This window comes from Mchenga conophoros, linkage group LG18 (genome assembly GCF_057382185.1).
Source record: "Mchenga conophoros isolate Kocher_MC1m ecotype Shallow Benthic linkage group LG18, M_conophoros_male_GT1.1, whole genome shotgun sequence".
Lineage (NCBI taxonomy): Eukaryota > Metazoa > Chordata > Actinopteri > Cichliformes > Cichlidae > Mchenga > Mchenga conophoros.
This window is the reverse complement of record NC_140543.1, coordinates 28,612,625-28,754,064: the sequence shown is the minus strand read 5'-3', so window position 1 is coordinate 28,754,064 and position 141,440 is coordinate 28,612,625. Positions and strand designations below refer to the sequence as shown.

Below are 141,440 nucleotides of genomic sequence, written 5' to 3'. Positions count from 1 at the left end.
TTACCTCCCCTCTGATGTGGACATCGGGTCAGCTGGAGGCGCAGTCGAAGATTGCAGCGGTCCCAGATCAGATGTACACACTGGAACACTTTCCCATGTTGCTTGTCTGTGTTTATTGTGCTATGGTGTGTTGATATCTGTGCATTCCTGTATTATCCTTTTGTGTTACACCTTTCGATGTTTTTTTCCTCGCTACCTAGCCTGACCTGTCTCCCCAATGTGATGTTTGTGTATTGTATGTACGGTCAGCAAGGTCTGTCATCTCGGTTGTGGGCAAAAGACCTGCAACTGACAAATAAAGGCTATCTCATCTCATCATCATCTCATCATCATAATCAGTTTCTAAACATAAAGATGTTGGACAAAGGACAAAGACACATTTATGTAATTTTGTGTCCACCTTTCTACAGGGGGTTTTGTCTTCAACTAAACACATACTTGAGAAACTCTTGGGTTGTTGTTGGTTGGTTTGGGTCATTATCCATTCACACTGAGATGTTCTGTCTGATTAGGTATAAAACAGTAATAGAAAAATATATGTACAGTCAGCCGAGATATTCATAGCAGCTGATGTGCAATGTTTTTACTTATTTTTGTTGTTATGTATTTATTTTGTTCCATTTGAGCTGAGGTCTTAATCTAAAATAAACAAACAATTAACATATTTTCCTTATTGCAGCCACTGAATGGATTGGGACGTCCAAAAGATCATGGGGAGCTTGTGTGACTCAGCTGTTTAGTGCAATTGGAGAGTGCGTCCTCGCTGGTATGATCTATGGCATCCGAAACTGGAGACTGGCTCAGCTGATCACAGCAGTTCCGCTTGCAGTGCTTATTATCTACATATGGTGTGTATTTCACTCTATTTATTGAGTTATTTATACATTTCAAAATGTCTGTTTGTTTGAAGTTCAATTTTCTTCCTATCAGGTTTATTCCAGAGTCAGCCAGGTGGCTGTTAAGCAGAGGCAGAAAAGAAGAAGCCAAACAGCTCATTGTCAAAGCAGCAGCCATTAACAAACACCCTGTGTCAGAGTCTCTTCTGGACAAGGTAGTGAATCACATTCATCAGGGAAGTTTTCAAGAACATCGATGGCACCTGTAAAATACCTCAAAATAAGTGTGTTATATTCAGAGATGGGCAGTAACGGGTTACTGTAATCTGATTACTTTTTCAAGCAATAAGTAAAGAAAGGGATTTCTATTGCAAAAAAAAGTAATTCGATTTCTGTTACTTTCCCGTAAGCACGCTGCGTTACTAAACAGTGATTTTATTTGTGAGAGTGTCTCACGACATTGACGTGCGAGCGTACGACGTCCGTTGCAGCAACAGACATGTGTAGATCAACAATGCGAGCTAGAGTACGACCGTGCAGCGTTTAAAGCGTGGATGTCCTGACATTACTTTTAGCTTCATTCCATAAAAAATGACAAAAACATTAGCGACCACTGTTCACTCTGCGTGGGAAGACAACTTCTTTCTACAGCGAAAAATTAAACTTCAAATCTGTGCAAGCACCGAGCACCCTGCCACAGGAGTGTGAAATTCACAGAGAAATCCCCAGATCCCCCCACTGACATGACCGCTGCAGCACTGGCCAAACCTCCACCGGCCCCACTCCTGCTAAACAGGTGACAATCGATTTAAGAACGACAGGACTTAGTGCTGCCGAACCTTTGACTTTATTTATTTCTTGCTGTTTTTTACTTGCATCTATTTGAAAGAGTAAGTGTAAACACAAACAATTATTTCATTTTACATGCTGGAATATGCAGAAAATAGGTTTAAAAGTTAAACAATTTATTCAAATCAAAGACTGTTGCATATAATTTAATTTTTGCTTGATGCAATGTGCATAAAGTTAAAAGATTAAAACTAATAAAACAAGTTTTAAAAAGAGAATTTTTTCATTTGATTCCATTTTTTATGATGGATTATGCAGAAAAAGTAGAACAGGGCCGAAAGGTCTATTGCTTTATAATGTATTGAGGTTGTGTATCATGTTTTTAACAAGTAACTAAGTAATAGAGTAACTAATTACTTTTGAAAATAAGTAATCAGCAAAGTAACGGAATTACTTTCTTGGAGAAGTAGTCAGTAATTAGTAACTAATTACTATTTTCAAGTAAATTGACCAACACTGGTTAGATTTGGTACCATGCCTGGTATTCTTTTAATTATTTTTCAATAAAGTTTGCACAGGCTTTCTTATAATGGACTTTTATGCCATTTTCATCAAGATGGCAATAACCTCTGGCTACTAAAGAGTCAGTCCTCCACTATTACTCATGCAAATGGTGGTGGTGGTGTGTCTAAAGGTTTTTAAGCTCTGCCTCTGCCCCTCCACCCAGTGACATTAAACTGTCCCTGGTGTTTTTTGCGTAATGTTGCTAATCAAATAAACAAATTGAGTAAGGAAAGTAGAGTCATGAATAGAGAAGACATTATGTTCATTATTCAACATATTAAGGACAAGAGATATGGATTTAGGCAACACAGTGACTCTGTATGTTCTGCCCGTGTCTGTTTGACTTCCTCCCACAGTCTAAAGACATGCATGTTAGGGTAATTGCTCACTCTAAATTTGCAGAAGGTGTAAACGGTGTTGATGTCGATGGGTTAGGCCTAGAGTGGTGACCTGATCAATGTGTATTTGGTTTTTTTTGTGCTAAATTTGCTAAAAGAAATTCTACCTTGATTCAAAGTAATACCACTGGAGGCATAACAAATCTCCATTATTAAAATGGTGTTACGATAAACATTATGTCTCCCACAGATTGAAGTGAATAACTCTGTGAATAACGAAGGAATAAAAATCATCTTCAAATCATCACTGCTGACCAGATATTTCTTTATTATAATACTGTCATGGTAAGTTCAACATCTATAGTGAGGTTAATACATTAAAGGGAAATATTTCAATGCAAAAACATGTCGCTGTTTTTAAATCGTAAGATTTTGACTTTTGAATTTGATGTTTTGATGATTAAATGGCCATTCATAAATGTGTTATAAATGGTTCATGATACAGGACTTTTGTGTCTGATTAAATGTGTTTCTCTTCTCTTTTAAAGGTTTTCCGTGAACCTTTCCATCTACAGTTTGTACTTAGACATGGAAAGCTTTGGTTTGAGCATCTTTGTAACCCAACTCCTTTATGGTGTTTTTGAAGTACCATCTGTTTTACTCTCCATGTGGCTGCTGGATATTTTTGGGAGGAAAATATTATTCATAGCAACCCTTCTGATCGGAGGAGTCTCTTCCATACTTATCCTCGCTGTTCCTGATAGTAAAAGCTTTGTTATATCACAAAATACATTTTATTTTTGTCTGATTATCATGTTTATGTTCACTTTTATTAATTATTTATTTCATTATGTCAGGTTACGCCATTTCTGTCACATCTTTAGCTGTTGCATCTCGTTTTTTCTTGATATGGGCTGGCTCTATTTGTATGGTCTTTATGCAGGAGTTGTTTCCAACATCGGTTAGGTAAGCAGTCACAGTTTTTATTCATGTTTGTTAACCACTTGTGTGAACAGAACGGTGAAAAAAAAAGACCAACTTAGTGAGTATACCTTTTGTCCTCCTGTTTCAGACAAACAGCCACATCTTTAGGATCCATATCAGCAAGATTAGGTGGATTACTGGCTCCACTGCTGAACTTGTTGGCCATGTACCACTCGGTCATACCCATCACAGTCTTCAGCTGCCTTACGTTGATAGGTGGATTTCTCGGCTTCTTGCTTCCCGAAACCAAAAGAAAAGAGCTTCCTGAGACGACTGAAGAGGCTGAGCGCAATGGGTATCAGTGTTTAACTACTGCAGCATTTCAAACATGTTATTTTGTCAATGATCGTTTCTTCATCTGTTTCTGTTTTATGTCTTTCAGACAAGTTAGTCCCACAAGAAGAACAACTACCAGTCCACATTCATATTCAACCAAGATGTAGATGTTTTTGTACGGATTTCATCTTTACAAATATGTGATGTATTTAAATGAACCACAACCTCAGTCATCATGTTCTATAGACGTCCCTGGTTCTGGACTCAGGGTCTGAAGATACATCTGAGGAGACCGCAGTCTTAATAAGTTATCATTTTGTTAACACTTTAGTTTTTAGACAGTGTAACTTTGGCTAACTTTCTGCAGTACAAAGAACCAAGTGTAATAATAAGTGATTAAATAAACACTGTTTCCATCACCTTGAAAAAATTAAACACTATTCCCACTACTTGTTTCCCATTAACTGCTGCAGCATCACATTCTGAAAGCAACCCTGCTGTTATTCTATCATGTGTTTAACTTTGTGAAGGTGAATCTTAATCCAAACTATGATCTTTTCATAAATGTCACCAAGTAGTTTGTGTGCATAATTATAATTATAATAATCATTCTCAGCATTAGAAACTATTTTGGGTGATTATTTTGAAATATTGTGCAAACACATGACCAGTGAAAAGACCTGAAGGAGCAACAATCACTCATTGCTCACTACATGATGGGAAGGTCCCAGCAACCTAGCCCTTCTGCATCATAGCTAAGTGAAGGCTCAGTGTCACCTGATCCAGCCTTAACTATGAGCTGCATCAAAAAGGAATGTTTTAATGCTAAGTAGAGAGGGTGTGTGTCTGCTGAATGCAAACTGGGAGCTGGTTCCACAGAATAGCGGCCTGAAAGCTAAAGGCACTGCCTCCCATTCTGCTTTATGTCCTAGGAGCCACAAGTAGGCCAGTAGTATGAGGGCAAAGTGCTCTATTGGGATGGTGTGGTAGTATGAGGTCTTTAAGATTACTTAAGACCGATTCTCTAGTCCCTGTCAGTACTCTCACTGCTCACTGCAGCACTTTGTTTCCCGAAGCCAACTGATGGCTTTTTAGGAGACCCTGATAACTTACTGATGTAAGTTACTTCTAGTCCAGCCTAGAAGTAATAAATTAATGAACTAGTTTTTCATCATCACTCTTAAAGAGGATCTTTCTAATTTTAGAGGTATTGCACAAATCACTGCATTACTGCAGTTTAAACTAATTGGTGTGTGTAATCTGGATTCATGGATATGTAAAGCTGGTATCATTGGCATAATAATGAAAATGTAAATTATGTCTTCTAATAATACTTCCTAAGTGAAACATGTATAATATAAACAGAACTGCACAGAATCCTGTGGAACTCCATAATGCGAGGAAGAATTTGAGATTTAAAAAAAAAAAACGTTGGAGATTAGCCTATAATTATCTAAGACAGCTGGGGCACGTGATGCGTTTTTAAGCAACGGTTTAATTAATGACACCCTCAACGCCATTGGGATGAGGGTGGGCCATGTCATATCATTCACAAAAATACAGGTAATTTTTTTTTTTTGATATCATGATATTTCATGGTGTAAACACATCACCCCATCACACAGTGGATTACAGTCACGTGGGTCATGCAGCATGAAGTTATTAAAGTTGTTAAGGTGAAGAAAACGTTATGGCTGAAGATTTAATTCACAAAAGCGCAGCTCTTCAGTGTTGTTTAATTATTTTGGATACAAACGAGGAGCTACAGAACAAACTACAATAATATGTAAGGAGTGCACGAAGGCTATAATATCTAAAGGGGAAATCCCTCTAATTTATTTCACAATCTCAAGCATCAACACCTGATTCTAGTAAAGAGCCAGGCAATCAAAGAATGAGCAGTCAGCGAAACTGTATCATTACTGCGTGGTCAGTAGAATCAGAAACACCACCACAAGCTTCAAGATCAGCTGAAGACAACCTGGGCCAAAGCGCAAAGTTGCCAAAGAAGACCCTTGGAAGCTTTTTTAAGAGGGTAGCAGCAAGGACTGGGACCATCTCCAAGGGACAGGCAGAGTTAAAAACGACCTAGATTGTCCCCCAGCAGATGGTGACAATGATCCCCTCAAATGGTGGAAAGTGCACGAGGTTAACTGTCCTCAGGTCAGTCATTTGGCAAAAAAGTACTTGTGCATCCAAGCCACAAAGTGCAGCCTCTGATAGGTTGTTCAGCACAGAAGAGAACATTGTCACCTGTAATAGGCCTGCTCAGTTACAGTTTTTTCTGAATGCTTAAACCCTAACTGTGATTCCTGTAGCACAATCTCTAAAACTATTCAGACTTATAGCAAAACCACTCACTGAGTTTGCAAAACTAAAAGCACAAAAACTGCTTTGCACTCAGTTTGCAATTTTGTAACACACACTTTGCACAACTGTAGGCACAATTCACTGCACAACACTCAATTACCAAATTTCCAACACACTCCTAGCAAAAGTATACACATGTATGGCTATCATTAACACTAATTTGCCAACTGTCTGGCACACTTTCACATGTGAAAGCTGTTTTAGATAATTAGTTCACTTTGCAATCAGCCTAAGCACTATAATACAGGTAAGCTGTGTGTGCGGAGTACAATGGAGGGAGCAGAAAGAGTGAGAAGTAGAGGAGGCCGAGGAAGAGGACGTGGAGGTGAAGAAGTAGGATGAAGAGGACGACAAGGACAAGGAGGAGCAAGAGGAAGATGAGGAGGGGGGAGAGGAAGATGAGGAGGGGGGAGAGGAAGGGTAGGAAGAGTAAGAAATAGAATGACATCAGAGCTACAATAGTGGACCATGTAATCAACCGTGGAATGACCCTGAGGGTAGCTGGCCAACGGGTCCAGCCTAACTCGAGCCGCTACACTGTAGCAAGCATCATAAGGACATCTTGAAATGAGAATCGGTTAGTACAGTCACTTCGCACAAAGATTTGTAGCACTGCCATATGCCAATGAGAAACACACCAATACCATTGATGTAAAAATACTGAAATTGTTACTTTACAGAATTGCTAGATGACCAGATGCTGGGGGCAGAGGAAGCATGTTCACTGCAGACCAAGTAACCCATATAGTCATTATGGCGATTGCAAATAATCCTATACTTGGAAATAAACACTTGTGTTTGTTTTGATGTGTTTGAATAAACACCAGTACTTGAAGTTTGGATCCCTCTATGCTTATGGATCTATGACAGAAGTATGAGCTCAAACTGACATGGCCTACCTTGTGCACAGAGAAAGCAAAGGCCAGATGTGTTTTGTATTCATACCATCAGTGTGCAGTTGGCGCATTGTGTGCTTAGTAGATGATGGCTTGTGTGTACTGTTTGATACGGAAACACCATTTTTACGAAGGTGTGAAGAGTTAATCTAGCTGTGTTTGCTTTTGCAAGAGAACTACAATGTTTTGATGATTGGGTGACAGGTTTTCTTATTTGTGTGAAGAGTTTTGCAAAATTAGCCAATAGTTACAAAAAATGTGCTTAAGCAATCAGAAAAAACTGTAATAGGCTTGTGTTCTTGAATAAGTATTACAGTTTTTTCTGAATGCTTAAACCCTAACTGTGATTCCTGTAGCACAATCTCTAAAACTATTCAGACTTATAGCAAAACCACTCACTGAGTTTGCAAAACTAAAAGCACAAAAACTGCTTTGCACTCAGTTTGCAATTTTGTAACACACACTTTGCAAAACTGTAGGCACAATTCACTGCACAACACTCAATTACCAAATTTCCAACACACTCCTAGCAAAAGTATACACATGTATGGCTATCATTAACACTAATTTGCCAACTGTCTGGCACACTTTCACATGTGAAAACTTTTTTAGATAATCAGTTCACTTTGCAATCAGCCTAAGCACTATACAGTTTTTTTCAATCGCTAACAAGCGCCTACCCATACTTCAGATACTTTTTCTAAACTCTTAACACAGACTCACACCTACAAAACACAATTGGCCAAATGGATAATTTTCTTCTCAAAAATACATTTTGTTAAATATATACTAACTCTTCATTTCAAAATAGAACACATCTTTCTCTGCACACACTAACTGTACAAAAACACTATAAATCTGACTCAAAATGAAATTAGTCTGTCAAAGAATAACACTTGTTTTCACTTCACAAGGTACATGCAGTCAATCAAAGTACACCAGGTTTCAAAATACTGGCTATTATTGACATTACAAAAACTGCATAGACTTTTATGTTTCAGTTTTACAGGTATTTGCATGCGAAACATGCAATCCACCATTTTGACACCAGAAATGTCTTGGTTGTAACTGTATGTCCACATGTACAGTAATGTTCACATTCAAAAGCATTCCAGTAAAAAGCAAACAAGTTTATGTTTCTTTACTGTTTACTACAGGAGGTACAGTAGAAACACAGTATGATAGGACAGAGAAAGTTTTACAGTATTGCTTACAGTGAACAAAATATCCATGAAACACACAAGAGCATTCTGAACAAAAAAACAACCGCAAAAAGCCAAGATCAAAAGGGGGGGAGGGGGGCTAAAAAAAGGCAAAAACTTTGCATCTAATCTCTGCGATCTTCAGGGTTAGGCCACATGTTTTCATCAACATCACATCTGATGTTATCCAAGTCGATGCACCTGGGATAGAATCGCCTGGTATGTCGGATCCACCCTTGGCAATCGTCAACTGTGATGTCCCTGGAGCCAGCATCCATGGCTTCAAGGAGGGACATCTGGTCATGTGGCTGATGGTCATAAACCTTCCACCTCCATGCAGAAAAGAACTCCTCTATGGAGTTGAGGAAAGGTGAATAGGGTGGAAGGAAGAGACTTACCAGTCTTGGGTGGACTTCAAACCATGTTGTTATTGCTTGCGAGTGATGGAAAGCCACATTGTCCCAGGTAATTACAAAGGTCCTCATGTTTTCACCCTCCTGACCCTGCTCTGGAACCAGGCGCTGGTGGAGATCATTGAGAAAGGCAAGCAAGCGCTCTGTATTATAGGGTCCAACCTGACATCTGTGAAGGAGTAATCCTGCATTTGCAATTGCTGCACACATGGTAATGTTTGCCCCTCTCTGTCCTGGCACATCAACTGTGGCCCTTTTTCCAATTACATTTCGTCCACGTCGACGCCTTTTGGCCAGATTGAATCCTGCCTCATCGATGTATATGAATTTATGAGGGGCCTGGTTGGCCTCCAATTCCATAACTCTCTGAAACAAAGTTTATGTAAGTCATGTTATTACTGTATACCATACTGTACTGTAACCTAGTATTGTGTAGGTTACCTACTTGCAAAGTGCAAAGCTTATAGAACTGGACATTGGATTGAATATACACTATACCTGGACATATTGTCGTCGTAGCTCCTTGACCCTCTCACTGTTCCTCTCAAAGGGAACAGCGTAGAGCTGCTTCATCCGCACTCTGTGTTTGGACAATGTCCGCGTAATGGTTGTGAGGCTGATTCTATCGATATTGTCAAATATCTCATGGTCCGCCACAATTCTAGTTTGAATTTCACGCAGTTTTATTGCATTATTTGCAGTAACCATTTCTACAATGGCAAGCTCCTGATCATTACTGAGGAGCTTTCCTCTTCCCCCAGAGGGTGGAAGACATTGCATTCTTTAGAAAGACAAAAAATTCAAAATATGCATTACTGTATGACCATATTGACATGTCAAGTGAGAATAGAAACAATCCATGTAAAATGCAATACTTACCTGTTGGTTTGTTGAAAGATGCGTATAATGGAGGCAACTGTTGACCGCCTCAAATTGGGCTGCACTCTTTCACCAGCCTCTCTTAGTGAAAGACCATGGTTGATTACATGGTCAATGATAGTGGCACGAATTTCATCACTGACTACTGTTCTTGCAGCCCTTGGAATGCCACCACCACGCATTCTTACACCTCTACCTTGCCCTCTCCTTGGGCCTGCTCTTCTCCCTGGGCCCCTTGCTCTTACTCTTCCTCGACCAGACATTACAGTGTTTGTCTTTTTTTTGTTTCCAAAAACATCACTCCTCAAGGTCTTGCCTTATAAACCCCACTGAGTCTAAGCCAGAATGGAAGAAGCTGTCGTTGGCCCAATTTACCCAACATAAATCAGCTGTGTGTCAATTATTCAATTGTTTGTTTATTATCAGCTGAGATATATTTTTGATATTGATATTGTTTTTGTACTGATATCATTGCAGAAGCAGAGGTTTTTATACTGTATCTACGGTTTGGAATATTGTTTTTGCTATTGTGGGATGTTGTGTGTTAACATTCGTAAATACTACAAAAACAGTCCATAATTTTGTTGGGAGGTATAGCTTGTCTGTTAAGAAAATGTAAGCATTGTGGAAATGTGTTCACTGACTGCATATTGGGTGAACACGACATGAAATGTAAGAATGGTATGGCCACAACAGACCGATGCTGTGCTAATTGTGTTTAGAGTTTTGCAAATGTGACAACTGTTTGGACAAACGCTTGTTAGCGACTGGAAAAAACTGTAATACAGGTAAGCTGTGTGTGCGGAGTACAATGGAGGGAGCAGAAAGAGTGAGAAGTAGAGGAGGCCGAGGAAGAGGACGTGGAGGTGAAGAAGTAGGATGAAGAGGACGACAAGGACAAGGAGGAGCAAGAGGAAGACGAGGAAGGGGGAGAGGAAGGGTAGGAAGAGTAAGAAATAGAATTGCTGATGACATCAGAGCTACAATAGTGGACCATGTAATCAACCGTGGAATGACCCTGAGGGTAGCTGGCCAACGGGTCCAGCCTAACTCGAGCCGCTACACTGTAGCAAGTACCATAAGGACATATGCCAATGAGAAACACACCAATACCATTGATGTAAAAATACTGAAATTGTTACTTTACAGAATTGCTAGATGACCAGATGCTGGGGGCAGAGGAAGCATGTTCACTGCAGACCAAGTAACCCATATAGTCATTATGGCGATTGCAAATAATCCTATACTTGGAAATGAACACTTGTGTTTGTTTTGATGTGTTTGAATAAACACCAGTACTTGAAGTTTGGATCCCTCTATGCTTATGGATCTATGACAGAAGTAGCTCAAACTGACATAGCCTACCTTGTGCACAGAGAAAGCAAAGGCCAGATGTGTTTTGTATTCATACCATCGGTGTGCAGTTGGCGCATTGTGTGCTTAGTAGATGATGGCTTGTGTGTACTGTTTGATACGGAAACACCATTTTTACGAAGGTGTGAAGAGTTAATCTAGCTGTGTTTGCTTTTGCAAGAGAACTACAATGTTTTGATTATTGGGTGACAGGTTTTCTTATTTGTGTGAAGAGTTTTGCAAAATTAGCCAATAGTTACAAAAAATGTGCTTAAGCAATCAGAAAAAACTGTAAAAGCAACTTATTTTTTTGTTTGATTGTTTATGCTCAAAAGATTTGAGAATTATTCATTTTATTTTTCTAAACGGCACTTTTTTGTGGTGGATTTTATTTTATTCTTTTAGTATTTATGTTTTATACAAACTTTTTCAATCCAAAGAACAGAGGGAGAATTTTTATTTTTATACTTTAAGACTGAATACATTAAAGTTACCTGTGTAATTTAGCTATGTTTTTCTTTTTATAGAATATAAAAATATACCTGTTATGTTTAATTTGTCAAATTAATAACTTTTTCTGTATTTTGTCATATCGTCAAATTTATCGTTATCATGAGAATACTCTGAAATATCGTGATATTATGTTTGGGCCATATCATCCATCCCTAATGTCATATCTAGCCCATTTGCCAATGTGTCTTAACAAGAAGCTGAGTAAGCGTACATAATAAAGTGGTCATTGAGTGTTTATGTTCTGCATATTGTGCAAGACTGAAACAAGAGGGATTTCTGAACCTTTTAATTGGGTATAAATCAGTCACATTTTTGTGAATATATCCACACAAACCGTAGAAACACCTCCATTAGAAACACATCCATTACACATTTAAATGTCTGTTTTGCAAATGTATTCCTGGATAAACTGAGAATGTTTATAGCTGCTATTGAGTAATGTATACAACTGGAGTTTATACCTTGAGTGTGCTAACACTGCGAAAAGCAAACAATCCTTTAGTTTTTCCTTAGTTACATTTTTACTCATTAATCCCTTTACTGTTCAGGCATAAATTATAAACTATATGATCTTTCTTGATTGCAGGCAAACATTGTTACATCATCTCTTTTGACTTGCAGTATTACTTGTCTCTCTTTCTCTGCTTTTTTGTGTCAGCTATTTTGATTACACACCACTAAGAGACTTAGCTCTGTTTACTGCTTATTGCCGACTCAGATATTCTGCAGCCTAATGAACTTACATATTTACAGCAGCAGACTTAAAATCAACAATAGGTTGGGTTTGTGTGTGTGTGTGTGTGTGTGTGTGTGTGTGTGTGTGTGTGATGACTTTTGAAACAGCACTAAAAGAAATGATCAGATTGTAAGCATATAGATAAGTGATAAGAGTTTTTACACAGTTGTATAAAGGATATACGAATGCGCTGACATGACAGCAGTTCAGTACCTTCAAGTAAGAACAATTAAAATAAAGGGTCTTGTGTGCTAAAAAGATAATATAGCTGGGTTAAAGATTAACAGTCACTGTATGAGTCGGCGCTGCAGCTCTTTTGTTTTTCAGACCTTCACCATCAAGCTCAAAATGACAGACTTTGGAGAGATTCTAAGGAACATTGGGGAATTTGGATTATTCCAGAAGATCACTCTAATTGCACTTTGCTTTCCAAACTTTGTTCAGACTTTTCTCTTTGCCAGTTTTGTTTTCATCCAATCAGATCCAGACAGACACTGCAACACAGACTGGATCCTCAGTGCTGCTCCTAACCTGACCTCAGAGGAGCAGCTCAACCTGACCGTGCCTCGGGAGGAGGATGGGACCTTCAGCAAGTGTGAGATGTTTGTCCCAGTGAGCTGGGACATTGATACTATCAGAGAGTACAGACTCAATGAGACCACAGGGTGCCAGGATGGATGGGTGTATGGGAACATGCTCTATAAAGCCACCATAGTCACTGATGTAAGTGAAATTTGTTGTTCAGTAGATCTCTCACCTCCATGAAACATTACATTAATTATTTTGTTTGTCTGTTTTATTATTATTATTATTATTATTATTATTATTATTACAAATACTCACAGTTTGATCTAGTGTGTGGCCAGGCCAGCTTGGTGGAAGTGATTCAAGCAATGTTCATGGCTGGAGTTCTTGTTGGTTCTCTCGTATTTGGACCTTTTGCTGAATCGTAAGTGTGCTCCTTGCAGTAGTTCATTGTTCCAAAATACAGAAATACTTTAATACAATTTCACAGGGAATGAATAACTTTTGTCTTTCAGCACCTTTACAAAACAAATGTTTGCTTCTCTATCTTAGCAACAGCTAACCAAAGAATTTTTACAATTTTTCAAAGTTTAACAACAAATAGACGTGTGAAGAGTTTGCTGTACACACTCTTCAAGATTTCAACAAACTAAATGTTACCTAATAATTAGTCAGCATTAAAGATATATGTATCTCAAAATATAAAACTATATTTCTACAAACCCAATTCCAAAGAGTTGGGACAGTGTGTAAAATCTGAGTAGAAACAGAATGGAATATTTTTCAAATAAACCCATATTTTCCTGATGTGCTGATGTTAAATTAGACTTACAATGAAATCTGTATGAAGTCAGTATTCCATATGCGTTTCTATAGATCTTTAATGTAGTATGTTAAAGGGTTGCTTCCCTACATACATAACAAAACTGCAAATACAGTCATCTGAAAAGAGAGTTTTTAGAGGACTGTTGTGTAGTCTCTGTGCAGTCCTGTGAAAAAAATAACTTGCTTTGGCAGCAATTCCCCAGATTGATGCTGAGGGAAATCTAGGTGCACTCAAAAAAATGAAACTGGGTGGTTGTTACATTAACAAGATTCAAACTTGTTGTTTCTATGGTTAATGATTAAATCATGCAGGGTTTGCATGAAATTCAGCAACTTAATTTATTCTTGTTGAGATGACATAATACAATCTAGTTAGAGTGGTTAGTTGACTGAACTAACAAAATTCACAAGATCATACACGATTTCAAACCACAGGAAAATCACTGGGGTAATAAGAGGCAGACAATCGTACACACACCACATATGTGCTGTTGCTATTTATTGTGGTTTAACCTGTCGAGGACAAAAACGTACAGAAAATTCTGTATCACGCCTTGTAATCATAACCTTCCTATTTTTGTAAGTCTCACTTCACAGCTTGGTGGCGCAGTGATTAACACTGTTGCCTCACACAGCAAGAAGGTCCTGGGTTCAAAACCACTATCTGGTCAAGTTTGCAGTGGGTTCTGCCTGGGTACTCTGGTTTCCTCCCACAGTTGAAAGTCATGCAGTTATTAGGGTCACATTAACTGGTGCTTCTTGTGTAAATGGTTGTCTGTCTCTATGTGATAGTGCAGTTGATTAACAGCACTTGCTATTTACCCTCCTCAGTGTTACTGAAACATGGGGTGTGGCTTTTCACAGGACTGCCCGTGAAAAAACTCTATTTTTACATGATTGCATTACTGTTATCTCTTTAATGGCACAACATTAACCCGCAGCTCTTGTGATCAGTGTTAGGAAGGTTACTTTTAAAATGTATTCCACTACAGATTACAGAATACATGCCCCAAAATGTATTTTGTAACATATTCCGTTGCGTTAGTCAATGAGAGTAACGTATTCTCAATACTTTGGATTACTTAATATATTATCAAGCGTTTTACAACTACATGAATGTACTATTGCTGTGTGATTTATTACTATTACTGAAGGTTACTTGCCATACAAACACCTAATTTTAAAAAATATTTCTTTCACATCATTATGCGGGCTGCATGTAGAGGTGACATGGGCCGCGAGATTGAGACACAGGCATTAGAGCCTCTTAATGCGTGTTTTGTTTGGGTTTCCACTGGCGTGGAGTTACCAACAAGAGAGAGGGGACAGCCTAACATATGAAACACGAAAAGACTGCCGTGTAATCCCTTTATTTCAACAAAGTAACTGTATTCTGAATTTAGTATTTAGTATTTATTTATTTATTGTCATTGTCAAGAACAATGAAATTGCGTTTGGGGCTTCCATACAACCCAAAAAAAAAAAAGAAGAAAATAATAAATACCCCTTAAAACCCAAGTGTACATATTTAACCCAGTGTGACTCCAATGCAATAAGACAATCCTTAGCAATAATGTTCGTAGAAATTCAGACAAAGACCTGAGAAACATGACAAAATACAACAATGCAACCCATTCAATATTATTGTACTGTGAGATATGATATCAGATATGATAGTTATCTATTTAAGAAAGAGGGGGGGGGGGCAGGAGGGGGAAGAGAATAAAGATATGATGCACCAATGCAGACCAGTTCATTGCTATTAAGAAGTTGGATATGGTTATTGTCCGTGAGAGGGGGGCAGAGAGTTCAGGAGCCTCACAGCCTGTGGATACAGGCTGTTGGCCAGTCTGGATGTTCTGGCCTGTATAGACCTGTACCTTCTCCCTGAGGGCAGCAGATGGAAAAGGTGGCGCGCAGGGTGATGTTGGTCCCGCAGGATACTGTGCACCCTCCTCAGACAGCGAGTGGGGAAGATATTACTGATCTCTGGCAGACTTGTTCCAATAATTCTGCCAGCTTCTTTCACCACCCGCTGGAGTGCTTGCTGATCGGCCTTGGTGCAGCTGGGGAACCACACTAGAAATCCATACGTCAGAACGCTGCTGATGGCACAGTTGTAGAAGTTCAACATCAGAGATCTGGGAATGTGTGCGCTCCGCTCTGAATACCACCTTTTAAAACGATAACTGTAACAGAATACATCGATCGAGGACGCTGAAGATATCTACCTATTCGGAACCATGATAACAGGGTTCTTGCTGATCGGAGCTGGCTTGGCCCTGGCTTATTGGAGAAATAAGAGAGCGGAACCGGCTGTTCAAACCCCCCCAAGGCTGCCCGCTGGAATCGAAGCGATGGGACGAGGCGCGACCTCTCACAATGAACGTAATATGGTTAACACCTTGGAGATGCTTACAGCTGCTGTGAAGGCTCAAAACAACACCACTGAGCGTATGGGGGGATACATCAGAGAGAGGCCTGCTCAAAATGAGACCCTTGAGTTGGAACACATCGCGGAACGGATCACTGCAGTTGTGAGGTCTCAGAATCAAAAGAATGACAACACCACGGAACAGAAGTTTGATACCATCATGGGGAGGCTCGCGGCTCTCCCATTTCACTGCAGGGCAACCTGCTTGTGACAAATAAAGCTGATTCTGATTCTGATAAATACGTAACAGCGGGTCATGTATTCCGTTACTCCCCAACGCTGCTTGTGATTTACATAACAGAAGCTAATGTATCCCTGTGTGTTTGTCTTGGTGTTTCAGATTCGGCCGCAAACGAGCAACTCAGATTCCAGCAGTTCTGTTGTCTGTATTCACCGTGACAACAGCTCTCTGTCCCAACGTCTACTTATATTTAGTATCTCTGTTTCTGGTGGGATTTGGAGCTGGAGGATATCGAGTCAACAGCATCATACTATGTATGAAGAGTACACTAACTTTTTACATCTTCTGGACAAGGCTACAACTAACAGTAGTTTTCATTGTAAAATAATCTGCCAGTTGTTCTCTCAATGGCTAAGATGATGTTCTTATAATGTTTTAGAGGTCCAACAAGGCTGTACTGATCTGATATTTTCCATTCAAACTTTCTACTTCCACCTCTTCCCATTTATTATTTTTATTGTTACTTTTATCTTACTGTTGCCTTTGTGACCGTTTTACATATTTACATTTACATAAGAGACAAAAGATAATCAGTTTCTAAACATAAAGATGTTGGACAAAGGACAAAGACACATTTATGTAATTTTGTGTCCACCTTTCTACAGGGGGTTTTGTCTTCAACTAAACACATACTTGAGAAACTCTTGGGTTGTTGTTGGTTGGTTTGGGTCATTATCCATTCACACTGAGATGTTCTGTCTGATTAGGTATTAAATAGTAATAGAAAAATATATGTACAGTCAGCCGAGATATTCATAGCAGCTGATGTGCAATGTTTTTACTTATTTTTGTTGTTATGTATTTATTTTGTTCCATTTGAGCTGAGGTCTTAATCTAAAATAAACAAACAATTAACATATTTTCCTTATTGCAGCCACTGAATGGATTGGGACGTCCAAAAGATCATGGGGAGCTTGTGTGACTCAGCTGTTTAGTGCAATTGGAGAGTGCGTCCTCGCTGGTATGATCTATGGCATCCGAAACTGGAGACTGGCTCAGCTGATCACAGCAGTTCCGCTTGCAGTGCTTATTATCTACATATGGTGTGTATTTCACTCTATTTATTGAGTTATTTATACATTTCAAAATGTCTGTTTGTTTGAAGTTCAATTTTCTTCCTATCAGGTTTATTCCAGAGTCAGCCAGGTGGCTGTTAAGCAGAGGCAGAAAAGAAGAAGCCAAACAGCTCATTGTCAAAGCAGCAGCCATTAACAAACACCCTGTGTCAGAGTCTCTTCTGGACAAGGTAGTGAATCACATTCATCAGGGAAGTTTTCAAGAACATCGATGACACCTGTAAAATAGCTGTTTATTTGTTATGTTTACTATTCAACATATTCATGACAAGAGATGTATCTATGTATTAGCCCTGCAATAGAATGGGGACCTGGTCAGGGTGTCTCTCACTGTATGTAATGTCAACCCTGAACTGGAACTGGAAAAAACTAGACTGATGGATTCATTTCAAGTCCTTTTTCTTAATTTGCTATGATGGTGTTACAGCAAGCGTGACTTCTCCCACAGATTGAAGTGAATAACTCTGTGAATAACAGAGGAATAAAAATCCTCTTCAGATCATCACTGCTGACCAGATATTTCTTTATTATAATACTGTCATGGTAAGTTCAACATCTATAGTGAGGTTAATACATTAAAAGGGAAATATTTCAATGCAAAAACATGTTGCTGTTTTTAAATGCTAAGATTGGCAATTTGATGTTTTGATGATTAAATGGCCATTCATAAATGTGTTATAAATGGTTCATGATACAGGACTTTTGTGTCTGATTAAATGTGTTTCTCTTCTCTTTTAAAGGTTTTCCGTGAATCTTTCCATCTACAGTTTGTACTTAGACATGCAAAACTTTGGTTTGAGCATCTTTGTAACCCAACTGGTTTATGGTGTTTTTGAAGTACCGTCTGTTTTACTCTCCATGTGGCTGCTGGAGATTTTGGGGAGGAAAATATTATTCATAGCAACCCTTCTGATCGGAGGAGTCTCTTCCATACTTATCCTCGCTGTTCCTGATGGTAAAAGCTTTGTTATTTCGCAAAATACATTTTCAATTGTCTGCTTATCATGTTTACGTTCACTTTTATTAATTATTTATTTCCTTTATGTCAGGTTACGCCATTGCTGTCACATCTTTAGCTGTTGCGTCTCGTTTTTTCTTGATATGGGCTGGCTCTGTTTGTATGGTCTTTATGCAGGAGTTGTTTCCAACATCGGTTAGGTAAGCAGTCACAGTTTTTATTCATGTTTGTGAACAATACCCTGACTTGTGTGAAAAGAACACACCGGAGGAATTAGTGAGTATACCATTTGTCTTCCTGTTTCAGACAAACAGCCACAGCTTTAGGATCCATATCAGCAAGATTAGGTGGATTACTGGCTCCACTGCTGAACTTGTTGGCCATGTACCACTCGGTCATACCCATCACAGTCTTCAGCTGCCTTACGTTGATAGGTGGATTTCTCGGCTTCTTGCTTCCCGAAACCAAAAGAAAAGAGCTTCCTGAGACGACTGAAGAGGCTGAGCGCAATGGGTATCAGTGTTTAACTACTGCAGCATCTCAAACATGTTATTTTGTCAGTCATCATTTTTTTCATCTGTTTCTGCTTTATATCTTTCAGACAAGTTAGTTCCACAAGAAGAACAACTACCAGTCCACATTCATATTCAACCAAGATGTAGATGTTTGTGTACTGACTTTGTTTTGTATTGAGTTTTTAACTCTTTCTACAAATATACCAAAATAATTATATGTTTTTAATTCAAATATGTGGGGATTCTAACACAGGAAACTCTAAAACGACAGGACACAGACAGATAAGAGAAATCACAACCACGGACAAACAAGGCTGGGACATATATACACAGGTGGGTGATAAGGGTAGTGGAAACAGCTGGGGAACACACTAGGAACAAATTAGGCTTGACGAGGCAGAGGAAGCAAAACTCAACATAATGCAGAGACCACGGCTAACAAAATAAAACAGGAAGTGACAAACACGGAACAGAGACAAAGAACAAAAAACAGAAGATGTGAGCTTGACACAGACAAACAGGGAAAGACATGACAACATACAGGAGACAGACATACACACAGATGAGACAGGGAACAACTGGACACGAAAGGGGACTAACTAAATCAGGAGAGGGACTAAGAATTAGAACCATGGATAACTAAACTAGGGAGTGAGATTATGACAGAGCATCACTGCACTGTCGAGATCATCAATATCCTCAAATTTGAAGACACGTATTCTACTAATTAATCCATGATTCATAATAATCTGATCCCTTTATCATTCCTTGCTTTATTCTGCAGCAGATACACTGTAATAGTGTTTGCTTTGTATGTTTCTCCGTACCTCCACAGAGTTGTATTGTATGGACCAACTGTGAAACAATACCGTTATTGTATTAATGATTTTTGATATAAGAGATCTCTTAGTTTTATATAATGCAAGCATTTAGATACAGTCTTATATGAGTTTTTTAACGATTTGGCATCAGTTTATGGACTTACTTTATTATAACTTTGTTCATCATAATTATAAATTAATTTTTTCTAAGCACTACATGTTTTTTATGTTATAATTTAGTGATAAATGATTGACTTTCAATCTTTTCTGTAAAGGCATTGTTTGCAAACAGTTTAACATTAAATCCAAAAATACTCTTCAGTGAAAGTAGAGTGTGGCATCACCTGAGACTGGCACCTAAACTATCTGGCACGTTCGTGCAAAGTCATAATTTCATTCTGATGTAATTTAAATATAAATATAAAAAAGATTTAACACCAAATTTAAATTTCATGGGCGGCATGTTATATAACACAAATCCAGTTGTTTCCCACAAATAAAAGAAATGAAACAAAGAAACAAAAAATTGCTTCTGTGTTAATACTTTTTTTCAAATGTGATAAAATAAAATAAAGTAAAAGCGGTCGACTGCTCTCTCTCCATACCTCCAATCTGTTCTTTCACATCGAGTTTATTTCAACCTGCACTGACTATCACAACTCTTCACACACACTAAGTTACTTTAGTGCACCATACTGTGTAATACACTTTATAGTGTAATACTGAGCCTTTTCTGTTTTTGCTTTGAAATATTTTACTTTGTTATATAAGACAAGATAAGATAAGACAAGACACATGCTCAATAAAGCAAGAGAATAAAGCAAGAGGAATAAAGATATACAATAATATACTATAAGAATTGTAGGATAAGGTAATATACAGTAGGATAGTGCAAATATAGTATCAAAATAACTCTAACAAGTAATGATGTAACTATATCAGGTAAAACAAAAGAAGAGTTGGACAGCCTTATTGCCATGGGTAGAAAGGATTTCCTGTGGCGGTCAGTTCTGCATTTAGGGGCGATGAGTCTTTTGCTGCGTGTGCTCCGATGGTCCATCATGGAGGCGTGCATGGGATGGAAGGGGTTGTCCATGACACAGAGAAGCTTTTTTAGTATTCTCCTCTCAGACACCTCCACCTGGTTCTCCAGTCTGACACGCAGGACAGAACCAGCCTTTATAATCAGCTTGTTCAGCCTGTTGGCATCCGCTGCCCCGGCACAAAGAACACAGCGCTGTTTACCACAGAGTGATAGAACATGGTCAGCATTTCCCACAAACGTTGAAAGACCTGAGCCACCTCAGTAGGAACAGCCGACTCTGCCCTTTCTTAAAGACAGCACTGGTGTTCTTGGACCAGTCCAGTTTACAGTCAATGTGTACCCACCACGTCAGCCCCTCTGATGGTGACAGGGGGAGGAGGAGGAGCATGCCTCCTGAAGTCCATGATCAGTTCCTTTGTCTTTGTGATGTTAAGTTGTAGATGGTTTAGCTCACACCACTCAACAAAGCTGTCCACCACACTCCTCCTGTCCCTGATACAGCCCACAGTGGCAGTGTATGGTACACACAATATATTATCCATACATGCATTTTCTTAACCACTTTTTCAATTTAGACTAGCAGGGGGGCTGTTACAGCACACTCTGAAAAGTTCACCAGTCTATTACAGGAGCAATACATAGAGACAGATAACCATTCACACCATAGGCATGAACCTAACATGCATATTTTTGGACTGTGGGGGGAAGCTGGAGCATGGCTGGCACAGCTGCAGACCTCACCGTCTCAGCACTAGATCCTGGTTTGAAAAATGGTCTGCTTCATAGGCACGAAGAAACCAAACTAGCACAGCTTCACAGACAGGAACACAGCTCCTCCCCTCATTAACAGCTGAAGTAGTTAACATTCAGAACTGTCATGTATAAGGGTGTACGAGGAACGAGAGGGGCCAAATGCAGACACACTCAGCAGACCATGGTGAACTGAAAGTGAGCCTTACATAACACACAAGAAAGGAAATTGAAAACTATCATCTACTGAAAAGTAAACGTGGAACAACACAAGGGCTAGGAACACTGGACCGAGGAGACATCTAGGAGGGATGGTGACTCAACATCCTGACAGTGAACATGGGAGAAAAAAACAATACATACACAAAAAGGTGATTAGGGAAGATGTTTATTTTAATGAGACATGGGAAGTAAAACAGATCATAACGCACACGAGATGGGGGACTGTCACAATAAAACAGGAGGTGACAGAATACTGAAACCAGGATGTGATACACAAACTTGACAGACAAAAGAGCAACAGACACGAGGATCGAACACTAGGGGAGAGCTGAGCTCTAGAGCAATTTGCGAGAGAGAGAACAAGACTAAACACATAAATGGGATGAGTAGAAGAAATAATACAAACATTACACATCCCAAATATCTCATAATACATAAAGAAAAACTGGAAAGCCCCCAAAATCTCAAAACACTGGGTCAACTGACCCAGGACTGTGACAATAACACTAAACAGCACTTTAGTAGGAATTTCAGGTGTCAGTAAAGCTCCCGTCTCAACAACATTCAAGCATTAAACAATTATCAAGAATGTTAATCTGGCTGTCGCACACGCTAATAGTAGACCTTTAACTATTAGGAATTAACCAATAGGCACATTATCAACCTGTCACTAACATAGCAGCTGCCGGACTGCGGGATGCTTGTGAGATATTGAGATGCCGCAGAGCAGATTAAGTACGGGTGAAGAACCGAGCAGGTTTGTGGTTGTGCAGAGCAGCCGCGGAAACTGAGAGCCCAGAGTGTGAAGACGTAATACAAGCAAATAAAAAGTGAAATCCAGAGCAGAATCAGACCTGCCTAGAAGAATTAGAAGAGCTGGAGACTGAGGCAGAGCCGTGTGAGTCGTGGATAAAAAACAGGCTGCAGGCAGATGTGGAATGTGGAAAATGAACTTTAACTTTTCTCCTTTCACAGTAATTTATTAAAATGTCATCTATAGTGATGTCTTTATATCACTATAACTAATGGTCATTAATGAAATTGTCTAAATAATATGTAAAATGTATAAACCATCTAAATGTTTCTCTCACAAAACGCTACGTCCAGAGGAACAGAATCAACTTTTGGAGATTTACTTACCTGGATGATTGAGAATGGATCAAGACCATCTAAACTTAACTGATCTTAAATTCTTATTTTATTAAATCTTCGAACATTCGTTGAAAATTAACAACTTGTTTTAAATATGACTTCTTCACCATAACTTTTGTTCTTGTGGGATGGGGTAAAACGTTTTCCAGTGGTATCAAAAATGGTATAATTTACCTGGTAATTCATATTTTAGTATCGTGACAATCCCACTACAGAACACACAAAGATCTCTCCCTCTTGGCTGTTTAAGGGCCGGTGCTGTCACGCTTCAAATGCATGCATCATTCCTCTCCACAACTCATAACCCAGTGCTTTAAAGAAACCTTATAAGTTGACATCTACAATGAGAAAATGGAGATAAGCAGGCAAATAATATGAATTAACATGATGGTTCAGGTTGTTTTTCCTTCCCTTTTTTCTGAATGACGACTTGCATGCATCTTTTCACTGCAGCAACTTAAGGATGGCTATAGCCTACACTTTATTTATTCAGAAAACAAAGTGTAGTAAAATAAACACAAATATGATAGTACTTAACAACATGAAAGTTGCATGGTGTCACCATAGTGACCTGCTGCGATGTGTAAGACAGTTCTAGAATTCTGCTTCAATCATAACAAACTTCATTTGTGCAGGAGAAACAACCATTTTCATCTTGACCTTTTAGCTAAGTGCTCACATTGTATTTGACCATTTTTGCTATACTCAGCAACAACATTTTAATGGAGGAAAGTATTGGAGTCTACAAACCTACTGGGGTATGTGAGAGTCTTTAATTTTACTGCATTTGAACAGTATGAAGAATTTGGTGTATTTTTAAAAAATACAATGAATCAAGTTAACTAATAATGAGTAACTTCTTGTTTCTTTGACAGGTGTTGTTTGACACACCTGAGTACAACACAGCTTTAAAGACCTGCTGGCACCCTCAAAGCTACAAGACTCAGGTAAGAACCAACTGGCGTAAAATATCTGGTAAATTTTGATTTTTTTTTAGTGCTCATGATTAAATGTCTCTTTATTTTTAGATTGCAGTGATGATGGCATTCCTTGGACTTCAGCAGGAAAATCAGATACCACCTCATATAACTGCTGAAGATATGATCAACCTTTTAATGGAGGAGAACAAAAAAACACTGAGAGAGCGGTGAGTTACTGTGATACCAACAGACCATAGATGAACGTCTGTTTGTGATGATGCTGAGATAAAACCTGCTTTGTGTCCATTTTAAGACTTTGGGAGTTTGACATTGAGAAATTGGAAGAAAATGAAACCAAAGGTCTTCTGAAACTGGTAAGACAAGAAAACTGATGGACCTTATAGTAATTTGTAGATTTTTAAAAAGAATTTTCATTAACAACAGAAATGCACTTTATATGTGTTTTTCTTCTTTTGTTTTGTTTTGATTTGATTTGTTTCAGGTGTGGGCAGTGAACATTATTAATAAAATGAAGGACATTGAGCTACAGGCTCGGCTGCTCCTCAAATATCCAGAGGCCATACCTCCCAAATTTCAGTGAGTCCCATTTGACATACAGTTATGTAAAATTCAGCTACAGTGTCTCAATATATCTGAATACTTATAACTTTAATCTACAGAACGCCTAAACTCCTCAGCATGTTCAACAAATACCTTGAGATCCTTAAAGAGAATCTGCAGGAAACACAGACCTCCAGACTGCTAAGCCCCCAAGAAGTAGGGATAGAGGTAGTTCCCAGAGTCCTGCAAGGCTTCTGGGAGCATCCTCCTTACCCCCTTTTGAACCTGGCATCTCAGAGTCTGAGCGAGCTCTCCACCTGTGTTACGAAAGCCACTCTGGATCAACTCTCCAACACTCCCAGAGCAAAGGAAAGCAAGGCCATCTTCTCTCGCTCCATGCAAGATGACATGGTCCAAACCATCTTGGCAGAAATTAGAGAGAAACACCCAGACGACACTGTGCTCAGCAACACTGCAAACCACACTACCCTGCTCACTACAATCGCTGGTGTAGCAACAAACCACATTTGTAAGATCTTGCAGCCCCAGATCCCCAACGAGCCAGTTGATCACACACAAGCTGCTCAATGCCCAACAAGAGATCAGTACGACTTAAACATTACCGGAACTGAGGAAGAATCAACAAGTCCAGAAATTAACGATGACATGGTAACACCAGGTTCTCTATCAGCCTCTGCTGAATCTCCATTTTTGTCTGAGGTTCAAGCCAGTGAGGAAACATCATCCATGTGTGAACCACTTATACCAGTTACCAATACTGCAGAGAGCTGTGAAGACCTTAAAACCAAGAAGAAAGAAAAAGGTTTCCTCCAAAAACTCTTCAAAGCTCTGTGCTGTTTCTGTTTCTGCGTCAGTCTCCCAGCAACTGACTGATTGTCTTTAAGACTCCTATCACCCCTTCTCTTTATTTTTTCTCTGTATCAAAAAGCAAACAAGAACAAAGAGTTTTCAATAAAGTTTCACGTTGCTTCATGTCTGCTACTCTGAAAATTCTTTGTTTTGTTAGGATCAAGAAAAAAATCAGCTCACAACAGGACCGCAGTGTTCAAGTGAGTAGGGGAGCAGCTACACTCTGCAAAGCTGATCCTCAGCAGTCTGTTTAGGAACAGAGCTGTACTGGTCAGACATAAAACTGTCAGCATTAAGGGATTCATTACAAAAACTGCCATTTTAGCTAAAGATTCATGTTTTATAACTTATAAAGTTTCATTCATTAATGGTTAGTCATTGAACAGAATGCGTGAAACAGATGCCTGTTATGGAGTCACAATATATTTCAGTGAGTGCATTATTTCAAAAATCTGTAAAATCAAAATCTTCAAATAGGGAAAACGGAGTACCTGGTTGGGTAATTGCAAATATTTGAAAATATGAAAGCAAGGAGAACTATGCAGACGTTGGTATCGGGAAAAGACACACGTTCTCGTAGCTTTCCAAAAGATTTGATTTTCAGATAAATTATTTTAAGAGCCGCTCTATGGAGGTGCCAGTTTTTACAGAAATGTTACATTTGCATAGAACTTTAGGTTCAGAACAATGTGTCATTTGAACAAGGACACTTTCTCAAATCATCAATTTGACTATCTTAGTTTTTTAATCGATGATATAGAATTCCAAGCACCATCGGAGTGTTTGTTCCCACCGTCAAGCATGAAGGGCAAGAGCTGTATTTATAGCTCTCCACCCTTGACGCCCTTTATTACCATATTGCAATCATAAAGGGATGGGCATGGACAATGTTCCATACACAGTTAGGCTGCGGGATTTCAACAATGCTCAGGTGTTACTAAGGGGCGCGATTTTAACACCAGCAGCTTGAACTGTTGCTGGAAGGCAGGATGGATCCATGCTTTCATGCTGTTTACACCAAGCTCTGACCCAGTCACAGCAGAAATGAAAACTCTCTCTGTCAGACCGTTTTCTGTAAATCCATGAGATGATTTTGTAGCAGTTTGAAATACACAGAAAACTGTCTGGCGCCAACAACCGTGTTGTGTGTAAAATCACTCAAAGGTTTCCCATCCTGATTCTCAGTTTGAACTTCAGCAGGAAGTCTCAGCCTATGTGACTAAATGCATTGAGTTTTTGTCATGTGATTGGCTTATCAGATAATGAGGAGCTCAACAGGTGTACCCAGTGAAGTGGTTGTGAGTGTAGAACACATAAAGCAGAAAGAGACCCAAGACACAGCTCAAGAAAACATTTTTAGGTTATTTAAATTTATTAATGAATCACATTGTATTTAAGTGTCATCCTGAGAAAACATTAAAAAGGTTGTTTTATTAATTTTAATAATTCATAATTAAATTTTCACATTAGCATATTGACAACACTCACTACAGACAACAGAAAATCTCATCTACAATCTTCTTTAAATGTTATATTTTACTTTTCATACAGTATTTATTAATAAAACATGTCACTGCACATCAATTTATTCATTGAATGTAGTTTTTGCCCTTGTAAAATGTAATAAAATGCATGCATTTTGCAGATGTAATGTGAAGATGTGCTATTTACCATAAAGTTTTAACTTTTACAATATTTGATGCAGTTTTCTGAATAAAATGTAATTTGAATTTAAACATAATCAGTTATACTTTTTTTTTTTTAAACGTCAAGTGCTTAATTATATACATGTGTGTGAAAAAGTGTTTATTTTATTTCTATTAGTAGTAGCGGTGGCAGTCGTAAGAGCAAATTAAAATCACTCAACAAAAGAATAAGTTGAAACAGGTTAACCGATCTGAACACCCTCCTCTCCCTGAGCTTAATTGTTCTGGCCTGAATGCCAAGTACAACCAGCTCCATAAAAGGGTGGCACCCAATGCTGAAGAGAGACAAAGTAAGACGTCCACATATGCAAAGGTAGGCTGAGCTGGAGTTACTATAACACTCATCTCTTTAACCCAACAAATCATCCATCCAGCTACTGTTCTCTGATTTTTGCTCAGTATTGTTTTCTTCAGATGCTAACAAGCTATCAGCTAATACATTTGCACCACCTGGCTCAGACACTGGCAGTAGTTGTGCTTCTGATCCAAAAATATCATCAGCAAAAAGGTCCATCTGAGCTGAAGGTGCAACAACAGAGGATGCTTCAGAGCCGAGCAAATCATTCAGTGAACTCTGAGCAGCCTGACCGCTTGGTAGACCTGTGAACCCATCTGCACTGTTTGAGACATTGCTGCTTCCAAAGATGTCATCAGGGAAAGCAGTTCCTCCATGATCGAGCACATTAACCGGAGGAGGCTGATTGAAGAGATCATCATTAGAGCTGAATATGTCAAAGTCCTGTTCACTTGTCTGCTTCTCACTGCCAAAAGGATCCAAGGGTTGACTAACATCTTGGCTTATAGGTGTTGAGTCAGGGATGGTGAGTTGATCTGACATGCCAATGATTGCTTCATTTTCAGATGATATTGGTCCAGAGTCAACCAGGCTGGAGCTTTGAGTAGAAGCAGGTTCAAGCAAAGCTGTGTCAGTCATAGAAGTTGAAAATGTGCTGGGGGTGTCAGGCAGACCAAAGAAATCAGAGGAATCTTGTGCACTGTTGTGGATGAGATCAAAAAGCATTCCACTGCTCAAGCTCCCTCCTCCTTCAACCGGTGGGTCATGTTTGTTCAGCTGTTGGGCAGATTCATCTGTTTTTATCTCTGTGGCCAGTGGGTCAGCAAAGGGTGACGTGACACTATCTCCAAAAACGTCATTTAATGCATCATCACCTTTCTCAGGTATTAACTCACTGTTTGATTGCCCATGCGGTGTGCTCAGTAATTGTGCTGCAGGGTCAAGATCTTTAGACTCTATTTCCAGATCAGAGACGGGCAGGTTTGTAGCCTCACTGCTCTGTGAATGAGATTCTTGATCACCAGTTAGAATTGCATCCGTTTGCGCTATGGATGTTAAATCATCACCTGTCTCACTACTTATCATGGACAGGCTGGAAGGTTCTGAAGATCTACAGTCATTATTAAGTGCATCAGGCTCGGCGGACTGTAACTTGTCCGTGATGTCGCTCTGAAGCGCTTGTTCTTGAGGAGGGACTTTAGATGGGTCTTCTTTTTTTTGTGCATCTTTTGTAACAGAGTCTTTTTCATTCTCTGTTTTTTTGTCATCAACATGAGTTTCATCCCTTCGCTTGTCCTGAGCAGCTGATTTTGTGATGTCCTCAGCCTTCTCTGCGGATGACTGAAGTAGCCTTCCTAAGAGTCCACTGCTAGGTTTGACATCTGCTTTCCTGGCATCCTTTTGTTCTGCTTTGTTTGTTTTGTCATTTCCACTCGATGTGAAGAGTTTTGACAAGGGGCTCTTTCCTTTGGACCAGGATCCCAGTTTGCCTTTGGCCTTTTCAGCCTGTTTGTCAGAGCCTTTCAGAGAATTTGTTCTCCCAACAGGCTTCTTCTGATCACCACCTTCTTCATGAACCTTTTCAGGCTGATTTTTACTTTTTTCAAGACTGACTTCCTCTCCATTCACGGGTCCTGCAGGACTTTGTGCTGTGTCAGCATTTTCTGATTCATGCTCGCTAACAGGGTTCCCTGGACTGACATCCAGTTTCTCAGAAGGCTCTTTTTGTGTCATGATGTCTTGAGTTGAAGTGAAAGCTTCAGTAAGACTTTGGGTGATGAGTGAGTCATTAACCTTGTGCACATCCCCGTTCAGAGTTGCAATATCATTCTGCGGAGTTTTGAAACTGTTCCCTACGTTCGCATCATGCTCTTGGTTTGACATATTGGCTGTTTCTTCACGGTGCTTATATTCAGGGATTTCAAGGTACATCTCACTCTTTCTATTTTCTTCGCTGGATTCAGATGCCAAATCGTCGAGTATAGTGTTTTCCCTCACGTCTGTTCCATCATTGGTTTTATTTATTTGTTCAGACTGATCTGCGACCATTTCATTTTCTGTACCTGAGCTCAGCTGAGAGGATCGGTCGTATCGAGCGACATCAATATTTGGGGCAAACCTTACGGATTTCCGAGCTTTATTTGGAGAAGTGTCCAGCCTGTTGGCCACTGGGCTGTGATTTGCTTTTGAGGTGGGGGCCACATTTGTGTGAACTGTTTTTTGATTCATGACAGAAATTCTCGCTTCTGAGTGGTTAGTTTGGACAGGACTGACTGGTTTTGTTTTCTCTGAGGGAAACTTCTCAGCTGAGATAAAGCTTGCTGTTGTAGACTGTTCCTTCCCCCTCTTATCTCTCATTCCTTCTCTGTTACTGAGCCTGTCGCTTTTCCAATGCTCTGAAAAGCTCATGCTAACTGCACCTGCTCTGCTGATGTCAGAGATTTTATTTTTCAGAGCTGGTTCATATGTTCGCTGCGGAGAATTCTTCTTCTCTGGTGGCCAGCTCATTTTTAGTTTACCTTTAACATCAGCAACACTTTTATCTCCCGACGCTCTCAGGGATGACTTTGTGGCAAACGCTTCAGCAGAAGCCTCTCTGCAGCCATTAGAAATGTTTAACTTGTTCTTTGACATTTTGGGAGTGGGCTTAGCATCTGGCTCATCTGTCCCTTTATTTTTATCAAGCCAGCGGTCTTTGTGTTGCTTGTGACCGAAGCCCTCGTCATAATTTCCTTTTCTTTTAAAAAGCTGATTGTAGTGAGAAATGCAGTAGAATTCACCATAAAGAGAAGAATAGTTGTGTGTGCTGCAATGAAATGAAAAAGCCCAAATATAAAATCAGATCTAATTTTGTTTCTCTCACATTATTGATTTGCTGTGCTAGATCAGCTTGTGTGAATGATTTATTCATTGATATTGAGGATTTATTTCATGTATGTGTTTCATTTATTAATGCAAATACTAAATCTTTTCATCTTGGTAGTTTTGATTGGGTTCTATATGATAAATATTCCAATTTCTATAATTTTGTTCTAACATCTCACCTGAGCTTCTTCTTACAGTGTTTACAGCAGAAACAGTTGTAGTGCAGAATAAGTTTATTAGCCACCATTTTCTCCATTGGGTAGACTGGTGTCAAACAGGCAGAACACATTTCCTTGGCAGGCGGCTGGAACTACGATGATGAAAACAAACTTAGTTTAAGGTTAATTTGTCTTGTAGGTTTGACATGACAGGATCTTTTCTGTAATGTTTTACAAATGCAGCCACCTGTAGTGGAGAGATCTATGATCTACAATTATGTGTACTTTTTTAAAATAATAAGTTAGAAGAAACGCACAGGAATTACTTACAACTCACATCTAAGATGTTTTAAGGTGTACTCCTAATGTCGCATGACCACTGACAAGTTTGATTCCTGGTATTTAGCAATTACATAACTAGATAATGTCACATTTATGAGGTATTCAACTTTAGGTAAAAACAGCAACAGTGAGGCTTTCAGATGTGTTTGATGTTTGCAAAATCCTGTATTTTCAAACCAACTAACAACAGGAGAAGAAAAGAGAGGTATTTTGAAATGAAGGTCTGGAGCAAAAGTAGAGAAAACGTGACCAAAACAGAAACTGACATTTTAAAAAGCATAGCGGTGGTGTGATTTCTCATCATAGATCCATTACAACTGTGCAACATCTGACTCCAGGTTTCCTTTAAAGGGCAATTTATGAAGTAAATTGGTGAAGAAATACTCTTTGTAGAATTTACTTAAGTAACTTAGGAGTATTGTGTGAATTATTGGTTGTGCACCAATGTACTACTGTTTCATATATTAGCCTAGAGATTGGATATTCATTCAAACTAAATACCACTGGATTTTTAAAAAGGAGTCAATTTTATATTTGTGGTTTACAAGTTAATGGGCTTTGGGAGCCACGGGAACATTTTGCATTGCCGTAAAAAAAAAAATGGCAGCAAGGCGTAGTGGCTGCGCCATTTCATCTCTGTTTATATACAGTTAAGTGACAATTTTGCTGGGCAAAATATTTAAACAACAAATTAAGAGTTGTAGAATAATCAAGCCATGTCTCAGCCACACAAAGATTTTAGATTCATTTAAGTTTTTGCTTGATTTTCTTTTTACCCCTTTAAAAAAAAATTGTCATTACTGAATTGCATTTTGCCTGGCATCTCCACCAAGACAAGATCTCAAATCAGCAGGGACATTTAACTTTAGAGATTCTACATTTTATTATCATCACTTTGATTTCGGGCCAAGCAAAGTCGATATACACGGAATTGAGTTATAAATTCTGTGTGCAGAGATGGGCAGTAACGCGTTACTTGTAACGTGTTACTGTAATCTGATTACTTTTTTCGAGTAACGAGTAAAATAAGGGATTACTATTGCAAAAACGGTAATTAGATTACCGTTACTTTCCCGTAGGAACACTGCGTTACTGCGTTACTAAAACCGTGATTTTTTGCGAGAATGTCTCACGACAGTGACGTAAGCGAGTGCGCCGTTAGTGACAACAGCTGTGTGCAGATCAACAATGGATCACATATCGATTGTGGGAGAGAGTATGAGCGTGCAGTGTGGAAGTACTGACCTTACTTTAAGTTTGATTCCATAAAAAGTGACAAAAACATTAGCGTCCGTTGTGCGTGGGAAAAAAAAATTCTTTTTACAGCGAAAAAAAACCCCTAAACTTCCAAGCAAGCACCGAGTGCGCAACGACGTAATGGGAAATTCACAGAGAAACTCGCGGATTCTTCAACTGACCGCGGCACACCTGCACCAGGGTAAACCTCCGCCTACCGCAGTGCTTTTTAATAGGTGAAAATAGAGCAACAGGACCGCTGAGTCTTTGACTTTATTTATGTTCTGCTGTGTTTGACTTGCATCTATTTGAAAGAGTGTGTGTGTAAACACAAAAAATATTTTATTTTATGTGCTGGAATGTGCAGAAAATAGGTTTAAATGTTAAACTAATTTATTCAACTCAGAGAATGTTGCATATAATTAAATTTTTGCTTGATGCATAAAGTTAAAAGATTAAAACTGATAAAACAAGTTAAAAAAATAGATTTTTCCATTTGATTACATTGTGTATGATGGATTATGTAGAAAAAGTAGAATTGGGCTGAAAGATCTATCGCTTTATCACCTCTTCAGGTTGTAAATCGTGTTTTTAAAAAGTAACTAAGTAACTAAGTAATTAATTACTTTTGAAAATAAGTAATCAGTAAAGTAACGGGATTGCTTTTTTGGGAAGTAATCAGTAATTAGTTACTGATTACTTTTTTCAAGTAACTTGACCAACACTGTCTGTGTGTGAGCTAATCTACTTATAGTATGCTGAAAAGTAGCATCAGTGGTTGGTGATAATGATATGGCTGCTCTGTGGCCATTTGTTATATTTATAATTCAAGGAATGAGAATAAAGAAAAAAATCACCGATAACAGTCACATCTTCTAACCTGTCATTTATTTGACAGTTGTTTAAAACAGAAGAATAAACAGTGCTAACTTTGTGTTTAGCCTTGTTAAAAGATCTTAACACTTTATCATGTGGTTACAGTATAAAATCTATAAGACAAAAAGTTTTTAAAGGTAACATTTTCATGATTTCATGAGTTCAGTTTAAAGACTAACAAAACAGTTTCACTAATAAAACAAAAATGGGATGAAAACACACGTAAATAAAACTGCTTTCCTAAAGTTAAAGGACCGTGGAACGCACTAATAAGTGGCTCGTTCAGTGCGTTTCCTTTGGTGGGCCGAATGTTACAAATACCGTCCCGTCGTCCTTGGTGCTCCTCGACACTTTATCTTCAAAAAAGCGCCCGGACCTTCGCATCAGTGGGGATGTCATGACTTCGTATCTGGTTGGACTAATTTCAAACAGGGCCGATGTTTTACTGTCAGACTGTTTGGTGACGAATGTTGAGGTCCTGGAGGAAACAAATACATTGCCAAAGCCGTCGCTCTCTTCATAAGTTTCACTGACAGTCTTCGTGCCAATTATTCCTGCGGGTTGCTCTGCGGTTTGCACTTCAAGAACACTGACCTTGCGCTGTGGGCCATTTTTTGAAGACTCGGCAGCTGCGGACTCCAGATCGCTGTTCACATTTTGACAACTGTCAGAGCAGCTATTAGTTTTTGGTTTAAATGTTGACATGGTTGGCTTTGGTTGATCACTTGGTTTTCTGGCAGCTGAGTGAATGGAGATGAATGATGGTGAAGACTGAGAGGAAGACTGTCTAATAAGGGGCTTATTGTGCCCTTTTCTCGACACTTCCTCTTTGGAAAGACTTGAATCCAAATCTGTCTGGAGATTTACATCGCTTGTCTCTTTTGTCTGACCTGATTTGGCCTTGCTTGAAACAATGCTTATCTTCCTGATGTTGTTGGCAGGTTGAAAGTTTTGCTCAGATTTCAAAGACTCATCGAACAGCCCCGACAACCCTGCAATGTCGGCCTCAGATTTCAGATTAGACACGGAGTACAGAGCCTTTTTAATCGTCTCTTCGATTTCAAGCAGCTTTGCTAAAGTCTGTTCCTTCAGGTTCATTATTTCCTTGCTTGCTTTTTCCAGATCTTCAAATGCCGTCTCAACTGAGGAGATGCTTTCAAGATCATCATCCTGGGTTTCTGCTTCAACTTTCTTTCCCTCCATTTTACTTTGCTTAGCGTTTCTCCTTGATGTACCCATCCAAGTAGGGACATTCTGGTATAATGTATTCAGTGAAGTGTCATCTACACTGCTGGCCTCTCCCTCTATTTCTTGCACTTGAGACAGGATCCCCTTGAGTTCCTCTCTTTTCCTAAAGTTTTCAAAGATTTCCATGGCTGCCTTTACATTTCCTTTTACGATGTCTTCCATGTGTACAGAGAGCCTTTGTCGTCTTTCATCCTCTGTCTCTCTTGCCTTCTTCTCTCTTAAAACAACTTTATCCTCAAAAGTTGGTTGCTTTTGGTCCGGGTTGTTTTCCTGCACATAGCCCGTAGTGACTGATGTCTGCAGTCCGGGCTCGTGCTGTTTTTCTTGAGGTTTGAGATTTGATTTGTATTCTTGAACAGAAGTCTTTTCTGTCTTTTTATGACCTCTACCGTTATCATCTGTGATTGCTGCCTTCTTGGAAGTGTCTCTGTCCTTTCCTTCAAAGTTATTTAGTGCTGCCTTCGAGCTCGTGTTGATTTCATGCTCACCATCTTCATAACCCCTCATACGTATCTGTATCTCCTCAGCTGCATTGATTTTCTGTTTCACATTTTTCTCTGTTTTCACTTCACTGCTGTTTGACACGGTCATTTTGCAGTCTGATTTCCTCTCTGTGAGTTGTGCTGTTTCCTGTTTCTTGCTGCTTTCCTGAGCCTTTGGCTTGATTGGCAGATATACATTTGCTTGATTTGCGACTTGCATTTCTTCACTAACACATTTTTGTTGTTGGTATGTTTCATGTGAGCATTGTTTACTGAGTTTTCCATGCGTTGTAGTTTCTTGGCTACCCACAGAGCAAAACGACTGGCTTTGTTTTGGACGAATTACTACACTTTTTGTATTTTCTTTAACAGGGCAGGAAACTTTGTTAGGTGATGTATTTGGTTCTTCCACAACTACAGATTTTATCCATTGTGGCTTTGGTGGTAAAGCTGGCTTCTGCTCCTGTGGTTTCTCAGTCTTTTGAGGCAGTGGAGGTGGACTTGGCCTTTCAGAGCGGGGTGATTTAGAGGTTCCATTTGCTACGGGGTTGGGAGCTGAATTCTGTGTTGTAATAGATGGTTGTCCTTCACAGGTTACTGAAATTGAAGGAGATAATTTTGCGTCAGATGGAGGCACAGGCACCACAACACACTGCTTGTGAACAGTCTTGCTCCTCTCTGAACAAGCCCTGCCTGAATTTCTGTATATCATGGCAGCTTTATAGTCTCCTTTGGATACATTTACGCTAGACTTCTCAAGAGATTTGAGAGCCAATTGCACATTACCGCTTATAATATTTTCCTTATCTAGGAGCTTCTGCTCTGTCGCTGCACTCTGCAGAGCTCTAATAGCTGCTTTCACATCTCCTCTGATAACTTGTTCTGTCTCATCTTCAGTTGTCTGACTATTAAACTCGCAACTTACAAAAGGTGGCAGTGATTCTGGGGCACTATTACTGTCTATAGCTGCAATCTGTTGACAAGCCTCAAAGGAGATATGGCTTTCTTGAGCTTTCTCTGTATCACTGACCTTCGGAGAAGTCCTGATTTGCTGGCATCTTGAGGAGGACGAACATGTTGATTGTGCCACTGTTGATGAGCTTTCCTCTTGTGCGGACATATTCAGGTTGTATATTTTTCCAGGAATGATGACTTCCCGCTCTACTTGCATGCTTTGCTGCTTTGCCATTTCAAGAGACCTTTTAGCTGCTTTTACGTCTCCAGATATAATGACTTCTTTTTGTGCTTGGTTTCCTTCGCTTTCAGGACCTTGAGCTGACAGGTCCATGTCATAAATAGTTCCAGGTGTAATGACCTCCCGCTCCACACACATACTCTGTTGCTTTGCACGTTCTAATGATTGCATTGTTGCCTTGACATCTCCAGGGACAATTTCCTCCTTTGGTACACAGCTGTCAACACTGATAGAGCACTCTGATGAAAAAACCTTTTTGGTGTTCTTTACGTCCCCTGGTAAAACATCAGAAATTGTTCGTTCTGCCTGTTCTTTTTGCTGATAGAGGCTTCTCTTTGCTTCCCTCACACCCCCCTGAACTGTTTCAATCTGTTCCTTAGTCAGAAGGCTCTGATCAGCTTCGTCTTCAGACGCCTCGGTGTGAAGACTTTTGAGATAATGCAGATCTCCCTTTTCAATGCAGCTTTTGTACAAATTCACATTTCCCTTCTCTGTTTCGTCCACTCTGCACGACGCTGCTATCCTCTGACAACTGGCAGTAGCTAACAAATTTCCAATTGTAGACTGGACATCTCCCCTCTCTGTAACCAGACTCTCGGTTTTGATTTCGTAATTGCAGATGAGTGAATAAACGGACATCTCTGCTTGTCCCGCTGCAGTCTCTTGCAATATTATTCCCTTTTTCAAATTATTTTGTGGAATGAGCAAGTCATCAATTACCTGGGCAATGTTTTGTAGTCTTTGATCGTGTTCGATGTTGACTGTGCCGGTCGCCTGGGAGACTGGAAGCTCGACTACTGTTATGTTAACTTTACCTTTTTCAGTTTCTCTCAGAAGAGTTACTTGTGGTTTGAGAGTCGGTCTGACCAAGAGCTGTAGCATGATGTTCCTGATGTTACCCTCAACAACATCCTCTTTCTCAATCTGCACCCCTTCTTTGTTTTCAAACATGTATTTTGCCATGTTAACATTTCTGCTGCCATCTGCCTCTATTATGATGCCGCTTGAGTGAACAAAAGCATTTTCATTCAAATACGAAAGGGTATCAGCCACACTGTTGGCGGTGATTTTGTCTAGTGGAGTGGTCTCAAAGAGCCAGGTGGTGCACTTCACATCAGCTTTTGGGATATCTTTAGCACTTTGCACTGTGGTTTCTTCTGGCTCCTTAATTTTGTCCAGGGGCTGCGATTCAAAGAGCCAGGTGCAGCGTTTCACATCTCCCTTCTGGCTATCTTCCCTGTGGACTGCTTTTACTGGACCCTGCTCCTGAGGCTCCCCTTTCAGGCTGTCAATTGTTTGATTCTCAAAGAGCCAGGTGGAGGTCCTGACATCGCCACGCTGCACATCAGTGACACTAACCATTCTCACAAACTTCTTGCACTGCTGCTCAGATTCAAATAATTGTTTATTTAGCTGCACATTACTGCTTCCAAAGTCTTCAGTCACCCTGACTGAGAGCTCATCTCGACTCGTAAGGGAGTCAAGAGGTTGTGTCTCAAATTTCCACCTGGCTGATTTAACGTCTCCTTTCTTGACGTCCTCCTGGGTGACAGCTCGTATGACGTAAACTTCATTCTCCGCCTTGATGGCATCGAGTGGTTTTGTCTCAAACATCCACCTTGCTCCTCTTACGTCACCACTCATTACCTCTTCCTTTTTTAGAGTTGTAACTTCATGAAACTGGCCCTCTTTGTCTCTGATGGCATACAGTGGCAGGGACTCAAACATCATAGTGCTTGACTTCACGTCTATATTGCTCACAGGCTGCTCCACATTGACCCAATTCTGCTCAACGGGTTCATCGTGAATTTTATCCAGTGACGATGTTTCAAATATAAACTTTTTCTTCTGGACATCACCACTTTCAATACTCTCAACCCTTGGCGTATTTGTGTCATTGTTGTCCTTGTTGATCTGGCTCATGGGGCAGTTCTCAAACATCCAAGTAAATTTATTTACAGAACCTTTCTCGATTTGTTCTCCTTGGTTCTGCTGATCAGATGCTGCCATGATTTCTGATCCTATTTCGTCAAGAGACTGGGATTCAAAGAGTTCTTTGACTCGCGAAACTTCCCCTGACTGAAAGTTCACTTGGCTGACACATCTCAGATTTTGGTCTGAATTTGTATCCTTTCTTATTCTGTCCAAGGCCTCTGTTTCAAAAAGATGTTTCACAGTTTGAACACCAACCTCTGATTGGACTGAATCTCGTATGGTGCTGCATAGCTTCAAATTGTACTTTTCCCCATCTTTGATGCTATCTAGAGGCTGTGACTCAAAAAGCCATGTAATGGACTTGACATTGGTATCTTCAATGGCTTCTTTATCCTTTGCTTTTTCGGATTTGTCATACAAAATGTCCATTGGCTGTGTTTCAAACAACCATTTACAGGTCTTCACGTCACCTTTATGCGGCTCCTCCTCCAAAGAAGAGTTTTGCTTTGTCTGATTGAACTTTGAATGAATCCCATCAATTGTCTGTGTTTCAAAAAGCCACTTTGCCATTTTGACATCACCTGTGTTGTCTTCCTGTCTTGTGATGCCTTTGATTACTTCCACATTTCCTTTTCCTTCTACCAGTTGGTCTAACGGCTTCGTCTCAAACATCCACTTATACTTTTTGACTTTCCCTTGAGTGAATTCCTCTCGGCTGACTGTTGTAACCTTATGAAGGTTTCCAGAGCTGTCTTTTATTGCATATAATGGAGTTGTTTCAAATATTTCTCTGTTACCTTTTACATTTCCAACTGCAATAGACTCTTCGTTCTCGGTAATCTCCTCCCCAGAAGGAGCAATTTTGCTCAAAGGAATTTTTTCAAAAAGTTCTTTGAATCCCTTCACGTCACCTTTTTCAATCACTTGTTCTTTTAATGAAGTGCTCTTTTGAATGCTGCAGCTTTCAAATAACTGTTTTTTGTCTTTTACTTCACCTTGTTCTTCAGCTGAAAGGGTAATTTTCTTCAGGCTCCCGACTTCATAGCTATCACTAAGCGTCTCCATGGGCTGCGTTTCAAACAGCCAAAGGGAGGTCTTGACATCTCCCCCAATTACGTCTCCCTTTTCCAAAGACTTTTCTGCCATGTTTCCTGCTGCCAGTGGTTTCATTTCAAAGAATTTCTTCTTGTTGATGACATCAACCTCTCCTGTGCACTCAGCTATGGCTCCTTCAAATGTGTTCTCTCCTACAACCTCAGGTATTCTGTCAAATGACTCCGTTTCAAACATCCACCTCTTCCGGTCAACACCTCCTCGTTGACCCTCCTCTAGCGATATGCCCCGAATTATTTTCACGACATCAGTTCCCTTACTGATCAGGTCCAAAGGCTGGGTTTCAAAAAGCCAGCGGGCAGTGCAAACACCACTACTGTCGATCTCCTCCCTGCAGATGGATTTAATCTCATGCATATTGCCACTGTTGTCTCTGATAGCACAGCAAGGTTCTGCCTGAAACAGTTTCACGGTCTTTTGGACATCACCTTTCAGCTCCTGAAGCTCAGACCTCAGTTTCAGGAAACTATGATCTTCAATAGAGTTGCAGCGCCCCAAGTCACTCAGTGCTTTAGACTCAAAAAGCAGACGAGTTCCTCTTACATCCCCAGGCTGTACAGGTTCTTTCAGCACTGCCTCAACTAGTTCACCCTCTTCATTTACGGATCTATTTAAGGAATCCAAGGGCTGGGTCTCAAACAACCACATTGATGTTCTCACATCCCCCCTGACAGAAATCTGCCTTTTGGCAGACTGTAGTTGGGTGCTGTCAATATGTTCAAACATCGAGGAGGTGCTTCTTACATCTCCACCTTTTAACTCCTCATTATCCATCAGCTTTTTGGTTGAATGAGGATCTCCAATACTGTCCAGAGTCCAGTTCTCAAAGATCCACCTCATGGATTGCACTTCCCCCTGATAAGCTGCATCTGCTGCCTGAGTGTTTTCTGACTGCACTGCCTTGATGATCTCATCATCCACTGCGTCATCAAGACTTGCCCGTAAGTCTGGGTGGATGTGTTTAAAGAGCCTCTTCAGCTCATTTTTCTGCCGTTGCTGGTAGAATGTGGAGAAGGTTTCTTTAGGTGGAGGCAGGGGAAGGCTACTTAACGATGAAGGCCCTTCATAGTTGAGAGGTCTAGGTGGTACTGGGGGAGGTGGGGGGAAGGGCAAGTCATCTTCTTCAGGAGATGATTGTAAAACTGTGACTTTTCTGGTCTGGTCAGCCATCTTGAAACAATAAAAGAAATTCAAGAATATTATCAGGATCTAGTGATCTAGTCAACAAAAAGAGCATTAAAACAATACATGCAAATATTAGAATGACATGCATAGCAAGGAAAGCCATACTTTACCTTCTTTTATGCTCGCTTCGCTTCTTTTATGCATTTTCACCCCAAACCATCCTCAGTCACACCAGGGTTACCAAAAACACTTCACAGCTGTTAGTAGGCAAATATCACACATACACGCCGCCGAGGCTGCTAGTGTGGCTAGTTGTTTTTAACTTTTTTAGGTGAAAACAAGCGAAAACATTGTTAAATTTAAATCTGCATTAAGTTTTTTTTCTGGCTGCAGTGTAAACTAGGGTTGGGCATTGTTAAGTTTCGGACAGGCTGCCATCAGTCAACCAGCTATTGTTGATATGTTCACAGAGATATGCCACATGCACTGATAGAGACGCTTGTTGAAACAGGAAAACAAAAACAAAAAACAGAATACAAAAACACCTAATAGAGATGATTCACTTTCAATCCCAAAATAAACATTCAGAAGAAATAACAAAAGCTAGATTTTGTGTTGTTGGTGTCCATGGAGAACCAGCAACTCACTGGTATAATGATTACCCTTGATCTTTACTATTCTGATGGAGATACTCTGTGTCTGTGTTCAATTCTGTGCTGGAGCTCAGCTCAACAGAAAGGATGGAGGCACCACCTTGTGGTCATTCTCAGTTTTTCAACATAACAACATAACTACATACAACTACAATTAATTACAAACCAGAAAAATTTAAACAAAAATAAATAATCTAAATGATTTAAACATACCTGACCCTTTGTGAAAAAGTAACATCCTGAATGTTGCATTTAATGTGAGCTCGTAGGTTTACTGTGTGTTTGATGGTGGAAGCAAAGACTTAGATGCACAGCACACAATACTGAGAAACCACATTCTCCTGTAAAGGTTTCTAAATGACGTATACTGTACCTTACTGTTTTTAGCCCCTTTTCCTAGTGTACCAATGAATTCCTGTTAAACAAAAGCAAAGAGTGATTTAAATCAGTTTGAATCACACAGAACTTTATTATTTGTTAAATATATCCATTAGCACTGTGTTCCACACATTTCAAACATGCACTAAAGTGTTGAGGCGCTCCTGTTGTGACCTAGCACACAGAAAATTCCCCATTGAAGCCTTTGACCTCACTTTGTGGGGAGGAATGAGAAGCATTTCAGGAACTCACTGGTTGTGTTGGGCCTCCTGTGGTGTCAGTGGCTGCTGTTCTTGACAGATAGAGAGTTGATCTGTCTCTCACTGAGAAGGAAGTAGATGTTCTGTCTCTGGTTTGTCTCGTTGGGGTGCCCCCTTTAGTCAGTGAAGAGCTGTATTTGTCCTCTGCAAGAGCAAGATCCGACATCAAATTAATGTTGACTTCTTTATTAGATTTGCCCAATAATACATCTGGAGTCTTGGGATTTCTAGTTTAAACCTAGTGGCACACACATGCATAAAAGTGGAACAACAGGATACTGCTGTATCCTATAATAAGCAAAGCTGTGCGTGTCCAGTGTCAGCAACAAGTTGAATGATAACGCTGTGTCTGTGTATTTTTAGTTATGGTGGAATCTGTCTTATCACTGTTGTAGCTTCCTGTTACCTCATGGATTCTAGTTCACATGCATTATGCCATGAAACAGCATATGTTTTAGTAAAGAGAGATATTGTAACAATCAAGTCAGATTACGAGCTTTGATCCCCGGGAGATAAATAGGCCCACACAGCCCTCCCTGCTGCACAGGACTATCATCAAAATGCATTCCACGGATTGACCATGACACCCAAGAAGAAGAAAAAACAGCAACTGCTAGCTCAGCTTGAGGGACACAGATTGTTTGCACATTGTTTGAATGGGCTCTCTCCCATCAAACCATCAACACCTGACCAAAAGAATGCAACAGCCCAGCCCAGTAAACCACATGCATGTTCTGAAACTGATTTTTGTTTATGCAAAAAAACACCCTGCAATCAGACTGTATTAGCTGAAATTTGTTCCTCAGCTGGAGTTAAGTAAATATAATGAGTTTAGAAAAAAAATCAACAGCAGCATCATGAAAAATATGTTCAGAGGTCAACAGCACAGTATGCTGCACAGGCCATCCAGCTGTAACTAATGGCCAGATTTAAACACACCTCCCTTTTCACGCACTAAGCCCTGACGGGACAAAAGGATGGCCTGGCGAGCCGGCGCCTCTCACGAGTCTGGACTTAAAGCATTTTCACAGATGGGTGAGCAGACAGAATCATGCAACCGACTGCCATGCCCCCCCATGAAAGTCCTCACCCAGTAAACCGAGAGGTCAACTGTCACTCATCATCGACGTGTGTTCACAAACATCCACGCAAACTTGTCTCGACAGAGGAAATAATGAAAAGACTCATTCTTACAGACTCGAAAATGAAATTAAGCGTCAATGACACAACTGGAAACTTTTTTCAGTGATTCCAGCGTTTTCTGAGCAATGTCTGCCAACATCTCTTTGATCTGGGTTAATTCTTCAGGAATGAAGAGGAGCTATTAGCAGCATGCTAATGGGAGGAAATTTTGGGATGCTGGCAGCTGTACAAATGATGGTTAAATGCAGCTGGCATTTGTTCTTCACCACCACCGCAGCCTTTTACCTCCATCAGCTGTTGGCAATTGTAGCTACATTCATAGACTGTAATGAAAACCAACATCTCAAAGGACAACTTGTATTATAGGGTCCCAGATCCCCCATATAGCACTGTGTGTTACACCATTTGCCTACTTCTAGGAGTTCATTTTTTCCCCTTCATTTGATTTTCATTTTCCAATGTTTCTGAAGATATAGAGAAGAAAACAGACTGACTGTCTAACATATGACTTCCAGTTTCCACCATTTGTTTGAAACTTGAGGGATAGCGTACCGATGGGGTCTGACGGTTGATGAGCACTTAACACTTAATGAAGAGAGCATTATATTCATAAATTACTGCCTTTATAGCTCAGTCATAAAAAGACAGGAGCAAAATTGCAAATTTCAGAATTTTCTATACTTTGTGATTGCTGTTGAAAAAAATCTGTTTTTCCAGTACAACTTCATCTTGTCTCAACAATAACAGCATGAAATTTGACAAAATAAAGTCCAATAATACAAAACATGTACATCCAGAAACCTTTCTCTGTCATTATATAGTGCTATTGTCATTTTACTGTAGCGGCACAGTCACGCTATTTGGCCTCATATGAAGAAAGTTAATAAATACTCACTAAAACACCATCCAGCGTTGTTTCCCTGTGTATTTCTGCTGTGTTCACTCCCAGGACCCCTGTGATGTGTGATGTGTAGTAGAGCCTGTCTCCTCTTTCAGTGCTCTCTGTGACTGAACTCTTTCTAGTCCCGTGGCCTTGGTGACAGCTGATTTTTATCAGTGCCTGCTGCCCCAGTGGAAGACTTTGGCTATTTTGGGATGGTGGGCTGGCTGCTGCTACTCGCCTGAGTCAATCACCTCTGTTAGTCACTGTTGGATTGGGACACCCCTCATTTCCACAGATACATTGTCACCTGCTATAACAGGAACTGGGTGGGACCAATAGTATGTGTGTCAGTGGGTGCTCGGCAGCCAATATATTGAAAGAAAAAATACAGACAAATGGTCCTATTTTGGTAAGTTCTACTTGGGTCCTGGCATTCATGAGGATGTCACTCACACGCCTAAACAGTGTTTTCGGCCAACATACACCTTCAAGTGTCCCATTGGACAGAACAATGTACACCCCCCGCACTGCCAAACGTACTCATGAACAGCTCAAGGAACATGACACAGATCCAAAGGACCTGATCTGGCCTCCAAACTGCCCTGATCTCAGTCCAGTCTTTTAAAATGCTAATTCTCACTCTCTTTTTCCACACTACCTACACTTTAAGTATCACTAGGACAAAATCTCACCCTAAATTCAACAGAATTAGATGGCAAACGCTGGGAAATTACACCATAAGCCATGGGCTGTATTATGAAATGCTACCAAATATTTCAGCTTTATTTTGGAACAAACACAGCTGACGTTACTGGTTGTTCCTTAATTATACCAGGTTCATCACAGGGTAAGGACGTCAGTATTGCTGAAGCTATATCAGTAATGTGTCGCGGACAGGCATGGCTCAGAGGGCCAAGGCCTGCGTCACGGTCAGAACTGGTGGTGACACTCTCAGTTCTATCTTAAGCATGTGTGCCGGGCACATAGTTATGCATTTACAACACTACATCCTTGTCTTTATTTAGCTTCTTTTTCCTCCCACCACCAAACACCACATGGGTTGCCACTGCTTCGTAAACTCGGTCAGGATTTACATGGTGACACTTTAAATACTAGGCCTTGATCCTGAACTGTTTGCTCTGTGGCAACCTAATATAGATTCATTTGATACGCTTGAGAACTGCTGTTTGACATGCAAAGATGAATGTGCCTACATTCATATTTCAAAGAACTGTCAGGAACATATATATTAAACAGCTTGAGAAGTGTCCACTCGTCTTACCTTACATGACAATGAACCTCAAAGCTTCAAGGAAACTCTGGCACCCATCCCTTATCCCGTCCTAGATGTCAGTGATTGTAGTAAATATGAAATAAAGTACCACTGCTCACCAGGCAAGTGTCTGCGTGCTCTGTCATGAAACTGTGGAAGCCCATTCACAGCCCTTCTTCCACCCACTTGAGTGGCTTTCTGTGGATAAACAGCACATTATGTTGTCAAGAGAATTATAACAGACAATATATGATTGTTTTGTGTCTCATTTTGGTGGGTGTGGAGTCGGGCTGTCGAGACTTAAAATAGAGGGAGCTTAAAATCCATGATAGCTGGGTTAAGAGTTGGATGACACTCATGTCACTTTCAGTAACACATAGCCAGGAAAGATATGCAGGATTAGTAAGCTTCACTATTAACTGGTCCAGATTTTTTTCTTCTTTTTTTTTTTTACACAAATAGAGTAACTGCCTGGTTCTGGATGTAAAGTGCAAACATATCAGGTGAGTGGTTCAACAACAGTCACCTCAAGGTGCTTTAAGACCCTACAATAATACAGAGAAAACCCCAACATTGCACTTGGCGACAGTGGGAAGAAAAAACTCCCTTTTGACAGGAAGAAACCTTTAGCAGAACCAGGCTCACATCACGTGCTTGTGTCATTTGGATGACCAGCACTGTATTGTAACACTACTTGTAACTGCTCAAGTAGGCAGCTGACACACCTGTGTAGCTGTGTCCTTAAGAAAAGTGTTATGACTTCTCCTGTCCTGCAGAGGGTAGTCTCTCACTGTGACACTGTCAGTTTCAGATGCCATGTTCAGCCGAGGGCTGCTGCTGAAGCACTGCTGCAGGGTAGCTTTGGACTCGAACAGGGCGCACAGAGCTTTGGTGCCCGTAGCCTCCTTCTGAGGAAGGAACTCCATGGAGCGACTCCTGGAAAGATTAGAGCGCCTTCCTGAGCCCCAGAGGACCACATTCTCTCTGCTGTCCCCTCTTCTCCATCCGCCATCCACCCAGCTTTCCGACAGCTAAAGAGAGTAGTTGATTTTTATGTGTTTTTTCAGTTTTAGCAGTATTTCCATTTAACAAACACAAGTGTAGACACCTACCTCAAGATTCTGCTCTGCCCTATCAGGACTCCTTAGGTCAGAGCAGCTTTGGTAACTATTAGGACAAATTTAATACCAATATATATTAACAGATGAGTGAATGAAGACAACACACAGTCAGTAAACGTTGCCAGCACCTGTGAATAATGTAAATAAACTGTAAATGTCACAAGTTTGTGCCTCAGTAGAACTTACTGTTGCACCAGTTGAGAGACAGACTTTCTCTTCCAGCTGGGGGAAACTGCATTGACCCACGACTTTTCCTGAATCCCAGAAAGACTCTTCAAGGACTGGGTCCTCCTCAGGCCAAAAACCTCCATTGTATTCTTTTAAACAACAGCTGCAATTTAAAGCAACAGCATTTTTTCACCAAACTGCAAGCTTTTAAAACCAGGCTGTCATTTAAATCAGAATAGATCAAATCCACAAATGTTTTCCTTTGACTCATCAATAAACTCTAAATCTGACGTTCTTAAATTCAAGTACATAACTGAGGTTTAACTTCTTTTGAGTTATTATACAATAGACACTGACACTGACAGTCATCTGACTCTGTTAATGTTTATGAATTTATGCACTCAAGCAGCAAACCCAGAGTCCTGGCTCGAGATGCCGTCTTATAACAGTGTGATACATACACGACTGCTGTAGCTGAAAGGACATTTAATGCTTTCAAATAAGAAAGAAAGAAAGAAAGAAAGAAAGAAAGAAAGAAAGAAAGAAAGAAAGAAAGAAAGAAAGAAAGAAAGACATCTTAATTCTGGACAGAGAATTCATATTCACATATATATATTCTGTCTGACTCACATATGAGATGCCGCTCCGTCAGCTACAAAGCAGTTACAATAACGTTGCAATAATAATGATGCAAATAATGTTTTTTTTACCTAAAAGAAATCTAATAAATATTCAGCTCCAAACCTGAAAAGAAGAAGAAGTTGTCACCACTGCATTTCTGTCTTTCCGTCTTACTCGTGGTTTAGGAGCATCTCTCACAAGACACAGCAATTTCTGGTGGTCAAAGTCCTCAAACACCTTGTGATTCAAGTCTTCCGGATGTGATATCTGCCATGATAGAATCACCTGATGAATTTGTCTGATGGAGCAATAAAACTCTGATATTTATAAATGAGGAGACATGTACGCCGAGTAAAAAGTCGCATTTCCCAAAATTCTGTTTGTCTTTATTACGCTAAACATATCACCAAAACACATTTTTAGTATCCATGTGTCTGTAAATTGTAATGCTTTCTATTTGATACTTTAAACACTAATGACCATGCTGACAGTTTGAGGCATTCAAAACAGTGAGAAGCCAGAGAGCCGACCTGCGTGACAGCTGGTCCAGTCAGATGTCCGTGCTGAAATGCCTGGCATAGCCGCTGTTACTGGATTCCAAACCAAAACCCAGAGCGGCAGCATTTTATCTGCACCTCTCACGCCTTACCCTAGAAACTGTGTTAGCAGCAGCAAGGGCCACATTCGCCCATCTACTGTTCCTCAGTGTGCTCAAACAGATAACATGTTTAGCTGATTCTGCTGATACCAGTACCAGAAACGCTGACGGTGCTTGTAAGTTGATGATGAACCCATTTCTGTTGATGATTACAGTCTGCTAGTACTCAAAGGGTGATATTATATTTCTAAATTGTTGGCACATACAATTTTATACCCTAATTATCCCAAAGGAATTTTATAGTTCGCAGAGGTTTACAGTTTTATGATGCCTACAACCTGCAAAGGACTCACAGAGCGGCTCTGTCACAATAGGAGAGAGCCGAGGCCTGCATTCACCTGCAACTGCTTTTCTGAACGTGATGACATACATATCCACCAGCCACTTTATTAGGTACATCTGTTCAGCTTCTCATTATTACAAATGTCTAATCAGCCAATCATATGGCACCTATTCATTGCTTTCAGGCCTGTAGACATGGTGCATATGAGGTGCTGAAGTTCGAACTGACCATCAGAATGGGCAAGAAAAGTGATTTAAATTACTTTGAACATGCCAGAGGGGCTGGTCTGAGTATTTTTTAAAAACTGCTTTTGGTCTGAAATGGTCTGAAAAATAGAAAATATCCCATTAGTGCATTGTAGATGCTAGAGGTCAGAGGAGCATGGACTGCTTTGCAGTGACAGGAAGCATCGGTAACTCAAATAACCACTGGTTAGAACCAAGAGATGCAGAAGTGCTACTCTGAATGGACATCAAACGATGAAGCGGAAGGGCTGCAGCAGCAGAAGACCACACTGGGTGACACTCCTGTCAGCTACAAACAGAAAACTGAGGTTACATTTTACACTGGCTCGACAAAATTGGCCAATAGAAGAAAAAAAAAGGTTACCTTGTCTGCTGAGTCTCGATTTCTGCTGCAAAATTCGGATGGTAGCATCAAAATTTGGCATAAAGAACATGAAAGCATGGATCCATCCTGCCTTTTATCAACAGTACAGCATGGTGGGGATGGTGTTGGGATATTTTTTTAAACACCTTTGGCCACATAGTAACTGAGGATTGTTTTAAATGTCACAGTCTCCTTGTGTTTATCTATTTATAACCACAATGTGCCCATCGTCTTATGGCTGCTTCCAGCAGGATAATGCACCATTTCACAAACCCTTAATAATCTCACACTGGTTTCTTACAGATGACCAGATGACCAGATCTGAATCCAACAGACCACCTTTGGGATTTGATGTAACCGAGATTCTCATCAGGGATGTGCACCTGACAAATCTGCAGGAACTGTTTGATCCTGTCATGTCCATATTGAAAGAAAATCTCTGAGGAATGTTTACAGCACCTGCTATAAATGAAACCATGTTATAAAGAATTAAGAGAGTTGTGAAAGCAAAGGGAGGTGCAACACAAGCTTCTCCATGAGCTGTGTTTTTTCATTTTTTATCTTGTTTAAAATGAGTTAAATAAATATTTACTTATCTTTTAGGACAAATTCACAGCAATAACTTTGTTGCTTGTAGTCACACTTCTTGCTTGTAATAGTGATCAAGCTTTCTGTAGCCTTTATAAAAGAAAATGCACAGTTAGCTGACAGCTAGTGGAGCATTTGATAGTTAGAAGTAACACGTTACTGCAGGAGTTGTTTCCTAGCAAAAACAAAGCTATAAAGAAAGTACTCAAATTTATCAGTGGGTGGACAAATGATTAATAAATAAATAAACAAACCTAAATATTTTCCATATGAGATAAATTTGTAAATTGGTAACTGCTGGCCAACAAACAGCAACCCCAAACTGAAAAGAGAGGTGTTTGCTACTTATCTTTGCTGCCCCTATCTGGCCAAAAACAGGAACTGTGAGCTCATTTTGTAAAATACGACGCATTTCACTTTTTATTCTACAAGATCTCACATTTTGCAGCATATTTACCTTCATATGTATTTTGTTGTAGTTTCAGACAGTTTTAAAGTATTCATTATTAAAGGCTCTGAGACAACAACATCAATAAACAAGAAAAGAGCAACCTGCCAAACAATTTATGGCCTTTATGATTTATGGGCGATCGTGGCTCAAAAGTTGGGAGTTCGCCTTGTAATCTGAAGGTTGCCAGTTCGAGCCCTGGCTTGGACAGTCTCGGTCGTTGTGTCCTTGGGCAAGACACTTCACCCGTTGCCTACTGGTGGTGGTCAGAGGGCCCGGTGGCGCCAGTGTCCGGCAGCCTCGCCTCTGTCAGTGCGCACCAGGGTGGCTGTGGCTACAATGTAGCTGCCATCACCTGTGTGTGAATGGGTGGATGACTGAACGTGTTTGGGGTCCTTAGGGACTAGAAAAGCGCTATACAAATACAGGCCATTTACCATGGTTAAGTACCAAATTGTAATGTAGTATTTAGGAATCACATTGTTGGTGCAAAAGAACAGTTTTATGTCTGTCAAACTGTGTTAACTTTGGCATTTTTTGTAAATTCAGCGAACGAAATGAGAAAATATTGTGTGTTTTTGTGACAGGCGGCTAGCAACAACGTGCATTAAGATACAATTTAAAACTGGAGGAAAAGCAGAGATGAGATTCTGAGGCCACCAAAGTGAAATCCCTCCGCCACTTGGCTGCGCCTAGAAATCCTGTCCATAAAAATTATGAACAGAACCGGTGACAAAGGGCAGCCCTGGCGGAGCCCGACTTATTGCCGGCAATGTGAACCAAGCTCTTGCAACGGTTGTGTAGGGATCGAATGGCCCATAACAGTGTTAAATGGCTTAACAAAATATAAAGAAATTCAATTAAATTCTATTTTAGTTATATAGCGCCAAATCACAACAAAAGTTGCCTCAAGGCGCTTTATGAGCATCTTGAGGCCTTGAGGCATGAAATGAGGGGTACTTCAATGCTTTTGAACAGAATTGTATTTAGTGTCAGAGCAGATCTGCATGTAGAGCTCTAAAATGACCATACATGTACAAACTATATGAGTAAAAAGAAATAAATTTGTTGTGTAGGTTCAGGAAAAGAAACAAAGATTTCGTTAACTTTATCGGAGTTAACCCTCCGACTCCCCACAACTTTACAAAATAGACCCGAAGGCTTGCTGTCAGGTGTCATTCTGATTCAAATGTACACAAAAAAGACGTTTCCAATATGAAAGTTGTAAGGCCTGAGCCGACCTGAGCGAGGAAAGTGGTTCCTTTAACGTCATCTGTGGACAAAGAAAAGAGACACCAGTAGATGGAGCCAGAGTGCCATCCTTCCCCCCATTTACAATGCAGTAGATGAGTTTAAAGGGCATCATAGTTACTTCCTTGTTTACGGAAAATTGTTGTCATATTTTACAGTTGACCATGTGCTCATGTATAAATCACACCAGTTTTGCAAGAGCAAAAAATGCGTGTGGTCACACAAGCACACACACACGCATACAAACATATATTCATTGCACATTTAAGATAAGATAAGATAAGATAGAACTTTATTAATCCCTCGGGTGGGTTCCTCTGGGAAATTCGATTTCCAAAAAAACACAGCACCGACAGAAGTTACAGAGTTATACACACACACATATATATAAATACAGAGACAATATAAATAAAATATACGAAGGGGATAAATAGAATAAATAGGAATAAAAAATAAAAATACAAGTGAATTGCACATTTCAAGTATTGAGTCTATTGCACCGTTGACTATTTACAAAAGTATTGCACAAAAGGTATTGCACAGTGAGGTGAAGAGGCACTACAGCTTAGTTGTTCCCTCCTTTGTCCTCCTGTTTCCCCTCCCTCTCCCCTCCAGAGAGGAGTTAAACAGTCTGATGGCGTGTGGGACAAAGGAGTTTTTAAGTCTGTTAGTTCTTGTCTTTGGGAGAAGCAACCTGCTGTGCACAAACACTACAATGCATAGCAGGAACACTGTGGTCAGAAATCACGAAGAGAATTAAAGATTTGTGGTTCTAACAGTGTTAGCCTTTAGCATGTGTTTTGCCAGCTGTAATGGAAGAAGAGAGAGGCAATCAGTGAGCGTGTAGAGGAGGGAGGGGGGGAGTCAGACAGTCTCACCCACACAGTTCCACAGAACAGTCAGTACTGGCCTGAACAGCTGTGAACAGAGCAGGTCTCCTTCCTCCTGCATGCTCCTGCAAAAGCCTCACATGGAGCCACATGTGACAGGCAACACCAACAGCAGAGCACACTGTGCTGGGACTCAGCGAGCACGGGAGCTCCCACTGCAGGGCTGACAGCCAGGCACAATCAGCTGGGGCGACATAAGAAAGGGAACACACACATGCACACACACAGACACGCTTTGTGCACTCACACAACTTTGGTAGTCTCTAATTGTGAATGCATAATGAAGCTGCTGCAGCACAGACATAAGGAAATATATCTCTACTCAGTGATGCGTTTTACTATGTACCCTGGTGGAAAATGCCTTGTGGGTGCACGATGCATCACTCAGGCAAGTTTTTAAGTTTTGTGAGAAAGGTCACCACAGCTCTCTTGTTGACAAAAGGCTCATTGTTGAAGGGGAGGGGGGTGGGAGATGTCAAACCCAATCATACAGCTGCTTTGCTGTTACAGCTTGAGTCGCTCACATGAAGCTACAGATAAGATCACTTCTCTAGAAAATTGTTGTGCAACCTACTTTGCACTCTGAGCTGCAGCTCGACTCGCATTAAAAAACAGTACTGTAGTGGATGGTGTTTGGGAAATAAGTGTGGAAATATACTCGTGTTATCACATAAAATAGTGTGTTTACGTCCACTATTGCCGCAACTAATGCTGCAGTGATAGTAAGTAAATGCACTTTATTGCAAACATCATTTTATTTTTGCATAAACATTTTATCATTACACACAACCATGACACTTTTTCCATATCAACTGTAGAGCTTAAGCATGTAGAGCACACTCTAACGCTGCCTCAGAGATAACATATCACCCTCTGTGGCCACAGAGACACAGGAAGCTCTCTGGTGTCACCCCCTGAACTGCTAGTACTGCACAGACAAAAGGATGGCAGTTGACCTATCACTTAAGGTGTCACAGTTGCGAAATTTTACCGGTAGTCTTTATCTGTATCTTCAGTGGAGAAGGTGAGACTTTCATTTCTTCTTCTTTTTCCATGAACTGTGAGATTCCACTCTGTGCTCTTTTACAACTTTGTTTATTGCTATTTTGAAATACCACTGGGTACCCAAATATGAAATAATTTACTAGTTTATTTGGGGCTTACAGTTTTACTAAAAAATCAATTTCATAAAGATAAATAGCTAGATGATCAGTGAGTCAGCAGCAGTTCATGGAAAAAATAGCTGGGACCAGTGTAAGATCAGTTATTTTTGACCTGTAAATCATGCAGAGATACTCTGATAAAATCTAAGAATTTAAAAAGTTAGAGCTAGAAATGAGCAGAATAAGCCTTCTAATAATTAAAACCAAGTTTTAGGGGTTGTAGTAGAAAATCCTTTTGAACTTCTAGAGACTAAAATTCTGATGTGATTGCGTCAGACACAAATACCAATTATATGAGATGAGTAAACCTGAAGTAAAGAAGGAAAAAAAGATCACGTAGTAAGCTAAGAACACCACTGACGTTAAAAAAAAAACAACTCGTGATTCTGACAGTGTTGATGCTGCTGATGATGAAGGCAAGCATAGTGATTCACTCACTGTCCTCTAAAATAAAAACGCATGAGCTATATTTGCACTTGTGACCATGGTGACGAAAGGAAATGACATCAGAGGCTGTGTAAAAAAGGAGTCATGTTTACATTTGAAAGAGAGAGAAAGAAAGTTGGAGAATCAATCAATCAATCTATCTATCTATCTATCTATCTATCTATCTATCTATCTATCTATCTATCTATCTATCTATCTATCTATCTATCTATCTATCTATCTATCTATCTATCTATCTATCTATCTATCTATCTATCTATCTATCTATCTATCTATCTATCTATCTATCTATCTATCTATCAGTTTATCAAGGAAGTAACTCTAAGAAAAGAATAAACAATCTCCTGGCAGCATGTGGCTTCAATCCATCTTGCTTTACTACCTGACTGGAAGCAACAACACTCGCCCTGTGACTATCTGATACTTCCTCTTATACCCTGGAAAGCTGAGTGCGGTCTCCTAAAACACAGGCAAATCCTTGAGATAATAACCACAAGCAACAAGGAAGGAGAAACTGGGGCAGACTTCTACATGCCTGAAGCTTTTGTCAGAATTCACCAGCATTATTACTGCTGTATGTGCGCCATCGCTGGCACAGCTTGACTGAAGCCTGTGGCAGCAACCTGAGAGGCTGCCAGAATGTAGGTTAACTTAGGTTATGTAACCTGGAGTGTGAAGTGAAAGAGCAGCAATGTTTGTGCTCTGACTCTCTTCTGACAGGCAATATTCGCAGAATATGGGTGCATGACAATGGTGAGGAAAGCAGCTCAAAAAAACTGAACTGATACTGAGCAGCCACATACAAGTGGCTTTAAATCTGAAAAGTGTAAAGGAATGAGGTCAGGAGTCTGGGTCAGTTTGCACTGCGATGGCTGCATGGATACAGTGAGTAAATACAGGCAGTTGTGAAAGAATGGCTGAATATTAACAAACGTAGGAACAAAAACTCTGACTTTCTCTGCTGCACGGGTGTGAAAAGGATCATCCGCCTGACACATCTGAGGCACACAGCATGCGACACAGTCACACCATGCGTGGTAACAGCCTGCAAAAAGGAACAGGAAACTCCAACTGTATTTGCTCAAATGTATTTTTGTCCAGGCAATGATTGTGCTATAAATAGCCACATGAAGTCTCACATAGCACTTTGATGATGTGTTATGAGTAAGTTGTAGCAATCTCTCTGAGCGGATCCTTCAAGCTGCAAAATCTACCTTGAGTCAAATATCCAGATTCTAATTTTAGCAGCCAAGAACAGACATAATTTCTTTTACGTGCCATTTCTCTGCCCTATAATCTGTCCTGCTGCACTGTCTCTCTGTGTTTACTCTCCACGCAGGTCACACACACACATGCTGCACTACAGTGATCCCAGCCAAAGTGGGTCACTCTCTCGTAACACACTTCCACAGAGTGCTGAAGTCAGGATGAGCGGCCCTTCCTCTGACCAGAGGATTTGGACCAGCAGATATTTAGGCATTAGTGCAGCTATTATTTAACCCTTTCAAACTGCTGCACAGATCTGTATCAACACAAGGGGGTCAAAGCTTGAGTCCAGGAGTATTTTGGGCATGTCCATCTTTCCGTTCATCTGTCTGTCCATCTGTTTTGTCTGTCTCCCCTGAGCTTCATTTTCCTCCCAGTCGGGGACGCAGAGCACAGCCTATGATTATCTTTAAAAGCAGAGGCACTGGAATCTTAAATCCAGCCGCTTTACCTTCACTCAGCCACAAGGTTCATGGTGTAAGAAAAGCTCTGTTTGGATAGCCCATAACGAGTGTGTGCGTATACATGTTATAGGCTTTAATTTATGACAACATCTGCTTGTGAGGAGTGTGGCGTGAAAGCAAGAAAGAGGATTTTTCTTTGGCTTTACATCCAAATCCATAATCCTGGCCATCTTCGGCTCTTCTGCACTGCAAACTGTTTCTTAAAGTGCCTGACTGGAACCATCACTCCTACCAATGTAACAGGAAGTATATTAAAGGAAAACAACACAAACGCCAAAGGCTGTATCTCACGTTTAATGATGGTCTTATCACAATTTTACTACAGGTCTAAAGGTGGCTTACAAAGATGCGAAAGCCTTGTTTAAATAAAAGGATTAAATCCCCAAGGAAGTCTGAATACTATTGAAATACTATTATGTTTACTTTACTTTTACTTTAAGTAAGTTCTGTAGTTCTTTTATGTTTGTGTTTTCTATTCATTTATTTGCAAATGTATTGATCTGATATTTGCTAAAAAAAACAAAACAAAATAAAAAAATACACCCTACATAGGAATAAACATAAACGTTGCCAAGGCACGTGTCCTAACTCGTTTGTAACAGTGGCTGAGTGCCTTCTGATAATAATCACCAGCTGGAGGTCTAAAGGTTATTTACCAGCACATCACCAGTGGGAACAGTACAGTGTGAACACAACAGACAGGAATCTGTGGGCAGCACTGAGTGAGAGGCGTCTCCCGCCTCTACGTGTGTCACCGTCTGCGTCAAGACAGACAGGGCAGCCACAGAGGACTGATGGTAAGCAAGAGGACTACCTGCCCGACACTTCCGGATTATTAAGCTAAACGATTGAGCTTTGGCTAATGAATCTATGGGACAAAATAGTGATACAGTATAAGAGAGTAATGATGGAAGCTGTTATACTACTAGCGAGTAAATATTAAGCTCTTGAAACGTTTACGTCGAGGCTAATAACATTGTTATGCTAGCGTCTTATATATTATTACTTTCTTCTGCGCGAGGTTTAGCCTGTGCTGAAATGTCAACGTACTATGGTAAGTGATACAAAAAGCTCAGCGTTAATGAAAACGAAAATGCTGTTGCTGTCTTATGAGGCGAAACTGCCGTGTACGTGATTTCCCAAGAAACATAGTTGAGGTCTCGAGGAGGGGGTGAAGTATCTTGTTGCCGTGTTTCGTGTCTTTGGGAGCTCCCAGCCAGTCCTCTCATGATCACACTGGTACTACTGTGTCGCTTCACTTAAACACAGGCGGACACACAATGCTCAGCTGGCTGGACGGCGGACAGGACACGTAACTTTGTGTCAATTTGCTCCTTCTTTGTTACTATGCTGTGTGTTAATTTGTGGTGAGTAACTAAAAAAAACTCTCTGTCAGTAAATACTTTAGCCTATAGAGTGACCTTAAATTGTTTCATGCTTTTTTCACTTCTCTTTATGCTTATAAAAACTGTGTGGCATATTTGTGTGAAATGTGGTAAGTTACAGTTATGCTGATTTTCTGCTTCATATTTCACACCTTAACACTTAACGGACAAGAGTAATGTTGAAGAAAACTTGTATGTGTTTGTGTGTATGTGTGTGTCCTGCTGCGCTTACGCTGACCGTGCCCGCAAGTGTTTGCCCTGTAGCGAGCAGTGGGGAACAGTGTTGTCATTGTGGCTGATATGATCGCTGTGTGTGTGTCTCCCTCCGCGAGGTGAAGAGGTCAGCTGCCTAATGACTGTTATTATGCCAAACAGGAAACGACTCCTACTCTCTTCCAGTGAAAACCCCGTGTAACATTCCTTAAGGCATTTAATGATTGTCTGAACGTTTTATTCTATCCTTGTATTGTTGTGGAAGTTTTTGTCCCATTAAAAGTCCTGCAACCTCTTCTTAATCACTTATGTGCGTTAACACAGTGTAGTACCTCCCTCTTACTGTTACACGCGCACGCGCACTCTCCGTTGCTGCTGCTGCTGCTGCTGCTGCTTTGAACCTTTAAATTATTGATGTGGTCTCAGCGGACACCTAGGCGAACTGCGAGGCTTTTCTGCTCTGTCAGATATTAAATGTAATAAATGTGATAGAACTGGAACAAGAGGGTGCTATAATAGCACTGCTCTGCAGTATTAATTAGACACAACTCTCACTCTGATTCTGGAAACCTTGAGCATGACTGTGCAGATGCTTTTCACCTGAGATAAATTCCTTTCCAGCTGTCTTTGTAGCAATGGTTCCTTTTGTGTAAACAGTGTAGGAGCTGAGCTAAGTCTCTTGTTTCATCTCGTATTTGCTGATGGATCCAGGAAGTTGCTCAGTCTGAGTGCACACACACACACACACACGCACACGCACACACACACACACACACACACACACACAGCCTCACTGGTCTAAGGTATTTGCTTACTGCAGACTATCTGAAGCCCCGTGTGGACCCTGGCTGACTGTGTATTAGTGTAGGGCAGTGACAGACTGTCAGTGCAGTGGTTTACATTCCTTTTCTCTGACAAGAAAAAGAAATGCTTCTGTTGTAACTGTGGGTGTGTGTGGTATGTTTTCGGTTGCTTGTGTTAAGTTCAGTCTAAATCCCAGTCCTGTTACCTATTGGATCACAATAGCATGCTCAGCACAGATGTTTCTAACTGTTGGCAAAGAAGAATAAGAGCTATATGCCAGGCTTTACATTTTAATAGTTTTTTTTCATTGAAATGTCTTCATATAACAGGGCAAAATAGGAAACGTGCATATTCACTGACTGACTTCTACAATATTATTCTCACACGGATTTTTGGAGGGTTTTTTTTAATGTTTCTCAAGCAAAACCACATAAACATATGTAAACCTTTTTTTGAGAAAATTGTGCTTTGTGTTTTCAGAGCTTATACGGCTCAAACCGGTCGGTCAGTATTTAAAAATACTTAGCAGAACAAAATCGGTCATCTGCTGCAGCCCTCAAACAAGCAAGCAGTAAATGGGGCTTGTGCCTAACAGCTTTTATTTTCTGTTGCTACTCACTTTTTCTCAGTAGTTTAGGAAAGTCTTGCCAAAGTGTGCAACCCTCAGAGTTTGTATTTCCATGTTCACATCCAAAAATAGCATTCACTTGAACCATTACATCCCCCACCCCCACCCACCCCACCCGAGCTCTTAGCACACAACCACTGGACGGCCTGTTTCCACGAATTCTTCACAAAAAACTCGAGGAATCACTGGAATGTTAATTACTCAGCGGGGAAAAGAACAAGAAAAAGAAATGTTGATTTTTTTTATTATTATTTTTAAATATATAACTCATCTTGTTGTTAGTCAACAAAAGATTTCTCTTGACGTTGTTCCACTTACGAAACATGACTTTGTAGGATAATCACTATCAAGACTGAATTCGCCTAAACAAACTTGTGGCCTGAAACTGGCTCGACCAGCTGACAGGCAGCTTTTGGCAGGAAGATCGTTCTTTCCCTTAGCTTTTGAAAAGTGCTGTTTACGTTCTCAGTTTCCAATACATGTGAGAACGCAGCGCTGTCTCAGTATCGCTCAGCTGTCTTGAATAGTTGTTCCAGTATTAAAGTGCTGATTTGCATAAGATCTACTGTAATTGTAAATGACTAAAATCCATTTCTTTTTCTTCTTGTGTGATTCAAACTAATGCCCCTGCTTCCTTTTTGTTTCTGCAGAATGCATATCACCCACTGCAGTGCAACAATGAGAGGCATCCTTAAGAGAAAGTTTGCAGAGGTTGATGACAATGCCTACTCATCCTCCTCCTCCTGCTCGTCTCCTCCATCCTCCCTCTCCTCTCCTGCCTCCTCAGAGTCAGACTCTGATGGAGAGCGCGGCTCTTCTGAAAATCAGGATTTCACACCTCGCAGCCCTGCTTCACCCACCAGTTTGCCCAGTAAGTCTTCAAACCAGCTGTCTTTTTTCCTTGTCTTTCAAATAATGCAAACGTCTTCCTTATCTGTCCACTTTCCCATCAGCTTTTTATAGGAGTGTCTCTTATCGCCCCGCAGCAGCACAGTTATGACTGACTGATATGAAAACGCTAACCTTAGGGCTGTTCTAGATAACACAGAGGCAGGATGGCTCGCCTCTGGACTGCCTGGCTGGTTGTGTAGAAGATCATTTGCCTGAGTGCTAGGAAGTTGTGGAATCAATTTGAATAGTAGGGTCACTTTAAACAAGCCATATCGAATGGCCTTTATTCAAATGTCACGAGGCTGCACACCCCATCTATCATCACTGGAAGTGCTTATAGTCACAAAATTTGATGCATCAAAGAACAGGATTGCCAGAGATGTTAATAAGCGGGCAATCAGGCTGACGCAATTATAGATCTGTAGATACAGGAGGATATCAAGCCACATCCAGGTGCCGCTAAACAAATACTTGAGCCTCAGAAGCGAAACAAGCTGCACTAACAGAACACACATTTCACACACATAAAGGAGAAGGGAACTGGCACACAGATGGACTGAGAGACAACAACAGCACACACACATTAGAGAGCGAGGCAAGAGGAGAAGTTGAATGTCCCAAAGGACAGAGATTCGTAATGAGGCACCGGCAGCCAGAGGAGAGACACAGAGAGGTCTGTGGGTGGCCGATGGTTCGCCACAGAGGAAATCGGGAGGTGAAAATAGGAAGAGCAAGCTGGAGGAGGGAAAAGACAGACACAGAGACACGCTTTGGGTCATGTTCAAATAAACAAAGGTTTGGGGGAAATGTTTTCAGAATATTTACAGTAATCTCTTGGACAGGACAAACACGGTGTCTACTAGACTTGATGGATTCGGTGTGGAAGTTGCCTGGACAAACAGCAGCTGAGGCAAGCTTAATCAGCTGGCCTCCCTTGTTTACTGACTTTTGCAACTGGAGTTCAGCCTCAGTTATGTGTGAAGGTCAGGCAATTTGTTGAAGCCAAACTGTTACATCAAGCAGTAACCCGATGGATGGATTGAAAACTAAACTGCCAGAGTCTAATTATACTGTGATAAACACCCAAGTAGCAGCAGGCAGCAAAGACGTGAACTCGTCTCTCCCCCGCTCTGTTCTGTTGATCAGCCTGTTGTTGCAATCGACCCGTCTTGGTATTTCCTTTGTACATGTGTTCAACTGTTGACCCTGGCCTCTGTAGTGAAGCACCTGTAGTGTGTCCCCTAGTGGCCACGCTGAGACCTGCAAAGCCTGTGTCACAACTCAGCCCGTATTTATCAGGCATCAAGGAATCTTTTCCTGGAATTGTGCTTCATGTGAAGTTAGGAGAAAAGGGACTTGACCAGTACTTCAAAGCAGCACTTAACTTTGAGCAAGGCGGATTCTGTCTGTGAGAACGTGGCATTGCTCTTGAAAGAGCAAATTAAGAATTAAAGTGACCAAATAGATTTCTTTTTTCTGATGGTAATCATTTGGAAACATAAAAAATAGAGCCTGAGGATCTGTGTGTACACTTTGGTGACCAAGTTGAAAAGTCAAATGTTAAAGTTTTGCTTAATTTCTTTAAAGCGCCCCTTTTATACACACATCAAACAGCACTTTATACAAAGATTCTTTTAGAGTAGCTTTGCATGATTCACATAATCAAAACCATCCGACACTGATTTAATCCACTGTCTGAAATAAGCCATTTTATCTCCCATTCCTTTTATTCTGATTGGATGCCCCTCACAGACATAAGGTTCAAACAATTGATGGACAATTATTTGTAACGTTTGTCATTTTTAATAATAAGGAAAGGAATAATAGGTGCGCTTGAAGTAACTTTACAGATGCATGTCTTTTATTATCATTATGGGGGTTAATTTCAGGGGAATGAGTCTATATTCAGAAGTACAGTCATTAAGGACCCTTTATTTAACAAAGTCCTTTTTTTTCTGTCACTGTTCAGCCTTAATGTTCTTCTTATTCTTTGGGAATACTTCATTTTGAAATCCATGTCTTAGTTATTTATGCTGAAGTAAACCTAAAATAAATTTCTATTTCCTGGCCTCTCCTGCTTTTGGGGAGGAGAAAATTACAAAAAATATCTTATTTGACAGAACTATAGGAGGTATTTTTAGCCATATAACACATACGTGTGCACTATTCATGGGTTAATGAAACTCCAATTTGCAAAAACTGGTTTTAAAAAAATAACCAGTTTATTTTAACAACGAACATTTTCCTGTTTGGGGAGTCCCAAAACTTCTGTATGTAGGAAATATTATTGCATCATAATTATTTTTGCCAGGATGGACTGATATATGATTTTGCTGACCAACATGCTTATGTTTTACAGTGTACTTATGGTGTCATTTACCAGATGCTTACTTTACACCACAACCAGGTACCGTAGTTCCTCAGTTTACGTGATGATTCTGCTGTTTGTTTTCTAAACACAACCAGCTCACTCCATCCTGAAGAGGCCTAAGCTTGCAAGCAGACCGTGCACCGTACGCTTTGACCAGGTGACAGTGTTCAGCTTCCCGCGGTGCCAGGGCTTTACCAGCGTGCCCAGCCGTGGAGGTGCCACCCTTGGCATGGTGCGGAAGCACAGCAGCCTTCAACAGTACACGATATCCGAGCATGCACTGGAACAACGGGACAGGCGCAGACAGAGACTCAGAGAGAAACGGAGGAAAGAGCGGTTAGAAGCTTTAAAACACAAAGTAGGTGCATTTCATTTCTAAACGTTTGCAGCGCCTGTCTGCATGACGCCTTTCTGACTTACTTCTGTTGTGCTCACTCCAGCTGATTACCAGTGGGGCCATTGACCAGCAGGAAGCAGACAGGCTTACTACAGATCAAATCCCAGATGAAGACACTGACAGCGACGTCAGTGATAGCGATCAGGAGGAAAGAGGTTTCCTTCAGCCATTCTCCTCTAAACATCGCCAAGCCATCCTACAAGCAGCAGGGGTCAAGTTCATCGACAGGGAGGAGAAGAGGCAGCTTCATGCCTTGCGACTCTCTAGAGAGACCTGTGGATGTGACTGCCGAGGCTTCTGTGAGCCGGAGACCTGCGCGTGCAGTCTGGCGGGCATTAAGTGTCAGGTACATCTCCACATACACAGAATTTCTTCTCCAAACCTTCCCTCCATAAAGGGTAGTTTCAACATGTGTAATTCAGACTGATTTGAATGTAAATTGTAGTCTACCCTGAGTACGTATGCTTGTATATAGTCAGATGCTGAATGTTGGTTATTATTTCACCTACGTTTGTTTCTTAGTGACTCACTGATGCAGAGAATCCGTGAATCACTAAGCTGAGTCAGTAGGTTCTGTTTATGAGTAAATCACCATTTTCTTTCCTTGCTTTTGTCACATACAGGTGGACCACTCCAATTTCCCGTGTGGCTGCAGTAAGGACAGCTGTGGTAACATTCAGGGACGCTTCGAGTTTGATTCCCGCCGTGTGCAGACTCATTACATCCACACCGTCATGAGACTGGAATTAGAGCGGCGTTTGCAAGATGAAAAACAGAACCCTGAGGACCGGGCTGGACTTACAGAGGTGATTCAACAGCATGAAGAGGAGGAGGAGGTCTGTACAGAGCAGAATGCACAGGACAAGAGCTGTCCCTTTGGCTTTACCTCAGAGGAGGCTGGCCTTCCTGTCACCATGCCTGCCACCCCTTCATTCCATTTCATCCCAGAACGCTTGGTAGTGGAGGAGAACAGCTGCAGCAGCGATATGACTGAATCTTCTTGCTCCTCCTCTGACTGTGATGCAGGAGGAGGCTGCAGCGGGGGTCACAGTCTCCCTGATGTTGATGGAGGGTTGAGCCGTGCTCTTAGCCTCTGTGACTCGGACAGTAATAACTACTCCTCATACAGCCACCTGAGGCTTCAAAGAGACCCAGTGACACAGCACAGCAGCAGCAGCGGCTCTGCCACTCACAGCAGTACTACTGACAGTACGGGACCACACACAGTCGACACATTCGCAGACAATATAAGCAGAAACTCAGTGACAGATTATCTTGATGAAAATGCGAATCAACCCAGAGACGTCTTCAACGACGACTCTCTCGATGACTTGCCAAACACGCCCTCTCCCACTGTGGACTATTCCTTTAGCAGATACATGGACTTGAGTCTGTCCTCTGACTCCGACCTGGAGTTCTTTGACAGCGATTATCCCTGCGGACCACTGCACAGCTCTTTCAAAGGGCACAGACACCCAGACAGTTTTCGCCACCTCCAGCTGTTTAGCTCCGTCAGTTTTCCACAGTACGAGTCGAGCACCCAGCTCCTGGAGTCTCTGATCGGGTTAACTGAACAGAACACAGAGTAGATTTATTCAGTCACTGATACCCAACTTTTTTTTTCTTTTAAGCAGATTTAAGGAATTCTTGTGATACGATAAAAGAAAATGTGTGAGAGAATGTAATGTCCTGAGCACTGCTTTTATGTATTAGTAATAATTTTTTGACGTACAAAGACTAATGGATGATGACATATTTTTCGTAGCTGGATATTTTTCTATTGCTGAAAAAATATTTGCCTTGAGTATTTGAAGAAGTATTTGCCTAGAATCTATGTCTTTTTTAATTCCCTAAAACTATATAATAAAAATCTGATGTGTTATTTAATTTTTTTTGTCATCGTGCCCATACCCTAGAGGGTATGCAAGAAGAGAGAGGTGCCATGTGAATAGAAACACGTGTATACTGCTGGAAGGTGGCCAAGACAGGATAGAGCTAATCCACTGTGACTCATGACTCCAGCCTCTAGTATGTGAATATTTTTTCTTAATAACTGCCAGGGTCACTGTGGATTATCTGTTATGTGTTTAGCAGTATGGTCAGAGTGTGTCTGTGATGGAATAATAAAATATTTTTATTTATTTGATTGCAATTTTTTGTTTGGAGGTGCAATTTTGTATGAAAGTCTCTATTTTTGTGGTTGTTCCAGGTGCTCCCACTATTTACACTACAAACCAAAATCCAAAAATGTTATGCCGATTAAAATCTAAAGAAAAATAGAAAGCACCAATCTTCCAATTTCACAATGCCACGCTGTATTCATAATAGAACACAGAAAGCATATCAAATGCGAGAAACAAAGTGAGACATTTTATTAGTTAATGAAAATGCACGTCTCAAAAAAGTTAGGACGGGAGCAATGAAAGGTTAGAAATGTAAAAAAAAAAAAGTGGCACTAAGAAGAAATAGCTGGACCAACATTTTGAAACTATACACTATAAAAAGAACATCTTAGAGAAGCAGAACTTCTCAGAAGTAAATATGAGCATAGATTCACTAATCAATTTAAAACTGCGTCTACAAATTCTGGAATAATTTCAGCATAATGATCCTCAGTGTAAAATTGTGAAGACTGTGAACACAGTTTACCACAAATGCAGATTAATGTTGTGCAAAGAAGAAGCCATATGTGAACATGTTCCTGTCTTCTGTGAGTCAAAGCTCATTTAAAGTGGATTGAAGCAAAGTGGGAAGCTGTTCTGTGGTCACGGGAATCACAATTTAAATTCTTTTTTTCTTTTTCCATCAGCACCTAAAAAAACCTTCATCTCTCATGTTATTGGGGAGCAGCAGTATCTGTGGAAATGGCAGTTTGCACATCTGGAAAGGCTCCATCAATGACATAACGTATATAGAGGTTTTACAGAAACATATCGACATGACATCTTTTTCATGGAAAGTCTTGCATATTTCAGAAAGATGATGCTTAACTGCAATCAGCAGCTACTACAACAGCATGGCTTTGAAGTAGAAGAGTCCAGCCTTCCTGCAGGCCAGACCTTTCACTAGTTAAAGCATCATGGAACAAAAAAGTAGGAAAAATAAGACCCAGGAATGTTGAACAGCTAGAATCCTCTATCAGACGAGAATAGGACAACATTCCTCTTCTGAAAGTCCAACAGCTGGTCTCCTCAGTTCCCAGATGTTTACTGGCTGCTGTTATAAATAGAGGGGATGCTACACAGTGGTAAACATGCCCCAAGTTAAAAATATGCAAAAAAATAAATAAATCCTAGAATAGAAAAAATCCTTATTTTAAAAATTGAATATGTTTTGTGGGTACTAATCATATAAGATACGGGTTTATGAAATTTGCTAACTTTGCAGGCGTCACAGCTGAGTCACATCAAATAACACTGAAATTTGAAGCCGGTGTAACAGAATCTGAGGTATGAGGCAGCAAATAAACACTGTCAATGATGTGCGACCCTGCACGGTGTCCGAGGATCGACAGCAGCGATGTTCGACTGGTTTGGGCTGCGGACAAGATGGCCGAGAACTGTCAACTGTGGTAATTGTCGGTATTTTCTGATGACAGTAATTTTTAAACGAGTTCCCGGCAGAAATGGGTTTATCTCAGAGTTCAGAAGCATCCGAAGGAGGGACGTATGGATATCATGTGCACGGTGTAAGGCTTATAACGCGGCTCGTTTTTCTCTGAAACTGGAGCTGAATGTACAGCAGCTTATGAACTGTGTTGTATGCTAACAGGTAGCTAGCTTCGTAGTTTCAAAAACCTGACAGAAGAGACGGAGTTTACGTGTCATTGTGGGCGCAGCTGTGCATTAGGACGTATTTGTTTACGGTGTTATTAAGAAATAAAATGTTAGCACAACATATAACTTGTCGCAAAGAAAGTCTTTTAAGAAGTCTGAGTCCACTGAGCTTCTGTTTTAATAAGTGCCCGGAAGTGATGCTTTGACAAGTAGAACTAGCGCGACGACAGTATTAATGAAAATAAATGTTTACCGGCTTAGAACGAACCGCTTTCCTATAACCATTTCATGCTTCAGCAAAAAATACAAGCAGTACTTTGGATTATAGTTCAGAGATGCTTAAATGGTTAGTCGATCGACTGATAAATCGATGCGACTGATCAAGATGTGCGTTTGCGACGCTGTTATTTTTTTTCAATTTAAAATAATGATGCAATATTTAGTTTTTCTGTACATTTGCTTGCTTATATATTAATTTGAATTAAAACATTCCAGTAAATCATTTTCTTCAAAGATTAAAGTGCAGACTTGCTTGTATTTATTTTGACAGGTGCAGCCAAATTCCCCTGCAGAGAAGGCTGGCCTGCAGCCCTTCTTCGACTTCATCCTGTCTCTTGACACCAAGAGACTTGTAAGTTTAATTACAGCCATATAATAACAATTGCATTTACTGGTTATTCACTGCGACTGTAGATAAATATGATGAACATGAAAAAAGAAGAAGGTTAACACAGCTGGTTGCTATAATTGTTGTCTTCTTTAATTATTCCACACCAGAATGAGGAAAATGACCTTTTGAAGGAGGTTCTGAAAGCCAACGTGGAGAGAGCAGTGAAGATGGAGGTGTACAGCACTAAAACCACGAGGGTTCGTGAGCTGGAGGTGGTGCCCAGTAGCATGTGGGGAGGGCAGGGTTTGCTGGGCGCTAGTGTTCGCTTCTGCAGCTACCAGGGGGCCAATGAAAATGTTTGGCATGTCCTGGTGAGTTGCGTCGTCAAAGAACTACTAAAACGCATTGTGCTTCACTGTAGTCTCAGCTTCTGTAGCTGTGAGTCCATTATGGCTTCATCTTTTGTTTCTGTTTTCTCCAAGGATGTGGAAGCCAGTTCACCGGCTGCACTGGCGGGGCTTCAGCCCCACAGTGACTATATTGTGGGAGCAGATCAGGTTTTGCAAGATGTAAGATGTCTTATTAGAACCATGCAACATTACTTGTGGCATGAAAATTTCGAATTTGCACCTTCAGTAGTTAATTCAGAGTTTGTCATTTGCAGTCAGAAGACTTTTTCTCACTGATTGAGGCCCATGAAGGAAAACCTCTGAAGCTGCTGGTGTACAACACACAAACGGACCTATGCAGAGAGGTGGTGGTCACACCAAACGGAGCATGGGGAGGAGAGGGCAGGTATGGCCAAATGCAGCTGACAGTATATAAAAGATGGATGTAATCATTGTCATGTCACCCGGTGGTTTCTGGACTCCACATTCTAACGCGTGTTAGTGTTTTCCCCCCCACTATTTTTAGATTTTTCTTTGATGCAGATGCACCCTAAGGCCCAGGGGCCATATTTTTTTTCAAAGACTCAGATCCGATCCACTGGAAGACATACATTTTAAACTTTTAACTGTATTTTCACAAGTTTTACAGCTTTTCCTATCTCACTTATGGCAATTTTAACTAAACCAATTAATAATTAAGTAATAAATAAATGCTTCAATCAAAGAAAAGTTCCTGTTTTTTCACTTTATGATATAAAAATTTCAGGTTTTTTTTTACAAGGGGCCCACACTAAAGAAAAACAAAACCAGAAAAATGTCTGTGAAGTTTTCTCAGTCATCCAGGTCATTGTAGTCTAAGGAGCTTGGAAAGAAAATTGTCTAGACTTCTGGACTTCCTCTACCTTATCACATGAGCCAAGGTGTGAGAACGGGGTTTCACAATGAGCTCACCCGATACCTTGACTGATTGTGACCTACGCACGTTTTCACACCTTGGCTCATGTGATTAAGTAGAGGATCATTAGGGTGTCCATTGTCCCTCTCGGGGGCACACTCCCACCAGGCTTAAATCTGGGACTCTCCACCTTTTGACCCTGCAGCTGAAGAAGCTTCTCGGATGAGAGGTGAAACGTCTTAAAGCCACTTAAAGAAGTCCAGACACTTTTCTTTCCAAGCTCCTTAGAAAACCAGAAAAAAGAACATTTTTTGTGACATAACAAGAACTTTCAGTTTAAATTACAGGATAGTCAGAGCAATGAGCTAGTAAAACTTTTTCTGTAATTTAAGCCCAGAGAGTCATGCTGACAGATTTCATTATAGTGTAGAAAAACAAGGACAAACTGTTGAACTTGCACTATATTTTCTCATATTTATTATTTACACATTTATTATATATGTAGTTTACACCAACAGAAAATGGTCCAGCCCACTGTGGGCTATCAGGCTCACATCCCTAAAATAAGACATTCCCAGAATAGGGTCTTACTTGGTGATGGTCTTGCATGTTGCAACTATGATTTCATGTGTAAATTGTTAATCAGTTGTTGTATTATATCTTATAGCATCTGCAAATGTTTGTCTGCAGTTTGGGTTGCGGTATCGGTTATGGCTACCTGCACCGAATCCCTGCTAATCCAGAAATATCAACAGTCGAGCCTTCTGCCCCTGATGTTGAGGAGAAACACTCTCCAAAGCTGCCTGCGCATGGATACACAGAGGTGACAGTAAAATACAGCAAAATCTCCCATTTGAGAAGCTGACACAGGTCAATAACTTTCACCGTGTGCGTGTGTCTCCAGGCACCTCTCATGGCACCTTCAAGCAATAGTGAAGAGTTAAACCTGGAGCAGGTCACCCTCGAGGACTCTTATCTACCTCCACCCATTCAAAGGGTCACCGAGCTTGGTCAGTTAAGATTCTGTTCACCTTAGCATATGCTGTGTTTGCAAAAATCTTCTTAAGATGTGTGTTTTATTGTTGGAATTTTCCAGGTTTTTCTGATTCTGAAATGGCAGTGATGAACCCCGATCCTTCAGACTTGGTGGACAGGCTGGATCTGTCCATGTCATCCATTGACATGACAAACACCTCGCTGGCGATGCACGAGGAGAAGGAAAGCGAGATATCTGGTGTTGGTAAGTCAGTGTGGCAGCTGTTCATCACTGTCCAGTGACTTTCATGCATCAGTTTTAAGAAATATATTCAGTTTCATTTATATAGGTTCAAATCAGAACAACAGTCACCTCAAAGTGCTTTATATAATAATAATAATAATGGATTGCATTTATAGTGCTTTTCGAGACCCTCAAAGCGCTTTACAATTCCACTATTCATTCATTCTCACATTCACACACTGGTGGAGCCACAGCTGCCCTGGGGCAGACTGACAGAAGCGATGGCCCCTCTGGCCATCACCAGTAGGTGAAGTGTCTTGCCCAAGGACACAACGACCAAGACAGAGAGAGCTGGGGATCGAACCGGCAACCTTCCTGTTACAAGATGAGCCTCCCAACCCCCTGAACCACGGTCGCCTTTTAATTTGGGAAAAACTTGAGGTAAAAACGTAACAATAATACACAGAAAACCCCAACAATGAAACATCTATGAGCAAGCACTTGGTGACCGTGGGAAGAAAAACTCTTCTAACAGGAAGAAACCTCTAGTATAACCAGGCTCAGTGAGAACTAGCCATCTGCCAATGAAATATGTTGTATGTTTAATATAATTCTCTCATCCACTTCTGTTGAATTCAACCATATTTGTTTTACTACAGAAGAGTTGGAGGACAGTGTTCTGCTCCCATCATTAGCAGACCACCAGAATGAGCCACAAGAGCACATCTCCCAGGCAGCCAGAGACTTCACTCCTGCTCTCTTGTCTGCTGATTCAAGTGTCCCACCAGCTGGACTCTCCCACCTGCTCACAGAGTGTGCAGAGCCACAGAGCTCTCTCATTGAGTCTAGTGATAGCCAAAGTCCAACTATAGGTGCGTTGTCTTTTTCTCTTGAGCCTTCTGTGCCCGCTGAAGACCTTCCTCGCTCATCTCCTGTCGATCTCATCCCATCTCTGGTCACCGAGGAGTCCACCGCAGACAGGTCTCCACCTCAGGCCATCGAGGACACTCTCGGGTCAGTGGATGAGATCGCAGAGCCTCTGCATGTGGCTTCTGCTCACCACTGTGACCATGAGCACGATGATGAGTAGGAACCCAAGAAGGCACATTTTGAGTAGGCTTAAGTCAGGCCAGACAAATGCAAAGTGTCGACGACAATCGTTTTGTTTTGTTTTTAAAGAAATGATTTTTAGGATAGATCATCAGAGGGAAGACTTTATCTTGTCAGTCTGTCTTGTTTGCATGTAAGACTGCGTCAGCAGATTGGTGACACTACATAAACCAGCTACAGCATTAATGCAGAAGATGGGTGAGGAAAAGGCACTGTAGTAATCTTCTGTGTGTTTTGTATGTGAGAATTTAGTTACTGCTTAGTTGTAAGCCAGAACAGTTTTTAAAGGTCAAACTTTTTCCTTCCGAGTGCAAATTTGGATCATACGGGTAATGAGACTGCTTCTGGTAGGCCGATGTGACAAAACTTGAATTTTTCCAAAGACAGACATTGCAAAGCACAGCTGCACCTTTATATCAAGGACAATTATCAATATTTTTTTGAAGTTACTAGACGTTTGGCCACTCAGATTAGTCGCCATAGTCTTTGGCGGTGGTGCAGTGTTACCTTTAATGTTTTGAAGCAACGTCGTTTAAACTCTTACCCAAAGAAACACTTTTAATTATAAGACATGGGACATTTTACTTTATATCCTCCAGATTGGTGACACTACATAAAGGGCTTTCACTGTGGGACGATGCTGAATAGAAACAGCACAGGTTTTACTTTTGTTTTTAACACTAATATTTAATTAGATTTTGTTCAGTGATGTACTTTGTAATGAGTCTAAAATGGATGTTTACTGCTGTATAGCCAGATTTATGCCCCCTTTTAATTTCCATGACCTATGCAACACTAGATTATACCCACCTTTCATTTCATAGACAATGCATTGCTAATGTAAAGTAAGCATTTAATTAAATCTAAGACTGCCAAGTTAGTAATACTTGAGTAATTCACTTTTGTTTGTTTTTTTAGGGGCATCTTAATAGTTTTCATTGGTCAAGTAGGTGCTAGTGTGTAAAATAAGAAAAAGTATTTTTTGCAGATATTTTTATCAATGAATTGTCTGTTTTATTAGGAATGAGTGCAAAGTCTTGATGAATGTGAAATGGGTGAATCTTCGATGGTTAAACAATCACTGGGAGAAAAAAAATGAGTCCCTCGTTTCTCTTATTTCACTTGGATCAGCTCAACACAATACAACTCGAGACAGCCATTTATAATCCTGGTAAAACCTGTCATTGTTAAACCATTCCAATTTATTTCTTTGAATGCCTAAAATATACATATTTCACAAATGATTACAATAATGGATATTGCAGAGTTATGGCCTGATTATTTGTACCCATCTTGGATTTTTATTTTTGGCCAATTAGAGCTCACTCAATGCATCCTCCCTCCTGCTATGGCATTACACACACTCGTGGCAAAATTAAACTCCAGGAAATTACAATGAAAAGATCTGTTGTTGTGGCTTGGTGACACACCAAGCGACAAGATGTGTTAGCATTTATTACACTTTGGTGAAGTTCCCACAGTGGCTGAATGTTCGTATGTTATCTCAGATGAGATTCCCCTTCAAGTTAAATTTATGCTCCACTGAACTCCTACTGAATCTAAATGAAATATACATTAGGAACAACCCTCGCTGTCATCAGAGTCCATGCTCGTGAACCAAACGCAGAGCATCTAAGCATGAATTACTGTTTAAGATATATACCCTATATATAATTTCCCCAATTGCTAAGATGACCTACACAAATACTAACTGCAAGTTTTAGATTGCAGTGAAATCAACAAATGCAAATCTTACCATTCAAGTCATTTAGCGTTCATGACCATGAATGTGCTGCAGGGATTTGGAAAAATTTTTTTTGTGTGTTTTGCTTTTTTAAGTAAACTGTACAAAAACAAAAAGAAAACAGCTGCAAAACCAAAAGAAAAAGTAATTTAAATGAAAAATGTTGTACATATATTTACAAAATAAAGAACATTCATTCCTTTGAGGATAACACCGCTAAAAACAAAAGACAACGTGGACTGCTTCTGTCGATGAGGTTCAAGCTCTGCACTAACTGGATGTCTAAGCCGAGGTTAAGTTCAAGTTAATGCAGACGACGTCGACTACAGAACAGAGGGGTTTTTTTGTCTTTGAGGGACTGTGAGGCTACCCAGAGACCAAGTGTACTCCTAAACTGGTGATACTGCTGAGACAGGACTGGAGTGTCTGTAGAACAAGGACAGTTTCCTGGAATGTACTAGAACAGACAGTCTACTACATCCGTGTGCATACATACACAAACACGCACTGCAACTTCAGTCGCTTCAAAAATAAAATGCCAATCAGGAAAGGGTGGGCAGGGACAGTCAAAGATGTGAGGAAGAAGAACAAGGAAAAAAAAAAAGGATGCAGAGAGGAGACATTTACGTCCAAACTTAAAAAAAACAATATGGACCACTTATTTCCCAGGTGTCTGTTGGCTGCGCCGGCCTGTTCTTCTCAGTTTCCTATAATACAACATGAGCCATGTCCCCACAAATTTTACTGGATTCTCACTGTTACTGCAACTCTTGACCACACAATGGGGTTTTAGGGTACTACATGTCAGAGGTGGGTGGTGATTGGCAAATGACAAAGAGTTCTGCTTTTAAAAATGACGACTTTCACGTGGACTTCTGCCTATAGTGAAGTGTCAAGTCCCCTCCGCTCTTCCAGATAAAATGTTTAACTGTTCGCAGGTCCATGTTGGGATCTAGCACCTGGATGAATCAAAAACAAAAGAAGGTTACTAACATGAAAGAGAAGTTGTGTTCAGTGCATTCACAGAGCGTGTTGATGTGCCCACCTGGTCTTGACACATTAGCTCAATCTTCTCTTCAGCTAGCATGGCCATGTCCTCCTCCTTCTCCTGCTCCCCGGGTTTATCGTTGGCCGAGGAGCTGGTGGTCTGTGACTCGTTGTCCAAGTTGATGATCTTCTCATAAACATGTTCCATGACCTTTCTCACCTGGAGCATGTCACTGGCCGACAGTCGGTCCCTGTGCGACAAAGAAGGTATAAAAACCGGCTCTGAACATTGCAGAGCTGCACGTGACACGGATCTTTGCTGAAATACGAGAAATTACAAACTTACTTTTTTAGAGTTTTTGCACCAGAGGAAGAGTGGGGCTGGAGGTAGAACGGGATTTTGTTGAACTTGGGCATATTTTTCTGTCATGGAAAAAAAAAAAAAAAGACGTGTAACTCAAACGTGAGAACAAAATTTAATTGCAAATGTCACATCACAAAGATACAAGAAAATGGTATTGCTTCATCCAGGGAAGAACAGTGATGGATCTGTAACACCGCTGAGCTTTTTTCTGGCTTAGACCGGGCCTGTTGGCGAGCAGTGCGGTGATTACGCAGCCAGGCACAGCTGGTCCGTGTACTTTAAAAGCAATGACTCTGTGTCACCTTGTTTGACACAAATGAGTTCTGACCGTGTGATAAAAATAACATGTATTAAACTTGAGTAAATAAATCACAAAGTGGTTGAAGAACTTTTTTAACGGCAATGCTGCAGAGTTCCCTCTGCTTTCTCACTGCAAGAAATCTCCTGCAATCAGGTTTCACATTTGTATCATGTTGTGATAAAGTGCACAGTCATAGCTCTTAATGTCATACCTTAGTCCCTACTGAGTATAGAGCAATTTGTGAAAGGCAAGTACACATTTTTAGTGCTCGTCGTTTCTAACTGCCTTAATGTTCACTCATTCACTAACAACTGAGTGTTAGTGGATTACTATTAGAGCAGGCAAGCTGTGCACGTCTAGTCTCTTTATACAGAACAGAGTGTTTAGTTTGAAATAACAGAAAGTTGGTCAGGTCACATTTGTAAACAGTAACCTGATAAATGAATAACATTTTGCTGCTTCAGGTTTTAAGGTGTTGTATATTCTGGCCACTACTGATTGAGAGAGAATCATCATTGGAGTCACAATTCTGCTTTAGTCTATAAGCAACTCAAGGAAGTACTCATTACCATCATCTGTACCAAGTATAAAACATGTTACACAAACTCAGAAGTACTGAATCTCAAATACAAACACAGGGCTATTTTTGCCTGTTTTATGCAGCTTTTAGTTCCTTCCCACACTAAAGCCGTCCAACTAGAGTATACGTATTAACACTTTGTAGTGTTTAGCAACAAAAGCAGTCATGATTTTCTTCCTGCAAGCTTCCAAACCAGTGGGCTTCAACTACTCATGCCACATTTTTAAAAAAAATCTTCTTTTAATTTTTGAATGAAATGTGCATGAAATATAGACACGAGCACTTGGGCTTTCTAATTTTAATAAATTATGTAGAGCGATGTAGACCAAAGTTAGACGAGCAGATGAAGGATGATGCCCAGGATAAAGGGCAAATAAGGGAAAGGCTTTAAAAAGGGAGCCAGCTGCTCATTTCCAGTTCCATATTTTTATTCTTGGACTAGCTTTGCATGCTCCACAGTTCAAAAATAATGCTTATTTATCTTATACCGAGTCTCGGAGCAGCCTCTCATGTCGAACATATATGAAATGAGCTGCTTAGGTTTCTTTCACACTCACTGTCAGACAACTTTCTGATGATTGGCTACCCTTTGCAAACAAGAAATGTAAAACATTAGGTGCTGTGCTGTGCTTGATTATATTTAAGATAGCCCCTCTCTTTCAAGTTATGACCCTATGATCAGCCAATAGTGTCACAGAGATTATTATCCACTGATTTTATTATGTGAAACTTTGACCAGGTTTACTATGATCAGCCACCAGTGGAACACTGCATATGACAGGATAGATGAAAAGCACAACATGCACACTTTAATAAAAGATCAACGGAAAGGAGGTTTAAAAAAAATAATAATCAGCAGAGATACTCACATCTACAGTTATATCAATAACCCACTGTGGGACTGTCTCATTGAGCAGCATGGATTCAGTCTCTCCGCCTGAATCTCTACATAGCAACCTGCAGCGTAAAAATAAAGCAGATCAAAAGAAACGCTGGACTTGTGCGACCATTTCTAATGACATCACAAGGGGAAGATTTGACTTTCTAACATGACCTTAACTGACGATCTAAAAGTTTGAAAGTTTGTTGGTGAGAGCTTACCTAAAAAGGGTTCTGCCTCCCGCTTCTCCAAAGATAACTGGTGTGTGTGGTGGCACCTGGAAATATCCGTTGCCTTTCTGGACCCTGTTTTCTTGCTCTCCGTTCACTGAGGGAACAAGAACATAATCAACAAACCCGATGACATCTTGGCTTAGAATGCGCTCACTGGCACAGTTTGCAGCCAATTCATGTTTGAGGCCAAGTGGATAAAAAGACGAGGGAAACAAGACAAAGGAAAAAACATGCCCCGATGACGCTCCCCTCGGTGCAGACATTTGGCAGTTTGTGCATTCACTGGATAATTGAATCAGTCAATCAATCTCCTCACCATGGTTCACCTCGTTCTCTTCCTCGTCCATGGGGTTGATTCGGGTTCTGGGCCAGAACTCCAGCAGAGCCTGAAGCAACAGTCCGCCCAGGTTCACTGCAAAGGGGAGAAATCAGCGTTGTGTAATGCTAACTTAGACCTCTGGCTCTGCATTACGTAACCTTCATTAGTATAGAAAATTTAATCTCTTACACTTTGGATCCGATCCATCGGAACTTGAAAACCCTGCGTCCTTTGCAGACACCCAGGCAGCAAAGCAGTCACTCTCATCCAAAGTGATAGTGAGCATCTGTCGAGCACATAACCACGACAGGAATCAACCAGGAGAAGTTAGAACTCAGCTAGAAAACACTGAATGTCAAATCATGTGACGGGCTCCTGTATTACCAGGTTTGAAACTCACCCCAGTTTTCAGATCAACAGAGAACCAATTTGGCACATAGACCATCTTGAAGCGCTTTTTAATCTCTTCGTCAAATTCAACCTTCCCCAAGTCTTCGCCCTTACATGCCTACAGGTCAAATGTGAGCACAAAAGGTCATTTCAAACTACAGATATATCGACAGGTGTGCATTCCTACAATTTCACTTTAATTCACACAGATTCATCAGCTCATTCAGGTGGATGAGCACCAATAAAACCACAGTGGAGTTCTCCGCCCCAACACCCACGCCTGGGAAACTTTCAGAAGAACTAAAGGTTCATTCGGGGTCCATCAGTTCTTCTTCCTGGACGGCAGCCCCAGGAAGATTAAAAAATAAGGCAAAATCATTCATTTCACAAACCAAAAACAACAGCTCTTCTTTATTTTACACAACTATAAAACCATTCATTCTTGTTGGGCATCACCACCCAGTTCTGCTGTATCTCCATGTTGTCATGTCTTAGAACAGTGAACATAAACAGTCTGCATTAGCAGCTTTTTTTTTTTTTTTTAATTTTGGCTTTAAAATTTTGACATATTTGACTAATCAGTGACATTTAGTGATGCAAGCCATGCCCTGAAATCTCCTTCACTTATCCTCCCACCTATGAAGACCAATAAAGACCAAGATAAGAGCACATCCCATATCCTAATATCTTAATCATTAATGCCAGAGTGTGTGGTTTACCTTTAGGACGTCCCAGAAAGCCACATTGTTGTTGGTGTCTTTGGTGAGTATGTGTCTTTTGTCATTCAGAATGTGGCACTGAATAATACTGGCACCTCCTGCAACATCAACAGCGCTGTTAGTTAACAGAGGGAAAAGAGATTTGGAGGATTGTATACTTTCACATAAAAAAGAAACAAAAAACAAAAGTACCCTTGATGACTTGTTCTGGCTGAGTACACAGTGGTGTCAGAGGGGTGGTGCAGTCGTTGTCATACTCTCCGGATGATCTGAAGTTGTGCATTCCCTTTAGAGACTAAACACACACCAAAAAAACAAAAACTTTTAATAATTGCTTCCCCACTCCTTGTTCTTCTCTTTTGTAATACAGAATTACAAAGCTGCTTTTAAATTTTAAATGAACTGCAGATGAATTATGGCTGAACACAGTTAGGTGTGGCCACATGAACAACCCTCTATCTATACTTCACTACATTGACAGTGGATCACTGATCTCAGAGGTGTCACGCATGCTTACCCATTTATTAACAGATGACTTGGTGGTGGAGACCCAGATTGCTGGAGGTGGGTCCGCAGATCTGTCCAGTTCCATCTGTGCAAGAAAAGGCAAAAGGCTGAATGACCCTGAGACCCATCCTTTTATATTTTCAATATTATGGTTAAATATATCCTAAAATTAACTATTACACAGGTTGTTATGCAGTTATTACAAAAATCTAGCCCTTATTTGCTGGACCCTTACTTTGAGCACTGGGGCCTTCTCCTCACAGATAAGGACACGGATGTCTGGGTTACGCAGGTCCGTACAGTAGATCTTTTTGTCTCTGCCTCCAGAATATACGTGCGTAAAGGCCTCATTGACCTGCAGGGCCCACACCCCTTCGTCGTGCACACGGTAGGTGGCGATGCACCTCTGCTGGCCGAGGGACCAAAGGCGAATGGTCCCATCTGAACTGCCTGATAGGCACTGTGGGGAGGACCGGTGACTTTTAGATTCTGAAACTCTGCTCTTTGGCAGCCACGGCATTTTAGATTATTTAACTCACCTGAGTGCCGTCTCGATTCAGCAGCAACGATTTGACGTTGTCCGTGTGACCTTTTAGCTTCATGAGCTTAGCGCATGTTCGAGGATCCCACACTCTCAGAACCTGAAGAAAGACACAAGAAGGGTAACGACAGCAGGCACTACTTCACTGTGTTTACATGCATGATAATCCTACTGGGCTAAAACAAAGCAAGGTACGCACTCAATTACACCATTCATGCATTTCCTTTATATTAGATTTTTGAAGCAGTCTTTATAGTTTATAATATCCACAGATTTGTGACAGCCTAATGGAAATGCTTTAAGGATATCTGAACAGAAACCAAAGGTCAGTGAAGAACTTGTATTATCACTTGCTTACAAATTCTTAAGAGAAGTTAGAGTTAAGTTTTCTTATAATAGTCATTTTACTAAAGCCATGTAACCTACCTACATAGAGCTGAAGACTACAAGTTAGAATATGAAAGAACTTTTTATGGGTTTTGCGTTTTAAGAAATTAGTAAAAATAAGTTAACAAGGCAATTACTAGATTATAGTGTAGTAATTCATTGTCTACTGCTCAGGTTCAAGTTTTTGAAAAAATTGAACTCAGTGAATGGAAGAAGGCTAAAAAGGCTTTGTTGAGGCCTGAGGTTTATTTGGAAATCTGTCAACTAGACAAAACTGTGAAGGTACAATTTAAGATCACAAATGATACCTGGATTACAGAGCAACGCTTAAACTATGCTATTATACATCACCCCTAAGACAATTATGAGCATTTTAGGGACCCAAACAGGACTAAGAGACGTGTAATAATCCACAGAGACCCTAAAAAGCAATTCTAATCACTGAATGAGTGATTATAATTGGTACCTGTGACGCTCCTGAGAGCTGAGTTATTGAAGCTTAGAGTCCTTTTAAAATTTATTGTAGTTAGAGAAACAGATTGTTGCTCAGTGAAGCTGTTTATGTCTCAGTATTTTCAAAAATTTAACACAACTGAAAGTTTGCATTTATTCCTTAGTGTAAACACTGGGCACTGTGTAAATCTGTCCATCTGTGTGTCACAAACCTTTTCTGTGGATCCTGATACAATAACCGTGCCCATCTGGTTCATAGCCAGACTATAGATTGAGTCCTTGTTCCCACTCAGCGATGAAGCTGTTGGAGACAAATTATAATAAGTGCAAAGGTACAGACTGACTTTGACATAAACATATCGGTCATGCTGAATACAAATTACACTCAGTACAATTCACATCTAATCTAAGCTTCTGTCCAGAGGACAGAAATGGATACTAGTGTCACACTGCAAAATCTTTACTTACTGGTGACAGTGTTGTTGGAAGCAGTGAGTGCTGTTAGTGTGTTCACATCCCAAAGAAAGATCTGCCTGTCCAGACCTGCTGATGCTACCAGCTCTTTGTCCTTAGCGTAAGCCAACGCTTTCACGTAGTCCTTATGTGTTCGTAACGTTGACATACAAAACCCTTTGTGTGCGTTCCATACTTTGACTGTCGTATCCGATGAGGCAGATATCACTGAAAGCAAATTTTTTTTAGATTAGAAACGGGGGTTTCAAAATAAAATGTTGGGTGAACTGAACAGCTTAAAAAAACTCACAAGTTTTTCCATTGCAACAGAGGACTATGTCATTAACCCAGTCTGTATGATGCTCCATCGATGCAATGTATGGGTCCTGCTACAATAACAAGAGAGGACAAGGACAGTTAAAACAGTCTTAGGCATGAGATTTGAGAAATGCATACTAAAGCAGCTGCCTTGTGTAAAATGAGTTGACTGTTTTAGCATAACGGAGCAGGGCAAGAAGCTGTACTTTGTGCTGGTAGACGCTCCATATCCGGATGATGGAGTCCCTCCCTGCAGTGAAGAGCCGGTTCAGAGCAGGGTCGAGCTGGAGTGCATTCACCCCGTTTCGATTGTACTTCTCCACCTCATCTCTAATGACATATGATACCTGGAACACAGAGAGGAGAATGGGCGCTGGGCTCAGACTCCTAATCTCGACCTGTTTTGTTTTGGCCCACACAACACACCCACCCAACACACCCACCCTTTAAGCTCTAACACTTGTATAACGTGAACTTTCACTGCAAGGACCTGCAGAGTTAACGAGACAAACACAGACCTTAACTAAATGTCACACACACTGGCATATAATGCAAACCGGTTTCAGTTTAACAACAAGGAAAGTGCATAACTTTAATGTGTATTTTTACGGCAGCTGGGCATACTGGCAATGGTTCACGACAAACCTGCCCGGACGCGTACGTTTCACTAGCAATTAGACGGAGCCCGGTCACAGTAGCTAGCTTAGCTTCCGTCAACGCCGTAACAGCTTCAAACGGCAACCCAAGAGGGGTGTTATTATTTTGTACTGACAGGCGATATCTGTAGTTATCTTATAAAGTATTTTACACTTGCTCGTATGAAAAAAATGTTTGCAAAAGCATGTAATCATTTGGAAGCGACCGTTAGCACATGCCGCTAACACCTCTCGTATGCTAAGCTAGATAGGTTAGCTGGCTTGAGTCATGACACCTAACTGCAACGCTATCTTGTGCATGTGTTTTTTACTCCCTATCGGGTGTTTGTGAAGAGCATCTTTAAGCTGGAGGCCCCGATGTTGCCGTTGTCACACATTTATCAATAATGTAACGCCTCTAATTTACCTGTACTTTCCTCCGCCCAGCAGCATTTTGCCTGTGATGCGTGGCCATCTTGCATGTTGACAGTGAATTCATGTGATGCTACATCCGGAAAAAAAAGAAAACATATGTACCTGGGCTTTCTGGGTAATGTTGTTCTACACTTTCCTAAACTGTTAACTTAAAAGGATTTTATTTTATTTATTTTTTTGTCTTTCCCCACCACTCACTCCTGGGGATTTGTTCACTGGCACAGTGGTGCTGTTTTGTAATAGTACACTTTGGGTATCAATCAATTTAAAAATGTAATAATCAATGCAACATAATTTATGTATTTTAAAACTAGTTTTTGTTTTGTTTTTGGTTTTTTGAAGACCTAGAATCTAAATACGTCTCTCTCTCAAGCACTTTGGGTCAACTTATATTGTTCTATGTGCTACCATAATTAAAACAGATGTGACAGTCAACACAAAAAAGGTGCAGAGACATTTTTCATAGTGCGTGTTTGATATAGCTATAATTGTTCATGAAATAATTCAGTGGGGTACATAGGGGAAAGAAAGAAAGTATTGACTCTAACCGTCTCGAGCCAATATCAATACCAGCTTTGGTATTGAAACTATCAATATTTATATCGATCCGAGTACCTGTATGGCACAGTGATTGATACTTCCGCGCAGTTTACCATGATGCACGCTGGGTAATCGTTATGGCTGTATTATTATATAATATGCAAATATAAACATCTGTTTATATGGTCGCAGAGGAGGATTAACACAAGACTGTCCAATCGTCCAATGTTCACATTATCTGGGTAAACTATTTACCAGGCTTTTTATCTTTTATTAGAATGACTTAGAAATAAGCTTAAAATATGTCCCGCCTTCCTCTATACCTTAATGCACAAAATGTGATGTATGAATCCTGATGAGACAGTATTTGGGTCTATCAATCTGCGCAATGTTCTGAAAATAAGAATTCTTCCTGCTCCATACAAAAAAGAAAGTCTATTACCGAACACTAGAGGGGGTAATACACTATCATGAGCTGCACACGAAGTCCAAACCTCCCGGAAAGACAGAATAAAAGTCTGAGGACCGGTGGTGTGAAATCACGTCTTTTTAAGGATTCACTCATGCGAATCAGGTTTTGAATCCAAACCAAATCAGCTCACTGTAGGGTGCATGCTGTGAACTCGGGCTCTGGCTGTTCTTCACGGGTGTGCATGCCTCTGGTTGACCATTAAACCAAACAAAAGTGTTTCAAGTGTTCAAAACCCCCGTGTGAAAGGTGAGGCACGTGAAATGTTGGCTTCTCTGGTAGGAGACTGGGCGTTTCCCACACACACTTTTTACAGAAATAAACTTTGAGTTTCTTCATAGTCCTTGGACTAAGGCATACTTGGTGATGTGGCAAAAGCACACCGCACATTATGCCTGAGAGCGCCATGGGACGCCTATGGCGCAGTAATCCTCTGTGGCCCAGCAACCCCCCCCCCCCCCCCCCCACTTCCCCCACCCTCACTGCTCTCCTGCTCAAGGGCAAATCGAGACAGCGCAGCATCCTCCACGCTCGGCAGCCGGAGACTTTTCCTTCATGGGATGAAAACCGACGGGCCTCACGAATGGAAGGCAAGAGGACGAAGTTTTACTTACACCGCACCTGTGACAGCTTTCAAAATGTCCAAAATAGGGTGACTGCAGACCTCTGGCGCTTACCAAGAAGTCAGTTTTGACCGTTTTTCTCTGGATTCTGATGACACTTTTTCCCCCGTGGGCTTGAGTTTGGATCCACGATGAGGCGAAGTGAGCCTTGAAAAGAAAACATGGATTTTGCACGGAAGGTTTGGTTGTTTCTTCTTCTAAAACCCGAAGAACTTCATTCTGGAAACGATGCTGTAAAACTCACAGTTTCACATGTAAGTATATTCTGCACGGAATCCTCATGTGGCTGCAAAAACATATAGCAGAAAATGATTGGCACGACTTGTTGGCTGTTTGTTCTCTCCTTTTGTTTTTCATTTTTTATTGTATTCGCATAAGGGCCGTATGTTAACGGAGAAGCGCTCATTACTTCATCAAAAATAAGTGTTCAGTTTCAAAAAGCTTTAGGGTTAAGCTACATGTGGAAATTCACTTTAACGAGGTCAATGTTTCCTTTGGCTTCTTATCTCCATATGAAGTGAAAAGACACTTAATGTAATGATTATTACACGTCATTCATGACATCACAAACCACTTTAAAAAAAAAAAAAAAAAAAAAGCTCAACAATCTTCATGTTTAATGTGACTCATGTAACTTTTGATAAGTTGTAATATTCATATTTTGGGTGTTTTTTTTTAAAGTAATATCTGAACACTGGCAACTGGGATTCAGTTCATTATCAGCTACTGGTTTCATGAGTGGATCATTTTACCACTGTCTATATTTTTATATGTGTGTACTTTCTGTATGCTTGGCGTTTAAGCTATCTTTTGCAATTACATTGAAAGGTTTCTGCCAAAGAAGTAGGTCATCAGTTCAGGCTGTGCACCTCAGATCACAGTATGAAGCTCTGAGGGGGAGAAGGACACATAACATGGTGATGAAGAACACACAGAAGGCCCAGTTACACTAGACCCCCCAGAAAAATTTGAAAAAAGTTGGACTCATTTCTAAACTTTTTAATAATGTTTTTAGTGTAGTTTTTAATATTTCGATTGCAAAATACAGCATTATTTAAAAAAAAAAAAGTAAATCCAAAGAAAGCAGTCTTAAGTTAGAAATGAGTTAACAACCAGATAGTGAGAGCTATCGCCTGATAACAACTTTCTTACCTGTTAAAACAATCTTAAAATAAAAGATGATGGAATAGATAGCAGCAGTACAAAGTCCTACTGTAGTCCCATAAAAGATGGGGGGGGGGGGGAACAATAGTCTTCTGTGGCTCTATAAGGAACTATGCCATGTCTAATAGTCATGTTACTCCATTCGTATAGGTTAAAGAGCTGAAGACTACAAGTTAGAATCTGAAAGAATCTGAAAAATCATCTATTGACTATTTAAGACCACAGAGCTAATACACTGTGCTGTGGACTATAGTGTAGTGATTCATACTCTACTGTTCAGGTTCAAGGTTTTAAAAACTGAACTCAGAAAATGGAAGAAGGCAAAAAAAAAAAGGCTTGGTTAAGGCATATATAGAAGGTTTATATGGAAATCTGTCAACTAGACAAAAGTGTGAGCTACAATCTAAGATCACAAACAATGGCTGGATTACAGAGCAACAAAATGTATTTAAATACATTTGTCGCATAATAATAGTTCTTCACTGCACACTCAGAAATTAAAGTACAGAAATGTACCTATAGGGGTACAATGGCTTGTCACTGGGGTGGTACCCTCTAAGGTACCGTTCTGTACCCTAAACTGTGGGTACTGATTTGTACCCTTGTAATTTGTACCTTTTACACGTCAAACCTGTACTTTAAAGGGCAAAATTGTACCCTTAGTATAAAGTACAAAAAAGAACCCTTAAAAGGAGTACAAAAATGTCTTTCTAAAGGTTCAGTATCTACACACAGATTTCCTATATTTTTCCTCTCAAGATTTGAAAAATTGAAGATACAAAGTCAAAAATACTTGTCACATTTATTACCTTCTTAAATACATTGCTTAACTGTTACATACAAACTGTTATCAACAGAGTATGTGTCATAAGCTGCAACATCAATTTCCTGTCCAGGTTTTAGCAACGTCCATTCACTATCAACTCTAACACTGTATGAATGAAAATGGTTGTCATATAACAGAGGAATGAGAATTTTTCCACAAAAGACCCACATTGTGTCAATATTAACACAACACCTGTTCTCTGTGTTTCCTATACACATGTCGTCTGAAAGATTCATATTTTTTGAAGGAAGAACAGCAGTCACTGAGTCCACAGGTTATATCAAAATTGGCATCATGGGAATGAATAAGTCCTATGTGCTGAATAAGCTTTGTCAAACTAAAGGTTCTTCTGCCACATTTGGAGCACTGATATGGCTGAGGCATGGTGGTCAATACAGAAGATTTATTTGTCTGGTGACTGTGATTGGCAGAGGCCGGTCCTCACCCTCATCTATTTTCACAATGTACTTTTGGAGAAAAATCAGGGTGTTCTTCAGATGTTTTGGATAAGCAAGGTTGAAGACAAAATACAAGCAGAAAGAAGAGATGATTCCTTCAAAAATACACGAGCTTCTGCACACTTCACTGCCATCCAACTTCACAATGTTTGGAGCGCTTCTGGAGAACACTGGTTTCCAGTCTTCATGAAGTAGCTGAACAGTTGGATAGGGGGTTTTAGGATGAACCTTTGAAGTCAAAAGAGAAGGTAGAGGAAAGCAATATATTAGTCTCTTAACAAAAGATACATTTGTTTTCCTTTTATATAGACTAAATATTTTAATACACACACCTCTCCAAGTATGACAAAGAGATCCAGTTTCTCCTTGAAGACGTATGGCAGGAATAAAAGTGCAGCCCTTGTGTCAAGATCTGCCAAAAGAACAACAAAACACAAGATCACCCATGCATTTTATCTGGCATTTCCAGTTACCTATAAAAATTATATAAAATGGAAGCCTTGAAGTTAAAAAAAAAAAAAAAAAAAAAAAAGCAAATACCCGGTAGGTCATCAGTGAGAGCCTCCTCTCTTGCATCAAGGTAGAGCTGGTAGAGTGGGGTTTTCCCTTGTGTAAGGTCAATCACCTTTGCTGCAACACATGAGAGCCCTTCACGAAATCGCTGGCTTACATTACCCGTTGTTGGTTGGATCCACCCGAGTTCGTTGCACAGCTACAAGTAAAAAATTCATTTTCAGTACAAAATAACAGTGTATGAAAATGAAATAATCTAAAGTTGATATTAATTATGTATGGTGCTTCATAATTATTTTTTTTATAGAATTTAACAACAATACTGTAAGAAGTTACATGAACATACGAAAAAAGGAAAGAGGGACAGATGAAGAAAACAAGGTCAAGGGCAAATAAAATTTACTACTATAAACATGTTAAATGTGACAGCTATTTCCAAGTTCAATCCAGCTTTCTGACTTACACCAGTAGGCATCCCTAAGAAGGGGTACTTCTTCAACACATCCTCCACAGGCATACCATTTGCAATTTCTTTCTGCCGCCAAGCAAACGTTTGCTGCACACGGTTATGAACCACCATCGTATCTGGTTGCATCTTCTGATATTGGCACTAGGGCTGGGCCATATTATACCGTTCACGGTAATACCGGTATAATGTTAGGCAACGATAGGAAAATGAAATATCGCGATAGAATGGGAGTAAAACGCGCATGCGCAGTGCCTTTGTTTTCATACGCACATGGCCGATTGTTGGTTTGTAAAAATGGTGCAACTTCCGTGATGTGGAACTGGTTTGGTGTTTGTCCGTCAGATACACAACAAAGCACATTTTTTTGCAGAACATGCAAGCGGCCGTTGTTATTGTCGTGTTTGTCGGACTAAGATGCTCTTAAATCTGGGAGTAATCTGGGTCCCAAACTCCGTATATTTGACTTCAGGTCAAACAACACTGCAGCATCACTGAGAGTTGAAAACTGTCTAAATTCTTTGATCTTTAATAAAACGATCAGCATTGCTGCTTTACCAGGTGTAACTATAAAGTTTAACTTCCAGGCATCCATGAAAACAAAAGTTATTACATTTAACGGAGTTAGAAGTTAGCAGGAAGCTAGCGGAAGTTAGCTCGCTAGTTTCGCTAGTTACCTAAGCATGATATTGCATGTTCTGACTGAGAGATTTCTGAAAAAATTCAAACGTACAGCTCTGCTATCACTTCCAACATAAATGAAGACAGGAAACTAAACAGCAGTGACGTTTGTAGGGTTACTGAAGTTGGGCTAGCTGGTATATAATGATGTGCTACGTGATCGCTAGCGACACAGCTATGTTAGCATAACATAAACAGTGAAGCTGGAGGACGAACACTAACACTTTTCCACTTATAAAAGTTAACGTGAAGGTTCCTCATGGTTAGAGACAAATGCAATCGCATGGCAGGATGCTGTAAACGGACCAAACTTCAGTCAGGAGAACAACTGAGATAATCCATCCACAATACGAGGTTAGTCATTAATATACTGCAACAACATGGGAATAGCTCAGCTGCCAGAGAATTCAACATTAATGAATCAATGGTACAGAAGTGGAGGAAGCAAGAAGAATGAGTTTAATAAAGTTTGATTTATCTGACTGCTTTGTTTCGCTTAATGTGCCTTATAATCCCGTGTACCTTATGGTCCGAAAAATGCGTACTGCACACTGCAGTTTAATGTTGCAAAGCACCTCTTTTTAACTTCAGTGGATATTATACATGGTTATGCTCAGGATATGTCAGCCCATTTCTACTGGAAATGCCTTTGGGTTAAACTTTCAGCAAGGAATTTGCATTTGCACTGTTACATTTTTATAAAGCTTTAATGTACATAAAAACCAGCTTCTTGTTTACGTGAAAATAAATGGAAGGTTGTCTTTTTGCGCTAGTAATGTTGTGAAGTTGTATTTTGTCTCGCATCAATTATATCGTCAGTTATATCGTTATCGCAAATTTTCAAATATATATCGTGATAAATATTTTTGGCCATATCGCCCTGCTCTAATTGGCACTGTAAGACCTTTAAGTTGGGCGTCTATGGACAATAAATCCTCTCCTTGGACGCATGGTCCCTTGAAAGAAAGCAAGAGTGAGAAGAGAAAGTCAAAACAGATTAGAAACCCAACATAAGACTAAATATACAATTAGAGCTGACACGATCTGTGCATCACAAAGAACTCGTATCGGTTAAAGTTAACCGATACCATGAACCAATATTTAAAATATGGAAACTCTGAAATAATTTCACATAAAATCTTAATTGTTAACTTGAAATTTTAGTTTTGGAGTCATATTTAAAATGTTTTTTTTTTTTTTAAATCTAGTTCACCCTCTTTTAGCGCCTTCTAATTAATAATATTTTGTGAGGTAGAAGTATTAGCACTGGTACTTTGTATTAGCAAGTGCTCTAATCCAAGTATTGGTATTGTTTCGGTTTGAAAAAAAAGGGGTACAGTTGCATCCCTAATCCTTAGTTTTAGATGTAATAACAGAGGCAAGAACATTTTATAGCTCAAGATGTCCCTCACACCAACCTGACAAACATTTCTCTGACTTGTTCATTGACATTTATTAGGCTGCCCTCTCCTCGTAGAACCAAACTTCTCCTTACAACGCCTCACTGCCTCACTGTCGACTAGTGGTGCCCGCTCTGATTTGAATTTACGTCTCAAAGACATATGCCATGTGTGCTTGTTGAACAGAAACATAAGTTACTGTAAAAACAATCTACACAAAATACACCCAACAAAGAATCAGTAAACATACTTCATACAAACCTACTGAGAGGCTACAGATTGTCTTACTAACAAAACAAGATTGAAAAAAGCTTCACTTTTACTTTGTAATCTTGAAGGAACCTTATGCAAATTTTAAATTTAACTTACATAACCATTTCCCTCACGATCCTTGAGGAAAGGATACTTCATTACCAGCGTCTTCACAGCTTGCACATATTCAGAATTTGTGGGATACCTGTAATATCAGAAGAAACATAAGTGTTAGAGCAACTGCTGACAAACAAACTTTATCAAGTGTCAGTTATTGTTTCTTAGTAATGTAGCGTTTATTTTCAATATGACAGATTCAGCTTTTTCTAAAGCAACAAGCTAACATTACCCTGATTAACTTACATAGTATACTGTGCCACAGCTTCATATAGAACTCTGATTATTGTGTGTCTGTCCCTTGGATTTTTATGGCACGGTTCTTTGTTGTCCAGTTTTAGTTGGAGATTTTTGGGAAATCTTGGAATTTCAAAAGACGCTGGTAGTCTCAAAGTATTTTCATTGCTGTGAAAACAGTTAAGTGTTTGTTTTTATTGCATGAATTGAAGTATAAAACACTACAGTAACAATACATATGGTAGAAACAATGATCATATTAACTAAATCCTAAAAGTGCATAACAGCCAACATGTATGTTTCAGACATACTAACTTCATTATAAATAAGAAAATACCTTATTGAAGTTGACGAAGTAGATGGTTGCCAGTCTTCTGGAGAGACAGTCTGTAGAGTCAGTGTCACTGAAGATTCCTTCATCCTTGACACAAATTGGTTGAATTTAACCTGCTTTTTGAAGGATCCTTGGAAAAGGTATGCAACCATAGTCTCAGTAAGACCGCAGTCAACTGTGTCACCATCAACCTCATTGTCTGCAAGATAAATGGTAGTACAAACTCTAAATTCCATGTAAGAATATTTATCACCACATTTTTACATGGGTAAAAACCGTATATCACACACATTAAAACCTTTTGTACAACTTCTTTCAGTTCAAAGAAATATTCATTTAAAAAAATCAGTAAATTAAATAAAATAAAGCAAATCTTTAGAGTGAATCCTCTTGATATGCAAAGTTTTCATTTTTAAATTTAGATGTTTGTTTGGGACTACTGGACACAGGAGAGCAGAGTCTGAGCATGCTTTTGTGCCCTTTCAAGTTTGGAAGAAAAAAAAAGACTAGAATGCTGTAATTTGTTAATATTCACTACTAAGGTGACTCCTTTCTCCAGATTTCCGACAGTTTCTGCCGTCTGTTCTTTCAGACCGATTACTTATAGCGATAACACCCGCAGGACCGTATTACAAGCTCAGATTACATGCTGAAAAAGTTCCCACATTGCTTAAAACGCGACTATCAAACCCCAGCTGCGACACCCTTGTTATATTTTAAACAAGTGCGGTGTTAAGATATTTCCTTTAGACGTTATATTCAGCCGCCCATGTGTGTTGATGGCCTTGGAATGGATGTAAAAACGTGATTTTATTAAACCATTAATACACTAACGGTAAACTGCATTCAGCTACCAGGGAATCAAATTTCGCGCCGTTCCGCTGCGCAGTGGTTACCGAACCCATAGACTGTGGCCGAACCACATATATAAGTTCAAACTTATACAAATACTATGTGTACACATTTTTCAGAACTGTGACCTCAACTTTACACATGAAACGTTTGTAAAAACGTTTGTAAAAAGACATAATTTGAGCTAAGAGAGTGCCGAAACTAGCTAAATTGCTAATATACGTTAATATATTTTCTTTCAAATAAATTCATTGTTCTTAAAGCAGCTTAAAAATAAGGGGGGGGGGGGGGGGGGGGGGTTCAGGGAATACAAAAACAGCAACAGCAATGAAAATAATAAAAAATAAAAACACTAAAATATATGCTTATATCAATACAGTTGCAAATAAATTACTGTCAAAAAGAATAAAAAAAAAAAAACCTCTAATCAAAAAGAGCTTAATCAACCTGTACTTTATCTTTTGAAAGAATGGGTACAAATAAGTACTTTTCACAATTAAGGAACATGTATGTACCTTTCAGACGCTAAAAAAGGTACAGATAGTTACCCCGAGGTCCAATATTTGTCCTTAGACTGTATTAATGTCATTTTTGTACCTTGGGGCGCAGTAATGTACCCCTTCCGTACCCCTATTTCTGACTGTGTGGTCTAAGCAACTTAGAGATTGTGCCATAAAAACCTGAAACTGAACAATTCGAATATAGTTACAATTACCAAGTAAGCTGTGAGAAAATTCACAGCTTACTTGTTTTGAACTATAGAATAAGACAGTATTTTCCATTTATTTTAGGTAAGCCACACATTCCAAAAGCCTACATTTTATATGTTTAACTATTTTATATGTTCTAAAATGTTTCACTTTTAATGAGAGAAAAATTAGTTAATTATGAGCACTTTAGGGACCAAACAGGAGGAGACGATTTGTAATAATCCACAGATGCCCTGAGAGGCATAAAAACAGGAGTTACCATTCGATGATTATAACTGGTAAACCGTGACACACGTGAGAGTCACAGAAGACTTTATATAAACATCTGGTAACAGACACAGACTTTGTTACAGTGTTGCTGAAGCTTAGGGTTCTTTTTGCAGTTATTGTCGTCGCAGGGACAGAATATTGTCAGTAAAGCCGTTTATATACTTAACAGAGCTGAAAGTTTGGATTTATGCCTCAGTGTAAGTTCAGCATTAGAATCAGACTCTCATAAAGTCAACGGGTGCTTTAAAAACATGTTTTGTTACCTTTGAATTATCAGGTTGGTTTGTACGCATGCATTGAACCTCAAAACTGCCCAAACTGTTCTGTCACTGTCCTATCATAATGTTCCATATTAATTTACATCAAAACACATCAGACTTCATGCAGTTATTGAACTGTGAGTCTTTACTTTAACCATTTTTTTCAATGCATAGCTGTACGAAGCTAAATTCTGGCGTTAGCTGATGTGAGAATCCATGTCACAATGCATGTGTTCGTGCATGTGCGTGCATTTGCATGTGAAAACTGCCAGTGTGCAGCTCTGCTCTGCTTTCAATCTAATTATCTTAATTATTTGCACTGCTGATGACCACAGCACATCTGGCTGTTATGGGAATTAAATTTTATTCAAACTAAAATGAGTGAAATACTTTACAACCACTTCCTCCTATGAGTAAGCTGGCATGCAAAGTGAAACTGTGCATGCTGGCAGTTGTCCTCTCTGTGCATTTAATAATATTCACATTAAATTTGTATCATTCATTCATTTGATTTATAGACTGAATGTTGGGGGCTGTGTTTCGCTGAAAGATTCGTCACATCCTGTCCCGTCGCCTCATGACAGAAATATCATTGCTTTGAACCTTTTATCTGCTTTATGATGTTGTAAATGGGCCTTAACCTCTTTATTTTGACAGTAAATGGGAGAGCACTGGATTCTGTGTATGAGACAAGCTGATCTGAGATAAACCTGGGCCAAATAAGCAGATCAAGTGAAAGCAGATAACTAGCGTCTGGCTGGACGTGTGAAGGGATCAATGCATTTCAGGACAGGAGTAGATGCAAAACTCGCAGAGCTTAGTCAATAGGAAAAGGATACAATGGTATTTCTCTTTCAAAAGGAGGGCATCGAAATGTAATCCTCCTGTTGGAAAGCTTTTTGAGTTATTAATATAGCAGACTCTGTCATGGATAACATGTAGCAGTGAGTTTTCGATAACGTCTTTAGTATTTATCTTTATTTACAAGTAGACTTTGGTTTTTATCTCTGATCAGATGACCTGAAAACTGTCTTAATGCTTATCCCATGGGAACGACATTTGCCATTAAGAACAAAGCAGATGTGCTGCTTTCGGGCTTGTAAACATCCACAAGTAGGATTTCGAGCTGTTTAAGCTATATTTACTTCTCTGGTAAAAATAACGGTGTAGTACCGATGACCTGCAACCTGTCTTAATGCTTATGCCAATCAGAACAAAGCGGATGTACTCTTCTAGACTGTGGGTTTGAGGTGAGCAGGATTTCAAGCTGTTCCGCCTTTATCTGTAATTCTCGAGTCAAAATAACCTGTTATTCTCTGATTTGTCAAAGGGAAAGACTAAAATTAACAACAGTTGTTATACAAATCTTTTTTTTTAGTCTAATGAAGTTTTACAGAGTGGAGGAAGTACTTACAGTGTAAATAATATTACACTGTAGTTATATAATATATGGCAGAGTCCAAGTAAGCTATAGCACGGATCAAATGAGCATTTCTCAAATCCAAATTGTTTATAATGTGGAAGAAGAAGCTCATGGTGAACAGACATTTTCATCCCAGTGTCGACTTTACTTGTTCTGCTTCTGTGGTTAATACATTTCACAGTTTCTGGCTTTCAAACTTGTTTCCAAGCAAATGTGGCAAATAGAAAACAACCCTGTGTGATAGATGAGCTTGCTTGCTTTGCTTGTTTGAGAAGCACCACCACCGTGCCCTCAATGTCCGAATGCAGATTTAGTTGATTTTTAAATGATCTCACTGTAGACTGAAAGAGAAAAAATATTCATATTTTCTTGGTAGTCATTAACTATTGATGCATGAGAATGTGGTGAAAATACCAGATATATCTTTAGAGTTGGTTGAGACCTGGAGTCCAAACAAGGAGTTTGATGTCACATTTGGTGATAGCAATTATGAAGCTAGTTCTTGTTTTCAGTTTTAGTGGCAACAGAATGACAACTTACGCTTAGGATTTTATTATTGCAGGCTGTTTCTCTTGTACCCTATATAATTTCTGCCCTGAGCTTTAAATATTTTGAAAACTTAGAAGCATACAGTTTAAATTAAGCCTCAGGAGCTCATTTTGGCATTTGTGATGCTGTAGTGACAACAAAGTGTGCTAAATATGTGTAAATGTACTGATAGCTTTGCATTTTCTCTTCTTGCTGTCACCTGTTGCAGTCAGCAAATGATCGCCATCCTAATCCTGATTCCTAATCCCTCTGATTTAGAACTATGTCTGCCTTAGTCTGACTGAGAAACAGAAAGCTGGTGGTTTGTGGTAACAGTCGACAATTTAGATCATGTCTCTTAACCTCCTTTAGCACAGTCTTACCATCAAAACAATAAGAGCTAATCCCATGTTTGACTGAAGTCTTCATCCTGTTATGCAATGTTTGAAATGAACCGTGTGAGGGCTTCAGTGGCATATCTGTCTCCTTCATAAATGCTACAAACCTCATATCAAGATGGGTGCCCAAAATATTTCATTGTGATTTTTGGGGTTTTTTCTTCTTCTTCTTTAGACCCCAAAGCAGGGCTGCTAGCCTAAACAAAACTAGGAGTAACTGAGTGTGTATTGTAGTTCGACCAGTAGTACAATACTGGTAATTAAATGATCTAATGGGGAATGGGATGTAGTGGTTGTTCAAGCATTATCGGTTAAGTTGTGCAGTCGAATTGCAGTGAAAGACGAACAGGATGCCACACAAAAACAAATGATAAATTGTCTAGGAAAGCTGGACACAGGCACCATGACATGATTTGTTTTGAAGCCTCAGTTTGAGTATTTTAGTGTTCTCGAAGATGTTTTTAAGTAACACTTTGCTGTGTTAACCATGTGTTAGCAGGTTGCTTAGCAGCTGTATTAGTCAAGGAACAGCCTCCATGACTGGAAGCCAAGTCAGAAGTGTTGAAAACCTCCCATGGTAATGTTTTTGGTCCCTTTCCCTTTCATGACAACCTTACAGTGATAGAACTTTTTAATGACTTGCCTTTTTAAACTTCATTTAGCTTAATTTAGTAGTCCGGCAGTTTTGACAGAGAAGTGAGTGCACATGCAGGTTTTGCTAATAGCTCTTTGCTAGGATTCACATCTGCTAACTAGAATAATCAGTAGTTGTAGTTTTATCCAACAAAATATGCAGCCTGTTGTGTGGTTAATTGTACTAACAGTCCATCCAGAGGCCTGTGCTAAAGTTGTGGTGAGTGAAATTCTAGTATTTTATTATCTAGTTATATAGTTCTAATTTAAAGATATCTGCCTGATCTGTGCAGTGGGCCCATGCACTTGATGGATTCATCCTCGCTACCCAGGCTTAGCTAATAACTTACAGCTACACACTTTTGTCCAGATATGCTCACTTCTAGCTCCAGCTAACATGGCGCACAGATAAATGCTAATCTTGACTCTTCAAAATGGGAAAACAGGGCTTAAAAAATTAATATGTAACTTCATGTTGCCTGTGTCCATCTTTTACATATAGCTATGTTATAAGTGCATTGCACAGACAATTGGTAATTAGTTCAAAAATATAGGACAGAGTTTTTGGACTGGCTGTTAAACTTAATCATACAGCAAATGTGCCTCAGACTGGATTCAGATTTTGAATGCTGGCACAGAGAGTCAAACATGTTCAAATTCAGTCAGTAACAGATTTCTGGGCATTATGGGAGAGAGCACACCAAGCTGTAGAAGAGATCTGACACAATAGCCACTCAGTGCTTTAATATCTATCTGCAAAGTCTAGTTTTTGCTTTCTTCTGCCAAAATTGTACAACAATGCTGTTAGCCTTTTTTAGAGTTAAAAATAGGCAATGTTTTGTTTTTTAAGTTATAGCTGTATATGTCTTTCTAGATACAAATAAAATGGGTTTTGTGATTAAAAAAAATATATCTTTAATTATTTCTATATTCAATTCAATTTTATTTATATATCGCCAAATCACAACAACAGTTACCTCAAGGCGCTTTATATTGTACAGTAGATCCTACAATAATAGATTCAGAGAAAAACCCCACAATCAAATGAACCCCTATGAGCAAGCACTTTGGTGACAGTGGGAAGGAAAAAATCCCTTTTAACAGGAAGAAACCTCCGGCAGTACCAGGCTGAGGGAAGGACAGGGTCGTCTGCTGGGACTGGTGGGGTGAGAGGAGGAAGACAGGATAAAGACATGCTGTGGAAGACAGCTGGAGATTAATAACAAACACGGTTCAATGCAGAGATGTTTATTTACACATACTGAGTGAAAAGGGTGACTGAAAAGGAAAAACTCAATGCATCATGGGAGTCCCCCAGCAGCTTATGACCAATACAGCATAACTAAGGGAGGATTCAGGGACACCTGGTCCAGCCCTAACTATATGCTTTAGCAAAAAGGAAAGTTTTAAGCCTAATCTTGAAAGTAGAGATAGTGTCTGTCTCCCGAATCCAAACTGGAAGCTGATTCCACAGAAGAGGGGCCTGAAAACAGAAGGCTCTGCCTCCCATTCTACTTTTTAAATACTCTAGGAACAACAAGTAGGCCTGCAGTGTGAGAGCAAAGTGCTCAAATGGGGTGATACGGTACTACAAGGTCATTAAGATAAGATGGGGCCTGATTATTTAAGACCTTGTATGTGAGGAGCAGGATTTTGAATTCAATTCTGGATTTAACAGGAAGCCAATAAAGGGAAGCCAAAACAGGAGAAATATACTCTCTCTTTCTAGTCCCTGTCAGTACCCTTACTGCAGCATTTTGGATTAGCTGAAGGCTTTTCAGGGAGTTTTTAGGACGTCCTGATAATAATTAGTTACAGTAGTCCAGCCTAGAAGTCTAGAATGCATGAACTAGTTTTTCAAACAGTAGTGTGAGCAGAGTGTTCTTTGGATGAAGCACGTGAAGATTATACTGTGAAAACAGAAGTTATCTAAAAGTTTTTAATTAAATTGCTATGCAGATAAACTACTCAAAAACACCCCTGTGTGTTGGAACAGGAAGAGGAAGTGATACTTTACCGCAGAGAGAGCGAACACCAAGTGACAGCGCCACCCGAAGGACAGCACAGTTCTACAAGAAAGATAGATGGATAGATGCAGAATTTTGAATAGTATTATAATCTAATCAGTATAATATAATAATCAGGTGACAGAGAAACAGTCTTCTCTGACACCAATTCAGTTCATTTACTGTTTACATTTACATTTAGTGTTTGAGTATGAGTTCCAATCCAGCTTTCAGACATTTTTTAATTTGTTTTACCAAACTACTGGTACAGATAGCTACAGGCAGATGATCTGATTCATGCAGTATATAATGTATTTATCCTCACCTTCTTCAATCTGTTTTTCTGTGTTCAATCTATACTTCCCTCCCTGTAGCTGTAAGTAAATTCTAGTACAGGAGAATCAGGATGAAAAGATGGCAACCATGCTGTTACCAACGGGTCCTGATGGCTTGCGGCGGTTCACTCGCGAATCCTTGGCTGCCTTGGAGCAGCGGATTGCGGAGGAGCAGGCCAAGAATGCCAAGGGGGCTCAGAAGAAGACAGAGCCACCGAAACCCAGGGTCGACCTGGAGGCAGGGAAGCAACTGCCACGCATCTTCGGTGAAATCCCTCAAGAACTTATTGGGGTGCCGCTGGAAGACATCGATCCATTTTACTACAAGAACCAGAGGGTAAGAGTTTGGGTTTGCTTGTCCCCTTGTGGAAGAAAGGGTTACTGTGAATCAGCACAAGTTTGTTCTGAGTGATGACCGTTGTGCTCGGATGAATAGGATACTACTCCCAATAGGAGTTGTTTGGGTTTTTTTGTAGTTATATGATTTTTATGACTTGACAGTTTGATCTCAACTCAGATTACGTAAAAACCTGTGGAAGTTTTAAGACTACAGTGTTAGCTCTCTTCACTGCCATCATCAAAACACCAAATAATGAAATGTCTTTTGGATGAATGGTTTTCCATATCTCTACTAGAGTTCCAGAAAGAGAATCATTGCAAAGGTGCCCTTATTTGAGTGGTTTGTATGCCCAAACTAATGTATGATGATGATAGCAGTTCTTTTAAATTCTTTTGTATTAACAAAGCTAACTGTCTTTTGCTTAAAGAAACATGTCACAGATATATTGGTTCCAGCAATCACAGACATTATGGGCAGAAACTTATTCATGTTTGCAATAAAATGATCAGTATTGATAAATCTGCCAAAGATTATGTACCATTTAAATTAAAATGAGCACATCAACACTTTTACAGTGGGAGTAGTGGGAGACAAAATTCAGCCTGTTTTAACAGACTGAATCAATATAATTTTTACTGGTTAAAGAAATACTTGACACAAAATGACCATTTTCTGGGGTTTCCTTCATAGAGGCAATTTCTTGGCAACCGTTAAAGAGATTGTAACCATGGCGAATCCCTGGCAATGTTAAAGTTATTTAACCACGTTTATTAATAATCGGCTTGAAAATGAAAGTGTTTGTGGTTACTAATGCAGAATTTTGCTGCTATATTTTCTGCCATGTTCGCTGATGAATGTTCATCTGAATTTGAACACGATATGATAGCGAGCCTCCAAATAAACTGGCATTTTCACAGAACTTAGCAAGTGGCTATTTGGAGCAGCGAGCTGAGACGTGGCCTCTGTGACTGCTTCGCTTTAGATCTCTTGCGGATGCAGAAATAGGATTAGTAAGTTTTCATTTGCTGCTGCCCGTTAATGGGCTGTTTATGGAGAGATGGAAAAAAAAAAGGATGTGGCAGTCATTCTCAGGGTCTCTTTGTTTTGGCATGTGGCGCACTGCTGGATGGGAGGATTATCCAAAGACGGAAAAATATTTAAATAAATGCCACATCTGTTGGGGAAAGGGTCAGCTCCCATTGGAGTTGTCTCCATTATCTCAGCCGGCCTCACTAACAGTGTGGACGGGCACTCATTGCTCGCTCACCTCTTGGAGCCATAAGTGCTCACGGTGAATATTAACACAGATGGTAGCTATATTGTTATCCCTGCTTGGTAAAGACAGCAGCTGAACTGCTGCTCAGACCTGCTGTTGTTGTTGTGCACAAAGTGAAAATCATTTTAAGAAATGCTTTTTTTGGTGTGATGTCTTTTCAAAAATGTGATTTCTGTCAATAATGTTATATTTTTCTTTTTTTCTCCCCCCTTGCAGACCTTTATAGTACTTAACAAAGGGAAGGCCATCTTCAGATTCAGCGCCACATCTGCACTTTACATATTTACTCCATTTCACCTCATCAGAGCGATTGCCATAAAGATTTTAGTTCATTCATATCCTTTTTGGGTTCTCTGCATGTGCCTCTTCCTGCTTTTATTTATCTGTTGAAGGCTCATGTGTTCCTCTTCCCCTGCTACACTTGAAAAGGGACTTTTTAAACCACTAAAAAAAAGGGTGTTCTCTTTAAACTAAAAACATGAATGTCATTTTCCTGACATGTGATAACATGGGGATTAGACTGTGACTCAGATGTCCTGCCGTGAACAAACTAGTTTGAACCATTCCTACTGTAATTTATATATTTTACAATGAAAAGTCCAGATTTCACTTCCTGCTGACAGATAAGCCAATTTGTGATATTTACTGATTTCCCCCCTGTCAGTTTCTATTGGATTTTTCCAGTCCTATTTTTGAAACATCTTTGTGATGGTTCTCTCTGGCATCGCACACTAAATCCCCTCATATCCCTCTTTTAATCTCTGAAATGAAATAAGAGCAAGGAGATTTCACATCATGTGATGGCTGACTATTAGTTGTCAGACAGATGATTTGTAATTTTCCCAAATTTTCCTCCAACTCTCCCCTGTTATAGATTTCACTTCTGTTACTGATTCTCTGAAACATGCAGATTACCGCAGTCGGTTCTGAAGTGCAGGCTAAAAGCCCTCAATACCCAAACTATCGGTTTATTTTATAATGTAATATAATCAATCAGATAATTTAAATTATAGCGAAAAACTTTAATGTTCATTTCAGTGAATTTCTTATCATTTTATGCTAAAGCACTTTAATCTTTGCAATCATTTGATTCAGTAGATCCTTTAGGATTTCAGTCCATGTCTCCATATGGGAGATTATGTTTTTCTACCGAGTCGATATTAAATAGAATTTGTTTACATTGTTTTTTTATAATCTGCATTTACTGTAGTCTGTAGGTACAAACAGTGACCGTTCATCCTCGTGTATATACTCCACAGGATTACAATAAACCTTTGTTGTTTTATTTGAATACATCGTCTGCTTATCAGAAAAACGTATTTGATTGGGTAACTGTAAATCGTCACCTTACAGTACACATTCCTTAACTCTCTTTTCACATTGTTTAGCTTGTTCATAATGTTCACTATCCTGACCAACTGTTTCTTCATGGCCATGTCTGATCCACCAACATGGACCAAGTACCTGGAGTAAGTTAATGCAGCTTGAAGTTGTTTTCTTGATTCAAAATTGTCTGCATACGTTCTAATGTGTAGTTTGCTGGGGTTTGTTGCTTTGTCAGTGGCAACTGGCAGAATCAATTGACATATGTAAGTATATGATGCATGTGATATATTCGCCATGCTTGAAAACACCACATTTGCATGTTAAGTTGAACCAAGAGAAGAATCTTGCAATATAATGTGTTGTGCATGCTGTAAAGAGGTGGTGAAGCATGCAACAGGCTGTCCACATTCACAGAGACTTTTTTACTTTTTGCAACATCAGGAATTCATTTTTAGTTAATGTGGGAAGAAAAGCAGTTTTGTTTTTTGCAATAGTTTTTCCATTTGTCTTAATCAGTCTCCCGCATTGTTGGTCTTACATACACTGACTGATCACTTCATTAGGTATACCTGTTTAATTGGAGATTATGTATCGGAATTTCAGGAGCGGGACCACGCCTCCAAACACGCTCCTTCCGGTTGTCAACTATATAGGTTCCTCCAGTTCTGCAAGCTGTTCATTCTTGTTTACGTGCCCCACCCTCCCTCCCTCCTTGTTTTCAATTCTTTAACTTCTTCACTTGTATTTAGTACATGGGGATCTGCCTTCGAGGCTTTCCCCAAAACGCTGTCAAACCTAAAATGAGGACGTGGGTCCAGCTAGTGAACTGCTCTTTAATACAAATGTCTAATCAGCCAATCACATGACAGCAACCCAGAGCATTCTGCTATGTAGACATGTTCAGTTTGCCCTGTTGAATTTCGGACCGAGTATCAGAATAGGTGAATTAAAAGACTTTGAATGTGGCGTGATTGTTGTTGTCAGATGGGCTGGTCTGAGTATTTCAGAAGCTACCGGGATTTTCACTAAATTTTTCTGCGCAACCATTGCCGGGGTTTACAGACAACAGTTTGAGAAAGAAAGTATCCAGTGAATGACAGTTCACAATGTTTGAAAATGCCTTGTTAACGCCAGGTAAGAGGAGAACCTCTAATAACTCAAATAATCACTTGTTACAACTAGAAGAAGGCAGAAGAGCATGTCTGAACACCCAGCATTACAATCCTTGAAGCCTACACCAGCAGAAGACCACAGGGGCGACACCTTCTCACCTAAGAGAATGAAACTAAATTCACAAAATTGCAAAAAGGAAGATTGGAAAAATGTTGCTCCATGTGACAGTGACCGTATATTCCGCCTCTCGCCATCCATAAGTGGAATGGATGGATGGAAAAATGTCACCTGGTCTGATGAGTCTCCATTTAATTTGGATGGTAGGGTCAGAATCTGGTGTAAAAAAACATGAAAGCATGGATTCATCTTGCCTGCTTTCAGTTTTTAGACACTGTACCCATCTTCTGATGGCTCTTCCTAGCCACATGTCACAAAGTTCAGATCATCTCAAACTGAAATCGTGAACATGGAAGTGAGTTCACTGTGTGCAAATGGGCTCCACAATTACCAGACCTCAGTCCAATAGAGCAAATTATGGATGTGATGGAACGGGATCTCTGACGAATGTTTCCAGCAGCTGGTTGAATTTGAGGAATCATGAGGAATTATCTTGTAAAGTGGTCAGTGAGTGTATATATGCTCTATAAAGACCATGTAGTTACAAAAACAGATCACCAAACAGGATAATCAATTGTACAATTGCACCATCAGCAGATAAACTGCCCGTGCCACTTATACAGTAAAACAGCACGAAACTCTGAAAAACCACAAACTGAGAAAATGAGTTGTGTGACGCTGTCATCACACTACATGTAGTTTCTTTTTTTTTTATATCTGTCAGTCTATATATGTTTTAAGATTTGGACTTTATCATGATTTTAGTTATAGTTAGATTTCAAATCTTGGTAGATTTTTTAAAAATGGTGACAAATATTAAACAAGTAGTATTTTTTTTCTTTTTCAAGCTCTTTCAGCAGGCTGCGTCATATCTCAAACACAACTCTTCATTGTTATCTTACTATAAATAGTTTTAGTGTTGAGATGTATTTAAAGCTCCAGTTTGTTTCAGTGTAACGTTGTCCTTGGTGCTAATGCTACATTGTGTTCTCCTACCATGGATCTTTTCCAGGTATACCTTCACTGGTATTTACACATTCGAGTCAGCAATAAAGATATTAGCGAGAGGTTTCTGTACAGTGCCATTCACATTTTTGAGAGATCCGTGGAACTGGCTGGACTTCACGGTGATTATGATGGCGTGAGTACAGATATCATTTCACCATTGCACACATCATCACTGTCTTCTGATTCTCTGAATCTGTGTTTGTATTCTCTTGTGAGGAACAGTTTTTAAGAAAAATGTAATGCAATCATCTGATAAAAACAAAAATCCTCTCCCTCACTTAGTGAAGCAATAATTCTCCGTGGTGATTTGAAACACAACATTTGCTTTGTTACAAAAAAACAAACACTTCTACTGGATCTCATCCTTGAAGCTGCACATGACATGCATATGAATGGATGTGAGCCCTTGCAGCATTGTTTTTGAGAGCAAAGGGCAAAAACAGGAGACTTTAAACAAAAATGTTTTGTTGTAGCCTGTACTCACTGTGCATCCCCAGCACCTAACTCCATGCAGACTAAGTTAGTGACTAGCTATTGAACTTAGTGGAACGTTAAGCAGCTCAACACAAAATAGTTTGAGGTTGGTGGAGACCAAAATATGAGCTAAAAGACGACAAAATGTCAGATTAACATTGACCAGCTGAAAAGCTGTAATATAAACTTGTAACACTACATTCCAGACAAAGATGTGATTTCTCTTCACTTGTTGTATGAATTTCCAGATATTTGACTGAATTTGTAGACCTTGGAAATGTCTCTGCCTTGAGAACCTTCCGAGTACTGCGAGCACTGAAAACCATCTCAGTTATCCCAGGTAAGAGAACAATCAGGTTTCTTTGATTCCTTTTAGTTCTCTCTAAAATGTCTAAATGTTATTCACAAAGGTTTCTGTAATGGTGTCATACAACCAATACATATTGTTTCCTCCCCACACACACACACAAGGTCTAAAGACCATCGTTGGTGCCCTGATCCAGTCTGTGAAGAAGCTGGCAGACGTGATGATCTTGACCGTGTTCTGTCTCAGCGTGTTTGCCCTCATCGGCCTGCAGCTTTTTATGGGGTTACTGCGACAAAAGTGCGTCCGCAGTCTCTCGCACTGCGTCAACTCCTCGTTTAGCCCCAACACATCCTTCATCTGCAACAACAGAACCTGGAGCTCCACGGAGGACTTCCTCAGCAGTGAAGGTCAGCCAAAAATAGAAGAGCCTGCTATTGATCATCAGATGTACAGTGCTCTTAACAATGTAATATTTAATACTTTACATATTACAACTTTTTGTATGTTTAACTGGCTTTTCCTCAGATAATTTTTACAAAGTTGAAGGAGCAAAGGATGCCTTAATATGTGGATATGGAAGTGATGCGGGGTAAGTAAACATTCACTTTTCTTACTGCTTCTTAATCTGTTCACCTGTTTGGCTCTTATGTAATATCATATATATATATATATATATGTGTAGTTACATGTAGCTCAAGGCTCACAAGAAAAGGAGGATTCAATGATAGATGATGTCCTGTCATTTAGGATTCTCAGTCTGTGACTTAGGTATAATATATAGGTAACTGATCCCATTGGAGGGAGAGGTTTCGCCTGAGAGAAGCTGAGCACAAGACAACATGTGGCGTGGATAATCACCACGGCTCCACTGGAGCTCTTCACAGAGAGACATGGCATTGCCAGCTGGAGAGCGGGAGGTCTTTGGAAATTTCATCATCTCAAAAGCTCTGTGCTGTGATTAGGGTAACTGGAGCAGACTAGAACACTTTGGGATTGATATTTTGTTATCATATTTTTATTTCGACTGTACTGAAGCTTTTAACTAGTGCTTCTGACGAACCTGCTTGCTGAGCTAAAATAAGTCAAAACAATGCTAAATATAAGGTCCTTAGATGTAAGTAAATATAGATGTAAATGCATAGGTGAAATGGGTGATGGACTTTGTTCCCAGTCAAAGGCACAGTCTGAAACCATCCAAATATTGCTACTCAGCCTACGCACTGAATAATCCTGTAAATCCAAATGCTTTTGAAACAAGCACAACAGGATGACTCTGCCCAATGCCAGGCCCAGTTCAGGGGTTATAGTGAACTAAATACCCATCTGTGTGAATCTGAAATCCTGTAGCTCCAACAAATGGCTTCCATTAGGTGCTCTTGTTAATAATACAAGATAATGAATGATAGCAAATAAAACATGGTGATGATGTTAAAGCCTCTGCAGGGAAGTTTGATGCAGATGTTTTCAATTTATTTGCACGTTAAACAAAGGTGGTTCTATATGAAACCTTATAGGTTTATGTCATGCATTTACTTCATGTACCATTAGCTTGTCATGTTTTTTGGAGAAGCAGGGATAAGCACCTAGAGACAGCAGGAGATGATGTAGCATATTTGCAATGTTTCTCTTTTATGGTGAAGAAATTGTTGAATATGATTCTGTAATTAAACATACCAGAAGCTTTATGTTACGGTAGAAGGCACGCCAGATTCCTTTTATATCAAGAGGAATCAGAGTAATACAATGAAGGGAAAAAACTTGGCCAACCTGAACTTGATTTGTCTGCTTAAACATCGCTGGTCAACCTTGGATGTTGTTGTGGGTTATAGTTTCATATGTTGTATTCTTTTAAGCAGCTTTAGCCACGTGCATCTCACTGAGAGTGATGTTACACAATGTAGTGGTCTTTGCCCTCATGCTATTTCCCTATTTAAATCATGTCTTATATGCTTTTCTCTCCTGACCCTTTAGGTTTTAGATTCAGAGCATTCTCATTTCCAACATACCGACGATTTGTCCCGGCCCGAGGCGTCTAATAGTATGGCGAAAGGTACCCTTCCGCCTCCTTATGAGATGCTCTGGATTCTCAATTGAATCCAACAGAATGCTGCTAGTGGAGATAACACAAGCTTTGAGCAGGGGCTCCAGCGGTCCATTCCAGCCTTAACCCTATCAGATCATGTTTTCCAAAGTGATTAATGATCAGAAGATTATAGCCAAGTTTTAGTTACTTTGATTCTAAAATAAAAAAAAAAAGATTTGTCCACAGTTTATCTAAATGGTCTTTTGTGACCCTCAGCTAGTCACATACTCGAAGCAATCTTCTGGTTGTCACTGGTGGTCACTTCACTTCTACAGCATAGTACTGTTGGATTATGTAAGCTCAGTGATTGTCTCCGGCCAAAAGCTACTTTTTGGCCGGAGACAATCACTGTGTCAAAAAATAGCTGTTTTTGACATTTGCGTGGACAGAAGTTTTTTTCCTCAAAGAACCAGAAATTTTGTTACAATGGCTGTTATCAATTTTTTGTTGATACCAGTTCAAATTGTTCAAACACTGTCATTAAGAATAAAGTAAATCAACTTTTTATTCTTGAAAAAAGGGCGCACCAAAAATAGCTCCTCTTGCTTCAGAGCTAACCCTTTGCACAATGTTTGTTACAGCTAACCAGGCTAGTGAACTAAAAAACAAAAAATATATATTTTAATAAAAGCAGAGAATATTTAGAGTTAAAATGTTTGAGGAGTTTGACGTTTTCTATAAATGATCAGCTAATGTTTGAATAAGGACCTAATGTTTAGCCGACATTAATAACTAATAATAATAATAATGGATTGGATTTATATAGCGCTTTTCAAGGCACCCAAAGCGCTTTACAATACCATTATTCATTCACACACTGGTGGAGGCAGCTACAGTTGTAGCCACAGCTGCCCTGGGGCAGACTGACAGAAGCAAGGCTGCCATATCGCACCATCGGCCCCTCTGGCCAACACCAGTAGGCAAGTAGGGTAAAGTGTCTTGCCCAAGGACACAACGACCAGGACAGAGAGCCCAGGGATCGAACCGGCAACCTTCCGGTTACAGATGCGATTCCCAACCCCCTGAGCCACGGTCGCCCGTGGCTAAAACTAGCATTTTAGCATATATTTAATTCATGCAGATATTTTGTTAGAATAATCAAGAAGAAAAAAAAACCTCTTGATTCTTTTGCTTTGATGTAGTTACTTCTCTAAGGTGGAAAGTTTTTTTCTTCTTCTTCTTCTTGGTTTGTTTGTTTGTTTTGTTTTTGCTTTGTTTTATTATTTGCTTTGAGCCCTGTGTACAGGAGCTGCATGCAAAAAGGCGTAATAAGCAAATGCTTCAGCCAATACCTTTTGATTAGCCTTGTCTCATGCTTTCTTGCTTTGTGGTAGATCTTTGTTCTGTCTTCACTGAGATATTTGAATGCTAATCAATAAAATCAAATCAAATCAAATCAATCAATCAAGTCAAGACAAAAACTGCCAGTATGAATAAGCTAACACTATCTGACTGCCACAACTCCAGTTTTTATATAGAATTCAAAGAACAATTAAAAAATACATATTTATATTTAATTTGCAACTTATAATCCTTCCCATTCCCAGTTATAGTTATTATGAGTGTAGTCACATATTTTTAGAGGCAACAGAATCCAGCCACCCTTTAGTTTTTAATCCCTCTCCTCCAAAAGCACAGGACCTTAATCTCCCAAGAAGTACCGTCTGATTCAGTAATTTGTGTTGAAGTCAGAGCAAAAGATTTGGACGGGGGAATGATGTCACTAAACTCACTTAAATAGTGGGTCAGTAAGATCAGGCGAGACCTACCCAGCTGTCCCACATGTGTCACTACATGTGAACTTTCTTTTGTTGCCCGCTTTTTGTGTTTTTGCCATTTGTGGAGCTCTAACAGAGCGCTGCAATCGATACTGCAGAGTTTGAACCTTTTTGTTGTTTTTAATGGCGTCTTTGTCCCCTTTTATTTTAACATTGCTACATCATCATCAAGAAAATGCATTTTGTTGCACTTACTGCATTTTTAAAAAACTTTCTCTCCAGCTAAACTGCAGCTAAAGCAAGAGTGGCACAGATTCGTGACATGCTTGACAGGTTAAAGATACCATAAGGTAGCTTCTGGTTTTACTGGCAGATAACTGAGATGGCCTCTTAACTTGTGCAACATTTTTAGATGGAACTTTCTGAGGCTGGCTGTGGAGGAGAGCAAGATATTAAGCAGGTCAGGATGGAGGACGTAAAACATAGAGGATGCTTAATCTTTTGAGTGTATTCCAACAAGTAATCCCTGAGTAGATTTCCAAATTAAAGCTTTGGATACGTTATGATGACACACACACACAGTCACACACATGCGCATAGCCCCCATCACGCCTACTGTAGAGTCGAGGCAAGTGCTTATCCCCTTACATCTTAAAACCACTATGCATTAAGGATTATGACTGATTGTATTGAAAGTTTCAACTTTTGCCCTGAGCTGGAGCGATGCGGGCAGGAAACTCACCGCCTTAGCCCCACCCAGGAAAAAAAACTGTTGCCACCGACAGATGTTATACAAACAGCAGGAAATTGATGTTGTCCTCACATATATAATATTAAAAAAACCCAAACATTGTAAACATGGAGCAAAGGGCTTTAATAGAGGTCTAACACACCTGACCCTGTGTTAGCTGTGCTCCAATGATTGCACAAGATGACTTGTAAAATCAATTATTATTCATATTTTGCCTTTCTTTTCACATGTCGCTTTTTAGATTTTTGGCTGCATGCTTCCTATAATTCCAGTAAGCAACAGGTTAATAAAATCATAAGGCCTTTTCAACTGGAGGAACTGCAGATTGCATCACTCAGCAGTGGCTTCATTTTCAGCTCCCTGGGTTTCCTCTTTGGATTAACTTAAAAAATCAATAAGTGTTGTCCTTTTTAGCTCTTACCCCAACTTCCTCAAGAGGCTTTGAGGAAGTTGGGGTAGACCGCCACTGTCGCCATGGGTTTGTTCTTAATGACGTGTGGTTAAAAGAATGAAATGGGGGTACTGCTTTACCTCATAGTTTGAGCAGCTGACCATATACCCCAAGGCTAAATTCAGCTGCCCGGGTTCAACTCTGACCCAAGGTGCTTTTACCTTTGTCTTCCCCAACTCACTCATTCCCTGCTTTCCTTTCTAATCAAGGCAAAAGCCCCCAAACAGTAAAGTAAAAAAATAAAAGGGAATTTTTGCTCAGTGTACTATGGTAGAGAATTCATATAAAAATAACTTCCTAGAGCCTGAGAACAGATATATATAGTAATAGTAGTAATAGCAAGTGGTAAAAATGCATGAAAAAACAAACTTGCAGAATACTTAGATGTGATGCACAGCTGAGTTATATCTGTGTGTATCAGCAGCTGCTCCATTGGGCAGTTGCTATAGAGACTAATGGGACATGAACTCTGCAGGCACCTTGCTCACAATTACAAAACTACGAAAGGACTCTCACATTTTTGTAGCTGTTTAATGGACAACAGTGGATTAACAAGCATATCATTGAGTGCAGTTTATTCATTTATAAACTGCATACAGAGGCACCTAGTCTGAGCACCTACAGAAAGTTGCTCAGACTTGATTGCAGAATGACACGATGAAAACATGGAATAGTGATGATTACAGGAAATATTGTTAGCTAAACTTAGTGATATGACACCTTCCATGCATTGTTTACCATTGTATTATTATTTTCATTTTTAATTAAGCTGCAGTTTATTTTCCAGACTAGTCATTTCATGTGTAAAGTATATAAAATGTTCCAAAGTCAAGTTATAAGTACTGTGCTGAAAATGATCTCAGACGTAAGAATTAATCACCAGCACACCAGGGCCGCTTTACATGGATGTCAATCATCAGTAACCTATACTCTCCTTGGTGGTTTATCTCGGATCTGCCCTCGTCGCATCACCAGCTAGTCGCTCAATGTCATTGAGGTTGTATGGTCTGTTAAAGTGAATTGTTCTGAGTTTAGACCCAACATGGTCTTTCATTGGACATTGCCGTATATCACTTCCTGTCAGGAAGCAGCTTTAGTTGACAGGAACTCAGCAGTATACTTGGCATGTTTGCTTGAAGACGCATTAAGCTGCAGTGTATAGGAAGCTCCACATAGTGCACATAGGAAGTGATTTGCAGTTGTGACCAGAGACAATAGAAAATCAATGGCATGTGGCATCTTCAAGCAAACACAAGGTGGAAATTTCCGGGATAAACTTTACAGTTGGGAGTACACTCGGAGTCTTGTAGAAATCACAGTCTCCATTAGCACGTGCTCCGAAAGCCTCTTTAAGCTGACAAACTTGACAAAGACTAAAACAAAAGACAGTTATTTTTTACAGGCATGATACTGTTTTCAGTTAGTGTGCATTTTTTTTTAAATAAAGTTTTCCTTTTGACAAAAGTCGAATTTTTAAATCACAACATTTGTTTAGATGCCGAGTTGACAGAAAGATTTTTGCTAATTTTGCTCAACAATGTTGATATGAAATAAACTAAATGTGCATTGATTAACAGAGGTGAACAGATTGGTGTGAGTGATGTAGCAGAGGGCTAGCCTGACAGGAAGATGTCGCTGGCCTCACACAGCATCCTCTGCCCTCGCTGCTGGATATTAGTGAGCTGGCGTGTTGGTGAGATCCACAGCTGTTCTCACAGCAGCGCTCTTCCGCCCAGCTGTTTGCCTGCCATTATGAAATTATTCCACACTGAGATTGACATGGCAGTCCAGCTTGTTCTCAGCTGCTGGACTTAAATATTTGCTGTAATGCCACTATGTTGACAATGAAGATCAGAGGCGCTGGAATCGAGCTGATTTTTTTTTCCTGCTGCAATTTGATATCCATCTGGCTAATCTCTTTTTGCTCCAGTGCATTTTAGTGCTCCTGTCTGAAACAGGTTTCAAGTGCCGTCTTCTTTGAAATAACGGTGATGATAGTACGTACTTACTGACTCATCTCCCAGTTTTCTCTGTGAAGTCAAAGGCCGCAGAGCCACATGTAGAATGTTTTTAACTCTGGGAAAGCAGCACGCACACCGGCACGGCTATATCTCTCCGCAGCTGCTTTTAATTTCCTGTGTTCGGCCTTTGTTTATCAGTCCTGGCCTCTAATCATTTATCTTCTACCTCTCAATCATTTGCACATTACAGGAAGTGTCCAGAAGGATTTGACTGCCTAAAAGTAGGGAGGAATCCAAACTATGGCTACACCAGCTTTGACACTTTCGGCTGGGCTTTCCTGGCACTTTTCCGTCTCATGACGCAGGACTACTGGGAAAAACTGTTTCACCAGGTGCAATTTTCTACTTTTGGTTTTTTCATCTATCAGCATCCTGTAGTTACAACCTTCAACTTAAAAGTTCAATTTTCCTCTTATAGGTTCAGTGTTTTCAGCAGTGGCTCTAAGAGGTCAAACGCATTGCAACTCAAGGAAACACCAACAAACAGAAAAACGTCACCAAAGCTCACAAAAAAAACAATAGAAGTTGAATAAAACACAATAGAAACAGAAAAACAACTCAAACGCTCACAAAGAAAAGACCCTTAGAAAACACAACAGAAGCATTTTTGGGGACAGAACAGCTGTGGAAGTGACGAGCTAACGCTGAAATGTACGAGCAAACATGTATTTACAGTGTCTTGCTATTAAAACACAGATTACCTGCATCTTCTGCCTCACTTCAGTCTTTCACATGTTCTGGTTTCTGTTACTTAAGCAGATGTTTCATCACTTTGTCTCCCAGATTTGTTCTTTTCTACTTCCTTTTGTTTTCCTTCTGTTTAGTTTTTTTCCCATGTCCTTTGTTCTTTATTCAACTTCTGTTGTCTTTTTGTGAGCTTTCGGAGCGTTTTTCTATTTGCTGGTCTTCTCTGGGGCCAAAGTAGTTTTCACTTTCACAAAGAATCAGTAACTGGGTGACATAGTGGAGAAACACAACTAACATACTTAAACGGATATTGAATAAGACGTCACTTCACAAAGTGGCCAGAAACCTTTTTGTACTGACCTGTGTTGTTTAGCTTTAGCATATGATCTGCCTTATGACTATACACAGTGCTGAACAGAGGTGTGGACTCGAGTCACATGACTTGGACTCGAGTCAGACTCGAGTCATTAATTTTATGACTTTAGACTTGACTTGAAAAAATGTTGTAAGACTTGTGACTTGACTTGGACTTTTACACCAATGACTTGGGACTTGAATTGGACTTGAACCGGTTTACTTGAAAAGACTTGATATTTTACCCCAAATATAAAATTTAACATGCATATTATATAGAGATTGAAAATGTGACGTCATTCATGGGTAGAACCGCAAAGGATTCTGGGAACTCGTGGCAAGCGGTACTAGCGCACGCAGGCTTTCAATTAAAATCAGTTATACAGCGATAAAAAAGAAACACAAAAATGTCAAGAAGCCGTTGTATTATTAACTGCAATAGCCGGTCGCATGACAGCCACGGGAAGCCGACGGGTAAAGAGATCGGTTGTTATCGGATTACGTCGTTGAAGAGAAATTGTTCAAGCCATGTTTCCGAAGTAACAAAGACGCGACTGGATTGCAGCCATTCTAAGACCAAATATAACGTCCTAGAACACTCCAGCTCACAGGTTAGTCTGCTCCAAGCATTTACACGAAGGTCAGTGTTTTTTAGTACTTAATACGTCATTTTCATAACATAATTGGTGATATAGGTTACAAGCAAGTCTGGCGCTGAACAGAAATTGTCGCGCTATGCTCCTTTATTTATTGTGTTTATTGTGCATAAATAGTGAATTGTCCTGACACAATATTGCGTTTCGCTTCTGTTATTATGGTACATTGACAAAAACATATACTTTTATTCACAGGATAAAACAGGTTTTTTGTATCACTAATTGCCCAGTACGATTATGTATTTATGACGACGATTTGTGAGACTGGTAAACTTATGATACGTACGATGGTCTTTCGTTCTACACGGTGCATTTCAAGGTCCTGCACCCATCCGGCGGTAAACTGTACCTGGGCTTGTTGCAGTGACCGGAAGTTACTAAACTTCATGAGTGTATGCACTCACTCCAAGAACCGTATGATTATAAATATGCATATAAATATGCTAAGATGAGATAGCTGACTTCATCTAACTAGCAAATGTTGTCCAGGCTACGTTGGTGATGCAGTTTTTTTTAATGTGTATGATATTTTTGTCATGCGATTTTAAAGCCGGTCCTACAAGCGCATCCAAGAATAACATGCAGCTTATCTCAGAACTGTCGGTGAAAATTATTCTTGGAGCTAGGTTTAATTGAGCTGCATTTTAAAGAGGTGCAATTTCACAATTTGTGTATATTTTCTAAGTTCACTATTTTGTCATGTGTTGAGAAAAACACAGATTTTAAAATTACATGGTCTAATATTTACATTTAGCATAACTGCAACATTTTTTTTTCATTTTTTTTTTTTTTAAAGACTCGAAAGGACTTGAAATTCAAAGTTTCAGACTTGTGACTTGACTCGGACTTTTACACCAGTGACTTGAGACTCGACTCTGACTTGCCTGACATTACTTGAGACTTGACTTGAGACTTGAGGATAAAGACTTGAGACTTACTTGAGACTTGCAAAACAATGACTTGGTCCCACCTCTGGTGCTGAACCAGTGACTCTGGTGAATTTGCTTTTATTGCCTTTACTTTCTTTGATTCCCACAGACTCTGCGCTCAGCTGGGAAGACCTACATGATCTTCTTTGTTCTAGTGATCTTCATGGGCTCTTTCTACCTGGTCAACCTTATCCTGGCTGTGGTGGCCATGGCCTACGAGGAGCAGAATCAGGCAACCATCGCTGAGGCCTGGCAGAAGGAGAGAGAGTTTCAGATGGCCATGGAACACCTGAGAAGAGAGCAAAGAGTAAGTGCGGTGCATTGTCATATTTTCATGTGCGCCTTCAGCTGAAGACAGACACAACTGTAACTCTTTCAAACAATTTCATCCCATGTGAAGCTGGCAGCAAAAAGACAAGCACAGGAGACAGACTCAGTGTTGTCCCCGGAGCTGTCTCCATTCTGTGTGAAGTACACAGGAAGTATACGAAGAAGCAGCAGCAGAAGAAGAAGATCTCACAGAACGCTGTCCGAAGAAACGGCAGAAGAAGCTGCAGAACAGAAGATGGAGCCCCTGGAAGAAGTAATGGTATGTAACCTTAAGGAGCGCGCTGTCGAGTTGTTAATGGTTGAAACCACAGAAGCTAATGCGTTCTTCCATATTTCTGTAGCCTCCCCTGTCCCCCCTGCCGGCCCACCCTCTGCTGGCCACGCTATCCTCTCACCCGCTCAGCACCAGACGAGGAAGCCAGAACAGCATCTTCAGCTCCTTCCGCGTTCGCAACAACTCAGAGGCCGACTTCGCGGACGACGAGTACAGCGTTCACGGAGACGTCTTCAGGAGTCGCACCAGTTCGACAGTGACGCCATGGAAGAGGAGAACGGGCAGCGTGAGAAGCCACTGCTCCCAAATCTTCACCCCCAGCCTCAATGTCAACGGTCGACTGAACATCTCCCTCGACCACAATGGAGTCATGACTATGGGTCTGCTCACCCCTACGTCCATGCCAGCTCACAGCATGGAGAGAGTCAGGGAAGACACAGTGAGTGACGGAGCCGTTGTTATGAGACTGTTCTGAAAAGTTTAAATATGAGTTTATAAGAACATGACAATACAGCCTTGTTTGTTTGTTTTTTAGATATTTTCTGTTTGCCAGAAGCCCTCCAGCACAGAGGAGACAGTTCCAAGGCCTCTCCTGCAACCTTCCCCCACAGTGACAGATCCATCCCCCGTGCGCAGGAAAAGGGGCCTGAGCTCTGTCAGCTTTTATAGTGATGCCATGGACGGTGCGTCCATTTCACTGTTTAAGGAAGTGTTCAGAAATTACATCCCTTTTTGGGGATATATGAAGCTAGCTTAGCAAAAGGGTTGGAAACAGCTAGCCTGGTCTTGTCTGAAGGTTACTAGATCCTCTACATGTTGCTAAATAACATATCCAGGAAGTTATTACATCAGAAAATAGTGTAACAAATGCATATATCTCCCATTATTTCTTTAGTACTGTTTTGTGTCATTAAGCAGATGATACCTAACATATTTAAGGTCCCAGTAGGTGGATTTTGCTACTTCCCAAACAAAGCCAAACCAGCTTTCCCCCTGATTTCTGTATTTATGCTCAGCTGTTATAATGAAGGCATAGTAGAAGAAATTAGAACTGGTTTTCTCAACCAACCCTCCACCTGCCCAAATAACATTTAACTTTAGTTAACTTTGCTAGCAGAAGGACCCTAGAATCGCCGCTGGTTTCAGGTTTTAGCTGTTCAAAAATGATCAAGTTATCTGCAGATATAAATCATTTCCGTGTGGTGTCTCTGCAGAGCTGGAGGAGTCGAGGCAAAAGTGCCATCCCTGCTGGTACACGTATGCCAAGAAGTATCTGATATGGGACTGCTGCCCCTGGTGGCTGAAGCTGAAGGAGTATGTGAAGCTAATGGTGATGGATCCTTTCCTGGATCTTGGTATCACCATATGCATTGTGCTGAACACCCTCTTCATGGCACTTGAACACTACCCCATGACTGATGAGTTCAACACCATGCTCTCAGTGGGCAATCTGGTAAGAGGGTTTTAAAGATACCAGAGGGATGTTTCCAGCTTTTAACACACTTTCTATAAGTGCTGTCGGGTGCTAGATAAGGAGAGGAGAGTGGAACAGAGAGGAAACTGAACTGGCCGGCATTCAGATAATCCGTCTCTGTTTGCAGACAGGTTGATTTTTAAAGCAGGTGCAGGACAGGAGGTCAAATACAGTGATGCTGATCCGCTGTCAAAGATTCTGTTTTAGACTATTTGCGATTATCTTTAATAACATGGAGTATTTTTAGCAAGAGGTGGAATTGATTTCCTGTTGTTCTGTTTTGAAATCTCTTCCTACCGGTGAATTTTAGACTCTGACAGAGATTTGGTAAATAAATAAATACATTAATACATTAAGTAATTTTAAAATTATATAACTTTATATGTACCTTTATATGAATAAATTAAAAACGACAACAAAAATGAAATAACACATTGAAATACATTGTTATATTTTCTGTTGAACTAAGGTTTGTGTGCAGAAACCTTCACTGAAATGTTTTTAGTTCACTCATTAATAAAATTCAAATTACACATCTTTTGAAGGCGGTTGTGTAAAATTGTTTATTTGTGGTCAACAAAAGAGAAACAACTCATCTAAAAGAGAGTGAATGCTCTACTAATTAAGCTGTAGCTATATAATATTCCTAGTGTTTTGCTGGATTTTTCACCTCTAAATGTCCTTTTGTCACTCTGTGTTTTTTTTCTAGGTGTTCACTGGTATATTTACAGCTGAGATGGTACTGAAGCTGATTGCCATGGACCCCTATTACTACTTCCAACAGGGCTGGAACATCTTTGACGGCGTCATTGTTTGCCTCAGTTTAATGGAGCTGGGCCTCTCCAATGTGGAGGGACTGTCCGTCCTGCGATCTTTCAGATTGGTGAGGGAAATCTTGTTCATTCTCTGTGTTACTTTGAAGAAAATTGATTAATTATTTCCGATTGATCAGCTCCTGATGAACAGAAGACAAAACCTAGACACGGGAGCAGATTCAACTATTTGCAATGGGAAACAGACAGCTGATGAACTAAGGGTTCTCGGATGGGTGAAGTCTAAGATAAAAATATGGACAAAGCATAATATGTCCATTAAAAAAATGATGATACCTAGGAACAGAGTTGTCAGAGTTGCACATTATATCTAATAATCAGACTACATCTAAAAACATAAAAGTCTCTTAAGGTTTTAACTCTGAAGTCTAGTTAACTTGTGCAACTTGTACAGTGTAATAGTCAGTCTATTCTGAAGATGCAGCATCATTTGTCTTCACATTTCTCTTATCATAAGTTGCGAGTCTTCAAGCTGGCAAAATCCTGGCCCACTCTCAACACTCTCATCAAGATCATCGGCAACTCGGTGGGCGCCCTGGGAAACCTGACGCTGGTGCTGGCCATCATTGTTTTCATCTTCGCTGTGGTGGGAATGCAGCTATTCGGCAAGAACTATCAGGACTGTGTCTGTAAGATCTCCTTTGACTGTCAGATGCCTCGCTGGCACATGAAGGACTTCTTCCACTCCTTCCTGATTGTGTTCAGGGTCTTGTGCGGCGAGTGGATCGAGACCATGTGGGACTGTATGGAAGTGGCTGGCCAGCCCCTCTGCATCCTGGTCTTCATGTTGGTCATGGTCATAGGGAACTTGGTGGTAAGTTATTATGACTTGGCATTTAAACTCTAACCTGTTTAAGGTTATGTTGAGTGATAGTCTATATTTTTTGTACCGGCAAAGCTCACAAAAAGATTAAACTCAACAAGAGTTTCTTTTGAGAAGTGTCTGTGTGGCTTTTCCCCTGTTCCTCTGTGCTGTAAAGTTCAGACAGTAGAAATGAGTCAACCACAGTGTTGCACTGAGTGACATTTACCTCAGTCCTACATGCACCACATTGCTGCTGCAAATGCCAACTACAGGATCAGGCACGAGGTGCAGTCAAAAAGCTGGAAAATGAATCCAGTCCTAATTTAAACTATCTGATCCCTCCTTCACGTTCTTTCATTAGAAAGCTCTCACTGGAAGTCCTGTTCTGATCAGCTGCGCTTGCATAGAGAGCAAACATCAACTTCTGTCACAAACTGACCAACTTTCATGCCGCAACCGTCACATTGCTCATAGCAGTGATCTCAAAGTCATAGCCACCCGACTCAGAGAGCATCCTCACATCATGTCAGGAGCACAGGCAACATGGTTGTTCACCAGAAATGATCCCAAAGTCAAACTTTCAGTGTGGAAATTACTGTCACATCACCATGTGGTAGCAAGTCATTCCCCACCACCCTGAGATTTGCTTCCAACTGTGCAGTTAAATTACCAACTGTGCAGGAACTGGAGCAGCACTTCCCCGGGAAATTACCTGGAAGGGGAGACTGAGAAAATTAAAGTTTGTTATTTTTGAACATACCTTAAATGTTTAGGTCAGTGGCTGAACTACTCTGAAAACGGACTTGTTAAAAAAAGGTGTCCAGGCAGTACATGGAATTACTCAGCCTATTTAAACATATAGAAGTATGGATTTTTGTAAGCATTACAAAATGATTGAATCCATTGCTCCTTAATAAAGATTTAAAAAAATGGAGGATATGTGGAGGGTATGAGTGTATCATTTGTCTTTAACAGAAGAAGTGCTTTTGATGTTCAGGCAAAGTTGTGACAGGCAAAGTTATCCTTTAAACAGTATTTGATGACTAAGAGCGATGCAGTAGCGTTTCAATGCTACCAAAACCACTTGGTGATGTCACAAGTAATCTGGGATTACGTGGCACAAGAGAGGACTGCTGATTGTGTATTATGTGAATGGACCATCCTTCAAGTTAATTATGTTAAAATTTGCAAGCTGTATTAGTTTGTATATCTGTAAATGAGCAACTCTTCAGCATGCTGTATTAAATGAAAGTGTCATGGTCTTGCTTCAGATTAGATTTAGCAGAGTTTCTACCAAATTTAATAGATTATAGATTTATGAGATGTGCAGATCATTTCGTTCTATTTTCACTTGCATTTTTACACATCACCTCAACTTAAAAACCCTCTGTTATTTGTGCTGCATCATATGTGTATTATCTACACATGTTGCCGTGCAAACTGAAGCGACAAGAGACAAACTCAGTGCTGGAGCAGCTTTACTGCCCTTTTATCCACCACTAATGAGCTAAGCCTTACGGGTGAAATGGGGACCCAAGTGTTGCACAAACACCGCAGAGCGTTCACCCCGTTTAACACCAAGTTTTGATTTTTACTCATTTTGCAAGCCAACACATGCAGCTGTTAAAAAAAACAGCAGTTAATTCAGTTTTAATTGTATACGCCCACCCACATTCACTGCTCCTCCCATATGGCCAGCCGTTTCCTGTGAGCTGATATTAAAGAATACAAAAGCGCGCTGAATTTGCAGGATTTGTTTATAGTCAACGTTGTTTTGCTTTGAATGTGGTGTCGTTCCAGTGGTGATCCTGGTAATAGAAATACATGCAGAAATAGTTGTATTTTAGTATAGCACTATTTTAACCCAGTAAAAATCTAGTTTTATTTACTTGTTCACTTGCTCCCCTCGACTTTTGTAGTTAGGATAAGTTTAAATTCTTTTGACAAAAAATTAGCAAGAGATTTGCATAATTCAAACCCAGTCAAAAGAATGGTACTAGATATTTCTAGGTGTACATAGCAGTTTCTCAAGTATCACATAGATGCTATTAGTGGATAGAGACACTTTCATTGACTGTATTGCCTTGTTAGCCTAAAGATCAGATCACAACAGCGCTCCCTATGGAATTTAATGGACAGGAACCTCTCTGTGCACATGAATCGTGGGAAAGCAGTTTATCTGTGGGATTATCCAGGATGCTTAGGGGTGAGAAGGTCGGAGGGCATTCATCACTAATCATCTGCTCATGCTCCCCATCTCTGAGTAGCGCAGTGGCTAAAGATGATCCTTGCCAACTGTGCACATCACCCATGAAGGGAATGCACACACAGACACACACACATATGTGCAGTGTTATGCCCCGTGCTGCTGCTCTCTAAGCTAGCAGACAGATTACTTAGGAGTTGGATGCTTTGAACCTTGACTTCAGGAGGCCTGAAACATCAGCCATATGTACCTGAGCGTATCATTGTTGCAGAACTTTGCGGGATTTGCCAATGTTGACAAAATATATGGGACATCATGTCCGGCATTATGTCAAATGATAAAGCATACATACATACTAAACAATTCAGAGCTTTGCGCATCAGATGGTGATACAAGCATAATATGGCTATACAATGTCCTGCTTTGTTAACCCTTTTCACACCAAGGATCTCTGCTGCAGGCCATATTAACACACTACCCACCACCACCTATTATTGTGGAGTGTGGCATATTGAATAAAGAGGCTGTGTGGAAATGGGATGTAGCATTTCTGTGCATAAGCAAATTTGGTTGAAATGTGTTTCTTATTTGTAGATGCAAAAAAGAAAGAGAGAAAGGGGCTAAGGGCTTAAGTGGTTACGGCTAAATAGCTATAAACAAGTCTAATAGTTTCATCCATTCAGATGTAAGTAAACATACATTTTTGGTATGTCAACAACAGGTGCTGAATCTCTTTCTGGCCCTGCTGCTGAGCTCCTTCAGCTCAGACAATCTCTCTGCTCCAGACGAAGACGGGGACTTGAATAACATTCAGATTGCCATCGCTCGCATCCATTCCGGCTTTTCCTGGATTGTCACAAGCGTCATCAACCTCTGCAACAGGAGCTTGAAGCGTCGAAAACACAAAGCCAAGGAAACCAGTCAGGCCCTCAAGCCGGTCGGAAATCACATGGAGAGCAATGGGGGGATTTTTGGACGTTATGGAGAGAAGTACATCGTACCAGAGGAGGACAGCTACATGACCAACCCAAACCTGACTGTCATTGTTCCTATCGCGCCTGGGGAGTCAGATGTGGAGTTTTTGGAGGAGGAGGAGATCTCAGAGTCATCAGAGGATGAAGAAAACAAACTGGTAAGTATGTCGTGCCCAGAATCATGTTTGGGGCTTAACTTCAGGCTTTAATGCTCTCTGAACTTACATACTTTAGAGAATGTGATTTTATCGGCATACTTTTCGCTAAGAATGAAATCTCATCTTGTCATTTGAAACACTCAACTTGTTTGTTTGGCTTGTGTTTCTTATTATATAAATGGGTAATTACTTGGTTTTTTGCTGTTTGTATATGCTGAGATAAACTCAAGAAGTCCACGTTGACAACAAATTATGATTTTGAAATTATTGTCTGATCTACCTATTAAATTGAGATGTGCTGGAATAATTGAAGTTTTTTCAAAGATTTTTCAGAAGCTTTTAATTTTTACAAAGGGTCTGTATGAGAATGAACATGATATCAAAATGGTGGGATTAGTTTATCATGTTTAATGACTGGACACAGAAGGGCTGCACACTTTCCAAACTAGCTGTGGCTAAAACAGAGCTTATACTGTTTAACATATGTGTGTATGTTTAAGCATATATGTTTTGTGCTGGTAGCCTAAATATTATTAGTAACATCTGTGTTTTCTAATTCTGATGATGATGATGATGCTATGGAATCAGTCTGTCATAGAGTCCCGCACACCCACACACATGTTAATGAGATGTGGTTGAATGTGTGCCGAGCTATGCTTAAAGCTATATTTAGTACACACATGTTAAAGGGGTTGATTATCCCTAACTAACAGGAAAATGAGGCCATTACTATTTAAGCCACACATCTTATCCTTTGAATTTAGATTTTCAGTCCCATTGAGACACGTGTAGAAAATCAGCGTCCTAGCCACACAGTCAGCCTTTACAAACATTTGTGAAAGAATGGCTCGTTCCAAAGTGCTCACAGAATTTGAAGGTGGCGCTGTCACAGGATGTCACTGTAGCAAGAAGTCAGCATTCGATATCTCTTCCCTTCTAGATATTCCACGATCCACTGTAAGTGCTATTATTACAAAGGGAAAGCTTTTAGGAGCCACAGCAATGACCCATGGAGTTACAGCCCACTTAAAGTTACAGTATCAGGTTGCCAAGTGGTAAGGTGCATAGTGAGTAAAAGTCACCAATGCTCTTCTGACTCAAAACCTCTTCTGGCATTACCATCAGCACAAAAACTGTGTGCAGCTTCATGTGTTTGGATGGCTGAGCAACTCCTGTAGGTTTGATGTTTAGGTCTCCCTGTACTTTTGTCCACAGCACTCTTTACACCCATTAGCGAGTACTGTAAGATTATATGATTATTAAGAGTACAAACATTGGAAGAACACATCATTGAAATCATTGAAATATAAAGTAAAGAAAATTGCAATTGAAAGCAGAACACGTTTATAGAAATCAAAATGATAAAAACATGAACAACTGAACAAAAGAATCTGGGATTAAAGCAGTTCAAGACTTCAGTGTTAGAAACGCAGGACGTATACAGCAGACGGTGCATCGCTGAAATGCCTGCCTAAACAGATATGTCTTTAGCACATTTCTGAAAGCCTCTTAGGGAATCTTAGGGAAGCACACCGAGCATTCGACGGGTCAGGCATCGCAGCTTGAAAAGCTCACCCCTGATCCGTAGGTGCATTAGTATTATTTGCCCGGCATTAGACAGCTAACTTACACACCAACACTGGACGAAGCTGTAATGACTGAGATACAGTTTGTTTCTTGTTTGCATTTCTGTACATATTAAATGAGTTTACCGTGCACTCAGCAACAGTAACTAACACCGTGTGTATAGTTGCTTTAATTTGCATGAAAACGCAACAGTGAGAGTGCAATAGCACTCCTCAGTTTTTGTATAGATTTGGATTTGACTGTGTTCATTCGAAAGCTTTAGAGTCAGACTGTCCTGCAGATCGGGCGTTTGTTGAGGCGGAGGATGTGTCGTTCCTGTCCTGTCTGGCAGAAAAACAGGAGCAGGCCAGATGTGGAGCCAGGCGCTGTAGAGCAGATTAAACTGACACAGCTGAGCTGGGCAGCCTGCAGTCTGGTGCTCTCTCTTCCTCTTTCCCTCCCATGCGCTGCTGCACACCACACTAGAACTAGGCATCATGAAAAATGGGGGCGGGGGGGACCTCCAATCGTCCATCAGCTTAACTGGGCATCTGCAGCTGCTCTGCATATGCAGAGCTTTAAACACACACAAAAGTGATAAACATATTATATGTAAGAATATTGTTAAAAAGAAATCCTATAGTTAAGTATTTGAGTCTTCTCTAGAGTGTAAATAAATCTCCTTTGCTTAAATGGGATCAATTACTACTTTCTGATGTGCCATCAGTCCATTATGTTTCTCACTGTCTTTAAACTCTAAGATGAGCAATGCTGGTAATTTGGTTTCCAGATCCCGTGCATGCCCTTTAATGCTGGATTAAATTTCGTATCATTTTACGAGATTGAAGCTGCACCTCTGTCCTGTAAATCATATGAAATATGTTGTTGTTACAACACGTGAAAATCTCATCAAAATTGCAGTAAGCCTCACAGGAGATTGAAAGTCCATCAAGGTGCGCCGGCTCTGATGGGATGAATGCACGCAGGCTCATGTGGAGCAGGAAAATGTGCTGCAACTTCTTTTTCTTTAAAAAAAACTCTTAATGTGTGACATGAATGTATGACAACAGCATCAGCAGTATCACAACAGGCTGGGGAACACAACCAGAACAAATCACTGTTTGCTAGTTTAATATAGATTCATATTCTGTATTTACACATGCAGATGTCAAAGAGCTGAGGGCTGTTTCCATACGAGGGCACGTGATTGTAAACACTCAGACTTTATTTTGTAGGAGAAGATCAGCCTGTCAGAGGGCAGCACAGTGGATCTAAGGAAGCCCGGAGAGGAAGAGGATAACTTGTCAGTGCTGGATGAAGACAGTATGGAGCCTGATGAATGCTTTCCTGAATGTGAGCGAAAGTAGCAACCTCACTAAATCTGCTAACGTGCATTCATTTAAAATGTTTATTTTTTTCCTTCATGCTGTGATAAATGCCGGTTTGTTTTTTGACACGGTCATCAGTCTGCATGAGACACTGCCAGTGCTGTAACATCAACACCAGCCATGGACTAGGACAGGCCTGGTGGAGGCTGAGGAAGACCTGCTACCAGATTGTGGAGCACAGCTGGTTTGAGACATTCATCATCTTCATGATCCTGCTCAGCAGTGGGGCTCTGGTAAGGGTCCTAGATCTAATTAGAAAGATTAGTATTGATCCAATACCAATATTAATTATTAATCTCTGGATTGACCAACAGTATCAGCAGTAGATTTGATGAGACGTTGAGCTGGCTGATGTCCAAATTGCGCCTTTTGTGTAGTTTTAAAGAAAAAAACTTCTCACAGATGGTTTTCTTATGCTGAGCAATGGAAATGTAATGCTGCGTTTTCTTATACTGCAGGCATTTGAAGACATTTACATTGAAAAGAGAAAAGTCATAAAGGTGATGCTGGAGTACGCTGACAAAGTCTTCTCCTACATCTTCGTCCTGGAGATGTTCCTCAAGTGGATTGCATACGGCTTCAAGACGTATTTTACAAACTACTGGTGCTGGCTCGACTTTCTGATTGTGGATGTAAGTTAACGCTTTGCTGCTTTGGTTTTCAAATCATATGACGTGAAAGGATGTAGCTGAATGTATGCCGTACTTGTGGGATTTATAGCTCTAATGATGCCAAATTTTTCACAGGAGAGCACGTGAATTAGCTCTAGACAACATTTTCAATACCTGAACCTGTTCGCTGCAGAACTAAGTGCTAATTCACACTGAAACAGTAGATACGTTGTAGATTTTTGCAGCTGCTCTCATGTCAGGATTTGGCCGTTCCCCAGTAGGATTTTGCCACACATTTGTGGGGAACTGGATGCGGTTCTGTAAGTGTTTAGTCACTCAAAGTGCCCGAGGCATGCAGCCCTTGACTTCCTCTGATTTCACCTGCTGTTACACAGATTGCCACAGACCGCTCTATTGTTAGGGTAAGTTGTAGTTAGCAGGTCCCAGGTGAGTATGGAGTATGGAGTCTGGGACTGGAAACTTGCATCCGCATCACAAATGCTTCTGTGTTTCTTCACTCGTAAGCGCTTTTTGTTGCGATATCAAAAGCCACCGTCTTGTTTCTAAACAAATGCTTTTCATATAAAATGAGATTTAAAATAAGAATAATTTAAAAAACCGCTCTCAGCAATCATCGTTTGAACCGCTTGGGTACAGGACCTTGGCTTTTATATCAAAACCAAACGCAGTTTCATGTGATCTGAGGCTTATCTACAGAAGATCTGGTTTACTGTGGAACGTAAAGTCTTCTTTTTGAACTGCACCAGCTGAATTCATGTGTGACCTGTTTGGTGTAACTCAGGTACCGAGCGTTCTCTGTTTTTTATGTTTAAAGGAAGTCCTAGCAAACTTTTCTTTCCTACTTTTGCTTTATTTTTGTATTTTTTTTTTGTCTGTATTGTGGTGGAGCCAAAGACTTCTGTAGTCCTGAAATTGATTTTGAGTATCTTCTTTAGATATATTGGCCAAACGCATCTTTAAAAGGACTTTTATAAAGAAATACAGATCATTGGGACCTTATTAGCCCTAAATTGTTTTGAATGAACTTATTGGATCAATTTGGAACAAAATGGGAAACAAATTTGGCAAAGACAGATTAAACTTCTTTATAAAACTCACTCTATTTGATATATATACATATTTATATGCATATATAGCTGAGTATGCATGCATGGATACTGTTTTTACCATATGTGCATACTTGTCTGTGTTTTTTCATCATCCTTCATGACTCGACTTTCTCACATATCTTTCATGCCATTTTCATCCATAGCTGTCATCCAAGGGTCATTCAACAGCGGAATACCATTTTGTTTTGTCTCTTTTGGATGTAGAATAGAGTGGAAGTCTAAATTTGCTGAAACGATGATTCAAAAACCAAATCAAATCTAAACCTCAAAAATACAATATTTGTGTTCCTAACTGTGGAATGTCCCAAAATACACACAAAAAATGTGACTATGGCTCTTTAAATGTTTCTGACGTGTCTCTTACGACTCTCCTCCGTTTTTTTGATTCTTTATAAGAGTCGCTAAAAATATACTCACTTTCTTGGCAAATGTGCTGATAAGACCAGTTGATATTGTTTTTTTCAGTACTTTTCGCTGTTTCCTCTCAAAGGTTTAAGCACAGATGTCTGTTTTATGATTCTCAGAGTTCATACACCTTTCTGTACTCCACATAGGTGTCCTTGATAAGCCTGGTAGCAAATTCACTGGGATATTCTGACTTTACTGCCATCAAGTCCCTGAGGACCCTCCGTGCTTTGAGACCTCTCAGAGCTCTGTCCAGATTTGAGGGCATGAGGGTGAGAAATATGTTTTCTGTCCTTTGCTGTCACTGTTGGCTACTAACATCCTGATTAATCTCATTAATATTCTTTCACTTATGAATAAACCCTTAGTTATAAAGCAACTTTAGCACTGGGACTACCACAACAGCTTAATTGATTAGTAGTTTTCTACAAGGTAGAAATGTCTCAACAGCTGCTGAGTGGATAAAACTTTGGAACTGATGTCACTGTGGATGTGTTGTAGTATTTCAGGGATTTGTTACATGTAAAGTCTTTAGTTATCCAACGAAAGACAGCAGTTCTTTAGCTTCTTGCTAGATTAGCCCTAAACTTTGTGCAAACATGTATAGTTCCCAATCTTATTGTAAAAAATGTAAATTACTCTAAAGTTCTGACAACTAGATTTTCCAGCAGTATATGTGTTTTATAGGGTACATGCTGAACCGAGCCATACTAAATGTAAACTTTACAGTACTGTTATACTTTTATAACAGTAGCTGTTAGCTGTTATACTTTTATTTTAGTGATTGTGATTTAATGCAGTTTTCGCAAACAGTTTAAATGGTAAATGGTCTGGTTCTTATATAGCACTTTTCTACTCTTCTGAGCACTCAAAGCGCTTTACACAACTTGTGCATTCACCCATTCACACCCATTCGCACAAGCACATTTTTCTAGGTGCTTTCTAAGTAACATTCACACACACTCATACTCCAATGGTTTGGGGTTAGTATCTTGCTCAAGGATATTTGGCATGCAGACTAGGGGAAGCCAGGAATCGAACCACCAACCTTCCGATCAGTAGATTACCTGCTCTACTGAGCTACAGCCACTCCATTTATTTAACTGCCACTTTATTAGGTACATCTTTTTACCTGCTTACTAACACCTAATCACATGGAAGCAACCCAATTCATTTAGGTATGGAGACATGGTAAAAGGGCCAGCTTAGGTTCAAAGCAAGCACCAGAATGTGGGGGGAGATGATTTGAGTGATTTTGATTTGGGCTCTGAAAACAAAGGGGGTCTCACACTAATACTAGCAAGGTGTAGCTCATAAAGTGGCCATGTGTATAAACGTGTGTGTCTGTCCATATACCCTGAATTTGTATGACAGTATCGCCACATTGTTATGTATCCCACTGACTTTTCCTGTACTTTCAAAAATCATACATGTGATTTAGAGTGAAATTGATTATCAACACACAGCACATACAGCACATGTATTATCATACAAAGGATTGTCATAACGTAAATCACTGTGAAAAATTGTCCTGTTGGCTTCAAGTTAGAATTGGGAAACTAAACTTCAACTATCACATCATAGCATATGTAGAAAACAAGATTACCAGACTAGTGTGCACTACAGAGATCACAAAGATAAGCTGCTTACAACAATAGAATATACTTTATTTCTCTGGGACTGACCTGATTTCTTGTTTGCTCATCAGGTCGTGGTGAACGCCCTCATAGGAGCTATTCCCTCCATTATGAATGTGCTGCTTGTGTGTCTCATCTTCTGGCTGATCTTCAGCATCATGGGAGTCAATCTGTTCGCCGGCAAATTTGGAAAGTGCGTGAACAGAACGGGGTTCATCCACAGTGTCTCTTTGGTCAACAACAAGTCAGACTGCCTCACCATGAATGACACCCAGTTCTACTGGACAAAAGTCAAGGTCAACTTTGACAATGTGGGGCTTGGCTACCTTTCTCTTTTGCAAGTGGTAAGTTGATTTTATTTTTAACCTGTCAAACATGATGCCAGCCTGTTTTTGCTAATAAACACCTTGAGAACTTGTTCACTATTCATGTTGTTGTTTTGTTCCTCTCCTGTTCTGTCCAGACACTTAAATCAGTCTCTCTCATGTTGCAATATTTACAGCAGATCATAAAAGACATTTCACTGTTGTTTTCGTTCTAAAAATGAAATCAGCTGTTACTATAACATTACAATGCAGCGCCTGGACTATGACATCGTACTATATTCTCTTATTTACAGGCTACATTTAAAGGATGGATGGAAATAATGTATGCAGCTGTTGATTCAAGAGGAGTAAGTATATTATTTTCTTCCACACCTATACCATGAAAATTCTAACTAACTAACTGACTAATGAACCCATTTGTTTTTAGGTGGAGGAACAACCGATAAAAGAAATCAACCTCTACATGTACCTCTACTTTGTAGTCTTCATCATATTTGGCTCCTTCTTCACCCTCAATCTCTTCATCGGTGTCATCATTGACAATTTCAATCAGCAGAAAAGAAAGATGAGTATTAAAAACGCTGATTTCAGGCTGGGATCACTTGATATTTGCGTGCAGTTCTTATTATTTGAAGCTGCAGAAATAAATGCATGAATAGTCCAATAAAAGTACAAAGGAAAATTTTCTATAGTAAGAATAAGGTGGCAGGATTTTTGGTTTTAATTCCCCCAGATTGAACATTTAAAAGAAAACAACTCCTGTCATTGTTTTAGGAAAGAAAGTAACGTGAGATATTTTTCTTTTCCACTTAGGAGGACAAGATATCTTCATGACTGAAGAGCAGAAGAAGTACTACAGTGCTATGAAGAAGTTAGGAACTAAAAAACCTCAAAAGCCAATACCCAGACCCACGGTAAAGCTATATAAATTGCAAATGTAGCACATTTTTAAGATACAGATTTTTACCTGTACACTTTATATATTGTTTAAAATATTTTGTATTTTTTTGAAGTGATATCATTAACCTTGCAAACCTTGTTAAGGATTATATAAATTAAATTGTATTCTTGCTTGTTCTTTCCCGATCCTAGAACATTATCCAAGCCTTCTTCTTTGATCTGGTGTCTAAGCAAGCCTTCGACATTATGATCATGATGCTCATCATTGTCAACATGGTGACCATGATGGTGGAAACCGATGAGCAGTCAGAGCGAATGGAGTCCATCCTCAACAAGATCAACCTGGTTTTTATTGTGATCTTCACCACCGAATGCCTGATCAAGATCTTTGCCCTCCGTTGTTATTTCTTCACCGTTGCATGGAACATTTTTGATTTCGTGGTGATAATTCTCTCTATTGTCGGTAAGAAGTAAAAAAAAATCTTTTTGTTTACAATTTTTGTAAATGCCAAGCTAGTGAAAAAACCAGTCAGAAAAGATGAGGAGGGAAAATTGTGAGTGTCCACCTGTAAAAACATACCTGTTTTGGGGGTTGTCTCATTGTTGTCCTGTTGTTATTTCAACATCTAAGCAACCCAGTCTTTAAGTCTGACCTCATTAGTCATTTCCGGGTCCAAACTTTGCTTCAGGTCCCACAGCCACTTTAACATCGCTGAAAGTTAAACACTGTCTAAATTCTTTCATCTTTAATAAAATGATCTGTGTGGCTGTTCTACCAGGAGTAACAATTGAGTTTAACATCCAGGCATCCATGAAAACAGAATTTATGAAATGAGTTAGAAGTTAGCAGGGAGTTAGCTTGCTAGTTTCTACCTAAACATGATATAGCATGTTGTGACTGAGGGATTTCTGAAAAAATTAAAATGTACAGCTCTGCTATCACTTCCAAAATAAATGAAGATGGAAAACTAAACAGCAGTGACGTTTGTAGGGTTACTGAAGTTGGACTAGCTGGTATATAATGATGTGCTGCGCGGTGGCTAGGCACAGAGCTATGGTTAGCATAATACAGTGGCTTGCAAAAGTATTTGGCCCCCTTGAACTTTTCCACATTTTGTCACATTACAGCCACAAACATGAATTAATTTTATTGAAATTCCACATGAAAGACCAACACAAAGTGGTGTACACGTGAGAAGTGGAACGAAAATCATACATGATTCCAAACATTTTTTACAAATAAATAACTGCAAAGTGGGGTGTGCGTAATTATTCAGTCCCCTGAGTAAATACTTTGTAGAACCACCTTTTGCTGCAATTACAGCTGACCACATCAATATCCCACAAGTTTAATTTACTTGATGTTATACTCTGATTAAAAAGGGCTTTTTGAACAGTATATGAATTACAGTGCTGCAGGTTAATTTGAGTGTGTCATTGTGCAATGAGACAAATCACTTCCTGTCTGCTCTCATTTCAGGGATTGTTCTTGCTGACATTATTGAGAAATACTTTGTATCGCCGACCCTGTTTCGAGTCATCAGACTGGCAAGGATAGGACGTGTACTCCGACTTATACGTGCAGCCAAAGGAATAAGGACTTTACTGTTTGCCTTAATGATGTCCATGCCAGCACTGTTCAACATTGGTCTCCTACTTTTCCTTGTCATGTTCATCTATGCAATCTTTGGCATGGCAAACTTTGCCTATGTGAAGAAACAAGATGGAATCGATGATATGTTTAACTTCGAGACCTTTGGGAATAGTATGATCTGCCTTTTCCAGATCAGCACCTCGGCAGGCTGGGACAACCTGCTCACCCCTATAATGTCCAGCCCCCCAGATGAGTGTGACCTCAACTTCATCAACACAGGCACCAACACCCGAGGAAACTGCGGCAACCCCTCGGTGGGCATAGCTTTCTTTGTCAGTTACATTATCATTTCTTTCCTCATTGTGGTAAATATGTATATAGCTATCATTCTGGAGAACTTCAGTGTTGCCACAGAGGAGAGCACAGAGCCCCTGAGCGAGGATGACTTTGAAATGTTTTACGAGGTTTGGGAGAAGTTTGACTCAGAGGCCACGCAGTTCATTGAGTTCTCCATGCTGTCGAACTTTGCTGACACTCTGTCGGAACCGTTGCGTATCCCAAAGCCCAACAAAATCCACCTGATCTCCATGGACCTCCCTATGGTCAGTGGGGACAGAATCCACTGCCTGGATATTTTGTTTGCCTTCACAAAGCGCGTACTGGGAGAGTCGGGGGAAATGGATGCCCTGAAACAGCAAATGGAGGAGAAGTTCATGATGACCAACCCGTCCAAAGTTTCCCACGAGCCCATCACCTCCACACTGCGGCGCAAACTCGAGGAGGTGTCTGCGATCGTCATCCAGAGGTGTTACAGGAGGCATCTTGTGCGCCGGCAGATGAAGCAGGCGTCCTACCTCTACAGACAGATAAACTACGAGACAGTTGTGGATGTGGAGAATGCTCCAGAAACGGAGGGTCTGATAGCCACCATGATCCAGCATTATGGGCCTGTGGGGGCTGCAGAGACAGCAGACGACACTATAACATCCTCCCCACCATCTTATGATAGTGTGACCAGGGCAGCCTCTCTGAGCCTCTCTGAGGTGACCCGATCAGTATCCAGAGACTCTGAACTCAGGGAGCCTGGGGAAAACTATGAGGAAACTTTTCTTTGAGAGTCAGTTGAACGGAGGGTGATTGTATTGTTTTTGTCTGTTTTGTTTACAGCAGAGAATATGCATTGAAATTACTCACGGTCTAAGAGAAAAAAAAAGCTTTTATATTTTAACAGATATGGAGGGAATATGCAGTGTTTTTAGGTAACTCGGCCTCTATTTTCTTAATGGAAGATGTCAGTTATGCCACAACGTTCAAAAGAGTACCATGGACAGCTCTGAAGTTAAACGTCATCTTAAAAATATCACAATATGGCATCAGACATAATCACGCACTCTTTTTTAATATCGACCTAGACCTATCAAGACAAAGCCACAACATTAAAACCAGCTCCCTTGTATCGTATTGGTCCTCACTGTGCAGCAAATACAACTCTGAGTCATTGAAGTAAGGAAACCAGAAGACTTGCAAAGGTCATTTGTGATATCTGGCACCAAGTTGTTAGAAGCAGATTAATCAGATTTAGAATAAGGTCTTCCGTTGAATGGATTTGTTTATCCACCACTTTATAAGACAACTAAACACTGCACTTGCTGCAACCAGTTGGCAAACATTTGAGTCAAGTCCCCATAGCAAAGAGATTGCTCACAGATGAGTTGCGCTCACACAAAAGTCGGGTGTGACTGATGCCGACATTGCTGCAGTCTGTCTGCCTTTATAAATCATTTATTTGCAAACCTTCGACAATCTGTCTGAAAGTGACTGCAGTCCGTCTGAATTAAACCACAATTTTTTGGAGACAGGTTGCTGCCCACCAGGCAAACTGTGCAGTCACAATCTTTCACCCTCTGGGCAAGCAACTGGCCACCACAACTCCTTACAACCTGTCTTCAACAGCAAAAAAAATGAAATGCAATCACTGATTTTTCCTAATCACAAGGAGGTTGCCATCCTACTTTTACTTTAGTGTGACTGAGCCATTACAGAATTAGAGAGTTAGATTAGAGAGTGTTTACTTGCAGATTAATAAAACTATCCAATGACAGATGCCAATGAAACAACATCATGACTTCAAGGAATTTACAACAGTAGTTTACACTAATAAATTTTTATTGCTAAAACCAGGAGTCCTCGTGAAGTAAAATTTGTGTCTGAAGCAACACATCCCTCCTCAAGGCCAAGAACTGTCACCTGCAGTGAAAAGCTTCTCTCTGATTACATGATAAATGGACAAGCAAAACCCCCGAGAGAACAGCAGACAAAAAAAGAAATTGGTTTCTCAAACTGAGAAATACAAGATATATGCAGCAAATTAAAAATTATTAAAGAAAGGTATTAAAGAATGCGCCTAAGTAACAAACTGACGATACAATCAAAAACAGATTTGGCTAAAAGTTTCATGAAGTTAAAAATATATATTTGTTGAATAAGTTATTTTCTACAAATACAAATTTGATAGAAATGTCCAAATGTTTTGATGGCAGTCAGTCTCGCCTGCAGGCTGAAGTTTCTAGTTTTAATTGACTGTGGCACTTTTAAAGTGCTAATTCAGGTTTTAATATGTTAATGCATACTACCGTATTACAGTTTTAACCAAAGCTTACAACTTTAGCAATTGCTCATCCAGAATGCAGGAAAAAACATAGCCAAGCCAAACCCATAAAATGACATTCATTTTACTACTTTTTGTCAACAAAATATCATTATTGATTAAATGAAGGTGATATATGCATTTTCAGATGACAGAAAACAAGCAGTATTTCATATTCATTATAAAAAAATATACTACAATGAAACCTTTTACAGCTATTTTGTCATGTATACTGCATTGCACATTTAACTTGTGTGTCAGTTACTAAGAAGGGCTGTGTGTACTGATGATCCCTGAATCATGTGCCTGATATTGATTATTGTCCGCACACTCTGAATCTCTTTAGACCGTTTAATTTGATCTGACTGATGTGGGTTTGAAGAGCATGCATGCACTGAAAGCTCATTTTGTAATTAAGCGCGTAAACAGCTTCTAGGCTGTATGATGAGTGTAAAGCTAATTTTTACATATTTTTTGTGATATATTTATATTTAAAGACCGTTTCAGTGACTCTCATAGTGGCCATTATACGATATGTTAAAACTATAAAAATATAATATCTTCATTTTTATATAAAAGACTTTCCTTGAGGACCTGGTTGTCTGTAATGCACTTAGGTTAAACATTTTATCGATTGTTTTACTGAATGATAATAAAGCTCTTTTACAGACCTGTGGATTTTCACTGACCACACAGTGGACAGTTAAAGCTGCGCTCAGAACCGAGCAGCATCCCAGCATCTTCATTTTCACATGAGGAACCAGTTAACTGATTTGACCTCATTACAAGTCAGGGCGATATTAAATCTCTCTCACGCTCAATCTCTCTCAGAGTCCATGTGTTTAAAAAAAAAGCCAAACAGATGTGCAGAAACCTTTGCATCACTGTGCTGTCCTTGTGAGTGTGCTCGTATTGCCCTTTGCAGCTTAAATTTGTTCATAATGCCAGCACAAAAGCGACATGACCACAAAAACCCCTCAACAACCAGCCTGAGTGATCTTAATCATTTCCACTTGTTGTTATTTTTTTAGTTTATTTTAGTTTTTTCATTCTGACACAGACTCATGTGTCAGTGATGTGATGTGATCACACAGTGATGGGAGATTTATAACACATGCGAAAAATTTAGCAATACTTTGAAGAGCCACAAAAACTAACTACAAAACCAGTTTTACAGTGTTCATACCTCGAGACGTCAGTGTGTTTTTCTACTTAATATGTTTTAGATATTAGTGTCAAATTCATTGTTTAAACACACCAACATTTTCAGTTTGCTAAAAAAAAATAAAAATCAAGGGTGCCAATTTGGATTTAGCTCCAAAGAGATTTCCTCTCTCTCGTTGTCGGGTGGTCAAATCCAACTCTGACCAGCTGGGATGGAGGGATAATCTGTGTGTAAAAAAAAAGAAAAAAAGGTGGGGGGTGGTTCACTTGTTTTAATTACACACTCGCAGACACACAAACACACACACAGTCTTCCTCTCTCTCTTCCTGTCTTTCGCACTCTTACACACTTGCGTGCACACATGCATTAACCTGTCCGCCATACACACGCTATACTCTTCGACCGTGGTAACAGACAGATGCTCGCTTTAAATTGAATTTGGGTTTTTATGCGTGAAGGGCCGGAAAAAAATGTGGCATGACTGGATGTGACTTGGTAATTGATCTGATTTTTTTTAAGCGTTGGGACATGTGGCGGAGATTAAAGCTTCATCACGGAGAGAAACTAAAATATTTTTTAAAAGATTAAAAAGGCACTATGTGTAATTACAAAATGCACAGCCACAGTAAGAATAAATAATTAAAAAAGAAGCGACGACAACGTAATGCTTTAGAAACACTGACTGCATATGATGTGAACACCTAATACAAGGGACATATGATGAATATGGCACCAGTATATTCATACATACATATATATAACAATAAATTTGTCAGTCTTTAAGGTCAATCTTGGTTCTCCACTCTTGGAGTACAAACATTTACACTTCAGCTGTTTTTAATGAATCTCTGACTTCTTGGTTTTGTGGTTTTTATGGCCTGTCTCTGCCAAAAAAAAAAAAGAAAAGAAAAATGAAAAAAGCGATAAAAATTGAAAGAAAAACATTAAAAATAAAACGTTATGTTGGAAAAATTGATACACTGTGAGCAAAAAATTGAGAAGAATATGAGCTTAAAGCTTTTTAAAGTTATGTGAAAAGTTATGTCACTTCAAAAGATCTTAAATAGGTGGTCAACACTTTTGTCCTGGCATGGACCTTCTAAAGTCTGAAGTTTCTAAAGTTTTGCAGTGGTTAACTACATCCAATCCAAATCCCCCCCCCCCCCCCCCTCCAAAATGGGACAGTGCAGTAAAATGTAAGTAAAACAGAATACATTGATTTCCAAATCTTATAAGCCCATATTTTATTCACAGTAGAGCACAGAAAATATGAATGTTTACATAAGAAAACACACCATTTTAAGAAAAAAAAAAGGTTATTTGGAAGTGAAAGGCTCAACAAAAGTCTGGACAGGACCATGTTTAGTACTGTGTAACATCCACTCTTTTAACAACAGTCTGTAAAGATCTGAGACCTGAAGAGAGCAACTGCTGGGCTTGTGGGAGAGAAATGTTTCCCACTCTTGTCCTCAGTTTTGTCATAGCATTTGTTTCATGATGCTCCAAATGTTGTTCATTTGTGTAAAGAACCGGACTCTTCTACTACAAAGCTATGCTGTTATAATAGATGCAGTATCCAGTTTAGCATCATCTTGTTGAAATATGCAAGGCCTTCAATGAAGAAGATGTGGTCTGCGTGGTTGCTCTAAAACCCGTATACACCTTTCAGCATTGACGGTGCATTTCCAGATGCGCAAGCTGCCTAATCACATCTACACCATCAGAGATGGAGGCGTTTGAACTGAGTATAAGCTGGATGGCCCCTCTCCTCTTTAGTCTGAAGGACCAAAAAGAATTAAAATCTCTGATTTTTCTGACCACTTTGGCAAATTTCATTTTAAATGACACACAATCAGATTTGTATCATGTGTCATTTGTAAACACAGTGTTTTACAGACCGGTGAACCTCTGCCCATCTTTATATGTGAGATGCTCTTTTTATACCCAATCATGTTACTGACATGCTGCCAACTGCAGATGTATTTGTAATACTAATTATTTTCCCAGCCTTTTTGTTGCCCCCATCCCATCGTTTTTAAAACTTGTTGCTGCCTTCAAATTGAAATTGAGCTAATATTTTTCATGAAACAGTTTAAATCTCTGTTCCAACTTCTCTGGAATTAAAATTGTTTATATACTGCTTTTGGTATTTTCATGTTAAGCCTCAAATACTTTAAATATGGGTAATTTTCTTTTTAAATTACTTTCTTTCTAAAAGAAAATAGATCTAATTGTTCTATATGTGAAGTTGATTTTAAAGCCTTCTTTAATGATCCTACAGACTTTGGGTACCTTAAAAAACTAAACAAAATAAACTTTATGGACTCAATCAGTCAGGTTTTTTGATAAAGATCCTCTTACCTGAAATCTGTTCACAGTGAGTTAGATTTTCTTACTTGATGTCCACACTGCAACACGTGTATTTTAGTAGTTTATCACCCAGTTTTATTGATATTGGAATACAAAGTTATAGCTAGCTTGCATGTTGTTGTAACTTTTTAGTCCTGGACCGAGTGGCTGTGGGTGACAGCAAAGTAAAAACCAAGGCTGGCTTTACTGAAAGGACTGAGAGACACATAAAGAACACAAACAAACAAAAGAAAACAAAAACAAAAACAGAAAAGAGCGGAAATAGCCTTTTTAGGTACTGCGTCTGTCAGTCACCACATGTGCTGCAGGGTATTTACTTAGTCATGTTGGTTTATACTGCCCAGATGGCCTGATGAGGCACTATCTAATTACTTCTCCCATGGATCCTCTGCCTCTGATAAATACTTACTGAGCCATGACTGTTTCATATCCTTCACTGCCACCACCAGGGGGTTCATGCAACTACACATGAGTCTGAAGGATGAGCAGATTTAGTTTGGAAAGGAGACAAGGCCCATCAACATGCAGTATTAATGAAAAACTAGAGAACATGTGATAAAGGTTTGGTGATTTACTATGGCCTTCTGATCGCTTCTGCTTATCTTCTCGTCCTCCTCTTTATAATTTTTTTTTGTTCATCCAAATGTTATGATATTAATCATTTTCATACTACTGTCATTTAGGCTATAAACTACCACTAAAGACGTATAACAGAGAGGGTTTTTTTCATTTACATTTACAGCTTGAATAAACTGGCAGAGACGTCTCTGACTGCGTGTAATTGCTGTTATTGAGCTGTTTGCAGCAGACAGTAGAGGGCGGTAGAGCTGTCAACCCAACATATGCACCACGAAGAAGAGTCCGGAAGTTACTCTGCTGTGTTTGTCCGCCTACTGGAAACGGTGAGGTGTGTTGAAGCGAGTGCTTGTTGTCAGCGTTACCCCAGCGGGAAGATTATTTTATGAGGGAGCCTTCCTCAGTGTCCGCTGAACAGCTGTACCTCTTCAGGATAACAACATGGGTAAAGGTTAATTTTCTTTATCGGTTGTCTTTGTTTGTCTTGATGTCGTTAGCTTTTCCGCTAACGTTAACTTCCTCTCTTTGACTCATTTTCGACAGCTTGTGAAAAAAAAGTCGAAGAAATTATACTGCACTTTGAAAAATATTCAGTAAATTTCCTGCCGATAAATCACAGACGATGAAAGTTTTTTGGTTTGTTTTTGCTCGGCAGTGCCCCTTCAGTCTTATTTTGTTCACATGAAAGATAACACATAAGAGAGATCCTAATTACACAGAAAGGTAGTAGTGTCATACACAGATAAGAAATTAAAGGGTGGACCAATCCTAAGCACACATTCATATCACACATCAATAAGATAACACAAGCTAGAAGCTCGAGGTGGGACTTACCGGACACCCCACAATACAGTATTACCGATACTTAATTTACAAAACAATATTATTGTGATTTTTGACATTTTTGCAATATGCTGGGTATTGCAATGACATATATTGTCACTTATCATCTTTTTTTCAACTGCCAATTATGTTCTTAAAGTTAAACTTTGTCATTATTTGTTTTGTCCAATGAGAAAAATTTATTTCACTTCATTTTTTTTATGACAATAAGATTGTCAAGTGTACCAATACTGTCACTAAAACCTGAAACAATTCCATGCAATTAAGTTTCTGATAATACAGCTATTAACTGTGATAAATTGTGGGGAAATCACAGCTGTTGCTTACTGTATAGACGGAAATTTACATTTAAGTGTTTCCTTTGCGATCAGCACATTTGGGACTGAGCTTGCTCTAAATTAGGAGGTAGCTTTCTTAAGCTAGACGTGTCCAATATTGGATGTTTTTTTTAATGGTTGAGCCGATTTCATGTAAGTTTGCTCAGCTAATATCTCAGGATAGTGGTGCATAAGATTAGCTCACATGTTCATAGTACTCTCAGCGTATGTACTGGCACGCAAAAATATTGTGATACTTTGGTGTTTTCATTTTTTTTCTCCCCACAACTAATGGAAGCCTATTAAAATCTTTGTCACGTGTGGCTTCATTGACTTCTACCTGACACCATATTTTCTTCTTTTAAGAAGAACAAACAACCTAAAGAAAACTGAGTTTTTATGTACCGACACCTGTGTTTTTATGAATAGTTTTCTCATTCCAACTGTTCAAAGTGTGAAGAATATTGATGCTGTAGGAGTCTCTACAGATTCATTGAAAGGATCAATGTACTGTTCTAGCACGTACAGAGGGGCCCTTGCCTCCATCATCGCTGAGGCTCTTGGTTCCACCACTGCGGGTGATGTCGGCTGTGATGTGGAAGGTGGTTCATCTGAAAATCGTCAAGCAATATGGGAAAGTGGAGGAATTTGTGTCCTTGGTATCTGAAGCCATTCCCGACATCTTAACAAGCCATCAGGTGACACTGCTCACTGTGGGGTTGAGGGCAAAGGTAAGGAAACATACTGCGGATTCAGTCTCCACATGTATTAGTCACATTTCTATCATGTTAAAATTTCTTAGGTATTTGCATATTTGTCTGACTGTGGAATTTCTCATTTTACAAACTTGTAAGGATTATGTTGGCTCGTGCAGTTGTTAATCTAACAACAAAATAAAAGCATTGCATTGATCACAAACTGGTGGCACAGTGGTTAGCACTGTTGCCTCACAGCAAGAAGGTCCTGAGTTCAATTCTATCATCAAGCCGGGGTCTTTCTGTGTGGAGTTTGCATGTTCTCCCCGTGTTTGCGTGGGTTCCCTCCGGGTACTCCGGCTTCCTCCCACCGTCCAAAGACATGCAGCTTGTGGGGATAGGTTAATTGGCTAATCCAAATTGCCACTAGGTGAATGTTTGTCTGTCCCTATGTGTTAGCCCCGCGACAGACTGGCGACCTGTCCAGGGTGTACCCCTCCTTTCGCCCTATGACAGCTGGGATAGGCTCCAGCACCCCCCGCGACCCTGAAAAGGATAAGCGGAAGCGAATGGTTGGATGGATGATCACAAACTCCAAAACTTTACTTTGTCTTGAAGATGATATGAGTAACAAATATACATAATACTTTTTCTTAAATCTTTAGTGTCACATTTGTAGATACAGAGGTGTTACGACCCGTCTAGGGCCAGGCAGTAACATGAGTGAGGCACTCGCTCAAGACCAAGACCCAAGCAGCCAGAGGAAACAAATCCGTTCGTTATAATGTGATTTATTTACAAAGTGGAAAAAAAGGAACAACAAAACGGGAGTGTCAACACTTCAGGGTGAGCCAAGGCCAAAATAATAAACAAAAACAAATCTACACAAATCCCACACCCCTGACCTTCCTAAAACAAAGTCCAAAAATAAAGACAGAGTCTGAGCTCCTTAACTAATTCAAAACAGGAGAAAACGGGTGATCAAAAGAAACGGCAGCTCACCCCTACCCACTCCACTTCCACAACTTTTAAGCCGCACTGCAGCCAGCAGCTGCCACAGGTACACTGCTGGGTCATGAAACGCGAGGACCTCTCCCGCCATAACACTCCAGCCTTCTTTTAATGGGCGGGTCCTCCAGCTGGAACCAGTCACGTCGGGGCAGTGTATCCACACACCAATCGGAGCAGGGCTCTGGCACAGCTGAATTAACATAAAAAGATACATCACCTGCACAAAACAAACACATGAACATGCAAGTTCGTAACAAGAGGTAGTTAAAGGCAAGTCTTTCTGTAAGTAGAACAGAAAGAGGCAGCAGGTAGATTTCACTGTTTACATTTGATCTTTCACTGTTTGTCTGTCCTTAACGTCTCTTCCAGATGATATTGCAAATGTTAAACTCTGAGGATCTCGGAGGCATTAAAACACACTTGGGTTGCCTGCTGCAAACTCGCTCACGACAGGTGTGTAGTGCTTAACGTTCCTGGATGTTGGTTATTGGCTGATTCAGAAGCTCTGCTTGACTTTAACTGTTTATTTAACTCTGCAGGTCTATCCAGAAGGTAACCCTCTTGAAGCCAACATTGTCACATTTGTTCAGAGACTCCTGGACGACTCAGAAGGGAGAGAACACTTCCTCAAAGTGTGTCTCTGCTTTTGTCTTACAGTTAGTCTAAATATAAATAGGTGAGGGTGTTTAATAATAACTTTTCGCCTGATAGAATGTGTTTCCTGTGGCGTATGGGCCCGACTTTGACACAGCACTGGAAAAGCTTCTCTGTGACTTCTTCTCCAAACTGGAAGAGCTGCTGCCAGTACCAGACTTTAAACAGGTAGAGGTCCACAGTCTTTACCTGTAAGAAATGACTATTTTTAGGGCGTTTTCACAGATTAGCAGTCTAAGGCCTGTGCATTAAAATCATATTATTTATCTGATAAAGGCTGCTTTGTGGATCAGTGATACACCAGCTGAGGTAGAGGAGTACATGCACTGTGTAACTGAAGCTGATGACATCAAAGTATTGCTCAGAACCAGGCCTCGCAATAGTGAAATGGCCAAGATAGATTCAAGTGGTGAGTCTGTCTGCCTTTCTTTTCTCATTCACATCCCCCCGCAACCATAGTCAAACTAATGATGCTTAAGCCGGGGGTCTTTCCTGTTTAAAAGGGTTCTTCCTCCTCAGCATCTCCAAGTGCTTGCACACAGAGAGTGATCTGATCATTAGGATTCTCTTCACTCTGTAGGCTCTTTACCTGACAGTCTGTAATGGGTTCATAATGTGTGCTACATACAGTATAAGATGCCTTGAAATGACTGCTGTTGCTGAACTGAGGCTCTATAAATAAAATTTAAGTGTATATGTGCACTTAATCAGAGTTATGTATTTGTCAGATGCAGTATTTCTATTGTAGGTCCTGTGATTGACATTGGGAGCTGTGTTTTGGATTTCTATAGCCAAATACCTTCAGTTAATTGAAAAAGATAAAAATGCATTGGTATTGGATGCAGTTATTTTTATTGACCCTTTTCTTTTTGAATTCTTAATTCCTCTTTCAAACAGTGCCATCTCCCTCAGAGCAGCGGCTTTTTTCCTCGTTGTCGCTCCCCGTCTCCCTGATAGACAACAGCGCCAAAGATGTGGAATCAAATGCACCAACTTTCGAAAACCAAAGAGTGTCTGAAGCAGCTGCCTTTCAAGAGCCCAGAGATGGTGACATGTGGGATACAAGATGGCCACATGAGGAAGAGTCTCACAGCGCAGAACAAGAGGCGGGAGGAAAAGACACCGACAGCATTCCTGACACACATGTTGTGGAGGAGTGTGGTGACCAAGCTACAACAACTCGCCAAGCTCCCTCTTCATCTGCTGAGAGTCATGTGGTATCCAGCTCTGTGATCGGCCCTCTCAGACAGAGAGTTGCACAGAAATGCACTCAGTGTGGGAAGTGCTTCATTTACAAGTATGAACTCCTGGAGCATCAGCGGCTGCACACCGGAGAAAACCCTTACAAGTGCTCTCAGTGTGGGAAAGCTTTTCGGCGGAGCTCTGATCTATCAAGTCACAGGCGGACACAGTGCAGAAAAGCAGCGTACATTTGCATCAAATGCGGGAAAAGCTTTCAGTCTATGCAGGAAAAATGTAGACACCAGTGTGTTCATAGCATCCACAAGTTTGACTGTCCTTACTGTGGGAAAAGTTTTAAGAAAATGTACCTGCTGGCTAAGCACAAGCTGACTCACAACCAGAACCGCATTTTCACATGCAGACAGTGCGGGGAGGTATACCCGGGTATAAGCGAGCTAAGATCACATCAAAAGATCCATCCTCCTCAGCTGTCCAATCAGTGCCAGCAGTGCGGGAAGTTTTTCAGCTCGGCTGCGTGTTTGACTGCTCACCAGCTGCGCCACACACAGCAGAGGACACAGATTTGCACACGCTGCGGCAAAGCCTTCAAGAGCAAGCATGATCTGAACCTTCACATGCGCAGTCATACAGGCGAGAGGCCCTTTCAGTGCACCTACTGCGAGAAGCGTTTCTCCGTGTCAGGAAACTTGAACGTACACGTAAGGATTCACACAGGAGAGAAACCGTACCTGTGCTCCGACTGTGGCAAGGCTTTCATTTCTGCCGGAGAGCTGCAGATACACAGGCGCACCCACACGGGGGAAAAGCCATACAAGTGCTCGGTGTGCGGGAGAGGATTCACCAGGGCGAGCAAAGTGACGCTCCACATGCGTGTTCACACTGGGGAACGCCCCTACGAGTGCTCTGAATGCGGGAAAGGCTTTTCACGTGGCAGCGAACTGAAAAAACACACAATGAACCATGCAGGAGTCCGGCCCTACGCCTGTCAGCTGTGTGCAAAAACGTACACGTGCCTCAGTCACCTGAAAAGACACTTAAAATCTCACAGTGTAGTCCAGTCTCAGACCCTCTGATTCTACTGACTATCAAATGGTCTTTTGCCATTGATGAGGTCTTTGTGCAGTGACACTGTACACACTGTTGCTGACTTCATGCACTGCATCATAGGATTTGGACTTTGTTTTCTTCTTTTCTTTTAGAGACTCCTTCCTTATCCTCCATTTAAAATGTCACTCAAGTGCAGCTTCTGGTCCTGACATACAGATGTTTTGTTTGTTGTGTTGTTTTTGTTTTATTTGTTTTCTGATATCCTAAAATGTGATTTTGAAGTCATCCAAGAAAACGGTGTCCTTCTGCGTTTATTAGTGCCTGTATTATTATTATTATTATTATTTTTCCTTCTATGAGGTAACACTGACTGGAGTAGTATTATTTACCAGTGACACTGTTCAATATTGTAAACACAGAATAAACTAGATAATTGCCACCTATTTGTCCTATTTGTTGCTCTACAACAGCCTGATATCCACTTATGAGGACCTTATACTGTCACTGTTCTATTTAACCCTTGTATGGTGTTCGGGTCTGTGAGACCCGTTTTCAGTTTTTCTCAAAAGAAAAATTAAACAATTAATTATTTTTTCAACCTGAAATTCATTGGCTTTGGCTTATTTTCTGTGAAGAACATAAATCCGAACTAATTTTCAATGACCTCATACTGTACCTCCCCCCACGCATTTACATTACATACAAGGTGTTTGGGTCCACTGGACCCAGGCCTAATAAAAGTGTTGAAAGTGCAGGTCCTGTGTTCCCACACTCTGTCTTCCTCCTCTCTGGTGCTGCTGATAGTGTTTTCTTCCCCTCCTGCTCCCGCACAAAGTTGCAACATTGTTGAAAATTCAACTATCAACACCGTCTGCTCTTACATTCCCACACATTTTACCCTCTTTCTTGAGGGATCCAAATTTTATTTTCTCATACCCTGTCCCTCCTGCAAATTAGGGGCATAATACTATAAATAAGAATTTGCCAGTGTGGTTCTTTATCACAACTGATCAAGATGGCAAAAGATTATCTGCTGCGAGGGCCATCCAATTGATTTTGGAAGAGAGAGGGGCTTCGGAGGATGATGTTGACAAAGAGGGTTCAGAATATTTCACATTTCTGAAAATTCAGAGTTTGACAGTGACTTTGAAGAAGAGGATGAGGTTGAGCACCATTTAGTAACCAAACAAAGACGAGTACCCCATCTGCTGCCAGCTCCAGGACCAGAACAAGCCCACCAGACAGCAAGTGAAGAAATATGGACGTCAATAACTGGTGAAATTGAATGGTCTTCTTGCCCAAGAAATGAGCCACCCTACAGAGCTGTTACTGTGATAAGCCAGGGCCAACACGGCTGACAGGTACTCATGTGCAGGACATCAAGTCTTCATTTGAGCTTTTCATCCCAGATTCCATCCAGAAAATTATTCTGGATTGCAGTAATCTAGAAGGACGTGTGTTTTTGGAGAGAGGTGGAAGGAGATGGACCAAATTGATCTGCAGGCCTACTTTGGGGTTCTTATCCTTGCAGGAGTTTTGAGGTCCAAAGGGGAATCCACAGAATCCTGTGGGATGCAGAAACCGGCAAGAACCTTTCCATGCATCAATGTCTCTGGACAACTTCCACAAAATTTCCAGGATTATCCGTTTTGATAACCAAGATGACAGACCAGCTCGACGGCAGAGAGACAAGCTAGCTGCCATCAGGACAGTGTGGGATAAGTGTGTGCGCCACCTCCCCCTGTTTTTTACCCTGGGCCTAATGTCACCATTGATGAACAGCTGATCCCATTTAGTTGTGAAACATATTGCTTCACGTGTAAATGTGTTGTCTTTCCACTCACTCCACTTGATTATAACTGATCTATTTTTTATAACATTTTATAAAAAAAATAAAAAAAAGAGACACATATTAATTCATAAATGTGATCTAACAAAGGTAAAGGGAAAAAATTAACCATGTTTACTGTTCATATGGCTTGTAATTGGGATGAAGTAAACATCTGTTGAGTAATTTAACATAAAATTGTTTGATAGTGTTAATTTGGAAAGCC

General features: G+C 40.1%; 11 protein-coding genes across 14 annotated transcripts in view; 7 read left to right on the top strand and 4 right to left on the bottom strand.

Annotated features, from left to right (window-relative positions):
* LOC146554115 (solute carrier family 22 member 13-like) overlaps positions 1 to 8,851 on the top strand; it is a 14,451-nt gene extending 5,600 nt beyond the window's left edge. The window contains exons 4-11 of the mRNA XM_085253224.1: positions 680 to 848; positions 931 to 1,051; positions 2,778 to 2,872; positions 3,076 to 3,290; positions 3,385 to 3,493; positions 3,600 to 3,812; positions 3,894 to 3,897; positions 8,774 to 8,851. Of these exons, the coding sequence (XP_085109350.1) occupies positions 680 to 848; positions 931 to 1,051; positions 2,778 to 2,872; positions 3,076 to 3,290; positions 3,385 to 3,493; positions 3,600 to 3,812; positions 3,894 to 3,897; positions 8,774 to 8,851 (1,004 nt within the window). The remainder of the gene's footprint in view (positions 1 to 679; positions 849 to 930; positions 1,052 to 2,777; positions 2,873 to 3,075; positions 3,291 to 3,384; positions 3,494 to 3,599; positions 3,813 to 3,893; positions 3,898 to 8,773) is intronic.
* Positions 8,852 to 12,490: 3,639 nt separating this feature from the next.
* Positions 12,491 to 18,876, top strand: LOC146554114 (solute carrier family 22 member 13-like). Its single transcript, XM_085254018.1, has 9 exons — positions 12,491 to 12,872; positions 12,995 to 13,098; positions 16,274 to 16,428; positions 17,049 to 17,217; positions 17,300 to 17,420; positions 17,699 to 17,793; positions 17,991 to 18,205; positions 18,300 to 18,408; positions 18,515 to 18,876. Exons 1-9 carry the CDS (start codon positions 12,498 to 12,500, stop codon positions 18,816 to 18,818), a joined length of 1,647 nt encoding a protein of 548 aa, XP_085110144.1. The 5' UTR covers positions 12,491 to 12,497; the 3' UTR covers positions 18,819 to 18,876.
* Positions 18,877 to 23,338: 4,462 nt separating this feature from the next.
* On the top strand, positions 23,339 to 25,165 carry LOC146554113 (uncharacterized). Its single transcript, XM_085254973.1, has 6 exons — positions 23,339 to 23,471; positions 23,589 to 23,660; positions 23,742 to 23,860; positions 23,947 to 24,007; positions 24,136 to 24,230; positions 24,314 to 25,165. Exons 1-6 carry the CDS (start codon positions 23,436 to 23,438, stop codon positions 25,086 to 25,088), a joined length of 1,158 nt encoding a protein of 385 aa, XP_085111099.1. The 5' UTR covers positions 23,339 to 23,435; the 3' UTR covers positions 25,089 to 25,165.
* Positions 25,166 to 26,471: 1,306 nt separating this feature from the next.
* LOC146554112 (uncharacterized) lies at positions 26,472 to 30,804 on the bottom strand. The gene is made up of 2 exons (XM_085254092.1): positions 30,110 to 30,804; positions 26,472 to 29,871 (listed from the first exon to the last, which is right to left on the bottom strand). The coding sequence occupies exons 1-2, from the start codon at positions 30,217 to 30,219 to the stop codon at positions 27,120 to 27,122; spliced, it is 2,862 nt and encodes a 953-aa protein (XP_085110218.1). The 5' UTR covers positions 30,220 to 30,804; the 3' UTR covers positions 26,472 to 27,119.
* A 1,737-nt stretch (positions 30,805 to 32,541) lies between these two features.
* Positions 32,542 to 45,662, bottom strand: xirp1 (xin actin binding repeat containing 1). Its single transcript, XM_085253222.1, has 7 exons — positions 45,538 to 45,662; positions 45,343 to 45,397; positions 44,956 to 45,261; positions 44,350 to 44,428; positions 40,924 to 41,075; positions 40,667 to 40,708; positions 32,542 to 39,685 (listed from the first exon to the last, which is right to left on the bottom strand). Exons 1-7 carry the CDS (start codon positions 45,660 to 45,662, stop codon positions 32,825 to 32,827), a joined length of 7,620 nt encoding a protein of 2,539 aa, XP_085109348.1. The 3' UTR covers positions 32,542 to 32,824.
* Positions 45,663 to 55,437: 9,775 nt separating this feature from the next.
* Positions 55,438 to 63,048, top strand: LOC146554110 (cysteine/serine-rich nuclear protein 1-like). Its single transcript, XM_085255145.1, has 5 exons — positions 55,438 to 55,574; positions 57,888 to 58,108; positions 60,595 to 60,857; positions 60,940 to 61,242; positions 61,520 to 63,048. Exons 2-5 carry the CDS (start codon positions 57,889 to 57,891, stop codon positions 62,483 to 62,485), a joined length of 1,752 nt encoding a protein of 583 aa, XP_085111271.1. The 5' UTR covers positions 55,438 to 55,574; position 57,888; the 3' UTR covers positions 62,486 to 63,048.
* Positions 63,049 to 64,347: 1,299 nt separating this feature from the next.
* Positions 64,348 to 69,994, top strand: gorasp1a (golgi reassembly stacking protein 1a). Its single transcript, XM_085253852.1, has 9 exons — positions 64,348 to 64,467; positions 65,223 to 65,303; positions 65,450 to 65,653; positions 65,765 to 65,851; positions 65,947 to 66,077; positions 67,257 to 67,389; positions 67,471 to 67,576; positions 67,663 to 67,806; positions 68,445 to 69,994. Exons 1-9 carry the CDS (start codon positions 64,348 to 64,350, stop codon positions 68,873 to 68,875), a joined length of 1,437 nt encoding a protein of 478 aa, XP_085109978.1. The 3' UTR covers positions 68,876 to 69,994.
* Positions 69,995 to 70,076: 82 nt separating this feature from the next.
* On the bottom strand, positions 70,077 to 79,211 carry LOC146554108 (WD repeat-containing protein 48). 2 transcript variants are annotated; one of them, XM_085253850.1, is made up of 18 exons: positions 79,134 to 79,211; positions 78,278 to 78,418; positions 78,064 to 78,142; positions 77,769 to 77,981; positions 77,513 to 77,601; positions 76,459 to 76,560; positions 76,155 to 76,379; positions 75,930 to 76,004; positions 75,605 to 75,707; positions 75,413 to 75,510; positions 74,704 to 74,811; positions 74,493 to 74,589; positions 74,301 to 74,396; positions 73,973 to 74,078; positions 73,741 to 73,828; positions 71,973 to 72,049; positions 71,685 to 71,877; positions 70,077 to 71,598 (listed from the first exon to the last, which is right to left on the bottom strand). In XM_085253850.1, the coding sequence occupies exons 1-18, from the start codon at positions 79,203 to 79,205 to the stop codon at positions 71,503 to 71,505; spliced, it is 2,058 nt and encodes a 685-aa protein (XP_085109976.1). In that variant the 5' UTR covers positions 79,206 to 79,211; the 3' UTR covers positions 70,077 to 71,502. The 2 variants fall into 2 exon arrangements, with proteins under 2 accessions (XP_085109976.1, XP_085109977.1); XM_085253851.1 differs by having other exon boundaries at positions 78,064 to 78,139.
* Positions 79,212 to 80,671: 1,460 nt separating this feature from the next.
* On the top strand, positions 80,672 to 132,855 carry LOC146554106 (sodium channel protein type 2 subunit alpha-like). 2 transcript variants are annotated; one of them, XM_085253334.1, is made up of 28 exons: positions 80,672 to 81,027; positions 94,676 to 94,973; positions 96,469 to 96,589; positions 97,634 to 97,721; positions 99,821 to 99,949; positions 100,539 to 100,630; positions 100,762 to 101,004; positions 101,123 to 101,186; positions 107,812 to 107,953; positions 110,357 to 110,554; positions 110,648 to 110,836; positions 110,919 to 111,290; positions 111,387 to 111,534; positions 112,066 to 112,304; positions 113,035 to 113,208; positions 113,616 to 113,972; positions 116,891 to 117,301; positions 120,103 to 120,220; positions 120,334 to 120,488; positions 120,714 to 120,887; positions 121,262 to 121,288; positions 122,551 to 122,673; positions 124,110 to 124,382; positions 124,658 to 124,711; positions 124,792 to 124,929; positions 125,174 to 125,278; positions 125,457 to 125,727; positions 126,745 to 132,855. In XM_085253334.1, exons 2-28 carry the CDS (start codon positions 94,716 to 94,718, stop codon positions 127,971 to 127,973), a joined length of 5,892 nt encoding a protein of 1,963 aa, XP_085109460.1. In that variant the 5' UTR covers positions 80,672 to 81,027; positions 94,676 to 94,715; the 3' UTR covers positions 127,974 to 132,855. The 2 variants fall into 2 exon arrangements, with proteins under 2 accessions (XP_085109460.1, XP_085109461.1); XM_085253335.1 differs by lacking the exon at positions 121,262 to 121,288.
* Positions 82,728 to 87,540, bottom strand: LOC146554107 (sterile alpha motif domain-containing protein 3-like). The gene is made up of 8 exons (XM_085253340.1): positions 87,225 to 87,540; positions 86,897 to 87,055; positions 86,651 to 86,738; positions 85,778 to 85,837; positions 84,198 to 84,344; positions 83,762 to 83,933; positions 83,554 to 83,633; positions 82,728 to 83,449 (listed from the first exon to the last, which is right to left on the bottom strand). Exons 1-8 carry the CDS (start codon positions 87,455 to 87,457, stop codon positions 83,153 to 83,155), a joined length of 1,236 nt encoding a protein of 411 aa, XP_085109466.1. The 5' UTR covers positions 87,458 to 87,540; the 3' UTR covers positions 82,728 to 83,152.
* A 1,050-nt stretch (positions 132,856 to 133,905) lies between the features above and the next one.
* LOC146554105 (uncharacterized) lies at positions 133,906 to 139,825 on the top strand. Of its 2 annotated transcripts, none has more exons than XM_085253338.1 (7): positions 133,906 to 134,061; positions 135,296 to 135,507; positions 136,852 to 136,935; positions 137,022 to 137,114; positions 137,194 to 137,304; positions 137,413 to 137,545; positions 138,034 to 139,825. In XM_085253338.1, exons 1-7 carry the CDS (start codon positions 134,058 to 134,060, stop codon positions 139,410 to 139,412), a joined length of 2,016 nt encoding a protein of 671 aa, XP_085109464.1. In that variant the 5' UTR covers positions 133,906 to 134,057; the 3' UTR covers positions 139,413 to 139,825. The 2 variants fall into 2 exon arrangements, with proteins under 2 accessions (XP_085109464.1, XP_085109463.1); XM_085253337.1 differs by having other exon boundaries at positions 133,941 to 134,067.
* The last annotated feature ends 1,615 nt before the right edge of the window (positions 139,826 to 141,440 follow it).

Bases quoted from the DNA above. Each gene is read 5' to 3' on its own strand.
- xirp1 (XM_085253222.1), bottom strand. From the start codon at position 45,662: ATGGAGGTTTTTGGCCTGAGGAGGACCCAGTCCTTGAAGAGTCTTTCT. The intron at 44,429-44,955 runs GTGTGTCAGCTG...GTTTATCCACAG, and splicing joins TTAAGGACACAGCTACACAG to AAAGCCACTCAAGTGGGTGG. The intron at 40,709-40,923 runs GTGAGTTCCTGA...TTTGTTTAACAG, and splicing joins CAGGAGGCCCAACACAACCA to GAATTCATTGGTACACTAGG.
- LOC146554108 (XM_085253850.1), bottom strand. From the start codon at position 79,205: ATGAATTCACTGTCAACATGCAAGATGGCCACGCATCACAGGCAAAAT. The intron at 77,982-78,063 runs GTGAGTTTTTTT...ATTTGCTTTCAG, and splicing joins CTGTTGCAATGGAAAAACTT to TGATATCTGCCTCATCGGAT. The intron at 71,599-71,684 runs GTGGGCACATCA...TGATTCATCCAG, and splicing joins AGCTAATGTGTCAAGACCAG to GTGCTAGATCCCAACATGGA.
- LOC146554112 (XM_085254092.1), bottom strand. From the start codon at position 30,219: ATGTGTTCTGCCTGTTTGACACCAGTCTACCCAATGGAGAAAATGGTG. The intron at 29,872-30,109 runs GTGAGATGTTAG...ATTTCATTGCAG, and splicing joins CACTGTAAGAAGAAGCTCAG to CACACACAACTATTCTTCTC.
- LOC146554106 (XM_085253334.1), top strand. From the start codon at position 94,716: ATGGCAACCATGCTGTTACCAACGGGTCCTGATGGCTTGCGGCGGTTC. The intron at 112,305-113,034 runs GTAAGAGGGTTT...TTTTTTTTCTAG, and splicing joins TGCTCTCAGTGGGCAATCTG to GTGTTCACTGGTATATTTAC. The intron at 113,973-116,890 runs GTAAGTTATTAT...TGTCAACAACAG, and splicing joins TGGTCATAGGGAACTTGGTG to GTGCTGAATCTCTTTCTGGC.
- LOC146554107 (XM_085253340.1), bottom strand. From the start codon at position 87,457: ATGGAATTTAGAGTTTGTACTACCATTTATCTTGCAGACAATGAGGTT. The intron at 86,739-86,896 runs GTAAGTTAATCA...CTGATATTACAG, and splicing joins GCTGTGGCACAGTATACTAT to GTATCCCACAAATTCTGAAT. The intron at 83,450-83,553 runs GTGTGTGTATTA...TTGACTTCAAAG, and splicing joins TCTTTGTCATACTTGGAGAG to GTTCATCCTAAAACCCCCTA.
- LOC146554105 (XM_085253337.1), top strand. The intron at 137,115-137,193 runs GTGTGTCTCTGC...TTCGCCTGATAG, and splicing joins GGAGAGAACACTTCCTCAAA to AATGTGTTTCCTGTGGCGTA. The intron at 137,305-137,412 runs GTAGAGGTCCAC...TATCTGATAAAG, and splicing joins CAGTACCAGACTTTAAACAG to GCTGCTTTGTGGATCAGTGA.
- LOC146554110 (XM_085255145.1), top strand. From the start codon at position 57,889: ATGCATATCACCCACTGCAGTGCAACAATGAGAGGCATCCTTAAGAGA. The intron at 60,858-60,939 runs GTAGGTGCATTT...TGCTCACTCCAG, and splicing joins TAGAAGCTTTAAAACACAAA to CTGATTACCAGTGGGGCCAT. The intron at 61,243-61,519 runs GTACATCTCCAC...TGTCACATACAG, and splicing joins TGGCGGGCATTAAGTGTCAG to GTGGACCACTCCAATTTCCC.
- LOC146554113 (XM_085254973.1), top strand. From the start codon at position 23,436: ATGGAGGAAAGTATTGGAGTCTACAAACCTACTGGG. The intron at 23,472-23,588 runs GTATGTGAGAGT...TTTCTTTGACAG, and splicing joins GAGTCTACAAACCTACTGGG to GTGTTGTTTGACACACCTGA. The intron at 23,861-23,946 runs GTGAGTTACTGT...GTCCATTTTAAG, and splicing joins AAAAAAACACTGAGAGAGCG to ACTTTGGGAGTTTGACATTG.
- gorasp1a (XM_085253852.1), top strand. From the start codon at position 64,348: ATGAGGCAGCAAATAAACACTGTCAATGATGTGCGACCCTGCACGGTG. The intron at 67,577-67,662 runs GTCAGTTAAGAT...GGAATTTTCCAG, and splicing joins TCAAAGGGTCACCGAGCTTG to GTTTTTCTGATTCTGAAATG. The intron at 67,807-68,444 runs GTAAGTCAGTGT...GTTTTACTACAG, and splicing joins AAGCGAGATATCTGGTGTTG to AAGAGTTGGAGGACAGTGTT.
- LOC146554114 (XM_085254018.1), top strand. From the start codon at position 12,498: ATGACAGACTTTGGAGAGATTCTAAGGAACATTGGGGAATTTGGATTA. The intron at 17,421-17,698 runs GTAGTGAATCAC...CTTCTCCCACAG, and splicing joins CAGAGTCTCTTCTGGACAAG to ATTGAAGTGAATAACTCTGT. The intron at 18,206-18,299 runs GTAAAAGCTTTG...CCTTTATGTCAG, and splicing joins TATCCTCGCTGTTCCTGATG to GTTACGCCATTGCTGTCACA.